This window comes from Pantherophis guttatus, chromosome 5, assembly GCF_059756535.1.
Source record: "Pantherophis guttatus breed Tessera chromosome 5, ASM5975653v1, whole genome shotgun sequence".
NCBI lineage: Eukaryota > Metazoa > Chordata > Lepidosauria > Squamata > Colubridae > Pantherophis > Pantherophis guttatus.
The window spans coordinates 94,236,500-94,363,218 of NC_142067.1; the positions used below are offsets into that span (position 1 = coordinate 94,236,500).

The 126,719-nt window shown below is 38.0% G+C and overlaps 1 protein-coding gene across 9 annotated transcripts; it reads right to left on the bottom strand.

Annotated features, from left to right (window-relative positions):
- Positions 1–11,082: 11,082 nt before the first annotated feature.
- VWA3B (von Willebrand factor A domain containing 3B) lies at positions 11,083–99,640 on the bottom strand. 9 transcript variants are annotated; one of them, XM_087871464.1, is made up of 29 exons: positions 99,520–99,640; positions 90,066–90,139; positions 88,662–88,886; positions 88,347–88,441; positions 83,889–84,139; positions 83,172–83,331; positions 79,896–80,065; positions 78,285–78,397; positions 64,194–64,310; positions 62,277–62,470; positions 60,650–60,804; positions 59,362–59,500; positions 57,525–57,656; positions 55,509–55,607; positions 52,847–53,029; positions 50,436–50,563; positions 44,290–44,462; positions 43,407–43,499; positions 42,675–42,714; positions 42,422–42,578; positions 41,139–41,257; positions 40,411–40,461; positions 35,356–35,575; positions 27,952–28,039; positions 25,103–25,227; positions 21,190–21,327; positions 18,929–19,026; positions 17,190–17,437; positions 11,083–11,462 (listed from the first exon to the last, which is right to left on the bottom strand). In XM_087871464.1, exons 2-29 carry the CDS (start codon positions 90,133–90,135, stop codon positions 11,173–11,175), a joined length of 4,071 nt encoding a protein of 1,356 aa, XP_087727590.1. In that variant the 5' UTR covers positions 90,136–90,139; positions 99,520–99,640; the 3' UTR covers positions 11,083–11,172. The 9 variants fall into 9 exon arrangements, with proteins under 9 accessions (XP_087727590.1, XP_087727587.1, XP_087727589.1 ...); XM_087871461.1 differs by having other exon boundaries at positions 57,525–57,686; XM_087871463.1 differs by having other exon boundaries at positions 62,277–62,473.
- Between the last annotated feature and the right edge of the window lie 27,079 nt (positions 99,641–126,719).

The window sequence follows — 126,719 nt, forward strand, 5'->3', positions numbered from 1 at the left end:
TTTTTTTAGCATTTTTTACTACCGATCAGCTGTGAGACAATCAGCTGTACCTGATTGTCTGTGAGGTTCCTGCTTGTTGCAGGGGCCATTTTGTGTGAACTCCAGCTGCTTTTGCATTGTGTGTGAATCAGTTGTGCAGTCACGCCCACTTGGTCACATGACCACCAAGCCACGCCTGCCCAGTTATATGACCACCAAGCCACGTCCACCCAGTCACATGACCACCAATCCATGCCCACCAGGCCACGCCCACAGAACCGGTAGGGGAAATTTTTAAATTTCACCACTGCACCTTTGGGACAAGTAGGAAAATAGCAATAGCATTTAGACATATATACCGCTTCACAGTGCTTTACAGCCCTCTCTAAGCAGTTTACAGAGTCAGCATATTGCCCCCAACAATCTGGGTCCTTGTTTTACTGACCTCGGAAGGATGGAAATCTGAGCCAGTGAGAATCGAACTGCCGAACTGCTGGCAATTGGCAACACTGCATTCTAACCACTGTGCCACCACAGCTTTCAATAGATATTCTCCAGATTGGGCTGACTGACTATTATAGATTCTGGAATAGGATGCTTTCTTTTATGGAAAATAAAATAGTTTTTTTATATAAAGCCATATAAGGAAAAATGTGCCTTAGAAGAAGGCTGGCTTTCTAGTTCAGATATACACAACAATATGATCCATCACTCTGCCAAAGCCCATCAGTCATACAGTTTTGCTTACAGCTGTAATCCCAAGCATAGGATGGGTGGTAACTGATGGGTAATAGGAATTTGAAACTGTACCCAGTGGTGGGTTCCTGCCAGTTCGGCTGAGCCAGTAGCGGTGACGATATGATGTCACCGAACCGGTTCTCTTGCCACAGGGCTTCAAAGGGCCGCCCTACAGCTCATCAGTGTTAAAAGACAGTGGTGGTAGACCGGTGCCTCCAAAAACAAATGAGTAGACCAATGCCTCCAAAAACAAATGGGTAGACCGGTACAGCTCTGCAAGCAGTTAAAAGCCTGGTAGACCAATACCTCTGCTAAATCCTAAAGAATTGTCACATGACCATCAAGCCACACCCACAAAATAAGCCACGCCCACAAACCAGTAGTAAAAAAATTTAGAACCCACTCCTGACTGTACCTGATTGTAAACTCAATATGAGTCTGGAATGTAAGGCCCCTCCTCAAGAAGCCTTCCCTGGATCCAGCAGAATTAAAGAATTTTTGTCCAGTCTCCAACCTACCCTTTGTGGGAAAGGTTGTAGAGAAAGTGGTGGCACTTCAGCTTCTACGGTCATTGGATGAAACGGATTATCTAAACCCTTTTCAGTCTGGCTTCAGGCCTGGCTACAGCAAGGAAACTGCTTTGGTCATGCTGATGGATGAGATGGGGGCCATTCCTCTATCTTGGTGCTACTTGACCTCTCAGCAGCTTTCGATACCATTGACCATGGTATTCTTCTAGGACGACTAAGGGAGTTGGGAGTGGGAGGCACCATGTTACGGTGGTTCTCCTCCTATCTCTCTGGTCGGTCACAGTCTGTGTTGACAGGAGGACAGAGGTCGACCCCTAGACCCCTCGTTTGCAGGGTGCCTCAGGGCTCGGTCCTCTCTCCCCTCCTATTTAACATCTACATGAAACCGCTGGGTGAGATCATCCGACAATATGGGCTGGGGTATCAGCAATATGCTGATGATACCCAGCTGTATATCTCCACCCTGTGTCAGTTCAGTGAAGCGGTGGATGTGATGTGCCGGTGCCTGGAGGCTGTGACGGTCTGGATGGGAGTCAACAGGCTCAGACTTAACCTAGACAAGACCGAGTGGCTGTGGGTATTGCCTCCTAAAGACTATGTCGACTGTCCATCCTTGGTTCTGGAGGGGAGGGGGAGAAATTGTCCCACTCAGAACGAGCTCGCAATTTGGGTGTCCTCCTAGACTCACACTAAGATTAGAGCAACATCTGGCAGCTGTAGCTAGGGAGACCAAGGTGTTGGTTATTACCTTTAAAGCCCTACATGGCTCAGGGCCAGGCTATCTTCGAGACCGCCTTCTACTGCAGAGCTCCCAGCGACTGGTAAGATCCCACAGAGTTGGTCTCCTCCGGGTCCTGTCAGCTAAACAATGCCGGCTGGCAGGCCCGCAGGGGAGGGCCTTCTCTGTGGCTGCCCCAGCTCTCTGGAACCAGTTACCTCCTGAGATCCGGACTACCCCCACCCTATTGGCCTTCCGGAAAGCGGTGAAGACTTGGCTTTTCCGGCAGGCCTGGGACCGTTGATCTTGCTGTTACAATCTTGCGAGATCCGGGCATGAATGGTGTGCATGGACTTTTAATGTTTTTAAAATGTTTTTATAATGTTTTTTTAAAATTTTCCTATGTTCTTTGTTGTATTATTTTTTGCTGTAAGCCGCCCAGAGTCCCTTGGGGGTTGGGCGGCATAGAAATTTGATAAATTAAATTAAATTAAATTAAATTAAATTAAATTAAATTAAATTAAATTAAATTAAATTAAATTAAATTAAATTAAATTAAATTAAATTAAATTAAATTAAATTAAATTAAATTAAATTAAATTAAATTAAATTAAATTAAATTAAATTAAATTAAATTAAATGTGAAGTAATTGCTTAAAAAGCAAAGTCTGTTTTAGATCAATAGAAATATAGTTTCAAAATCATGGAAAATAGTACTTTTGTTTTGCATTGATCAAGCTAAATTTATATGACCCAGTTCAAAATAGTTTAAGATAAACATGAATCTATCTATCTACTTGTCTATAATCTATCACCCTTTGACAAAAAAAAATAATAAAGAGCCAGTTAGGTGTTGTGATTAAGGCATCAGGTTAAAAACAACAAGATCATATATCTCAATGGGATATAAACGCTTCTTCGATAGATGATCCTTATTCATTATGTGGATATGCTGGAAGGGCAGAGTTTAGGAGTTTCAGATAAAAGATCCATTCTGAATCCAGTTCCATGTGGACCAAGAGATAATCTTGGTCATGATCAAAGCAGATCAAAATCATGATCAGAGTAGCCTCCAGAGTAGTATCCTGGCAGATTTAGTGACGAAGTGTTATATAACACAATAAAGCTCTTAACTTCTGTTACCCTGGTATCGGTTAAGCTACTGCAAAAAGGATGCAATCTCTACTAGGGATAACAGTTGGGGTCTCTTACACATATGTTTTTCCCTATCAGGACCACAGATGCTTAACTATAAGTTCTATCCATTTACCATATAATATTATTCTTTGTTGTTCACTAATAACTGTAACTAGGGATCAGTATATATGCAATGTATAGGATTGTTTTTCCTCCAGTCCAATTTTTTAAAATTACTTCTTCTAAGAAATTGGTTATCAAATAAGAGTTCAGAAATAATAAATTACAATTTGTCATGTAAAAATACCCCATGAAGAACTCTAGGGGATATTTAAAAGGAGCTAATTAGAAGGCTCTTTTCATACTTACTTCTAACCAATTGAAATAACCATAATAATTGCTGGACTCCATCCTTTTGCAAAAGGCAATAGAAAATGGGTGCTTTCCAAATATAACTAATTCCATGATAACAGCTAAAACTATAATATGATTTTGGATGAAAGAGGAAACTAGATGGAATACCACCCACAGATCTTCAACTTTTATGTTCTGTGAAAATAGAAAAGAGGGGGAAAAGAGTTCTTATTCAACTAATGCTTTATTTGGAAAAACAATTGCTCACTGCTTCCCAGGAATCAATCCTGCACAGTACAATACATTGACCTGAATCGTGACTGCAGAAAACATACATTTCTCCTTGCATTTTCCATGTGGGAAAATAACTTTTTAGTCTGAACCTCTTTTGATTAAGATTGTAGCCTTATGCATTCAGTAAGCTTTTCAGAGTAAATATGCACAAGATTGTAATGTAGATGTGGCTGTATATGAATAATTGTATTCACACTTAGAAAGAGTTTGAATTCTTCTCTACATAATTAAGAACCGATTAAGTTAATCCAACATATAGATTTTTAAAATTCTGTCAGGGAACACAATGTACTGGGCAATTTGGTGATGTACCAAATTCACTTCTATTGTAGGTTTGCACTGCCCTCACCTGGTTTCTGATAGCCTGTATCCTTAGAATTATTTTATGATACAATTTCCAAATATTGTGTTTTTTTACTCTCTAATTTCCAGATATTGCTCCAGGTTGCCTATCAAATGAAAGCACATACCAGAAGCTCCTCGAGGTTTTTCTGTTCATCAGTTTTACCAGATGACCTGCTTGTGAACTAAATCCACATCCTTTCTATCGTCTCCAACAAGCCTTTTTAAACTCCTGTGAAGAAAGTAACACTTAACACTTTCATTAATAGATGTAGTATGAGTAAATAAGAGGATTCGGGACACACTTTTAGAGAATTTCTCTAAAATACCAATATGGGTGCTGTTCCAGAGAAAACTGTGTAAATTACTGCTTAGTCTTGATTACATAGAATTACTTTCACTTGTTATCTGGCAATATAGTTAAATTGTGTGGATTCTGCGAACCTTGTCCCATTATAATACTGGATTCTCCAATCAACCCAAAAGAGATTGACTTCAAAACAGCTGGAACCATTACTTCCTCAATGAAGCGTTTACAATGTCTTAAGCCTACCCGATAGCCCCATCTGCTTTGAAGTAGTTGGATCAGAGGTGGGTTTCAGCAGGTTCTAACCAGTTCTGGAGAACCGGTAGCGGAAATTTTGAGTAGTTTAGAGAACCAGTAAATGCCACCTCTGGCTGGCCCCACCCCCATCTATTCTCTGCCTCCCGAGTCCCAGCTGATCGGGAGGAAATGGGGATTTTGCAGTAACCTTCCCCTGCCACGCTCACCAAGCCACACCCACAGAACTGGTAGAAAATTTTTTTGAAACCCACTACTGAGTTGGGTGCCAAATTGGGTTTTAAGTAATCCTCACTCAATCATATGGATTACTGTAACAATTTATTGGCCAGTTGTGGGAAAAGCTTGACTGAGTGATAGTGGAACAATTACAATTGGTCATATTTAAATGAATTGGTTATATTCATTTCAGTTAATAGACAGGCTAAGATTTGACATCAAAAAAATTATGGTTATACCAACAGAGCCCTTGCAGATATATTTCATCCTGGTAATATTTGAACTGGAAGTTTCAGCTTATTTCATAGTGTTCTCTCTACTGTTTATCATTTACAGTACTAGATATCGCTGTGACCTGTTGGGTCATCCTTTGAAAGTCATGCAGTGCAGTCTGATGTGACCAGAATGAATATGAAATTTTAGATTGAGTATTGTTTTTTACCCCAAAGCTGGACGACCAATGATTATCTAAGAAGATTATATATCATAAATAGGAAAATATCTATGCAATTTCTCAATCATCCAGGTCATGGTTGTTTCCAAAGGTACTTTTTTCAAGAGGCAACTGGTGCTTTACAGCACTCTCTAAATGTTTTACAGAGTCAGCATATTGCCCCCAACAATCTGGGTCCTCATTTTACTCACCTCGGAAGAATGGAAGTCTGGGTCAATCTTGAGCCAGTGAGAATCAAACTAAAGAATTGCTGGCAATCGGCAATCAGCAGAATTAGCCTTATTAATACTGCATTCTAACCACCAGAGCACTACAGCTCTAATTGTAGTGGCAAATGTAGTTCAATGGTCAATACTTTACTTACCTAAATAGGTAAACAGAATGACCATAGACAAACAAAACCCTTTTTATGTACAGCATAGTAAAATTCACTTTTGATAAGGGGCAGTTTTAAAATTCTTTAAAAAAACCAGGCTTGTTTTAGAGACTACAATGCCCAGAGTTTTCTTCTTCCTTATCAAAATCAGGCTCCTAGTTTTCTCTTTCATCCCTTGTTCAAGGAAGTATGGAATAAGCAAGTAGCCAACAGTTTTCCACTCCTTGCCTTTTGTCTCTTAGTGTTTAATTTTGCACTCTGCTGGCTACCAATTGGCTTTTGATCAGTTTGCTGAGAGATAGCAATGCAGCTGCCATTAGGAGAAACAACTTGCAGCTCAAGAGTTGTACTTTGTAAACTGATAACCTTTCCAAGAATTAAAATGGAGCTAGGACATGAAATCAGAATGCAAATCTGGCTCTGGCTCATTTAATTAACCCTGACTAGATTGCTTCAGGGTAGGAGTAACAGAGTCTGTAGTATTGCTAAAATATTCCAGATTCCGGTCACCCCATAGGTTTTATGACCATCTAAAGATTTATTATGCCATAAAGGTTTCAAGGTCCACAGTCCATAAATGCATGACACACAGTACATAATCTTCATAGATCAACTTTTAGTACCATGGCTCTTTTAATGCCAACAGATACAGTAAAAAGAGAACTGCTCTGTGCCAGTTTGGTATGGGTAGATATTTGTTACTCTGGCCAGAGAATAAACAATTGAGAATCTGCTGGACTGCATATAGTAAATTGAATTTGATTGGAGCCAAACAGCATTCCTTAGAGTTTCAAGATGCATAATAGAAGTATTACTTATTTAAACCTTACTACATTGCAGGGTTTTTTTAATGGTGAATGTTTTAAAAGTGATAAAAGTCAAAATTTAAATATATAGTGTATCAGGGTTCCCAGACGAAACACAGCAATGCAGAAAATACAGCTCATAGAGCTCGTCCTTTCAGTGCTGGTTTATTACGCGTTATCCCAGGCACACACTGCGATCTCAGAAAGACTCGAAATCAGCGCTACTGCTGGTCGGAGAGGCACATTTAAATAGCCCGCCCCAGCAACGTCATGGATATAGACACGCCCACGCCCCATAACACTGGATCCGGCATCCCACAGGCATCATGGGACCGGCCGCTATCATCTCGCCGCCAGATGCACCCCAGCAGTAAGGAAATACAGAGACACCTATCCCCGGCGTAGCCGCCCGCCCCACCCCGCAGACGACCGCCTAACACCCAGTGCCACCACTACCAGCCCTGTGAACACAGCCCCGCCCCCTCTTCTAAGGTTGCCGTTTTGCCCCGTCGCCCCGTCCTCCGCACCATCTCGCGTCAGCGTTGTCGAGCATACCGTGGGGCTCGACAGGCGGCTCCCCTTTCACCACGGGTTTTCCTGAAACACAGACATAATCAGAGACGTTAGCGACAGGCTGTGGCTTTTGGGGGTATTTTCTATGGAATTGTCTTACTAGGCGTTTCGCGTTCACATTCATGGCGGCTACCCACGACGCTTCCTCACAGGGGTATCCCTTCCATCGGACAAGGTATTTAAGTTTCCCCCTACTCAGTTTGGCATCAAGAATTTCATCGATTTCATAATGCCCCTTCATGACAGGACCAGGACAGTCCGGGATGTCTCGGGTTAGACTAACGGGTTTGAGAAGACTGCTGTGAAACACAGGATGTATTTTCCCTAACAGAGGAGGTAGTTTCAGTGCAACCGTGACAGAATTTATCACCCTTGTTACGGGGAATGGGCCTAGATATTTTGGACCCAGTTTACGACTAGGGACCCGTAATTTGATATATTTGGTGGAGAGGTACACCATGTCTCCCACTCGCAGGGTCTGCAGGGGTAGCCGCTTTTTGTCCGCCTGCCTCTGGTATTCAGCGGCGGCTTTGTCTAAGGCATCCCGGACCTGTGGCCACAACAGTTTAACCTTTTCAGCCCATTCTTGGGGTAGTACCGTGTATCTGACTGTTGTTCTAGTTCTGGTATGGCCATGAAGTCTCTACCCATCACTACTTGAAATGGAGTGAACCCCGTACTGCCATGAACAGTATTATTATATGCAACCTCCGCAAAAGGGAATAAAGAGGACCAATCGTTCTGCTGATACGAAACATAACAGTGGAGATAGCGTTCAACCATGGCGTTCGCGCGTTCGGCTGCCCCATTCGTGCTGGGATGAAAGGCAGAACTGAGCCCTTGGGTTGATCCAATGGCCTGCAGGAAGTTTCGCCAGAACCGGGCAGTGAATTGTACCCCCCTGTCCGAAATTATGTGTTGGGGTACTCCATGTAACCTATATATATGTTGGATGAATAGTTTTGTTAATCAGCGGGCTGAGGGGAGCCTGCCACAGGGAATGAAATGGGCCTGTTTAGAAAACAGGTCTATCACGGTCCATATGACTGTGTTACTGTTGCTTTCTGGGAGGTTGACCACGAAATCCATCACGATCTCCTCCCATGGTTGACTAGGAGTAGCCACTGATTGCAATAGGCCCAGGGGCTTTCTGGTGCGTGGCTTGGTCTTTGCACACAACGAACAGCTCCGCACGTATGTTTCTATGTCGTTTTGCATCTGCGGCCACCAGAATTGTCGCCGGGCTAAATGGAGGGTTTTCAGAAACCCAAAGTGTCCAGCAGATTTGTTATTGTGACTCCGTCGTAACACCGCATTACGAACATCCTTCAGGACATAGTTTATTTCCCTTCCACGCCAGCCCGTCCCTATGTGTAAGCAGCTGCTTGTTCTTTTGCAACCATTCATCATGTTCAAGGCCTTGCCGTAACACCTCCTCCCACGTGGGATTCCCCTCCACCCGCAGGGTGGCATCATCTTTTCCCATGGGCTCCTCAGGTACCATGGCTTGTACAACCTCAACCCGTTTACTATGGAATTGCGGCATTCAGAATAAAGCATCGGCGAGAAAGTTCTTTCCACCTGGTACGTATTTTAGCACAAATTTGAATTGTTGGAAATAGTGGGCCCAATGTACCTGTTTGGGTGATAATCTCCTAGGCGTTTGCAAAGCTATTAGGTTTCGGTGGTCTGTCCAGATCTCGAATGGTACTGATGCCCCCTCCAGTAGGTGGCGCCAGGTAAGGAGTGCCCAGCGGACAGCGAAGGCTTCCTTTTCCCATATAGCCCACCCCCGTTCCGTAGCACTAAACTTTTTCGATGTGTATGCACATGGATGTAACTGGCCTTGTTCATCAGCCTGCAACAATACAGCCCCCACAGCTACGTCACGTGCATCTGCTTGCACCACAAACGGTTTTGATTGATCAGGGTGTTTAAGTACCGAAGCTTCTGCAAAACGTCGTTTCAATGTTTCGAAAGCTCTTTAGCAGTCCTCTGTCCATTCCAGGTGTTGTTTCGGCCTCGGCACGTCAGGTCCTTTGGTTCGCAAAAGGTTAGTCAGGGGTAAGGCAATGTGAGCAAAGGTTGGGATAAACTGGCAGTAGAAATTGGCGAAACCAAGGAAGCTCTGTAGTTGCCGCCTAGTACCCGGAGCTTGCCAGCCAAGGACGGTAGTCACCTTTTTTGGGTCCATCTCCAGACCGTCTTTGGAAATACGATAACCTAGGTATTCTAATTCCGTGCAGTGGAACTCACATTTCGATACCTTGACGTATAGCCGAGCTTTTAACAGACATTTTAGCACCTGGCACACAAGGGTTACGTGTTCTTCCATGGTTCTAGTATACACGAGAATATCGTCCAAGTATACTAATACGTCATGGTACAGATATTCATGGAGGACCTCATTAACTGCATAAAAACCGCAGGCGCACCTTGGAGTCCGAAGGGCATAACACAGAATTGTAACTACCCAGAGGACAGTTGAAAATGGTTTTCCACTCATCACCTTGTTTAACCCGAACCCGATAATATGCTTCCCTTAGGTCCAATTTCGTAAAATATGTGCCCGTGGCTAAGGCAGCTAACAGGTCCTTCATTAAAGGGAGAGGATACAAGGGCTCTACGCTAACTGCATTCAAACCCTGGTAATCCACACACAGACGAAGACCGCCGTCTTTCTTTTCCCGAAAAAGTACGGGGGCGGCCATGTGTGAACGGCTGGGTTGTATAAACCCCCTCGCTAAGTTCTTATCGATGTATTTGCGCAGTTCCTCCACCTCTTTTGGGGCCATCGCGTACATACGTGGTTTTGGTAACTTAACCCCAGGGACTAGCTCAATAGCACAACCCGCACCACCCTGTGTGGTGGTAGGGTATCACACTCTTTTTCATCAAAGATTGTCATCCCATATCAATTAAAAGAAGCACAGACTTAAAAGATGTTAGATAGACTATGTGGTCCATCTCCATTCAGTATTAGGAATCCCACCATCTCTATCAGGTTTCATTATCTAATTACTGCCACCAATAAGATTTTTTCTAAAATTCGATTGGACTCTTATTTTTTCACAACACCAATCCATTCTTCTATGCCCTGCACTTGATAGAGAGCAATACATGACCTTCTATGGAATGTTTTTAGGTATTTGAAGAATTGTGTCATAGTCGCATCCTGGACATTCTCTTGTCCAGGATGAACATATCCAGTTGCTTCCATCTGTCTTTACAGGTAGTCCTTGACTTACAATAGTTCATTTAGTGACTGTTCAAAATTGCAACACCACTGAAAAAAGTAACATGACTTTTTCACATTTACTACCATTGTAGCATCCTGATGGTCATGTGATTAAAATTCAGACACGTGGCAAGTGACTCATATGTATCATAGTTGCAGTGTTCCAGGATCATGTGATCAGCTTTTGTAACCTTCTGACAAGCAAACTCAATGGGGAAGCCAGATTCGCTTAACAATCGCCTTACTAACTTAACAACTAGTGATTCACTTAACAGCTGTGGCAAGGTCATATAATGGGGCAAAACTCACTTAACAAATGTTTCGTGTAGCAGCAGAAATTTTCGGTTCAATTGTGGCCATAAGTCGAGGACTACTTATATAGGACTTACGTTGCTAAGTCCTTGAGCACTTCCATTATCCTCTCTTAGTTGCTGTCTGAACCCTTCTCAAAGTTGTTTGCCAAACTCTCCCATTAACACCTACACCTACACACAAGTCTCCTACATACAGGAGCATAGTAGGAAAAGGCAGAGGGAGGACTTATCACTAAAACATAGTGTGAAATTAGTTGCTAGCAGCTTTGAGTAGGTGTATAGGACAGTCATGACCCTACAATGGTCATCATGACCCTTCAGTCCCACATCAAGCATTGATGCTTTATTCTGTGCCAATATATCAGGCAACTGAATGGCCACGTTTGAAAAGATCTCCTTACAAAGATCTTGTAATGCTATATAATTTTAATATATAAAAAGTTTAATATCAAATTAAATGGTTTATTCAGGATTGATATAGTACAGCTTCAAAAGCGGCAACTAATCCCCTTTCCTCGTTTTCCATTCTGCATGCTGTCTATTTGCAACTGCTGGAATTGTCCTTCCTTTGCGCTATGTGATACTGCTGAAGCCGTCTTGCCAATTCTTCCACCTTCTCAATGCTGGAAAGGGAGGTGTTGCTGCTGCTGCTGCTGCTGCTGCTGCTGCTGCTATAAGTGCTAGGCTGATCAGAGGTGCTCTGATGGTACATAGAAGTATAGTGAGAACTCCAAAGATCCTTGTGTGGCCTATAGTCAGAAGCCCTTGAAGACAGGCAGATCTTATCAGCACTTGAGGAAAAACTGAGTGGGAAGGTTTTACAAGCAGCTGCCGGCACAAAAGAAGAAGATTAAGGGAGAAAGAATTGAGTGAGAATCATGAAAACTGATTTGCTAACTCTAAGCCACAAATAACAGTACACATCATTAGCAATGCACATAACTTTCAATTTACAACTATTTGTACAGTCACCATTCAAAGTTACAACAGCACTGAAAAAACTGGCTTACGACTGTTTTTCATATTTATGAGTATGACCATTGCAGCACCCCCCTGGTCACATGATCAAAATTCAGACGCTTGACAACTCGCATGTATTAGTGATGGTTGCAGCTTCCTGGGGTCATGTGATCACCCTTTGCAACCTTCTGACAAGCAAACTCAATGGAGAAGTCAAATTCACATAACAACCCTGTTACTAACTTAAAAACTGTGATTCACTTAACAACTGTGGCAGGAAAGGTCGTAAAATGGGGCAAAAACTCATTTAACTGTCTTGCTTTGCAAGAGAAATGTTGGGCTCAATTGTGATCGTAAGACGAGGATTACCTGTAATGCAAACTATTCTATAAAGGAGAAAATAAAGGGGGAAAATGAATAAATATGGCTGAAATAAATACAGTTTAATTTACAACGGCAATGAAAAATGTGACTTATTATCATTTTTCACACTTAGACCTTTGTGGCATCACGTGATCAAAATTCAGATTCTTGGCAACTGACTCATATTTATGATGGTTGCAGGGTCCCGGAGTCACCTTTTGTGACCTTCTGACAACTGATGTCAACGGGGAAGCCAGAGACACTTAACAATCATGTTACTAAATGTTACTATCTCACCTAGCAACAGAAATTTTGGGCTCAATCGTGGTTGTAAGTCAAGGTCTAGCTGTATAGAGCTCCTCCATCAGCAATAACTTCCGAAATGGTATAGCAGTAAGCATGTTGTTATGGGTGTTATGAATGCATGGGTGGAACTCTGCTGCCATGTATGGCAATGTGATGGATGGATATAGAAATGTAGAAAAAAGGCTTCATGGTTTTCATTCACTTTTAAGCATTAACCAAAGTGCTTCAACCATGAATGGAAAGCCAAATAGCTCTCAGATGTTAGACTTCTAACTTCCATAGCTAATGGTGAGGAAGACTAAGAAAATTGCTTCCCAACTTCAGGGAGCCATAATTTCCCGATTCTTGAATCAATGGGCATCATTGGTTTTAATAAGATTTTTGTTAATGTATTAAGGTTCAAGGTGCTACTAGTATGAAGATTAGAATACAAGAGAATCTATGACATGATAATCAGAACTTGTAAACTTCTTGGCAATCAACCATTTGTTTTACCGAGCAATTTCATGAAATCTGTTTCTAAATAAATCCATATGTTTGCACTGACTTCTTGGATGAGAAGTCAGAACTGAAGAAGCTTCTTGGATGAGAAGCAAAACGTTTTCAAGGAAAAAAAAAAAGGAAGTCCGGTTGACTTTTGAAAAGCACCTTTGGGACTACCAAAGACAAGATTATCAGGCCTGACTTCAAATGTTCTTAAACGTACTTTTGGAAAGTAACTATCATATCTCTCTTGAGTCTTAATAATAAGATTCACCAATCATGATAAAAGCAATTTGAGATCCTAAACTTATTTTTACAAAATGTACAACTATATAAGAAACATGCCATATAACGGCTGATCCTAACAACAGGCTGAGACAATTGTTTGAATTTCCATAAACTGCTCAGCCCCACTTTATTCACATTAATTAATTAATTAATTAATTCACATTAATTGAGTGTGCTGTATGAACTCGTTCAATATGTAGTGTCTTTGAATTTGACTTAACACAATGCATAAACTCAGTTATTATAATGTATAGTATAAATGTTGGCTTAGTATTACTATTTATCCTACTAATATTTTACAAAAGCCTTACTGAATCTCATAAATCACCCAACCCCACTACAAATAATCATTCAACACACTGAATCACAAACTAGTCGTATTTTAGTCTTCTATGATGAGCAAGTACAATTCACATGGTCAAATTGTAGTCAGTGTGTCATGCAAATTCTCAAAATTGTGGAATGATTGAAATGAGAAAACCGTGATTAAGAATGTTTTATAAACACGTTGTGTTTTATTGTTGTCATGTGTTATGATTCTTACAATATACAATAAAAGACTCAAGAAAACATTGTATCAATAAAGGGAAGTAAAGTTAATGCAACTAAAGACCAAGAAAAATATAGTAATATAATATGAAGTCAACAAGATTATAATTTAGACAAGAGATGGATAGACTCTAGTAAATGTAAGGTGCACACATTCCATCAAGACAGAAAATTTCAATACTAATTCATTCATTTCAGAATTTACTATTTAGAATAGTACTAGTAGAATAGTAATAGAAGATTTACTAACTTCTGCAGTTCTACAAAACATGCAAAACTAAAAATGAATATTTATTATGAGTCAGGTGCTATCATTCTGCAGCATAATAACTCTGAGTAGTTCCTACATTAAACCATACAACTATTAAAAATTACTTGTCTACTTCAAATGGAATACATTGCAAAAGATTGGGTTCATTCTTCATGCAAGACATAAACCATTATCTATGGTTTACGATAATTTGATTTGAACACTGCACTAAAGCTAATGTGGTAAGTGCATTTTGGCTTAGTGTGAAAAGTAAACCCAGACATAATGTGATGACTACAACTTGTTCTAGAAACTTTGATTTTTCTGAGATTATGTACAAACTAAGTCATTTAGTTTGACAAGAAAAGTCGTAAAATGGGGCAAAACTCACTTAACAAATGTCTCGCTTAGCAACAGAAATGTTGGGTTCAATTGTGGTCGTAAGTTGAGGACTACCTGTACTTTGAGATTTCTGAGCCCTCCTATCAGATCAATGATCTCAAGAGTGCTGCTGGCAGGAGCATAAGCCTAACTTTTAGACAGGTTGGGTACCAGGTGATGATATCAACTTAAAGGTCACTCATTTAATTACTGAAGAAAAGCATCAAACTATCATAAATAGACTTTGAGATCATGAGGTGGTCAAGGCAAAGCCAGAATGGCATCAGATCACTGATGGGGCCAGTACTGAAATAAAAGTTTCTCATTTAACAGGGCACAAACCATTGTAACATGGACTGTGAGAAGTATGAATCAAGGAAATCTGAAATTAGTAAAATTGAAATGTGATATATTGCATTCCATGTTTTTTTAAGAATAAGTATTTTAAAAATAAATGTAAAGGCCAATCAGAGTGGGATAATTTTAAAAAATATGATTATTTACTAAACCATTCAAGGGATGTCCATATAAAGGAATGAATGACAATGAGATTTAAAAAGGACATCATTAGATGTGTGTCTGGCTAAAATTAAATGTAGTACAGAATTATCTATATACCACTAAAACTCTTGTTCCTGTAATTTGGGCATAATGTTGCATCCTAGAGCAAAGATTTTTGAACCAAGCTGCCTCAAATGGGCTGACAGAATGTGTCCAAAATCTGGTATCCAGGACTCCCATGGAATTGAAATTCGGCAATTTTACAAAACGTTTGATGACATAAACATTATAATAAAACAATTTATGATGTAATACAAAATGTCATAAAACATTTCCCTATGCTGATGTTTGACTGTGCTGTACATTCAGATACATCTTTGAATGTATTCCAATTTTCCCAGTGAAGGCTGTACAACTGAGGCATTGTGGAATCTGGTAAGGAAATATCTCTGGATGTTAGTATAATATTTATTATATCATTATATTCATTTTATTTATATCCAGAATTTTTGTGCGGTGTTTCTGATATGATTCTGAAAAGTTATTTGGAGTTCAAGGGAGTACACAGCATCTCTCAGCAAGAGATAAGGAATATTTCCAAAACCAGTGGAGGGAAAAAAAATCACAACATTTCAAAGAGGCTTTTTGAACAAGGCATGTGATAAGCAGTGAAACAAGGACGATGGAAGCCTTGCGCACATTATGTGTAAACTGAAGTTAATACAGGTAGTCTTCGACTTATAACAGTTTATTTAGTGACCATTTGAGGTTACAACGCACTGAAAAAAGTTGACTTACGACCATTTTTCACATATATGACCGTTGCAGCATTCCCATGGTCATATGATCAAAATTCAAATGCTTGGCAACTGACTCATATATATGACGGTTGCAGTGTCCCATGGTCATGTGATCACCTTTTCTGACTTTCTGAGAAACAAAGTCAAATGGGAAGCCAGATTCACTTAACAATCATGTTACTAACTTAACAACTGTATGATTCACTTAACAGCCATGGCAAGGAAGGTTGTAAAATGGGGCAAAATTCACTTAACAAATGTCTTGCTTAGCAACAGAAATTTTAGGCTCAATTGAGGTCATAAGTTGAGGACTACCTGCAAGCAAGAACAAGGAAAGTTATTTCAACCAATGGAGGAATATAATAAGAACAGGAAAATGAAAGATATTTTTATAAAGCCTGAGTCAATCACAAATTTGTGCTTAGGATACTAATATTCAAGAATAAGGTTACTATCTGAAACAGGCAAATGAGGTGAAAGAAAAATGGAAATACTATACTGATATTAGGGGCATTCATAGTAAATCAATATTTCATCAAAATAATGATGTACTTGTGTGTGACATGAAAAGGACAGAGCCTGTCACAGTGGAAGCTTTCTCATCCTCTATGGATGCCTATCACTGAAATCTTTTTCAAATAGAATTATAGACTATTAAAAGATTTGTATAATAGGATTAAATTCAAAAATCAATTCCAAGAGAAAGTGAGGTACAATAGACAACAGGTTAGCTATCAATCAGGTAAAGATAATATACCCAAGGGATAATTTAAGAGGCAGTGTGAGAGCAAAGACTGGCAAAGAACATGATATACACCTGTACTGGAAAAGGGGGAGGGGAGTTCAAAAGAATGCTCAAATTAGTGAACCATTGCACTTTCTTCACACAAGCCAAGTTTTCCTAAAATATTACAAAGAAAAAGAGCTGCAGGTAGAGAGAAATGCCAAAGGAACAGTCAATTTAAAGAGAAACACAAGATCAAACAACCAATAAAAAAGAGATAATGGAAAGGAAAAGAGTATATAATAAAATCTATCTTTGCTTCATTGATTCCAACCTGTCCTTGGAGGGTATAAATCATGGCTGAATGTGGAATGTATTAAGGTTAATGTGTGTGGCAGATATCTTTCTGACCAAGGACAGAACCTCTGAATTTACCAAGAGTGCCATGGAACGGAAGAAGAATTAATCAATCAGTTCTGAATCAGATGAAACTGGCTGTTCATGAAGCAGAAAATAACATATTGTGGGCATGTTAATTGAGCAGATGATGGACTAGAACAAATCATTCCGTTTAGTAAAGGTTTAGTGAGGAAGAGAAAAGAAACAGATAATGGCAGATGGAAATGATAAAAGGAATTATTGGAAGGTCTCTGTTGTAAGAAAACAGCCATCTTATCATTGGAACAGTAGTTGAGTTACTTGGGTCTATGGGCATATAGAATGAATACGTATGTATACATATGCATGAAGTAGCATCTGGACAGTCTATCTTTTGGGCTATGTGAGAAGAATCTATAAAATAAATGGCAAAGTTCCAAACATAAATATACTAAGACAAAAAAAAAATCAAGTAGGTAATGGATAAGAAGTCCTAATGGAGCAGTTCCATTTTAGCTACATTTGAACTTATAACCTGCCTTACTATTTTTTTTCCTGTTTACTTTCTGTACCTGTACTTTCTTTTTTGCGACGAAAAGAGGGTGATGAGCTATTTCCTCTTCTTTTACTTCTGGGGCCAAACATCTCATCACAGACAGTCGTGTTCCATTCTTTACAACGCTCCGTTTTGCTGTTAACTCTTCCTCTGTCCTTCTTCTTCGTCTTCTTCTTCCAATCCCCTCCTACAGAAATAGATTTTTTCTGTCTCTCGGCATCTGCGACTATCCTATGGATGTGCTTTGGAACCTTTACATTTGGTCTAGAATTCAAAGAAGGAAATAGAATAAAGGTAGGTATGGTGCAGCTCAAATTTCCGCCAACATTTTATTTATTTTATTTATGGAATGACAAGGAGAGGACAATAGCAGCTGGCAAAATATATTTATACCTGCCTTCTATACCTATTCTATTCATTATTATATCTATACTCCAATACATTACTGATAAGCCCCATCCTACCTACTTTCCTTTTATGGTTAAATATCACATTGCAATTCACATATTAGCTCTTGTATATTCATGACTGAAGAACAATACACTCTGTTCTTCCCCTTCCGCTAACTGCACATCTTCAAGAGGAACATATGTAGCACAGTGGTGGAACTATGGGCTACCCACCTAGTCAGCCAGATCATCTGAATTAAACCTCATGATCAGCAGAGTGACAAATGTCATCATCAGATCATCCTTGCGTACTTCATACAGAAACTAACCTAAGTCTCTGTTGTAACAATGCTCTCATAATTCTCCTTCCTACTATTACATACAATCCTTTTCTAGGTCTCTTTTGTTGTAAGGATAGATGTCTACAGGAGTGGAAGGCAGCATCTGATGTCGTGACATCATGATATAATTTCTGACATTCCTTAGGTGTATCAGAACAACAGGGTTTTCATTGAGACATCACTGCACATGTTTCATGTTTTGGTCATTATGGCTTGCTGCAGATGCTTATGGCAGTTAGCTAAATTTTAGCAAATATATTCTCCTGACCTCACTGCAATTCAGACAATAATGACGGCTCATTTTGATAAAGAACTCTTCCAGGTAATAGCTTTAAAAGGATTCAATTATTAAATAGTACAATTATTTTTCAAATAAATTGGATGCCAGCCATAATACATTAACTAGAGATGCCCTTCTGGGAATATAAGATATTGCTCAATAAAACAGAACTGAAATGGAAAGGTATAGCTTTGATGGTGCAGAGCATTACATTATAGTTCCTGATAGCTCTTGAAAAATAACATAAAGCCCAGTGTCACTACTAGAATTTCTTCCATTTCCCTATAACAAAACTCTGAATTTTAACAGGTCTTGATTACAAAGGCCTCATTCTTGATTGTATTGCTACATTAAAAGTTTAATTTGCATTGCCAAATTTCATAATAATTTATTGTACTGAAGAACAAACTAAGCATGGACACTACTTATGTAGCCCGGAGATTTTATGAGTGGGGAGGGAATTTTTTTTCCCCTATTTCATTTCCAACACCTATCATCCTCAGTTATTTGCAGCAGGCAGATGTTTTTTCTCAGAACCAGTAAGGGTTTACTTTCCAGTGCAAACAATATCCACAAAAGACAGAAGTCATTGGGAATAATGTTTATACTTTCTGAAATGAAGAATCTTCCAGAAACATTGATAGTTACATTAGCAGTTTTAACAGGACCCTGTTTTAACAGATATCTGACGATATGCATTACATGCATTTAATTTATACAATGAAAAGCATTTATTCATGCTCACATGAGGTAATCCATCATCTTGGTCATGTTGATGTAGCAGCAGGAACAAGTGTACCTTCTATGACTAATTTTAATAAGCCCGTTTCGTACACAATGATCCTATAACAAAACATATTTTTTTTAAATTAAACTTTGATTTTTAATATAATGAGTTATGTAAATCATTCAAATTAAAGAAATGTGTTAAACAGCAAGAAAAAGTGGTGAGTTGACTAACTGTAGAGCACAATGTACCGGAGCTCAATTTCTCAGAATATTTTAAAAAGCAAGTATTATTCACTAAAAATAGTTGACTATTCTTCAGTCTTCCACAACAAAGATTGATTACTACAGTAGACATCTTTAAAGTAATGTCAAAAATAAGATTGTTTAAACAAAATATTGAATAATCACTCTATGTTATTAATTATGTATGTTTCTTATGCTAGATACTGATTTTACCCATTTAGGGAACTGAAGTAGAGACAACCATCTTAACTTCATTATTTTAGGGACAAATTGATGTCTAAAGCAAAATACCTCATCATTTTATAATTGCATATTTTTATTGCTAAGATTTTTTTTTCTTTTTACAACCCGGTAATCCCTTAATTTGGGGCAGAGTCAGGGTGACTGAATGGAGCTGAGCATTTACTGGCTGGTTGCCCTTCCTGACACCTACATGGAGTTCAAAGCAAATATCTTTTCTTTGCACCCTAATAGAGAAACATCTGTTGCTGCCTAGGATTGAACTCTTAAACTTCTGAGTGGGAGGTGAGCGCTTTCACCTCTAGGCAACTGCGCCACTTGTTTTATTGCTAAGAAATAAAGGTACTGAAAAGAAGAGGAAAAAAAAAACCAGAATAACAGAGTTGGAAGTGATCTTGGAGGACTTCTAGTCTTAAACATTGTGCATATTGAAAAACTCAGGTTCTTAACACATCATTAAATCTTGTTTATTATTTTTCCATTGCACCAACAAAGAGCTGGTTATAAACAGGGAAAATATATATTTTATATACCGTACATATTTTTTAAAAATCCAGCATTATAAATCTGAGGTACAATTATTTTCATAGATTTAATAGTATCTAATGTTTCTGGGAAAGTGCAGCTAAACAAAAGGCTTTGTTGTATGTAACTTTTGAAAAAAACCATTTAAAAATATGGAAGAACTATATAATTTTTAAAAATATATTTTAAAAGTTTCTTGGTAATCTTTTACTTTATAAAGTTGAACACTATCTAAATTTATTACTTTCTGACCTGAGTATTCTTAGTAACCAGAAATTTTACTTTATAGTAGTTGGTTCAGTTGAGAAGAGACTAATTTACCCAACTTTCTCTTGTTTCAATATTCTTGGAATTAAATACATATCTGTATTAAGTGCCAAGGGTAAATTAAGGCCCCATTTAGCAGATATAAGCACTTTATATAATTTTAGCGTAAGTTGTATTGAATATGTAATTAGAAGTTTTTATTTTCCTCTTTTTCTTGTTTTAATTTTTTAAGTGAAGTATTTGCATTAATACAACCATGAAAAAGAGGAATTCTTCAAAATAATTTTCATGTCTTTTATAAAAGCTTTAGTCGTTGATAATGATATTTTAAAAAATCACTTGGATAAAATAGTAAGTTTTTTCCCCCCTCATCCTCCTTTTCATTATTTTTGGGATATAACTGAATATTACAATAGGATCTACTTTGTCTATCTGATTAATGACTGAAATACTTAATTATCAGGAACAAGTCTTAGGTGAGGAAAAAGCATATTCTTGAAGGAAAGATTCAGAAGACGCCAGGTATCAATAAAATTAGTGCTTGCAGCACTTTCTAGGTAACACATTGCAGGAATTTAAATTAAGAAAAGACAAAAGAAGTTGTATGCTTACCATTTCATCAGTTCCTCAGCTTTGACAACTTTTAAGATATATGGGCTTACAGAATTCCTCAGCCCAGTGGTGGGTTGCTACCGGTTCTACCCGGATCGGCATACTGGTAGCGGCAGCAGCAAGAGGCTCCGCCCACCCTTGCTGGATGCTTCTGTGCAGAAACATTGCGAACATGCACGTGTGAGCACACACGCACGAGCGAACTGGTAGCAATGGGTTTTGCAACCTACTACTGCCTCAGCCAGTATCTTAAACTGCTGAGGTTGAGGTACACTGAGTTAACCAGTCAAAAGATGAGGAAATAATTCCTATCCTGGTATAGAGTGTTGAATTCGTACATTCAGTGCATTGCCATTCCAGTCAGATGTGGGTTGCTCATTGTCTGCTTACCTTTTTATTGTTGTATTTCAAAACTGTGTAGAGTTTATCATCTAAATCAGCTTTATTTGGTATTGCTATGACCACACCAGGGACATAATACTCTTCACCTGACGGCTTCCTTATTCTGGTGAATACATAATCTCCAACCTGTTGAATAATAATAAATATGAGCTGAACACACTTATCTGAAATGTAATTGTTTTAAGGTTTTAATGTATGGATTTGAAGGAAAACAAGAACTGAATAAGTGTATACAAGGATATATACAAATTTTTAGTTAAAAATATTAATCCATACCTGACTCTTCTCTGCAGTTAAATAGCAATAACACTCACTGCTTCACAGTGCTTTACAATCCTCACTAAGTGGGGTCACTTTACAGAGTCAGCATATTGTCCCCAACAATCTGATTCCTCATTTTACCAACCTCAGAAGACTGAGTCAATCTTGAGCCAGTCTCAGAACTGAACTCCTGGCAATGGGCAGAGTTAGCTTGCAATACTGCATTCTAACCACTGTACCACTATGGCTCTTAAATTCTATTCCACCCCCAAAAAACGTAACATAAATGAACCTATGCTTTATCCACTAAAAAGTAAAAATTGATATATAGCCTTTGGTGCAAGCTTCAGTTGCAGCTCCATCTGATTTGTTTAATTACAGTATGTTCTGAACTGACAAGGATCATGTCTCAATAACCTCTTATTTTGTCTACCACAATGTACTTTACAGGATTCTATCTTTGAAGACACAGACCTCAACTAATATAAAATGCTAAAATCCAATCAGCAAATGGCACCTACATCTATTCTCTGTGTTGTACTGAGGTTATCTGCACTGGATGCTAATTCTCTTCCGAACACATATCAAGATCATGATACTCCCTCCCCGGTACCATATATACCATGCCATTAAAGTGGCATCTAGAGCACTTTCTTCAGGTATCCTTGATGGGAAATGCACTGACATAGTTATTATAGGACAAACAGATTCTAGGTTGCAAAAATTTGATGCCACTAAATGGCAGCAAATATGTTTTTTTTCCTGCTCCTCCTAATTGCTGTCTAATGGTAGCGCTAGTTTTTTTTTTTTTTATTATGGTTCTTTCATTACAAAGTTCATTGATTTTGAGGTATATTAAGCATTGTGGAAGTTCAGTCTTGTCAACTATTTTTAACATGCATCTTTACACTTCTGGTGCCTTTTGATGCTGTTCCATATAAATATGTGGGTGTAATGATTTGTGATTTTTACAATTGAGTAGTTTTATGGGTTTTGTAACCTTTCATTTTCATGAGCCACCTAAGATTTTGCATAAAGATGAATGAATGAATGAATGAATGAATGAATGAATACCATCAGAATGTAGAGTTTCCATCTTCATTTATAAAATATGGAAAGTAGAAATAAGCCCAGGTATTTATTAGACTATAACCTCCATTGTAAAAGGATGTTTAGAATTCTGCATGGGACCCAAACTAGTTTCGGTGTTTTTGTTTTTGAAAATCAAGGGTCAATTTACTTTATAAACATACAATGCCAGATGTGGTACATCATGTTTTCTCACAGAACATTGCCCAACTCTGATACTTATCTGAAAATAAAAATGAATGTAATACGGCTCACTTCCAATTTGATACAGTGATCTGCATCTTGCAAAAGCTATGTGTACAAATTGAAAATGAACCACATCAAATCACAGATAAAGACTGTTGATCAACACTAGCCATTTAAAAAAAAATAATCTATTTAAATTTGCATGGAATTGCTGTTCCAGAAAAGCTATTTCCCTTTCAACTTTATAATAATTTTTATCAAACATTTGTGCTTTACAGCAACCCAAACAAAAACTACTCTTAGTTCCAGGGTGAAAATTGCAATGATGTCTATAGCAATTCCTTTTCCAAGATGATCAGCAAGGCAGAGTAGATTTGATCAAGTTGATCAAGACTGCAGAATGTGAGAAAAATAGGATAAATCTCTCTCCCATCGCTCACAGCCCAAATCTTGATCCCTGTCTACTCTAAAGACATTTACTCTTTTCGCATATGACTTATATAGTCATTATGAGTTATTACTGTATGGAATAATTAATGAAAAAATAAGTATTATACCTACATAAAAGATATCCCTTTCACTGAGTAAATTATGGAGAAATATTTCTTTTTAGGAAAGATAGCTGACTTTTCTAGACCTAGAAATAGATTAAAAGAAGGACTAAGGGTGACATGATAGTAGTATTCCAATATTTGAGGGGCTGCCACAAAGAGGGGGTCAAACCAGGGGTGAATTCTAAATTTTTTTACTACCGGTTCTGTGGGCGTGGTTTATTTTGTGGGCGTGGCTTGATGGTCATGTGACAATTCTTTAGGATTTAGCAGAGGTACTGGTCTACCAGGCTTTTAACTGCTTGCAGAGCTGTACCGATCTACCCATTTATTTTTGCAGGCACTGTCTACCCATTTATTTTTGCAGGCATCAGTCTACTCATGTATTTTTGCAGGCACTCGTCTACCCATTTATTTTTGCAGGCACTCGTCTACTCATTTGTTTTTTTTTTAACACAGATCAGCTGTAGGACGGCTCTTTGAAGCCCTGCGGCAAGAGTTTAAACAGGTTTTTTCCCTCTAGCTATCATCTGGGACTCAGGAGGCAGCAATAGATTGGGGGTGGGGCCAAATAAAAGGTAAGAATAACATGGGGGATGGGAGGGTGGGGGGGCAGAATTCTGTGATTCTGTGATCAGTGGTTCAGTGATGTTGTATCGTCACCGCTACCGGCTTGGCGGAACCGGGAGGAACCCACCACTGGGTGAAACTATTTCCCAAAGCACCAGGAAGCAAGACAAGAAATAATGATGAAAACTGATCAAGGAGAGAACCAACCAAGAACTAAGGAAAAATTTCCTAATAGTGAGAACAATAAACCACTGGAACTGCTTGCCTTCAGAAGTTGTGGGTGCTTCATCAAAAAAAAAAAAGAGAGACTGGACAGCCACTTGTCTGGAATGGTATAGGGTTTCCTGCTTGAGCAGGGGTTGGATTAGAAGACCTCCAAGGTCCTTTCCAACTCTGTTATTCTGTTACTCTAGTCCAGGGGTGTCAAATTCATGGCCTGTGGGCCAGATCTGGCCCTCGGGGTGGTTAGATCTGGCCCATGGGGCTGCCCTGGAAACAGCAAAGGACCGGCCCACAGTACCTCTGCCAGCAAAAACAGAGATTGGGAGGGCCGCACATGGCCCTCTCAAGCTCTGTTTTCGGTGGTGACAGTCTCCTACAGCCCTCTGCCAGTGAAAACGGAGCCCAGGCAGGCAGCACATGACACCCCCCTCCCAAGCTCCATTTTTGCTGGCAGAGGGCTGCAGCAGACCGTTGCCACCGAAAACAGAGCTTTGACAAGTGACGTTGAGCTGGCCATGCCCATCCCAGCCACGCCCCCCCATCCCCCCAAGGTCAAACACAACCCTGATGTGGCCCTCAATGAAATTGAGTTTGACACCCTGCTCTAGTCATTTTCACAGGAATGAGGAATTCTCTGGATCAAACTGGACATTTAGCATACAGCTACAGTAAACCAGCTGTTCTGATCTTGCATTCAGAGAGAATTTCCAAACATATTCAAATAAAAAGCATATTGCGTTAAAACAGGGGTCTCCAACCTTGGCAACTTTAAGACTTGTGGACTTCAACTCCCAGAATTCCTCAGCCAGTAAAACCTTTTAAAAGCCTTTAAAAAGCCCCATGCAGCCTAAACCTAAACGTATTTTGAGAAATAGCATGCTACTTACTTGCAATGGTGGCTGAGGAATTCTGGGAGTTGAAGTCCACAAGTCTTAAAGTTGCCAAGGTTGGAGACCCCTGCCTTAAAAAAGCACCATGCAATCCAGACCTAAACTTATCTTGAGAAATAGCATGCTACTTACTTGCAAGGGTGGACAAGGTGTTGCACCGCCAATAAACAAAATGAACTTCAAGGGGACAATCTCAGTCTGCCCATTAACAAAATCAACAAGTGCATAAAATGATGTGATGCTCTTCACCACTGTTCCTGAAACAAAAACATGGTGGAAACACGCATAATTCAAATTACATGCAGAATATTTATTTATTATTTATTATTTATTTATTATTCATATTTCTATGCCACCCACTCTCCAAGGACTCTGGGCGGCTTACACCAAAGGCAGTATACTAAATAGCATATTTTCCCCAACAATCTGGGTCCTCATTTTACCCACCTCGGAAGGATGGAAGGCTGAGTCAACCTTGAGCCGGTGAGATTTGATCCACTGATCTGCTGAACTAGCAGTCAGCTGAAGTAGCTGCAGTACTGCACCCTAACCACTGCGCCACCTCGGCTCATTCAAATGCATTGTCACATTTCATCACCATTCTCTCCATTTAAAAGGAATTTAAGTAACAGAACTGAAAAAGTTCCCACCTGAAGAAAAAGCAAGAAAACTACTGTTTTTGAAGATAATCCCACATTATCAAAAAAAGATAATGTGGGATTAAACAATATGATTTGTAGTTCAGTTGATTCAATGTGATAAATTATTTTTCTGGTCCTACCAGCAATTGGTCTTTGAAGAGTGCTGAGATGAAGATTTTAAGCTGTTTGTTTATTAATCAAATTTAGAAATTGTCCATCTCCCTCACACTCTGGGTTGAGTACAAATAAAAGCCTAAAACATCTGGTATTCCCAGGCAGTCCCCCCATCCAAATACTAACCAACCGTGACCCTGCTTGGCTTCCAAAATCAAATGAGATCAGGGTTTTCAGAATAGCATGATTGTTTAAGGAATTAAGGAGCTGGACTGAGGGAGCAAGTTCTCCCTTCAACCACTTATCTGACAAAACTCAAAAGGGTTGTATGCATGTATCTATATGCATAATTCTCTATGATGGCAAAGAATCTTCTTGTTTGGAGTTGGGTGTTTTTAAATCTATATAAATACATACATTCCCTCATCTGAAATACCCTTGCAACCTCTTTTCATGTTCATGCATAACATGTGATAGATGTTTGGCTGGCCCTTCTTCCAATTTCATATCCACAATTTATCAATGGCAAATAATTGAAAATATACTAATATGTATCACTCAGCCTTTATTACAGCCAACTCCTCCCAAGATTTACTAGAACTATATAAAAACATAGTGCATAAGCTACAACCATTGCTAGTACATGACTGGAACTTCTCAGCTAAGAGGCCCTGTATTGACTCCAAACCATGGTTTGACAAGGATTGTGTAGAAGCCAATAAAGCTCTCACTTTGGCTTATAAGATGTACAAAAGCGAGACTGGCAATGGTAATAAAACAAGTCTTAAACAACTTATGACACTCAAAAAACAACTGATTGATCTTAAGAAGAGACATGACACAAGGTCCTCCTGGGAACAGAAGGCAGCAAAACAAAAGAACTCTCTTCTATTCTGGCATCTAATAGCTAGTCATTCTGACAGAATTCATACCCCATTAGACGTCCATATACCTCCTACAACCTTCATAATAATATACATATTCCCACTCTTTTTCCTGCCATACATCATTTTTTGTTTCTTCAGTTCTGAAAACCACAGCTGGATATTAAGCTTTATTCAATCAAGCAAAAAAGTAAACCACTTGGATAACTTTATAAGGCTTCTAAAAACATAGGAGTATTTATTGAAGAAAGCCAGGAAGCATAACCAACTATTGTAGTTCAAGACTAGCCCTGTGTAAAGATACAATTATCAAACACCCTTCTATTGTCTGACCTGCCACTTGACTACAGGTAGTACTCAATTTACAACCACAATTAAGACTAGAATTTCCACTAATGGAAACTAATCTTTTTTTTTTTTTGCCAAAATTATTAAGCAAATCACTGCAGTTGTTAATGTGATCGTTAAGTGACTTTGCTTGTCGGAAGCCAGCTGGGAAGATCACATATGGCAATCACATGACTCTGGGATGCTATAATAGTTATAAATAAATACATGCTGGTTGCCAAGCACCTGGACTTCGATCACATGATCATGGGGATGCTGCAACAGTTGTAAGTGTTTGTACCAGTTTCACCATAAATCACTTTTTTCCAGTGCCATTGTAACTTTGAAGAATCGCTAAATGAATGATTGAAAACCAAGGACCATCTATATTTGTCTTATTTGAATGGGCTGGCCTGTCTTCCTCTGTCCTTTGTTTTTGAAATGGTTAGATTTGCTTTTTGTCTTTATTACCCACATGAGAACTCTAGCATTGTGGATGTTTTAAAAATAGTTTAGACCGCAAACATATATCAAACACTCAGTTATTCATTAAAGCTGTGAGTCTGAAAAAAGTTGCCTTGGCATTAAAGAACCCACTTATGAAAGGTAACAGAAGTAGTGGCACATTTTGTCACATTTACAGGAAAATTTAGAAAATACAGGCTGCCTTGATACACATCTAAGAAGTGCTGCACTTGTGTCAAATGGGAAGCACATCTTCTGAAATTGTGTTCAAAGCAGGCAAATATATAATCATCCAAGCCTGTTCTTTCAAATCTTTACTGCTGTTAATAATTTTTTTTTGTGTTTAGATCTTAAAGAATTGCAGTAAATTCTGTTATGCGTACCTGGTTTCAGAAGTATTAGTTAGCTGAATGTTGGAACACTTGGTTAAATCATCCCTGTGCTACTAATTGTAATAGAATTTACAGGTGCCTATCAGATTTTGAGACTGAACTTTTTAATTTTTCAAATAAAATTCTACCCCAAATATATTCCTGTAGACAATATTTACCTGGGTAATAAAATCCTGTGCATTCTGATCTTGCAATGACATTTTGGCCTTTGAGATAATCGAATATTTTTGTTTTTGGTTTCTTTGCCTGTAGTTAATAAAAATGACTGTATTATATAGGGAACACCAGATATTTGCTCATTCTAATGTATCATAGCAGAATTAACATAAAACAAAGTACAGATATGCACAACACATTTAAGACTTAAACAGAATAAACTTTACAAAAATGTGGTCCTATATAATAACAATATTTGTAATGAACTGAAATACGGTGACTCAATAGTATAATTGTTATTGATGGTTTTTTGAACAGTACAAATTACAGCAACTGAATTCCAAAGTAATGTCAATTTTTTGAAAAAGAAAACAAAATACAATATAATAGATAAATTAAATTTCTCTACTTTTCTACAGTATCAAAAAATAATAAAATGGGCTTTATAGAAAACGTGTCAATCAAGTTTTGAAAAATAAATTAAACTAAAGCTATAAAGAATCTCTCTGTTTGATCATTGTATCTTCAGCAATATAAAGCCAACTCAAAGGCTGAGAATTTTTGTTCAGCCAAAACTGAATTTGGTTTATGATCATCAGTCCAAAAGAACCTAATCATTTTTTTCATAACATTCCAGGCACAACAATTCCGAAGTTCTTCACAGACTTTGGAATAGACACATAAGAGATTTGCATTTTCAGTTCCTAAAGATGTCAGGTCATAAAGCTGGAAAAGAAACGTCCAATTTTGGCCTCAGATTGTCTTTGCCAACTAGATCATACAATATGATTAACATGACAGAATCATAATATTGGAAGGGGGAGTGGTGGGATTCAGCCAGATCGCACCCCTTTGGGAGAACCGGTTATTAACTTTCTGAGCAGCTTGGCAAACTGATTGTTGGTAGAAATCATTAGGGCAAAGAACTGGTTGTTAAATTACTTGAATCCCACCACTGGGAAGGGGCCATTTAGGCTATCAAGTCTAAAACTTGCTCTAACCAGGAAATTGTGAGTTCTGATTTAGATATGAAAGCCAGTTGGGTGACTTTGGGCCAGTCATCCTCTCTCAGCCCAACCCACTTTACAGGGTTGTTGTTCTGGAGAAAATAGGAAGGCGAAGGAATATTAGGTACTGTATGTTTGTTGTTGTGAGTTACTTATGAAAATAATAAAAGTGGGATTAAAAAATCCTTTTAAAAATTTAGGTAGTATAAAACATGTCTTCTTCCTGAGGTAAACATAAAGTACATGAAAAATTTTGTATGTACTATATAAAATACAAAGTATTTTCTCTCTTTCTGTCTCTGTCTCTCTCTCTCTCCTTCCTGTTTTTGATCCCAAATTTGGCAATTACTGTATGGTTCATTTTCCCCAAATAAACTGATTTTAATTACTCAAATATACCTTTCACTGAATTTCATTCAAAACTGAATTACATGTAGTCATTTTAAGAGCTTTCAAAATCCAGATTTGTAAAGCAATACAAATCTTTCACAATAATCTACTGCTATACTATAATGGTCATAATACAGCCTCACTTAGAGATTTATTTATGCAATTCTTTAATATATTTAATAATCCATATGAATAAAGCAATAAGTAAAGAGTTGGTCACAGAAGGCCATCAATAAAAGGCTTTGATTTCTCTTTGATAGATAATAAAGTTAGGGGTTCTTAAGAAAGTTATTCTGATATAAAAAATATATTTTAATTATTTCACAGAAATTACCTTGGATTTGTTCATATAAATGAGCGATGATTAATGTCTGCTAGTCACATTTTTAAATAATTATTTTTCTGGGGAAGCTTTTTATTTGTTCTTGAAGCAAAAATGAAATTTAGAATGCTGCCTACATTTCTGCCCTTCAGTTCTTAAGGCTTTAAAGATGCAGATTAACAGTTACTAAGGCTGATGTTCTGACTGGGCTGCTAATAAAGGTTGTCTCAGGATAAGTGATTGCTCTGTGTTAATCACATCATGTCTACAGCATATGTTGGCAGGTTTGGGTGGGGGTGGAGAAAAAGAGCCAGAATAAGCCTATGAATTAGGGAAACTGATGAGTTGGTACAAATCAAGGTCAGAGCAAAATTATCATTATCTAATTTATCAATCTGATGTATCTGAAAAAAAGTATAGATCAAATCTTTAAGAAAGTTCGGAGAACAATAACCTTAATGCAGGGGCTCTCAAAAGGCAGATCATGAACCCTTCCAGACTTTGAGGAGGATAATTCAATTTGAGAGGCTTATCCAGGTAAAGCAAGACTGTGAGGACTTTGCTGGTCTCCGAGCTTGGTGGTTTTCTTGCAGATGTTTCATTACTAAACTAGGTAACATCGTCATTGCACTGATGATGCCACCTAGCTTGGTAATGAAATGTCTGCAAGCAAATCGCCAAGCTCAGAGATCACCAAGGACCCCACAATTCAACCCTGAGCTATGAATATTGTCTTTTATTAAAGCTGAACTGCTGCCAGGTCTCATTTCCTTCTGCTTGAACAAGTGTTTGTCCAGGCAGAGCAGAAGGACTATATGGAAGGTTTCCGCCTATGCCTTCTCTGTCTGCTACAATTGTCCTATTTGCACCATCCTGCTTCCAAGAGCCAAGATGCACTTGCTTGCTTTTAGAATTATATTTGCAACCTTTCCTTCCACCAATTATAGATGTAAAGCTAGAAGGACATGCAGGATTGAATTTCTTGGCTATTCATTATAGGAGAGGGGGAGACAGAAGAGTTTATGTTGATTATGCCTGCACACGAGACTCTTAAATAAAACCCAAAGATACGCAAATGCTTGTATCTTATTTTTGGGCTGTTTACGGGTTGATCATTTCTGTACATAGCTATTAACATTGAAATCTTATGTAATCTTTGGAACAGATTATGGTAGATTAACATACGGCTTCCAACTGGAACAGAAAAAGCTAATTGAATAACACCAAAAAATAAAGCCCAAGCAAGTGAAAAGAAAGCTTTTCAGATTTTTTTTTTTTTAAAGATAGAAGAAACACACAATTAGAAATCTCCCAGAAGTCTGGCTTTTTCCCGCTGATAAGCTTCCTACATTATGGTGGCCAAAGACCTTGTTAAAAAGTCTTTATTAGCATTTTAATAACCTTCCTTGTCAATAATTCCCATTTCTCTGACTGAATGTAATCCTTGAAAGGCAAGAGTTTTCATTTATCATCTGTCCATTTCAATTACAGATTACATCAGTCAATCAAAAAAAAAAGCATCCGTTCCTAGCCAAGTAAAAGGTGCCCATTTCCTTGAAATGAATATTTAAAGTAATCTGATAGCTAAATAAAGATATTTCATGTCCCTTGCACCCCAAATGTAATGATTTAGAAAATCAACATATCTCTATTTTATTTGGAAAAACCCAAGAGTACTTCCATTATGCAGATAAAATCAGCAATTTTACCATTTTAACAAAGGTTAAGAATTCAACAAATTTATTCAGTTGTTCATTCATTGACAGGGTTTCTAGGCCTCTCTACTCAGACTATCTCTGAGGGAATTAGTTTCTCAAATTCTTACCTTAGCAGGCACCTTCTGAATAAAAAGCTTGCCCGATACTCAGTGTTTGGATCAGGGGTGGATTCTAAATTTTTTTACTACCGGCTCTGGGGGCGTGGCTTATTTTGTGGGCGTGGCTTGATAGTCATGTGACAATTCTTTAGGACAGTGATGGCTAACCTTTTTGCGGTCGAGTGCCAAAAGCAGGGGGAGCACAGGGGGGTTGTGCATGTGCGTGCCCACACCCATAATTCAATGCTCCCCTCGTGCCCCCCCACGCATGTGCACGCGACCCCCCTGCGCTCCCCCTGCTTTTGGTACGTGACGGCAAAAAGGTTACCGGTGGGCCCGTTAGGCCTGTTTTTCACCCTCCCCAGGCTCAAGAGGCTTTTTTGGCGCCTGGGGAGGGCAAAAATGGCTTCCCCTACCCCCACCCCGGAGGCCGGAAACGGCCCGTTTCCCGACTTCCGGTGGGCCCAGAAGGCCTGAAAATCAGCTGGCTGGCACGCACATGCCTGCTGGAGCTGGGCTAGGGCAACACTTGCATGCCCACAGATATGGCTCCGCGTGCCACCTGTGGCACGCGTGCCATAGGTTCGCCATCACAGCTTTAGGATTTAGCAGAGGTACTGGTCTACCAGGCTTTTAACTGCTTGCAGAGCTGTACAAGTCTACTCATTTGTTTTTGGAGGCACTGGTCTACCCATTTATTTTTGCAGGCACTGGTCTACTCATTTATTTTTGCAGGCACCGGTCTACTCATTTGTTTTCTTTTAACACTGATCAGCTGTAGGGCAACCCTTTGAAGCCCCACGACAAGAATTTAAATAGTTTTTTTCCCTCTAGCCGATCAGCTGGGACTCAGGAGGCAGCAACAGATTAGGTTTAGGATTAGGTTTATTTGGATTTATATACCACCCTTCTCCCGAAGGACTCAGGGCGGTGAACAGTCAAAGATAAAACACATACAATATAAAATTTAAAAACAATTTAAAACATATTAAACAAATTTGGCCCATACTAATTAAAACACCCCTTTTTATAAAAAAAAATTAAAATTAAGCAATTAAAAAGAATTAGGCCAGTCCAATTTATTGGAATAAAAAAGTCTTGAGGGCACAGCGGAAAGTGTGTAAATCCGGGATCCTCCATATCTCATTCCAAAGGGCAGGTGCCCCCACAGAGAAGGCTCTACCCCTGTGGGCCGCCAGTCGACACTGTTTGACTGACGGCACTCTGAGGAGCCCCTCTCTGTGGGAGCATACTGTCCGGTGAGAGGATACCGGTGGCAGAAGGAGGTCTCGTAGGTACCCAGATCCTAAGCCATGGAGCACTCTAAAGGTGGTAACCAATACCTTGAAGCGCACCCGGAAGACCACCGGGAGCCAGTGCAGCTCGCGCAAGAGAGGTGTTACATGGGAATGCTATGTCGCTCCCATAACCACCTGCGCGGCAGCATTCTGGACCAGCTGGAGCCTCTGGGTGCTCCTCAAGGGGAGCCCCATGTAGAGAGCATTACAGTAGTCCAGGCGGGAAGTGACGAGGGCATGAGTGACCATGCATAAGGAGTCCCGATCCAGAAAGGGATGCAACTGGCAAATCAGGCGAACCTGATAGAAAGTCCTCCTGGCCACAGCCGTCAGATGTTCTTCTAAAGACAGCCATGTATCCAGGAGGACACCCAAGTTGCGAACTCTCCGTGGAGGCCAACGACTCGCCCCCAATAGTCAGTGATGGCACCAACTGGCTATATCGGGACGCCGGAAACCACAGCCACTCGGTCTTGGACGGGTTGAGCCTGAGTCTGTTTCTCCCCATCCAGATCCGCACAGCCTCCAGGCACCGGGACATCACTTCAAGGGCATCATTGGGGTGGAGATGTACAGCTGAGTGTCATCAGCGTATTGGTGGTACTTCACCCCAAAACCACGGATGATCTCACCCAGCGGCTTCACATAAATTTTGAACAGAAGGGGCGAGAGTACCCTGCACACAAGGCGCCTTGGGGTCGACCTCTGCCCCCCTGCAAACACAGACTGTGACTGGTCAGAGAGAAAGGAGGAGAACCACCGCAACACAGTGCCTCCCGCAACTCTTCCAACCGGCGCAGCATGATACCATGGTCGATGGTATCAAAAGCCGTTGAGAGGTCTAATAGGACCAGGACAGAGGAACAGCCCCTGTCCCGAGCCCTCCAGAGATCATCAACCAACGCGACCAATGCCGTTTCCGTGCTGTACCCAGGCCTGAAGCCCGATTGGAATGGATCTAGATAAACCATTTCATCCAGGTACTGGGGAAACTGTCGTGCCACCACTCTCTCAACAACCTTCGCCACAAAGCGAAGGTTGGAGACTGGACGATAATTTACTAACACTGCTGGGTCCAGAGAAGGCCTCTTAAGGAGAGGCCTCACCACCGCCTTTTTCAAGGCGGCGGGAAAGTCACCCTCACTCAGTGAAGCATTAATAATCCCCTGGAGCCAGCCTCGTGTAACCTCCCGAGAAGCCAGCACCAACCAGGAGGGACATGGGTCCAATAAACATGTGGCCGCGCTAAGTCTACCCAGAATCCTGTCCACGTCTCCAGGAGTCACAGGGTCAAACTCCTCCCATATAACATTCTCAAGCTCTGCCTCCATCACCCCTCCCTAATCTACCCAGTCAGAGTCCAAGTCTTCCCGAATTTGAGCAATTTTGTCATACAGATACTTCACAGATTGGGGGTGGGGACAAATAAAAGGTAAGAATAATGCAGGGGGGAACAGAACCGGTTTCCTAATACTGTTATAAAGCAGTTTTTGATCATTCCTGGAGAAGCCAATGGCATTCTAAAACAAATGCATTATCTTGATATCTGTTAAGTCACAGCAAGTCATGGAACTGAACTAGATTGGTGGTTCTGGTCAAAGATCTTCATGGAGATTCTGATGGGGAAGTGTACTTTTGTTGGTCCTATAAGATCTTCCAATGGCATTCAACACTTAGCCATCTTGCTTGATGATCCAGAAGAGGGAATTATGGCATGATAATTGCACTCCAACTAGAGTAGGTAATGTTAGTCTATAGTTATGGGGAGCTGGACCCCAAAGTTGTTGTTGCTCCAGTGTGGAGTCCCACAAGCTTTGGAACCCTTGCATATTTTATTTAGCACATATATGGGTTGCCTGAGAGAGATCATCCATTGGTCTGGAGTAAAATGTCATCAGTATCCTGATGATATTTAAGCATACATTGCCAGGATGAATTGGAAACACTGTGGAATACCTGAACCAAGTTGATTTGAGCATAATCAACTCAGATATTATCCTTCCCCTTTCAAATGGATCAAAACAATTTTATTTTGTCAAGGTTTAACACTGAATGTTTTGTGATGTCTAATGTGGACATTTGTGATCACAATTATTATCTGATGCTATTACCCTGTAGTTAACTACCCAACATCTCCAAATTGGTTGAGCTACAGAAACTGTCAATAAAATTAAAACAATCCGTATATTTTTTTAGTGCTTGTTGCATCATTTCAGTACACATACAGTTCAAAAAATAAATCTATTTTGACTCTTCCACACTGCAACATGTTAGAAATATTTGAAAAACTAATGTTCAAAATCACACATTCTACACATTTGGCTACTATTGCAGTGTTTTTCAAACTTGGCAATTTGTAGATGTGTGGACCAATTCCCAGAATTCCAGCCTGGGAATTCTGAGAATTGAAGTCGACACATCTTCAAGCTTCCCAGGTTAAGAAACACTGGTTGCTATTGTAAACTGTTTTTGTCTATGGAGTCTTGTTTCTATTTCTTCATTCTTCTTTCATTTATAGAAGCTGCCTTGGAAATTTCTTCAAAAGACAATTATAAATAATAGCAACTACCAACCTCTTTAGTGGGACAGATGTGGAGTGGGCAAATTCTCTGGGGTTCCTCTTTGGATGCTATTTCAAGATCAGAAGCCTGCTGCAGGTATGTTAATGCTGTTAGAATCTCATCTTCCAACATCAGAAGGTCCTGATTGGCAATAGGCCAATTTGCATTGGCTAAGGCTACGAGTAAAGATTCTTTACAGTCCACATAGGACACTGGCTCAGTCTGTCCAAATCTAGTAACAAAGGTTATGTCTTAACAAAGGTTATACATTATTATTTATATATATTATGCTACTAGCATTCCAAAATCAATTATATATATTAACTGTATCAAGTGTGTTCTTTACTGAGAGGAGAGCATCTGTTGGTTAAAGGATTCCTATTGTTTCCATGCTCACCTTTTCTTGCATTTGCTCCAGATAATTCAGAACATTCTAGGGCTCTCACCATAGCTCCATTGCTATGCTTCCTTTCCAACCCAAAATTGGGAAAAAATCACCATGGCATAAATCATACTACTCCACAAAGTGCTATCAGTATGCATTTGGAATGGGAGCAGAATAACAGAATAACAAGAGTTGGAAGGGACCTTGGAGGTCATCTAGTCCAACCTCCTGCACAGGCAGGAAGCCCTATAGCATTTCAGACAAATGGTTGTCCAAGTCTAAAAACTTCCAGTATTGGAGCAGCCACAACTTCTGGAAGCAAGTTGTTCCACTCCTTAATTGTTCTGTCAGGATTTTTTTCCTTAGTTCTAAGTTGCTTCTCCCCTTGATTCGTTTCCACCCATAGCTTCTTGTTCTACCCTCAGATGCTTTGGAGAATAGGTTGACTCTCTTTTCTTTATGGCAACCCCTTAGATAGGAACATTGCTATCATGTCACTCCTAGTCCTACTTTTCATTAAACTAAACATACACAATTCCAGCAACTGTTCTTTATGTTTTAGCCTCTGGTCCCCTAAACATCTTTGTTGCTCTTCTCTGTACTCTTTCTAATGTCTCAATATCTTTTTTACATCGTGGTGATCAAAACCGGATGCAGTATTCCAAGTATGGTTTTACCAAGGCATTATAGAGTGGCATTAACACTTCACATGATCTTGATTCTAGCATGCTGTTCTGCTGTCCATGTAGCTCTTCCATGTAAGAACAATTGATGATCTTCCCTGACTCAAGTGAGGTCATCAACAATGTAAGAACCTGCACCAACTGCCAAACATCAAATGTGTAGCAGAGTGGTGTTTGTAAGGCCCAATCTCTCCAGCCAAACTTTTTCTTTTTTTATTCTTTTTCCAAGGACTGCTGACCTAGATGACAGCTAACAATTCATCTCTGCTAATGGCTACCTAGATTTGTGCAGTCCTGATGCAGCTACTGCCTAAGTATTTTTGAGGTCAAGTGCATTTCTGTATTTTCTCCAAAACGATTACTGACTTGTTGACCAGTTGACCTATCAACCACCAGGTGACAATGAAAAGTTACAATGTGGGTTCCATCTATTAGTTCTCCAAATTTATGCAGCTGAGTATAGCCAGGAGACAAGTCTTGACAAACTGGAATCTGAGAAATCACTTTAATGATTCTGTTGTTACACTAGATATACAGCTGATCATTCAAAAGAATAGAAATAAAAATGTCAAAGCTGTATCTGCATCAGGTTACATGTATGGTGGACCTGCCCTGAGAAGAAGAATTGATAAGCAGCCACTGAAGACAGAATTCCCTAATGAGTAACAGAAGCATAATAATAATAATAATAATAATAATAATAATAATAATTTTATTTCTATACCGCCCTCCTCCCGAAGGACTCAGGGCGGTGTACAGCCTGTTTAAAAACACAAAGAAAACAACAATATAAAATTTAAAATAATTAAATAAGTGGCTCAGATTTAAAACCCCAATAAATTTAAATATCCCAATTTAAAAACTATTGTGTTGTTAGTCCGGCCTGGCGGAACAACAGGGTCTTCAGTGCGCAGCGAAACGCCCGGAGGTCGGAGATCTTACGAATTTCCGGGGGCAGTTCGTTCCACAGGGCTGGGGCTCCCACAGAGAAGGCCCTCCCCCTGGGCGTCGCCAGTCGACATAACTTGGTTGACGGCACCCTGAGGAGACCCTTAGTTACGTTACGTTAAGAGTTACGTTCTTGGCTACTCAATTTCGGGACTTCACAGCCTCTACTTGTATTAGCCTTTAAAAAGATGGAAAGGGAAATGACTGTGGATACTGAGGTTCTAGTCTTCTCACAGTCAAGAGAAGCCTGCGTAGTAGATGTCAGATTCAGGGACCAACAGAAGAGACAGACCTTCCTGAACAATTTCAGTCAAGCTCATTGTGATGAAGAGAAAACACCACCCTCTTTGTAAGTAAGCTACAGCTCCTGACTTTAAGTGCATGCAGATTCAGGGATAGCAAAGCTAAAGATTGCTCTGTTGAAAGGGAAGGTGTGTGTGTGGGGGGGGTTACATATAAAGGTGGTGTGAGACAGCAAATAGCAAAGAATAAGTTTGCAGAGGAAGCAGCTGTTGGTATTACCCTTCTCAAGGTCAGTATGAACAGACTCCCCCACCATTTAATTTGAGAAATTACTTTTGAGTTCTTGGTTTGGACTGTGACGCTTCAAAGAGTCCAAAGGTCATTAAAAACAATGTGGACATCTGAGGCCCCACTCTGGCCTCACTGTTTACTTCCATTGACATGTATGGGCAGGTCCCCAAGAACTAGGGGCTTGTGGTCATTGTCCCTACATATAAAAAAGGGAGAAGATGATCCTGCTAATTATAAAGTAATCAACCTCCTCAAAGCAATCAGGAAATTCTGTGGAAGACACTTGTCATGGAAATTCCTGGGCTGGCTGAAACAAGAAAACTTAACTGTAGAGGAGCAAGATGGGCTTTAGGGAAGGCTGATCCACCACTGATTAATGCCTACTATTCCATCAACTCATTGAAAAATATTTTTCCTGCAACACAACCTCCCTTTATACAGTATCATTTTCATAGACTTCAAGGCATTATTTGCCATTTATTTGTACCTATTATCTCGTACATGTTTGACAAACTAAATAAATAAATAAATAAAATTATTTGATTCCATATCCTTAGCTAAATTGTGGAAAAACTGGAGGCTACCTTAATTGACTAAAATCTACTTTAAAACATAAGATATTTGAAGAGACCTCACTCAAGAATTAAATAAGAGCTAACCATCCAGGGCCAACTCACTAGTGTCATTAAAACTGAGAAAGACATCAAGCAAGGATGCATACTGGCCATTCTTTTTCAAATTCTATATTAACTCCATGATGGACCATCTCCATAACTCAAACATTCACTCCCCAAACTTTTCTGCATCCTATACCATTCAGCTGATGTAGCAACATTTTCAAGAAAAATCTATTGGCCTTAAAAGAGCATGGAAAACAGAAACACAGTACTGCAAAGACAACCAGGTAGAATTCAATCATTAAAAAAATTAAAATCATGGCATTTAAGGCCCAAGGCCAGTCTTACATCAGAGCTGACTTTATTTTATTTTATTTTATTTATTTATTTGTCAAATACGTATAAGATAACAGGTATAAGTATAAACATGATTATGGATACAGGATAAGGACACGAATAAATGGGGACAGTAAGACAGGGACGGTAGGCACATTTGTGCACTTATGCACGCCCCTTACAGACCTCTTAGGAATGGGGTGAGGTCAACAGCAGACAGTCTAAGGTTAAAGTTATGGGGGTTTGGGGAAATAACCAGAGTCAGGTAGTGCATTCCAGGCATTGACCCCTCTGTTGGTGAAGTCATATTTTCTGCAATCAAGTTTGGAGCGGTTTACCTTAAGTTTGTATCTATTGTGTGCTCGTGTATTATTGCGGTTGAAGCTGAAGTAGTCATTGACAGGTAGAACATTGTAGCAGATAATTTTGTGTACTACGCATAGGTCATATTGAAGGTGGCGTAGTTCTAAGTTGTCTAATCCCAAGATTTCAAGCCTGGTGGCATAAGGTATTCTATTGTGAGCAGAGGAGTGGAGTACGCTTCTCGTGAAATATCTCTGGACTCGCTGAATTGTATTAATGTCCGATATACAGTGCAGATTCCAGGCAGATGAGCTGTATCTGAGAATTGGTCTAGCAAAGATTTTGTATGCCCTAGTTTGCAGTACAATATTACCAGAGAAGAAGCTTTGCAAGATTAGGTTAACAACTCTTAATACCTTTTTGGCAATGTTGTTGCAGTGAGCTCTGGCACTTAGATCATTTGAGATAAGTACTCCAAGGTCCTTGACAGAGTGAGGGTCATCTACAAGGTCATATCCATCCAGCTTGTATTTGATGTTCTGATTTCTTTTGCCAATGTGTAAGATAGAGCATTTGTTGGTTGATATTTGGAGTTGCCAATTGTTTGACCATTTTGACACATAGTCAAGGTCTCTTTGTAGGGTAGCAGCATTGTCGGTGGTGTTGAATTGTGTTGAACTTTGAGATTAAAAAGATCTGAAGGGTACCAAATGCATTTTCCTGCTTTGTCCTACATAGAAATCTGTTGATTCATTGCATTCATTCATACAGAACTACCGCAACTAGAATGATATAAGCAACCAATGAGGTTCCATTTGATCCCATTAGCTTACTGTCATTGGGTAGTTTGTAGTGTGAGCACAGAATGACAAGCTCCTGCTTTTTATTTTATATTATAATTAATCAATGGCACTTAAAGTTAATTTATTAAGTATCTATACAAACCTATTATGTTTTCAAGGCAGGTTGAATGCACTTCTATTGAGATGAGTTAGAAAAAAAGTTTTTTCCCAGTTCAGGAGAAACATCAAGTGATGGTTTCCATGCATGAAAACAACAATAATTCATAAAGTACCAGAGATACAATTTCCATATAATTCTCATCCCCCAATCCAATATGAATGTAGGAAGTGCTGAAGATATTCAAAAGTACTTAATACCTATAGTGTGTTCTAAATAAGGTAACTGTTAGCAACATTCACCCCATTAACACTTTTAGCATATTAACATCTGATAAAGGAAACAGAATGTGGTATCTTACTTCTCTTTTTCCTTCTGTGGTAATGCTTTCCAAACAATTTGATCAAGGCGCCTATAAAGATAAATGAGACAATCTTTCAGAGTGCAACCCACTTGTTCAAAGGCAATGAATAAACTAAAAGAATGAGCTTATAAATTTCAGTATGCATGGAAGTGTGTCCTCTTTGTGCCTGGCAATGGCTTTCCGTTGACTGAGGTCTTCCATCACCCAACTGTTTAACAGGAGCGTCAAGAATTACCTTTCTAACTCTTAGGCCCGTCCTAGACAAATCTACCTCAAGAAAATTCACATTTGATGTGGACTGTAGTCTTCAAAAACTCACAGGAAAATAAAAACATTGGTCTTTCGGAAATCGCAAAACTTTTTTGGTTTTGCTAAACAGCTCACAAAGCTGCCTCTCTCAAAAATATTTTGCTAAAAAAAGAACCCCACTAGATTCATAATAGTACAACAGAGCCACAACAAACATTGATCTGATATCCAAATATCTGTCAGAAATGAAGAAAGTGTATGTAGGTACTTCCTATTTCTAGGTGTGGGAATCGTCTTGATCAATCAATATTTACAAACAACAACCAGCAACCAGTCAAAAGATTCTGGTCAGTGTAGAACAGAACATTAAAATAAACTACTCTTCAATAATAATCATTCACCCATAAAAGCCCATCAATCTTGAGTTCTCATGCTAGAAAAATATCCAGTAGGTTAAATCCTATAATCAGACTTGCCTTTCATACACTTTTATTGCTTCTTGCACCTTCTTTCTGTAGGCATCAAGATCTACTGCTTGAGGATTAAGCAGGGTGACACATTTCTTATCACTGCTCACATGGGCGAAAGGGAATATCTGTAGCATAATACAACAAAACATTTATTATCTAATCTCCCTGCTTTCCCATGTAATCTAACATTTATTAAGACTCTTTTGGATATTACACTCTCCTCTTTAACAAAATTCTTAGTACAATTTAAAATGACATTAAAAGCCTGACAACAGCTAAACGTAATTCATATTAATAACTAATAAAACTGACCAAGCACCGTAAAGGGAAAGACCCATTTTATTTAATTAAAAAAAAAAAAGGCAACACACATTTGCCTGGTATTCATGTAGCAACTAAATGAGCATCAGGTAAGTTGATGTAAGCAGTAGCCTAATTGGAGTAACAATAAAATAGAAATTACTATCTCAAATTACAAAGCAGTTAAAGAACATTGGCAAAAAAAAAAGAATGTAATAGAACTGTTGCAAATCTCATAACAGCATTTACTAGTTTTATTGTTAGCTTAAATTGAGACTGTGTGGTTGCTATTATTGCTATTTAAAGCTCTCAGAGATCATTACACATTTAATGAAGCATTTTCTAGCTAGCTTATTACATGCAAAGGCAGAATGCCATTTGTGGCCACCATTTTTAACATTCAGTGCTGTACACTGCTACCCACATAATGCAGGCACCACCATCTCTCCCTGTTGCATTCTTCTGAAACACAACTTCACCATTTACCTTCTTAATCTGTGGTGGCACAGTGGTTAGAATGCAGTATTGCAGGCTAATTCTGCCGACTGCCAGCAGTTCAATCCTGACTGGCTCAAGGTTGACTTAGCCTTCCATCCTTCTGAGGCTGATAAAATGAGGACCCAGATTGTTGGGGGCAATATGCTGATCTGTAAACCGCTTAGACTTAGAGAGCGCTGTAAAGCACTATGAAGCAGTATATAAGTCTAAGTTCTTTTGCTATTGCTACTCTTGTCAATCAGCCACTATATTACTATCTTCTTCGGAACGGCATACCGTTAATCTGGAGAAACCAAAAAGGTGGTCCCAAGCATAATAACCTCACAACATAGGCAGCATTTATAAAAAATATTCCTAGATTCTCCTAAGTGTGCTACGTTCTGCCACTATTAAAATGAAAGAATAGACAGTGCAGATCTGATTGCAGTCTGTGACTAGAATAATAGAGAATATAATGTTTTAAAAGCAGCAAAAAAAGCACAAAGACTTACATCATCAAATACTTTGGAAACAACATGTTTATCTAAAATTGGAACATAAGTAGTTGTACGAGAAACTGCTGTTGGGGATAAGGCATCCATTATGGTAAGTCTCTTAGCAGCCAAACCGTGAATCTTTAGCCATTGAGCTGAAGGGATATCCAAAGATCTTTTTAAAAGAGAGAATGAAAGACACATCATGACCAACCCAATGGTTTATTCTCAAAAGAAGGAACCTATTCTTTTTTATTGCATATATACTTACTCGTCCTTTATCTTTTGTTCAAGTTTTGGGCTCTTCTGTTCTGTAGGGGAAATTTTAAAAAATGTTTTATAGTGTCAATGTTGTGTACTTGGATGATCAAACATTCGAGTTCAGCAAAATAAAATCTGGGCTAGGAGATTAAATAGAAAAGAATTGAAAGCAAGTTTAATAGGTGAGAAAACTACAGTGTGTGAAAGCTGGACTCCATTTAGGCAGCCACACCAACAATGTTCAGGGGAACAAACTAGGAGAAACCAAGATGCATGGTCAGGTCAAAGGAAGTAAGTCAACTATTGGAGTGTGCAGAGGTATCACACAATAAGACATCAACATTAAAAGAGAACATAGGATTAAAATATGACATTGTCCTGACTTAAAACAGATTCAAATGCAGTATTCATTCTATGGTGCCCTTGGTCAGCCATCTCTCATCTTAAATCTCTCATAGCGATGTTTCCAGGATAAAATGAATGGAAACGAGCATTCTCAGTTCCCAGTGGAAGAAAGATTAGATAAAAATGCAGTCTGTTAAAAAAAATCCATCCAGCAATAAGCACCAAATGCTATTTGTTATCCAGTTAAGTCAGATTATCTCTATGAAGCAAATAGTTGCTCCCAAATCAGGAGAAAATGAGCACAGGAGGGATGCAATATGCACGGAAGGTTAACTGTTAAGCTGCTGATGCAGAATTGATAGATAGATAGGAGAGAAAGCTCACCTGAAAAACTTACCTTTTCTTTCAGCTGAAGCTTTTCCATCTTGACATTTTTCAGGAGGCTTGGCTGTGTAACGTTGAGTTCTAAGCATGCTACTCTTTGTTGGCTCTAAGAAAGACATTAACACATATGCATAAAGAAAGAAAGGAGTGGTCACAATGACCAATAATTAATATTTTTAGGCAAGAATATTTTCCCAGTCACATGTTTTCCTATCACTTATTCTGTACTTTTCAACTATTTTAGCTATTGGTAAATATTAAAATTCAGTAAAGAACCCAGTTAACTGAGAAAATGACTGGGATTGAAATAGCTCTCAGTTCCTCAACAGTTCCTCAATTTGTTCTTTAAATTCCAAGTTAAGAGATAATTCCTCTTCTTTTTTAACCAAGGACAATAGATTTTAAGACACAAGCCCCAAGATGCTTCTAAACAGATGACTCTTATCATTATCTCCCACAGAACACTACAATATGTGACTATTCATTTTTTTTCTTTCTTGAGAGGTTGTAGGAAAAGTTGTGTGCGTGCACAAGAAATGTATAAGGAAACATCAGAAAAAGCCATAGAAAAAATGTTTACAAGTGGGACCCATCTGCAAACACTTTCTCTACGCTCCAAGGTTTATCTACTAGACTTCATACTACAAAGTAAGAAAAAGGTATCTAAAACTACTTGGCCACAAGCTGTAGCTCGGGTATTATTAAATCACTTACACAATGGTCATTTTTCAGATCCTTGATTTGTCTGGTTAATATAGATTGCATGAGTCTGGGAATCGTAAGGACTGTTACAGTGAGCATCAATGTGAAACATGTGATATAGGACAAAATTTATGTTCAAAAATATCTCAAGACGAGACATGTTTTAACTGAGTAATCCCTGTAATTTCCTTTACCTGCATATAAAACTCTCTTCTTTGTGGTTGGACTCTCAGAGAATGCCATACCGGGCTCTGATGAAGCTGATGCAGGTTCTTCAAAGGCAGAATAGGGCCTAGCTCGAGATGAGGGGTTCTGTCCCTCAACTTGTATGGTTACTGGGATTGTAGCAAAAGTCTGCCTGGGTTGTCTGTTTAAGAAACAGACAAGTCACTACCTAGGCCACAGCGCACACATACATATATTTGGGTGAAAGTAGTCTCAGAAAGGTGAACTGCAATCAAACTAATCCACAGATCAAGATTTTGTTGAATACAACATTTCCATCCACCATATTGTTTCTTTCATAGCACAGAATAATGGGGTCACAGTCTCTTCTGCTGCTATTATGTATAAAAAGAATTAGAGTTGGAATAACCCAAAACTCCTCCTGTTGGGACTGTCCGTGCTATTTATTCCCAATAATCCCTTCAATTGCTCTGGAAAGTTCTATGCCTTCTGAAATAAACAGATATAGAAATATTGCTAATATTGATTGCTGGAATTAAGTCTTCTCTGCCTTTAGTACTTCTTACCTGTTGTTCATGTCTCCCTCACCCAGTTTTGTCTGCCTTTTGTCCCATTTGGCCAGTTAACTATTTTGATATTTGCTGATGTTTAATAAATAAGCTTCAACTTATATTTTTGCTAGCTGAACTTATATGTGTGCTCTGATTGGGTTATAGGATTAATGGGGAGTATGCTTGATGTAAATGGAAATCTGGAAATTGCCCAAAGTCATTTTCCAACCAAAGGCTATGGACCATAACTAAACACTGAGCACTGAGATGAGTCTAGTTATTTAAAAATAATTATCCCAATTTAGGCCCTTGGTCAAATATATGGCTGAATCAGCATTTAGAGCCCACAAATTATGGATACTCATTAAAATTTAGAATGTCCTAATTGAAGCACATTTTTTACCTCTTATAAAGCTAGTAACATTTTTTTTTAATTATTACACTGAAACAAGAACATTTCATACAGATGGGAAGGAGTACAACACATGGAACACAAAGATGGAGGCACTGGCTGAAAAGTAGGACCTCTCTGACATTTTAGAGATGCCCTGTCCAGAAAAAGTCTAAACCAGGATAATTTAAGAGGAAAGACGATATACTATTTAAGTTTAAAATAATTCTGAAGTTGAACATGACATATGGTAGATTCAACATTGTACTTCAGGAAAGGAAATCTAAGTTACAATAGATGTGGCACTCTACAAAATGGACAATAATACTTTAACATTTAAAAAAAATATAAAACTTGAATTATCAGGGATTAGACGCTTAGTGGATATTAGAATAATCTGTTTAAAAGATACTAAAGTGAAACAGAATGAACTTTTCTGATGTTATAATCAGCCAATTGTTATTAAGATTGTTATCAGAAAATTGCAAATATATTGTTGATACATTTTGTATGTTGATACATTGTAGATTAATCAGAATTCATGATAAAGTTTCCTTTTAGAATGTTTGGCAATTAGAGGTATATAAGCATGCTTTGAGTGACATAGTTGAAGGCATTTCTCTAAACAAAATAAAAAAAAGAAATGTACTCATACATTATTGTAATGGTAATGAACCAGGGGTGAAATCTAAATTTTTTTGCTACCAGTTCTGTGGGCGTGGCTTAATTAGTGGGCGTGGCTTGGTGGTAAGGTGACTGGGAGGGCGTGGCTTGGTGGTAAGGTGGGTGTGGCCAAGTCAATGTCACTTCTTTGCCCTTTTTTGCCTACAAAACACAACACAACACAACACAACTGGCTCACCCACAATATAAAAGCAGCTGTGCTAGACCCAAAATGGCCCCTGCAACAAGCAGGAACCTCACACAGCCACAAAAAGCCCCCCAAAAAAACAACTTTCACACTTTACACACAGATAACACAACACAACTGGCTCACCCACAATGTAAAAGCAGCTGTGCTAGACCCAAAATGGCCCCCTGCAACAAGCAGGAAACCAACTTTCACACTTTACACACACAAAATTCCACATACAGCTTTGTGAGATTTTGTGTGATTGTGTAGTTAGAGTGAAACACTATAGAAACACACTAAATCTCAGAAAGGTGCACAAATATTATTTTATTTTAATTTATTTTTATTTTTATATAAAAGCAGCTAAATTTAAAACTTCCTAAATTTTAAATGGCTAGGTCTAAAAAAAGAACAACTAAAAAAAAACCCAATTAACTATTTTTTTTAAGCTCCCAAGGGGAAAAAAACTTACCCAATAGAACAGGGGTCTCCAACCTTGGCAACTTTAAGACTTGTAGACTTCAACTCCCAGAATTCCTCAGCCAGCTTTGCTTTGCTGGCTGAGGAATTCTGGGAGTTGAAGTCTACAACTCCCTGCCTGCTTGATTGCAGGCAGGGAGATTCAGTTGCTTGCTGATGCAATGGATTGCAGGGATTACAGCAAGGCGTTGCGACCAGCAGCTAAGGTAAGCAAACTGAGGGGGGGAGGGGAAGGGATTTTTGCTACCGGTAGGCAACTCAGCTGGGATCGTCAGAGCTTGGATCGTCAGAGCCATTTAAATTTTTTTTCTTTTAAATGGCTCTGGCGATCCAAGCTGAGTTGCCTGATTAGCAGGCAACTCAGCTGGGATCGTCAGAGCTGGGATCGTCAGAGCCATTTAAAAGGAAAAAAAGGCTCTGATGATTGCGCGGCTCAGCTGGGCAGGGGGGGCGGGGGCAGGGATTTTTGCTACTGGTTCTCCGAATTGCCTGCCACCATCGCTACCTACTCGCCCGAGCCGGTCCGAACCGGGAGCATTTCACCCCTGTAATGAACATATTAAAGGGATAGAGACGTTAAAGAACTAAAATTCACATAATGGAAAGAAATAGTGAAATCAAAATATCCTAAAAGAAAAATCGAACCTGCATAGGGACTGTTAAAAAAAATAGCTGTAGACAAATAATGTATGTTAGCAAATACTTGCTTACTTGAAACTGAACATGATTATCGTTTGAAAAGAAAAACTGATTTCGGCATGTGAATAATACATGTTCAAGATACCTGCAACACATGTATGTTTAAAAGCCTTGATTAATGTCACCAAGAAAAAGTTAATTTAGCTAATGGAATTTTGGTAAATGTGGAAAAGTAGTAGTAAACTGAAATGCCTAATAAATTATAATGACAGGTATATAATATTCCAAAGAAGCACATACATAACTGAATTGGATGCAGAGTACATAAATTCTTATGTTATGCAGTGTAAATGTGAGATTGTCCTTAAGAATGCACATGATGTAAAGAAAATACAATGAAACTAATTTGCTGAAATTTATGCAACCTAGAACAACCAGAGGAGTAGCAGGATACATGCCTAATATTCCTGAGCACAATAAGGTTGCAGAAAGAAAGAATCAAAGCCCGCTAACCACGATAAGTTGCCTTTTGTTTGGTTACCCAATGATTTCTGCGGAGAAGCACTTTACACAGCTACTTATCTGCATCCAAAAAGTGCAGATAAAACCTGTATGAGTTATAGAAGGGGACAAAGCAAATGTGTCACACCTAAAGATATTTGGATGTAAAGCTTATGCATATAACCCTAAAGGGGGCGGGGAGGAGTAAATTATAAAAGCCAATTAGAAATAATGCTGAGATATCAAAGGCTACAGGATTTTAGCCTTTTAAAACTGGAAAAGTAAATCCAGGCAGTATTACTTATTTTAATGAAGGATAATCCCAGATAAACTACAATATCAGTGGTGGGTTGCCCCCCGTTTGCACCGGTTCTATAGAACCGGTAGTAAAACTGGTGGGAGGCTCCGCCCACCAACCCTGAAGTCATAAGAACGCTTCTGCGCATGCAGAGAAGAGCGCATGCGCAGCCCCGTTGCGAACCAGTAGTAAAGGTAAGTAGAACCCACCCCTGTATAATATCTATATGTAATATCTAGACAGACACACCAACCTGATTTTACCAGTAGCATCTGAGTCCACCCAGTAAGTACACAAGAGAAAACAGCTAAGAATAATATGGCACACTCAGAAGCAGTTACTGAAAATAAGTCAGAAGAATCTGAAATAGTATCGGATTCAGAAGGGCTACTGACAAAGAGTCTGAAACAGACTCAGCATTAAAATGAAGGAGTTCTCACTGATTTAGTAAAGGAATTGAGAGAATGTGTTGCACAGAGAGAGCAAGGAATGTGTCTGATGCCCATGGGGAAAAAATACAGGAACTATCAACAGTTGAATCATTTCTTCCCATAAAAAATGGGAATCTTGCACCAAAATGCACAAAAACATGGATTCTTACAAAACTAAGAAAGGACAAGAGAAACAGACTGGAAGGGGGGAGGGCAGTGCCAAAATCAGCTATGCCACTAATGGAAATGTTTAATGCTGTAGTGCTAGGTTATAGCAAAGGCCTAAATTTATAAATATAGAAAAATTACAGTGAGATTTTTGCATCAGTAGTTAAACTTGCAAGCCTCAGAATTCTATTTAGAGTAATCACATTTATAAAACCGCATGTAGGTATTAATACAGTTATTCTACATGGGTCAACCAAGTTTTGAAGATCTAGGGAAAGAATAACTGGTATGTGAATTGAAAACTCAATATATGGACTAAAGCAGGCAGCCACCAGACTAAATATCCCATGCCTGGACTTTGAACTGAAAAAAGCTGATCCATGTTTATATACAAGAGGTAAAAATAGAAGGTATGTGTGCATTCTCTGTTATGTTGAGAATCCAACTGTATTTGCAGAGGAGGAAAAAGACAGCTTGGAGATAGCAAACAATTTAAATAAAAAAGTGGAAATAAAACATCTTGGAGATATTACCACTCTCTGAAAATTGAAATAAAAAAGATAAACCAGACAAACAATAAAGCAATAAACAATAAATACTAATCCCAAAGAAGTGTCTAGGTCACTGTGAGACCAATGAGTCAAATACATCCGATTGCTTGGTACCTAGACAGAGACACAAACAGTGGTGAAATCCAATTTTTTTTACTTCCGGTTCTGTGGGTGTGGCTTGGTGGGTGTGGTGTGGCTTGGTGGGTATGGCAGAGGAAAGATACTACAATATCTCCATTCCCACCCCACCCTGGTGCCAGCCAGAGGTGGTATTTGCCGGTTCTCCAAACTACTCAAAATTTCCACTACCGATTCCCTGAACTACTCAAAATTTCCACTACCAGTTCTTCAGAACCTGTCAGAACTTGTTGGATTTCACCCCTGGATGCAAACCAAAGCAAGTTACCAAATAATGAGAAGGATAGGACAGCTGTGGGAAAACCACCATACATCACAAGTGTGAGTTGGCTGGGGAATTTAGAGAGTTGAAGCCTACACGTCTTAAAGTTGCCAATTTGGAAAAACACGAGAGCAAAATAAGGGGAAAGCCTAGTTTGCTATCAGAGAAACCGAAAGAACTCCAAGGAGTGAAACTGCCGAGCCAATAGAGGTACATTTACTCTATGTCAGACTGACTTACAATATCAGTAGTCCTTGATTTATGACCACAATAGAGCCCAACATCACTAAGCGAGGCAGTTGTTAAGTGAGTTTTGCCCCATTTTACGACCTTTCTTGCCACAGTTGTTAAGTGAATCACTGCAGTTAAGTTAGTAATATGGTTGTTAAGTGAATCTGGCTTCCCCATTAACTTTGCTTGTCAGAAAGTTGCAAAAGGAGATCACAACCATCATTAATATGAGTCAGTTGCCAAGCTTTTAAATTTTGATCACATGACCATGGGATGCTGCAACGGTCATAAGTGTGAAAAACAGACATAAGTCACTTTCTTCAGTGCCGTTTTAACTTTGGTCACTAAATGAACTGTTGTTAAGTCGAGGACTACCTGTAAGGTTTTCTACCTGTCCTGAGGTTTTCCAGAGGAGTATTATATTTTCTAGTTCATTATCGTTTTGAACACTAAAAGCACTGGCTTTTTCTAGTTGTTTCTTTCTTCTCCCAGAGTGCTTGATTTTATTGACATCAATTTTTTTTTTTTTTTGCTTTACCCTTGTCTGTTCAAAATAGAAACCACTGTGACAAAAATTGTCATGCATATTTTAGTCAAATTAAATCATGAAATAAGAAGCTGAAGAATGAAGAAACGAAGAAAGTCAGAAGAAGCCCATACTTATCGTGAAGGTTTTTTGCTCCATTAAACAAATCCATCAAATCGCTGCCAGTGTAAAAGGATTGTACTGTGTTCAGTTGTTTTTCTCCTCGTTCTATCTCTCTTCTAACCAAATATATATCCTCACACTGCCAAAAAATAAGCCATTTGTTATGATTGTGAGCAAAACAAAGACCACGGAACATCTTTTTTTAAAAATAGCAAATAACTACAAGGCATCATCTATATATGGTACAGCTGTTTTATGTTTTAAGCAGGCTTTGAAGTAATATTTTATTGCTTCCCTTAGTTTTTCTGAGCACTGATTTCCCAAGAAGAATTTTCTATAGTGTTTCTTAAAGTATGGTTCTTAGTCCTTGGGGGGTCTCTCAGGAGTCCACAACATCAAAATTATTTGCCAGATATTGAAGATAGTTGAAAAATTTAAAATAATGTCCCTCTTATTTTTATTTGTTCAAAAATATGGGTTTTTGAATGCAAAATATGTTAGTTAATATCTAGTGGGTTTAATATTCTTCATGATTCAATAAATATTTGATGAATGTATGGATTTTAATTTTTAATGCAGTAAATATTGATAAATATATCCCATAGAAATAAAAGTTCTTTTAGAGTCCTCCATAATTTTTAAAGGTGAAAAAGGATCCTGACAGCAAAAAGCTTAATATTGTTCCTTGGTATGTCTTAGCCTTTTTCCTCTCTTAACTATAAAAATGTAATTCCAACAGAAAATAATTTACATAGCTCAGGGTTAAACTGTGGGCTCCCTCTGAGCTTCGTTGATTTCTTGCAAACATTTCATTACCTCAACAACTAACACCTGAGTAGAGCTGATGATGTTACTTAGTCAGGTAATAAAATGTCTGTAAAAAAACAACCAAATTCCGGGAGCACCAAGAATGTAATATTTTTTAGCCAGAAATTTTTATATTATTTTCACAATAGCCCATGAGTTACCAATTAGTTTTGTAGGCACCATATAGCTCAAAACCATGCAAATGAAAGTCTGGCTTGCTATAATGGATTAGTATCTAAAATAAATAACCATATTTTAATTATCACCATATTACTATCGGTTTCTGTGTGTTAATTAAACAATCCCCTGGCTTTCACCAATCCCCAACACATCAAACTTCAGGGCAAACCAAAAATCTAGTGTAACTTTTTTCCTACTATTTTGCCATGCATAGAGCAGCAATTTCCTCAAGTGCCCCAGAGACTATATTCAGTGGTGAAAATACAATGATTTGAGCCAGAAACTAAAATGGTATCAAAATGAAGATGTACAACTCACTTAAATGTTGCTTTATTGAACTGATCTAGTGTTGAACCAGTTAATAAATCTTGATTCTTAATATTGGTTTGCTGCAATATTTTTGCTTGTTCTTTTTTAAACTATCCAGTAGCCAAAATACTTGCTCTTTTGCTTTTTTCTCTCTCTTCTTTTCTCTTTATACCTACACTTTTCTGTATTTTACTTATAATTTTGAGTGTCTTTTTGTCAGTCCTGGAAGCCATCTTTTACTTTGGATCTTCAGGGCTGCCACATTTAGTGCTGTGGGAAACTGGGAGGGGGGATTGTATGGAGTTGGAGAGTTACCTAGCCATAACAACATTCTTTTCTCTGAGAGTCAAGGACATCCTGCCCTGCACCTGGAGTCGTGTGACTGGGAGGCATCGCCAATTGGGACGGTGCATTGATTGGACCATGTGATGGACATGTGGGTGCTGGGGCAGGGACCTGGACTTTCTTTTGGGTGGGGAAAACCTGGAAGCTTTCAGATTCAGGTTTTCCCAGATGTACCAATATAACATCTCTAATAAAATGGAACTTTGAGGAACTTCTAGCCTCAGAGTCTTCTTTGGTTGGGGATGTTACTTGGAACCCTGACATCTTACTTCTATAGTCTTCAATTGTTTAAGAAATTCATATTAAATTTATATGACATTTATCTTCATTAAAGCTATTATTCCGGTCATCCAACTATGGTGAAGAATAATGGAGTTATAGTTTATAGTAACTCTGAGATACAGCTAAAGTATCTATTATTATTTTTTATGCAATCTCCTGCAGGTTGAGCCCAGCTACTAGTCATTTCAGAACCTATCCATGTAGTTTACTTGGAAAAATTCTGACATTACTTGCCATTTTCTTCTGGGATATTTTCCGATTTCTCAATCTAATCTACAAACCCAATATTCCATAGATATCCTTGAGCACTGAGCGTCCTTGTTGGTTTCTCATCCAGGTACTAAGCAAGTCCAATCCTGCTTCAATTTTTGCATAGTAGGCCCAATTGGGATAGTAGATACATGAAGGCTATCTTGCTCAAAATCAGGTGCCAACTATGATATTACCCTATTATAGTTCAATCCTTTAATTTGGACCTGGACCATTTTTAAAGACTTACCTCAAAAGGTTTGGGGGAATCAGGATCTGTCAGACAAATATGGTAGTAGTGAAATCGTCCACCTGTGCTGCTGGCAAGCTCGTGCAAAAATTGATTGGCTCCAGTATCATCACAGTTAAATGATATAGTGTGAACTGGAATGTTCCGCCAAAGTTTGAGTTCATCTAAAATTCTATTGGGGTGCTGTGCAAAAAGAAAGGAAGGGAAAATGTGTAAATTTAAAGATACCCAAATAGAAAGCTTTTAAATGATCACTTAGCCTTTAACAATAAATCAAGTCATGAAGAAGCCTTTAATCATTATTACCACGGCAATCAATGGCTAGGACTTTCTTAAATCAGAAGCCAAATTCCACCGTGTTGCAGTATTTCCGGACAATAATTTATTGGTTGGCCAGTTTGGTCTAATACAGAGGTGTCAAACTCGGTATTATTGAGGGCCGCATCAGGGATGTGTTTGACCTTGGGGGGCCGGACACACGGCCCTCCTGAGCTCCATTTTCGACTGCCACAGCCTCCTCTAGAAAGCTGCCAGCCGCCACCAGGTTGTAGATCAGCACCCGGGCTGGGCCGAGGCATCACAGGCCAGTCCTTCACTGTTTCTAGGGTGGCCCCGCAGGCTAGATCTAAGCACCCTCTGGGCCTAGATCTGAGTTTGACACCCCTGGTCTAGTGCATAAGGCACCAATCAGAAACTAGGAGACCTGCTAGTCCCACTTTAGGCATGATAGACATCTGGATGACCTTTGGTCATTCTCTCTCACACAGCCTAACCCATTTCATACAGCTGTTGTTGCGGGAAAAATAGGAGGAAGGAATACTACGTGTGTTCTCTGCCTTGAGTTATTTTTACAAATAATAAAGATGGGTTATAAATAAATTAACTGAGGAGCTTCAGATTTACCTGGCTTCACTTGGTCTACATGGTTGCCAAAACTAACCTAAGCACTACAATGTTCACTACGGGCTTTCCTCATCTACTGTTCTTACTTCCTCATCTACTGTTGTTACTTCCTACAAGAACACATTAACCTCTGTCTCCAATTACATTTTGGAGAGAGTTTATGCCCTCTACTACACTCTGAAACATTTCATCCCTATGTCAAAAATAGGAGCTACTTGCATGAAGTGTAGGAAAATACCGGTATTTGCAAACACAGACACTCTCAACCACCATCAAAAAAACCAAAATCAAACTTTAGGTCAACTATTTTTTGCATTTCTGTAACCTTACACATAAAATCCAGGTTTACACTATATCAGATTCTATAATACTACATTTAATACGTTGTTCTTCTATCTCCTGTAGAACCTCTTATTGTCCCCAAAGTAGTCAATATTTTAAGGCATTTTTTAGACAGAGGGTTAAACAATGTCAAATTTTCTTTTTGTTGTTTGCTATTTGCACCTGACCATGGCTAGAAATCTGTTTCCTCTTGATGATTTGGAAAGTACCGTACCTCAGCCTAACAGATTTGGCCACAAAAATCCAGATGACCACTAGATGTCAACAAATAGTTGTCTAAATCTTTGCTGCCATCCAGTGGTTGTCCAGACTTATGAAGCCCACACCTTGTAGCCAAAACTCAGTCCAAAATCTGTTGAGATTCACTTTTCAATAGTAGTTATGCTTAATCTGAAAGCTCTTGACCACAGGTTGTCAGATTTACTGATAAATTTCTTATTTCTATGGAATATTTAATTAAAGAGAAACAAATCAAAAATGTATTTAAAGACTCTCTCCCATCTTGTCCTTCAGTTTTATATCAAAAGAAATCCAATGAGCTGAACCTATGAAGGAGGAGTATAACTTGGAGAGAAGACTAGATTCAAAGATCCACAACTTATTTACTGGCTAAATCTTTTCTAATCTTGATTTACAATAGCATTACTCTGCAAGTTAGTGAGGAAACCCAAACTCCACAGAATAAGCAATACATTTTCCAAAAGTTCAAAGTTCCAACATCCTTGTTCACGTGAAGCTCAGATTCTGTTAGTGTATGTTCTCTTATGCACACCACTGACTGCTAGTGGTATATGCAAAAAAATAACCAACACCATGGCATAGCAACAGGGCATCAAGTTTACCAGATGTTAAAAGAGAAACAACACTAAATGTACAGCTGCCCTTTCTGGTATCACTTCTCTATTCTATGCTTACACTCAACATTTCCATTTTTGCCATCATCGTGTTTTTGTCTTTTATACCCCATTAAAAGCTATAGCTAAACCCTCCTTTCACAGGGTTACACTGACTATTTTTCCACTGGAGCTTTATCCTCCTATAAATATTGCCACTTCTTTTCTGTTCTCAGTCTTTCATATAAAAAGACTCTTATTCAGCTAGCAGCCTCCAAAATTCTTGTTTTCCCCTCCTAAACCTAATCCCACTTTTCCCCTAATCCCATTTTGGAATGCCCTACTTTAGATACAGAAATGCTTCTTTGCCGTCCTCTGTCACCATATCCTCCTCCCAATCTCTCATGTTTCTAATGTGTTGATGGAATAAAGATCAGGAGGAGACACAGGCATGTAGGCCTTCCTTCATCTGTCACCTTGTAGTCAGTTTGACCATCTTTGGTCTACATCAATGTGATGCTTTGTCATCTGGCCAGTGTTACATCATCATATTGTCCTGACATGATTTGCTTCTTCATAGATACCTGATCAGGTCTCCCATCAGTAAGAAGATAAATGGCTTGAGTGTCACGATCAGCAAAGGCAATCTGAAGTGCTTTCAGTATGTTTGTAGTAGTCCCAACCTAGGCAGTCAGTGGAGGAACAGAGAAAAATGAAGATGTTAATGTGGGCAGATTTATGGGATGGGTTATAAAATTTATTTCTCATGTATGCTGGTGAGGCATATTTTAAACACTTTACATGATCTAATTCACATTGTAGATAATATATGTTATATTCTGTATTTAAAATCCCATTATTCCTTTAAACACTGATATGCTCAATAGCTGAAAGTAACAGTTCTGTAATGAAAGACTACAAAAATATATTTCTATAGTTTGCTGAAAGAGAAGAGAACTGTTTAAATGGAAACCAGCTAGCTATTTTGATTAAATGAGGGACTACTGGCACTTTATTATCCTGAAGGTAGCTTCAGAAATGACTTTTGCCAAATAAGATTAACTTATTTATTAGTACTTAAATTTATATGCCACCTATCTCACAATCAAGAGACTCTGAGTGGCTTAATGAGTTTTCTCTCTTCCTTTAGAGCAGTGGTGGAGAATTTGAGGTAAATGTACAGTAGATACTAGGCCTCTCGATCCAATTAATAATTCTTCCCGGGCTATGCCCTTTGTCCTGCTTTAAATTACCAGGCATATCTACACCAGTGAGCATGTCATATGGAGAATTCTGGGAACTGAAGACATACATCTTAAAATTGTTAAGGCTGAGAAACCCTGGTCATTTGCTTCCTGTTGCAAAGAAATGAACATTCCCAATTATTCTCAATATTCCTTCCTGGAGCAGGAATGTCTTTCTGAACCAACCCTTTTGGTCATTAGAAATGTTACTAAGCGGACAAGAGACAGTGAATAGAAAGGAAAGGATTTGTTGCTGTTGTTTTGATTTGCTTTTTGTCTCTCTCTTTCTTTCCCTTCTTTTTTAGAATGGTGGCATGATTATAAGTTAGGTAGAAATAAGAGAATGGGGGAACATTTGTATATACATACCTTTATATAATGAAATAAAAGCAATAATAAAATGGGAAAATAAGAGACTGAATGATGGTATTATTAAGTATGTTTAAATAATATTGTGATTGGCATTGGAATAATATATTGAAACAGAGCAAGAACATACCTTAATATAAACATGTGTATTACTTTTAGAATAATCTTGTATGTTTAAATAATATTGTGATTGGCATTAGTGTGTATTGAAACATTGAATAATGAAATAATGAATGATTGTATCTTAATACAAATAGATGAAAAGAGTGAAATATGGGAGGCAAGCTAAAAATGAACAGGATTTAAAGCACCAAAGTCAAGAAGAGATTTTGGATAGAAATAAAACATCTTTTAATAAAAAATATTAGTATACACATTTTTATATAATAAAATAAAAGCAATAACAAGAGGAAAGTTTAGAAATTGAATGGCGGTATTATTATGTATGTTTAAATAATATGGTGAGTGACATTAGAACAATATATTAAAACATGGAATAATGAAAGACTATAACATAATATACTGTAAATGTGTATTATTATTAGAAATATATAAGCTGCTTGAATGCAACAATTATGATTAATATTACTAGTTTTATCTGTATTAAAATGTATGACACCCAGGGGCCACACTGTTCACACATTGATATGTATATGTAAAATAAAATTTAAAAAGTGAAACAAAAAAAAAAAAGAAATGTTACTATAGAAAAGAAGGTTGAGTTATTTTAAATCAAATCTGTATTCTATTAAGCATGGTTACTACATTAATAGAAATTAACATAATAGAAGTATGTTTATAAAAACACAAATTACCATATTAATAGTAGAGATAATTTAAACTATATTTGTCTACTTGGAAGGATTCCCTTCATATGAAGTTTTACTATAACCCAAATTTATTGACCCAGAGCATGGAAGAAGGGAAAGAGAAGTCCAACAATAGTTTAATTCATTTCCATTTGCTTAAAGTTTTCGCTATAGTTACCTGAAGTTGTTTTATCCAAAGTATAGCATCTTCTATATTTTCTTCATTAACTTCAGCAAGTCTGTCTTTCCAGGCTATTGCTTCAGCATCAAATTTAACAAAGTTAAACCTGGTTTTGTTTTGAAACTGTTCCTGTAAGAAATCATCTGTTGAATGATTTCTCTGAAAGAGAAAAAAGATATTCCCTTTGCCCACCCACCATTTTATTGAGAAGCAGTCAGTTATCGGGATAAATGTTTCATTTGTCTAGCAAATATGTATTAAATATTTTGGAAATTGTAATTCTGCTCTTAAAAATATTGTCTACCTGTAATCTAATTTTCTCTACGAGGTACTCACAAAATGTTTGGGAGCTCAGCATTGCTAGAATTCTCACCCAGCATAGCAAATTTACTTATTTACTTACTTACTTAGCCACCCATCTTGTATCCAAGAATTCTGGGTGGCTTACAACATAAAAACATTGAAAACATTAAAACCATCCATTATAAAAAGTGTCAACATACCAAATGATGATTCCATCACTAGAGAACAATGATATGGGGAATGTCCTAATTTATGGTCCACCATTCCATTTTTTTTTTTTTTTTAATTTGATTTATATGCCGCCCTTCTCTGAAGACTCAGGGCGGCTTACAATGTGCTCAGCAATAGCCTTCATCCTTTTGTATATTTATACAAAGTCAGCTTATTGCCCCCACAAACTGGGTCCTCATTTCACCTACCTTAGAAAGGATGGAAGGCTGAGTCAACCTTGAGCCTTGGCAAGATTCGAACCCTGCAGTAATTGCAGGCAGCTGGTCTTAATAACCAGCTTTCCCATTTGAGAAAATGGACTTAGAAAATCTCTTCCACTTGGAGGAAACTAGTAGAACATTGACGTGGAAGAATAAAGTTCTAGCCCTGTTCTAACAACTCCAGGGAAAATTGGAAAAGATTCCACTCAGAACTAATTCCAGACAGCACATATTCAGTTAAAGAGAACAACAATACAGCTGGTCCTCAACCTATGACCACAATCGAGACAACATTTTTGATGCTGAGTGAGACAGTTGTTAAATGAATTTTATCCCATTTTATGACCTTTCTTGACACAGTGGATGGGTCAGTTAAGTGAATCTGGCTTCCCTATGTATCCCTCGCAAAAGGGATGATCACATGACCCATGGACGCTGCAACTGTCATAAATATGAACCAGTTGTTCAAGCATCCAAATTTTGATCATGTGACCATGGGGGCGCTACTATGGTCGTTTTAAGTGTGAACAATGATCATAAGTCACTTTTTTCAGTGCCGTTGTAACTTTGAATGATCACTAAACGAACTGTTGTAAGTCTAGGACAGGGGTTGGCAACCTTAAACACTGAACAAGCCATTTGGACCCGTTTCCCACAGAAAAGAAAACACCGGGAGCCACAAAACTCTTTTGACATCTAAAATCAAGATAACACTGCATATATCATTTTTTATCTTTATGCTATGTATAAAAAAAATATATTGTGTTGCATTTATGAAATCAATGAACTGCTACAGAGAAAACAATTTTTATTTCTGCATGCAACAAAAACATTTTGAACTCCAAAAAAAAAAAGATGGGCTGAAAAGCTTAATAAATCATGTGCTGGCGCGTGTCGCACATTAGCGGTTGTGACACATATTTTGAGTGACAGGGAGCCGCAGCAGAGGGATGAAAGAGCCACATGAGGCTCCAGAGCTGCGGGTTGCAGATCCCTGATCTAGGACAATCTGTAAAAGGCAACTTCCTAGATCCTTTTCAGAAAAAGCCAGTCATTCCACATTAGGACACTTCTCTTCATCAAAACAGCTGTTCACTCACTCTTATGAGCTGATATATCTTCTCCTTCACCACAGGCAGTTTGTATATCATAGACTGAGACACATCAATGAGAATACAGATGTGGTCTTCTGTGACATCTCCAAAGAGAGCTCGGCTTCCTTTCTTAAGGTCCTGAATTCTATATAAGAATACTTTTTTACATGAAATGAAAGGCACAGCAAGAATGATGTCTGAAATGCTCACTTCCCAGTATCTTAACACTCCTAAATAATTTTATTTTTATTATTAATTTAATATAAAGGACAAAAGAATAAGTCAAGTAAATCACTTTAAGACAAAATAAATATTACTAAGGAAAAGACATTTTAAATTGGAAGATAAACAAAGATTATTGTATAACTTGCAGGAAGGAATATAATTTCAGGGCTATATAGAGTTTATGTGCTAGTAGTGAGTTAAAGCAGCTGTCAATCACTGTATTGGGATTATAATTCCCACTATTCTCAACAAACAAGACCCAAAGCATCAGATGAGAATTAGGAACAATCAGATTGTAGGCTTCATACTACCATGTAGCTGTGCCATCACATTCCCTAAACCTAATTTACTTAATGGAGTTATTGCGAAGGTAAATTTCAATTGGACTTCTCTTTCCATTGGCTTTGAACAAAAGTGGAATATAGACAACATAAATAAATGCAGACTAAAGCTCATGTTGGCAGTTTTAACGAGGCACAATTGAGTGTTTCATTGTTATTAGTGTATTAACATACATCCCATAAATATTGAATAAATCAATATTAAAGAAATAATACTTGCTTTTAGAAGCTCCCTGGTAACTCTGATGAATGGTTTAGTTCAAATTTTATTCAAAATCTCATAGATAAAAAAAATAAAGTAGGACTTGAATAGTCATTATTTCAATTTGATGCAAATGTCTTAAAAGAGATTTATGACTACATTGGGATTAGTACTTCTAGAATCTTGGCCATTATTTTAGTAAAATATATGTAGACTATGGGGCATTACAGAATAAAAGTGATGTTTCTACAGCTGAATCTCATTAATAACAACATATTAGGTTTGAAGGTCATGGAATGTAATTATGCTACTCAAACAAATATTCAGAAATGAATATATACCCACATTTGATATTGCAGTTAGAAACCCTTAGCATTGTCCATGCTCAATTTTTAAACAATCGGAGTACCTAACACTAAATATTAGAGTACTTGGGCATTTCAAAATCTTTTTAATAAGATACATCAGTCCTTTTTTCATCATAAGATCTGTCTTTAGAAAAGATATTATCAGGATGCAAACTAACCTTTCTTCCATCTGATGAAGAGCATTCTTCACTTTATTTTCAAACTCCTTGCATCTTTCTTTATTCAAATGTAAATGAATTATAGACCCATCTTCCAAGACTGTATGTATAAAATTGCTGCAGTATTTGGCATGGATTACCTTTTTATTTGTCTCCTAAAAGTACAAAGATTTCCTCTGTGAGTATGATTTCTTAAGTTTCCCTAAATCTGCTCAAGTTTTAAAATCAGTAGGTCTAAATGGGTGTGAAATGAATTCAGTTAAGTGGTGTGCAACAGGACAAGAGAATCAGAGGCCTCGTAAACTTTTGATCAGTCTTGTCTCAGCCAATGCAAGTTAAATACACTGAAGTACAATCCTCTACAGAGACTGGGATGTTGTGAATTATAATCTAGCATACTGGAGACAAGCCCACATAGATCAACAAGCTTGAAATATAGTTCCCTTCACTGTGCAATGGATGGAAAAAGCAAATTATGTAGGCAATCTCAAATTTCCCTCTTTTCTGCAATTGCATTGCTTTCAATGTGTAGAAGAGCAAACAAACTTACTTACTTGAAATTCATCTCCATTCTCTGGTCAGGTGGAGGGGAAGGTCAGACAAAGGAGAAATTGCCTATAGAAATTGATTAGTTCTTTTAATCCCTTCTCAATAGAGACCCGAGAAATTGAAGAGAAAGGGATTTCAAGAGAGCAAGGTGTTTTGCATAGTGTACCCACAGCTTCCAGCCCCAGGCTGAGATACAATCACACTGCCATGAGTTCAAGATGGTAAGCAGGCACCCAAGCATTCCAAAGGGCGAGGAGTGGTTAGGAGGCAAATAAAAGCCAAAGGTAAGAAACTGAATAGTCTTGTCTCTTTCCAGTCAGAAAGCACAGCAATATGATTTCCCATTTAGTGACCACTTTGCTAGTCCCCATTAGGGTTACTCAGCAAGACTATCTATATGCACAGGCATGCCTCTGCCTACAGGAAGCAAATAAAAATTTTCTCCCAGTACATTTCAATAACATACTGGGGGATTCAAATCAACTGATTAATGTATACAAGCAGTCCTTATTTGATATCCACAATTGGGACTAACAACTTGGGGAAACTGAGTGAAACCATGACATTCTTAATGATCTTACTTCATCTTTCCTTTGCTTTACAGACCTGTAAATGTGAGAATTGGTCACAAAGTTACTTTACATCTCAGCTGTAGACTGAACAGTCGCTAAATGAGGCAGTTGCTATATGAGGGTTATATTTCAATGAAGCATTAAATTTAGCTATTATGGTCCAATGTATTTCTTGAGAACAGTAATACAAAGTCATTCCAGATGTGATGCTTGGGATGCTTTTTCTTTGAAAAATCCAGAATCAGTTTGGCTAAACATGTGAATACTTTCTAGAGGATTAAGAAAATAGCAGCTATACTCCCATTCAGTCACAATTCCTAACCAGTTTTAATAACTTCAAGAAATATTGCTAGGCAAACAGTGGGATGCTGTAAGTGGCCAGAAATGCAAATGAAGGTTTCTACTATACAACTAACAAAATCTGGAAATCTATTTGATCCCCCAACTAACCCCCCCACACACAAAAAAGTAGAAAATTATAGCAACACAATGGGAAGATTTCTTACAGCATTTGTCTGAAGAGATTCATCTTCTGGCTTGGTTTTTATATCTACAACTCCATTTACATGACGGAAAGCACAATCAGAAAAAGCTCTAGGTATGGTCAGATTCTGGGCTTTCAAGCCATTCTTCTGAAGCCACTCTCTGGAATTCACAAAATCTTTTACTTCTGGCTCATATTCTGTTTTATCCATTTCTTCTGCTGATATAAAAATATTAATATAAATAAGCATGTGCCAATATCAGCCTAAAGCTATTATATGACTTAATTTGAAATGGATATATTTGCATACACATACTTATTTATGGTACATGACTAATACATTCTTCTTTCCTTAGAAATATAACTACTTTATAGGTAAGTCTCCTCTGATCTGAGTCAATTCTTGGTCACTCTAGTCTTTTGCAGGTCTATATAATTTTCTTAGGTAACAGCTTGTAATGTTTTGCAACTGCCTTCTCCTGGGATTATGATCCGGGAGCTGGATCCGGCCCACAATGTGCTTAGATCTGGCCCGTGGGGCCACCCTGGAAACAGCAAAGGACCGGGCCACAGTGCCTCTGCCAGTAAAAATGGAGCTCGGGAAGGCCACATGCGGCCCTCCCAAGCTCCATTTTCACTGGCAGAGGTTTGCAGGACGACTTTGCAGCTGAAAACAGAGCTTGGGAGAGCTGATTTTGCTGGCAGAGGGTTACAGGAAGCTGTTGCAGCTGAAAATGGAGCTCAGGAGCCCGTTTTTGCTGGCAGAGTACTTGGACCCCCTGACGTGAGTGATATTGAGCTGGCCACGCCCCCCCAGCCCCTCGAGGTGAAACACAACCCTGGTTCGCCCCTCAACGAAATCGAGTTTGACACCCCTGCTGTAGAAATTTTGTGACTGGACATTGGAAAGAGATAAGAAGAAAAAGCAGCTCACTTTTGAGGGGCAGCTGTGTTGTCATGAGACTGATGAGTTGAGCTGACTGCTACTCAGAGCTGCTGTGGGGAGATTTTGGGTAAGCAGTCCCATTGGTGCAGCAAGGTATATCAGTGTTGGGGTCTCTGGGAGAACACCAATCTCCTCAGTAGCTACAGGACATGGGGAAGGGGAAGGAGAAGAGGGGAGAGGAGACTAAAAGTATGCCACCTGTTGTGAATGGAGAAGCTGGAGAGAAGTTGGAGAGTGAAGTGTGCAGGGCAAGTGTCCTTTGGGGAGAGAAGAATGGTCCAGGGCTTCTCTAGAAGATGGGAAGCAAAGACCCAGAGGGATGAGCTCCACTCAAGATTCTGGAAGGCTGGGAAGAATCCGTGTGGTTGCAGGTGACAGCTTCACCCAGATTTAAAGGGAACAGAGGGAATTGGCTACCATTACAGAAACCTTGGCTTTTGGGGGAAATTTGGCAGAAGACCCTGAGAAAGGTTCTTCCTTCTATATAGAGTGGGTGTTTTGGCTGAGCTGGAGAAAGTCCAATAATACTGGACACAGTCCAGTTCATTCCTTCCTTAACCAACACTAACCTTTAGCAAAGGAAATAAGTCGGCTAAGGTAACTTTTTGTAACAAATTCTTCCCACATAAGAGAGATCTTACATTGAACCCAGATCTACTGAGGCAAGCTGTAGCAAAAGAAGAAATGAAGGTGAAAAAGCATAATTTGAACAAATAAGTAGTTACTGAATCAGTAAATGAATATATATGTATGTATGCCGAGGAACTAATAAGTGGTATCTTCTTAACTTCCCCAGTTTAGCTCTGTTATTTGTTCTCATGTTCAGAAGTAGATTGCAAGTAAAACCAGCAAGTGATAGGGTGTTTTATTCTAGACTGTTTCTACAGATTTACAATTTGTAGATTATCTCTAATGGATGGGCACCTATTGAGAATGCTTTCCATCAAACTGTTCATAAATCAAGTCCTTTTCAATTATGCATTCATAAAATACCTGCCACACTTTTAGACTTCTCAAATTCTATAAGAATTTTCTCTATCTGAGTTAAGATATTCTTGGCTTCCTCTAGTTCCCTCCAAATCAGGTAGACATCTTCTCTGACACCAGTTCCTGCATTTGAGGGAAGGTATAAAAGCACAGAAAAAAGATTAGATAACATCAACAAAAGAGTTTCTCTAGCCTTTCATAATCTTTAAATACTGTTGCATTTGATAAGCCCACGGCAGCTACAACCCCTTTTTAAAGAGCTTATTCATGGCTATGTAATTCTGGGGAGCCAATTCTATGCTGGATTTGTATTTCATGAAAATAAATAAAACCTATTCATTTCAGGATTATCACCCTTTAGCACATTGTGCGAAGACCTAGCTCCCTGGATAAGGCTTTAATGCTTGGAAAGGTGGAAGGAAAGAGAAGAGCAGGAGAACCAGCAACAAGGTGGGTGAACTCATGGAAGTGGAAACGTCTGGAAGGTCTAACATTGGAAGATCTGAAGGTCCTTTTTAGGGACCGATTGTCATGGAGAAAATCCAGGGGCGAAATTCAGCCGGTTCTATCCGGCTCGGGTGAACCGGTAGCGGTAGCTACAGGAGGCTCTGCCCACCCGCACGGACGTCATGACGTCGCTTTTTTGTGATGATTTTAAGCCTCTGCGCCAGGGGTGGGTTACTACCGGTTCACATTGCGCCTGCGCCCCCACATGTGCAGAAGCTTCTGTGCATGCACAGATCACCTATGATGATGTCAGGTCAGTGGGCGGAGCCTCCCGCTGGTTTTACTACCGGTTCTTGTGAACCCATCCGAACTGGGGGCAACCCACCACTGCTCTGAGCATCCATAGGCAGCTTTGCGCATGCACAGATGACGGCGCATGCAAGAGAAGCAAGCAAGCGGCGCACGCACATTTGCAAACCGGTAGGGAAGGCAAGTGAATTTCACCCCTGAGAAAATCTATGTGCTCACTAACAGTTCACACTGATTTAATGTCACATAATCATTAATTTCATTAATTACTTACCTATCTCTGAATTGTAGCCAAAGCCTTTTATTAAAAAAATATCAAACATTATTTTAACATGTATTTAACAAGTCTCAAAGTTGGTGAAACCAGCCAGACATCCAGGTTATTCGAGCACATTCTCTTAAAAGAATGAAACTGGGAATAGAACCAAGTGAGGGAAAAGGAGGGGTATCACTGTTGTGGTTTTTCTTTTCCTATGCAGCCCCATGTAAGCTGAGGAAAGTGGTGTTGATAGGTCATGAAGTTTTTCAAGACAGTATGGAAAGTGACGGTGTGTGCCATGAAGAGAAATAAATAGAAACCGTCCTCTCAAAGATTCTCTCAGCTTCCAACAAAGATGTCCTTTCTATGAAGAAAATGAGTCCCTTTAGATCAATTCTGAAATATCTGGTCTTATCGGGAATTAAGAATTGTCACCCTGTACTTCCACCTCTATGGTGTCTTCCTAGAGACCACTTTTGCTCTCTCTTAAGAGCCTGGTGACGTGGCAGACTAAAGCACTGTTATTAACATCAGCTGCCTGCAATTACTGCAAGTTCAAATCTCACCAGGCTCAAGGTTGACTCAACATTCTATCCTTTCTAAGGTAGGTAAAATGAGGACCCAGATTGTGGGGGCAATAAGCTGACTTTGTATAAAATATACAAAAGTATGAAGGCTATTGCTTAAAGCATTGTAAGCGCCCTGAGTCTCGGGAGAAGGGCGGCATATAAATCAAATTTAAAAAAAAAAAGTATCACGACCATTCATTGCAATGCTTCAAGCCTCAAACTCTCCCAAACACGTGAATATTACTGTAGTGAATGAAAAACTAACTGTCATCAATGTACACAGCAGTGGTGGGTTCAGACCAGTTCACAAGAACTGGTAGTAAAATTGGCAGGAGGCCCCACCCACCACCCCGGATGTCATCATCGGCGATCTCCGCATGTGCAGAAGCAAGGCACGTGCGCGAGCAAAGCAAGCACGCACATGCAATCCCATTGTGAACTGGTAGTAAAGGTAAGTAGAACCCACCCCTGATGCACAGCACAGAAAAATGCCAGACATGCAGGGATCATGAATGCAATATAATTAAGGAATTGATAATTCAATATAATTATGTTTATATAATGCAGATGAATGCTATTCCACAAACACTTGTGCCATAAGTCTGCCAGTCAATATAATGTTGTAAAATTCAGTTTGGTTCTCTCTCTCTCCTTCCCTCTCCCTCTCTACCTTCCACATGAGACCAAGAAGACATGCCCTATGGAAACTGAAACAGACAAGCCTTATCAACAATGGTGAGCATTTTATTGTGAACCTATATGAATTATTTTAAAAATATTGGAAAAGAGTGTTTCACTAATATGAATAGATGAGCTATGAAAAGAACATTGTTTGGAAAGCAGATGCAATGTTCAATTAAATATACCTGAATAATATGCTATTCTATTGGCTTTGTAAACCAATCAGATTAAATATCAGCACCAGCCTTATGTGGTGCAGTAACCATTTTGTTCCCTTCAGTGCCAGAATAATGTCAAGTTTTATGATGCTGCAGTGGCACTGCAGTTGGTGTGAACCACGTCATGAACTGATTTGCTAGCACAGCAGATTTCAGAGAGGGCCATATGTCAGAGATTTGGCAACAATGGGTTCCTGCTGTCATTAATATAACTCAATAGAAATAATGCATGCATAATTTTCATAAACCCCAGAACAATTCTAAGAGAAGTAGTAAGCTATTCTCAGTCTTTCATTTTCACTTTTCATTGTGCATTTTTTTGTGTTATTGTATACTGCCATCTCCTGGGACTTTCCTATATTTCCTTCATTTGAATGAAAAACACTGAAATGAGCATAAACCAATTGTATAATTTTTTAACAAATGGAAGGACTTCATTTCATTTATGATTTTTTATTAGTAACAATAAATGAAATTAAGTACAATGATCATACTATTAATACATTTTTCAATTCTGAATCCCAAAGGATCATTTACAAGTACCAGTTTTTTAAAAAGTCTCATGTTTAAAAGAAAAAGGCAAAGCAATTAGAATCACTTTGCCTGTAGTGTTATATCATCTGACCTAGGATAAAATCCACAGAAATCAACATATGATTCTGAAAAAAAAATAGGGGTGAGATTACACAGTATACAAGAATGCCATTCATATTCCAGAGAAATAAACTGATCCCACTGTATGAATGAGTGTGTGAATCTGTTTGTGTGAGCGTGTTACATGCCTAAGGCTGCCCATCTCAAAACACCGAGTCTGGATGATGTATAAAAATTAAAAATCAAAGAGTTATCAACAGTAATCCATGGCACACAATGCATCTCAACCATAAAACCACATCAACAGCAGAACACACTTAATCTCAAATGCCTGGAGAAACAGACAGGTCTTTAGAGTTTATGAAAGGCTAGCAGGGCCAGAGCCATCCAGCTGTCTGGGGAAGATGCTGCCACTGAGAAGCCCTAACTCCAGAGCCCAACAAGCAGGTATGAAATCCAGCAGGTTCTGACAGGTTCTGGAGAACTGGTAGCGGAAACTTTGAGTTGTTTGGAGAACTGGTAGCGGAAATTTTGAGTAGTTCAGAAAACTGGCAAATACCACCTTTGGCTGGTCCCAGAGTGGGGTGGGAATGGAGATTTTGCAATATCCTTCCCCCTGGAGTTGGGTGGGAATGGAGGTTTTGCAGTATCCTTCCCCTGCCACGTCCACCATGCCATGCCCACCAAGCCACACCCACAGAACTGGTAGTAAAAAAAATTTGAATTTTACCACTGGCAACAAGATAATACTGTTTCATGGTGGGGGGAAGGAGACCCAAAGTGTGTTCTCTTGAGTAGATCTGGTGAGGGGAAAAGAAACATGTGCAGGATACAAACACAGAAAAGACTCTTCCTTAATTACTACCTGTGTTTCAGAGAGTGGGATTTAGAAGGCCCAAGAGAAAGATTTTATTGTTCAGGCAAGTTGAAGTGGTCCTTAATTTGTCTTACAACCATGAAAGAAAGAAAAAAATCACTGCCCACACTTGTTCCTTTATGCAAAGCACTTCTAGAGAAACAAAGCTACCCATGGGAGAATATATAATTATCACAGAAGGCAGAATACCAAGTTTCAAGGAGGATAATTATGCTTAAAGCCAATATTTGAGAGAAATTCTCCTGCCTGGTTTCTTAAGCAATGATTTTTTAAAAAAATAATTGTCTTAACCAAAAAAATACAAATTAGTTTTGGCTGAAAACAAGTAACAATGTTAATACCTATTTTAAAAAAAATTAAATTCTCTTTTGTAGAAGCATTGTCCTTCCCTTTTTGGAGGGGAGGGGGCTGGACTTAATTATCAGGAGCAGAGACAAGGACTGCAATATTGCATACATTGCAAATGTCTACCCAGTTCTGACATAAGGCGGCATGGTTTTCTATTATGAGTAGAAGTTGACACAAGTCCCAGTCTCATGAACTCTGTCTCCTCTTTTCCAATAACAAACGATATAACTTCCACTCCTTGTCAGCTTTGGAAGCCATATTAGGCCGGAAACTTCCATGCTGCCACCTTCTCATGTGTGGGAAAGTAGGAGGGGGGATTTAGTAGAGTGGTTGTCTTTAGACATAATAGCATTCTTCCTGTCGGTCAAGGTCAGGCCGATCCTGCATCTGGAGAAGGAGTGGTCAGAGTGCTGTCTCTAGATGGGACGGATGGTGATTGGAGCATGTGATCGACTGAGGAGTGAGAGGATGGTTTGGGGGGTTTTGATTTACTGAAGAAAAACCCGGACCTCTCAGATTCGGGTTTTCCCAGATGTGCTAGTTCACCTATTCTAATAAATAGAACTTTGAAAAATGCTTGCTTCAGAGTTTTTACTTGGAGTTGGGGGAGGGGGGTTCTGGAATGCTGACACTCCTGTTTTTTTAAGCCAGGATTTTCTGTATTTTTCAGTGTATGAGAAACAAATTAGTCTGTACAAAATATTATAAAGCAACTCCACAAGATATTTAATTTAAATCAGATTTTATGGATTGATAGATTAGTAGATCTAATACCCTAGGTACTGTTTAATATTAAATCCAATTTAAATAGTGTCACTGCCATTGCACTGGGGCAAATCACAAAATACGAATTATGATATCACAGCATGTATACCTCACAATTCACATATCTGCACTTGACATTGGGTTGCAAATAGGACAGCATTTGCATAGTGGTGTCATGGTACGTATCTTATCATCATAGCTTTCTGCCAATGGCTATGATCATTGCATTTGTGGCTCTTAACGCTGTATGATTGTCTGTGATGCATCAATGATTAATGTTTTTATAAATAGTTTTGAGAACTGGATGGGACTGAACAGAATTGCATTTTTCAAGTAAGATAAATTTGATATTGAGCAAGGGTGAAAACAGTAATTAAAAGCTAAATTGCATAGGCTATTATAGCCTAAGTATTTATATACAGCAAATATTACATTCCCAAGACATATATTTCTTTATTAACTGAATGAATTGCACAATAGTTTCCTGTCCAAATTTCCTAATCTTCTGATCATATACTGTATATTTTCCTATTTTAAACTTAAGTTCAAGAATCTTGACATATATATTTTCCTGAAAGAAAAGATTAGAACATGTCAAAATCAATTTCATTTGCATGTCATTTCATTTCTATCATAGAAAACAAATCCTCAAATACCAATATTTACTACCTAAACACATAGGTAATCTCCCAAGAGACTCCTCTCATTAACACTTTCCCAAGTTTTGATCCTCTCTGTAAACTTATCTCAGGAAACCTATACTTCATAATAAGTCATCAAGGGTATGGATTTCATCCAATAAATACCAGTCAACAGCTGCTACAAATGTGGGAAATGAGCACTGCTAGCTGTCTTTATCACCATTACTGCTTACAGCTTAACTCCTTTTGAGATCTACCCAGAATTCTATTGAAGAAAAAGATTTTTTTTATCCCCATCCTAATGACAGAACACAGAATTGTCTCAATGGCAAATATAACAATACAAACTATTTTCTCTCACACTTAATTAATTGCTCTCCAACAATTCAGTAATGGCCAAGAATTAACAATTAGGATAATTTGTATCAATGGCAATAAACTAAGAACCAAATTTTGAAAGAGAAGGGAAAATAAAGGGGATACATTCACTATAAAGGTTGTCTTTGAAACTCTTGGACAGCACAAATCTAAGGATATTGGTGGTGGTTTGGTCTCCGAGCTTGTTGTTCAGTTTCCGAATGTTTCGTCACCAGGCTAGGTAACATCAGCAGTGGAACTTTGGTTGAAGTCTTGTTTCAGTTCTCTTCTGCTTTTGTAGGTCTTATGTGGTCAGTTGGACTGAATGACTATGTAAGACTTATAGACCAGAGGTGGGTTTCAGCAGGTTCTGACCAGTTCTGGAGAACCGGTAGCGGAAATTTTGAGTAGTTCGGAGAACCGGTAGTAAAAATTCTGACTGGCCCTGCCCCCATCTATTCTCTGCCTCCCAAGTCCCAGCTGATCAGGAAGAAATGGGGATTTTGCAGTAACCTTCCCCTGGATTGGGGAGGGAATGGAAATTTTACAGTATTCTTCCCCTGGAGTGGTGTGGGAATGGAGATTTTACAGTATCCTTCCCCTGCCATGCCCACCAAGCCACGCCCACCAAGCCAAGCCATGCCACGCCATGCCCACCAAGCCACACAAAACCGGTAGTAAAAAAATTTGAAACCCACCGCTGCTATAGACCTATAAAAGCAGAAGAGAACTGAAACAAGACATTTCAATCAAAGTTCCACTGATGATGTTACCTAGCCTGGTGATGAAACATTCGGAAACTGAACAATAAGGTTGGAGAACAAACCACCAACATCTACCACCCAAGCACATTTCTAAATCTAAGGATGTGTAAATAATATGCATTAAAAATGAAAGTGGTAATTCCTGAATATTCCAAATGAATAAAATCAGAACCTTTTCAATAGTCATTTTAATTAGTTTCTTTCACTTTAGAAGTTATCTATTCAACATTTAACCTGTATACTGTATATTGTATATCTAAAGTTTCTATGTAGTGGAATGACACCAAATCTCTGGAAATTTTTGTTTGATTCCCATATCTGTCTTGATATAGGAACCAATTCCCATACATTAAATGGATAGCAAAGGCCCTTCACATCATATTGCCACTAGTATGCTCACACCCAATCCTGAAAGCATTTTTCCTTTGAAAACAACTTCTGTGAAATCTGCTTCCTTAGATATTTTGCTTGCTCACTATATAGTCATATGAGCTACAGCAGTCCCTGAATACTGATCCAAACTGTTTCAACTGAGGATTACTAGAATTTAGCAAGCTGTCTTTTCCCTTGCTGCCCATCATGGAATTATGGAAATTTACAAAATTATATCAAGAACACCTGGAAAAGAAAATTACTGAGTCCTTTGAAAATTATAAGTTCAGCAATAAATAAATGAAGCAGCTCAGGGTCACTTCTATGTACAAAACTATGGTGTTTATTTAATAAACTATATTAAATAACATATAATTATTACCCCTCACATCCTGGGCATAAACTGCTTCAACTCCTCCCCTCAGGACACTGCTATAAAACATTGCATGCCAAAACAATTGACACACAGACAATTTTTTCCCTCATGCCATCACTCTGCTAAACACATAATTATCACAGCACTGTTTTATGCCTAAGGATATCTAATCATATAACAGAACTGTATTAATATTATACTTCTCACCTTTCCTATTACCTACTCTCTTATTGGTATCTTATGATTATCACTTTGTTGGTTGTATCTTATGATTTATAATTGTGTCTTATGATTTATGATTTATCACTTTGTTGCTTGTATGTATACTGAGAGCTTTCACCTTGAAGACAAATTCCTTGTATGTTCAATCACACTTGGCCAATAAAGAATATTCTGTTCTATTCTATATTGTCAGATAATTGTGTTGGATGTGTAAGTCAAATTTCTGTGTTAAGATGTTTAAACTGTTCAAAGTCGCATTGAACTACAAGATAGGTGGCGAATAACTTTTAATAATTAATATTTAGTCATCTAAGGTTCTATTAGATGTTTGATTTATACCATCAAAACTTTTTAGAACAACAAACCACAACATTCTATCTTCTATTAGCATCAACACACTAAACTTGATGTGTATTCACTCTTTCAATTTAAATATTTTATACCAACTTTACTTTCTACACTTTAAACAAAGTACTGTATGTTAGAATGCAAATGCTGTTCTTTTTAAGCACACTGGAGGGGGAAAAGTAAAACTAAGACAAAACTGTTGTTCTGATCTCTTTTCTGCTGGTGAAAAGCTCTCACACAGTAATAACTAGGAATTACGTCATAACTACAGCAATAATGCCAGCTAAATGCCCAGGATTATTTGTATTCCCATTTAATGCGCTAATAAGATGCAGCATACTGAGAGTTTCTAGAAGATTATTACACTTTGTGGCTGATTGAAACCATGCCACAATTCACTCATAAAAAGAAAGACACAGGAATAATTTTAAGATTTCTCAGCCCACCTATTGAAATATAAACCGGGTACCTAGAGAGAAGCAGATGGAAAGCTTCCTTCTAACAGCAAAAGTCAGTAGAGAAACATAGTTAGCTGTAGGAAATTATTAAACAGCTGCTGAATCAAAATTAAGGGGAATTAGGAAGATATTTCTATGAAGAGCTTCACAGTCCTGAACGATTTTGAAGAAAAAAAAAATCATATCCTTTCTTCTTATGTCAACTATATGCAATTTTCCTTTGTTTTCACCTTTCCAAGATCTGCAATTTACTTTTGTGATCTGGGGGCTGGAGAAAATCAACCAAGCATACAGAGTTAATTTCTCCCTACCTGTGTGGGAAAGCTTTAATTAGCTTATTTATCGAACGGATTTTGATAAACCTTTGAGCATGAGCTCTCACAAGACAGCTGATAATAAAAGGGAGAACAAAGATGAATGCAAGCAGTCTTGCATTCTTGCATCTGGGGTTAGCAATAAATCAAAAACTATTTGGAGGATTATTTTTTAAAAAAGACAAGATCATTGGGGATCACTTGAAGTCCACATCATCAAAGGGAAACAATGGCACAGGGAAGAGTGTTCATCTACCTCTATCATACTGTAATATATAAAAACAGCTGCTTCAGCTACTCAGATTCAAGCAGGGCAAGCTATATTTTAACAACAAAGACCCATAGAATTTGCTCTTAATTACCCAATTATTTTATTTTATTTATTTTTATTTATTTAGAAAATTTATATTGCCACCTACTTGCACATGGAGATTCAAGGCGACTGACAAGGATATAAAAACAGTGTACAAAAGAAATAATAAGAAAAAAAAAGAAAATAATAACCCCCCAACCCCCACCCAATTTTTCTGGGGAAGGGAGGATTGTTCTGATTTAGCTATATCCTCCGGTTTAAAAAGCTTTCTCCTAAAGAATTGCAATCTTTTTCTTTTTCTTTTTTTTTTATTTATTTACAAAAAAATGCCCCCCAAAAGTTACTGCGTTATGAGAGCCAGTTTGGGGTATTGAATTGACTAAGGCACCAGGTTTGAAACCAGGAGTCTGTGAATTCTAGTTCTACCTTGGACATAAAGCTATCTCACAGCCCTAGGAACCAGGTATTGACAATCTAATTCCAAAATCTTGCTGAGAAAAACTGTAGGGACTGCTCCACGCAGTTGCCAGGAGTCAAGGCTGACTTGGAGGTGCACACACACACAAAGCTGCATATAGTTTGGCCACCCCTGTTACAGAGGTGGGTTTCAGCAGGTTCTGACCAGTTCTGGAGAACCAGTAGCGGAAATTTTGAGTAGTTTGGAGAACCGGTAGTAAAAACTCTGACTGGCCCCACCCCCATCTATTCTCTGCCTCCCGAGTCCCAGCTGATCAGGAGGAAATGGGGATTTTGCAGTAACCTTCCCTTGCCATGCCCACCAAGCCACACCCACCAAGCCACGCCGACAGAACCGGTAGTAAAATTTTTTGAAACCCATCACTGCCGTTAGTCTCTTATTCTCAGTGGTCTCTAATGGCGGATTAGGCAGTATCCCTACCAGAGAAATTCAAGCATTCATACTGTAAGTAATTCTGACATCCTTAACCTACAAAGAAACACCATCTACAGCTTGTCTGTCAGAATCAGACCAAAATTTGAAATGGCCCCCTGAACTTATAAAAAGGCCTTTTGGTTAGAGAGAAGAATATATTTACCCCTTTTCTCTTTAAATGTTTTCTCCTTTCCCCCCCTTTATTTATGCCAACTGCTCAAAGAGGTTTGAGAATTGGGCAGCCTTACAAATCTAATACAGTTAGTCCTCGACTTACAACAATTGAGCCCAAAATTTCTATTGTTAAGCAAGACAATTGTTAAGTGAATTTTGCCCCATTTTATGACCTTGCTTGCCACAGTTGTTAAGTGAATCACTGCAGATGTTAAGTTAGTAACATGGTTGTTAACGGAATCTGGCTTCCCCATTGACTTTGCTTGTCAGAAGGCTGCAAAAGTTGATCACCTGACCCTGGGACACTGCAAACATCATAAATATGAACCAGTTGCCAAGCATCTGAATTTTGAACATGGGGATGCTGCAACAGTCATAAATGTGAAAAACGGTCATAAGTCACCTTTTTAGAGCTGTTGCATCTTTGAATGGTCACTAAATGAACTGTTGTAAATCGAAACCACCTGCAAATCAATCAGGGGAGCACTCATCTTTTCTAGTTTAGGCACTGCCATTGCATGTTCAATTTGTCATATCATCCCACCACCCATCCACTCACCTTTTTAGGGCCTTTGCCCATTGCCACTACCCATCTATCACTATAATGGCATGAAATTTGCTGTCTCCACTGCCAGGTCTTGTCCAGGTTCTATTGCATCTGTTTCAAGCCATTACCAAAAAACTTACAAAGTAAATGTCATGCTTAGAACCATTGACGAGCCAAGAATAAAGCACCATAGTCCCCTGATGTATCTGTAATAAAAAGTCTGGTCCCAACACCCTCCCCAAAATGATATTGTAGGGATGGAAATGTTACAAAAATGGACAAGCAAAATAATTAGCAAATAAAGCAGCTTCTCTTCATATGAGATGATTATAACATCAATGCAGGAGCCTGAAAAAAGATGCTACTCTGTAAGTAGATCCACTGTTAAAGTTAGTAGGATTCTTAAAGCAGCTGTCATTTTTATTCAGGATCCCTTGGACAGCTCAAAAAAAATGACCTGCTGATGAATTTTAGAAAAATATTGTGTTTGCAGAAGTTCCAGATTGCTTCTTCTGAAAAAAAGTTTTAAGAATGTTCAATCTTAATGCGGTTGCCTGAGCTATTGTTAAATAAATGGCATTTGCAAATTATCTATGTGAAATCACAGTGTTCATAACAGGAATTGCTTAGTTCTCTTCACTCCGGATAATTTTTTGTATTAACATACACAATTTGGCAACCAATTCTTTCCCCTTCTGGAAACTTCTCCACATTCACTTAAAACAGACTTAGAGAATATACAAATGATCTCTATTTTGAAACAGGTGATCTTCCCCAATTCACTTTCTCAGAAAAAAATATTAATTTCACTCTTCCCTAAAACACAGGAAATAGGGGGCGTTCTGCTGAAATAACTGAAAATGGTACTGAAATAACATCTTTTTTTCCCCATACAGCAAATTGCTTTGTGGGTTATAAAAACCTTCCTTTACAGTATTATTTAGCATTTTAGCTCTTGTTTATGACACTATCTATATTTTATAAAATGCCCGTCAGAAGCAGCAGGGAGCATAACTTGCTGCAATCTTTTTTTATTATTATTATTTCTTCCTTGAAAAGTATCAATAAGTATGAAAGCAGACATATGATGATGATTAAAAAATATACAGCAGTAGCTCAATCAAGACAGGTTTCTCTACATTTCACAAATTACAACTGTGGCTGGATTAATTTTGGGCTCAATTGTGGTACATTAGTAAGTCACGGATTACCTGTAACTTGTGTGAATTAGTAGGACCTTAAACCATCATATTCCATGTACTGAGTGCATACACATTATAGATACAGACATCTGAATCTGAAAAGTTCCTGCTATTGGATTCATTGAGCAAAGCAGTCCTTAAGGAATATGAAGGCTAATATAGGTAATCCTCAATTTACAACCAGAATGGAGCCCAACATTTCTGTTCTTAAGTAAGACATTTGTTAAGTGAGTTGTGCCCCATTTTATGACCTTTCTTGCCAGTGATTCACTGGAGTTGATAAGTTAGAAACCCGATTGTTAAGTGAATCTGGTTTCCCCATTGACTTTGCTTGTCAGAAGGTCTCAAAGGAGATCACATGACCTTGGGACACTACAATGGTCATGCTGTAAATATGAACCAGTTGCCAAGCATCTAAATTTCGACATGTTTATGGAGATGCTGCAAATTTCGTAACTGTTGAGTGAAAGTTCAACATAAGTCACTTAAATGAACTGTTGTAAGTCAAGGACTACTTGTACCTATCACATGCCCACATGCAAGAACATTGTATCAAGCCATTCAGAGTCTGTCCTGTTGAATAAGGACCAGATTCTTAATTTGCTTCCTTATAATCTCATCTTTATAGCCTTAGAAAAATTCCAAACATTTTGGTATACACTGACATTTGTCTTCAACACTGAGTTAACTGAAAGCCCACACCTGCTCAGTGTTTTCTGCAGTTCTCTTTTTTTGTCTCTTGTGTGGTTTTTCTCAGGGTAGTTTCACAAATAACATTTGCATCACTCCCAGATTAGCTCCATCAGGTCCTGTACCTCATCTACATTAGAAAACTGATGCCAATTCTGGGTTTTTTGATTCTGGTTCAACTGTGGTGCATCAGAACTTGCTTCAACTTTCCACTTGAAATGCTGGAATTCCATAGAGTTTGGAGTGGCCCATTTTCCCATTAACAAGAACACTTCTTCTGGACTTTCCACCCCGGACTTCCAGTTTTTAGCATTTTTTTTCTTAACTGAACAGGGAGCAAGGAGCAATTTGTCAGCTTCCCCCACAACATTTTTTAAAAATAAATGTAACGAAGGAAGGAGGTATTGATCCTCTCCAGTTGGTAAACTGGCACCATTTAAAAGCTTCTCATATTATGAAAAAATATAGGTAAGCTTTAAACTGTTCAAGAGTTTGGTGGGTGAAGACAAGATCATATGGAAGAGATCTCAATCTTCCTGAGGTTATGAGCTGAATTCTACTTACTGTCATAGAAGAACCAGGGGTGGGCTTCAGAAATGTTAGCAAATGTTAGCAATGTCTGCCCGGTTGCTGGGTGGGCGTGGCCACAGCCTCTTGCACCATGGCGTGGGGGGCTGCAGAGGCTTTTCTCGAGCCTCCGGGAGGGCAAAAATGGCCTCCCAAGGCTCCAGAGGCCTTTTATATTATAAAATAATATAGGTTGCAAATGTACATGAGCAAACAGTTGAAGCAAGTCAGTGACCAGTAATTCTAGGTAATTTTAGATGTAAATATAACTGGAGTGTGTGTCAAATCTGGTTTCAGCAGACAAACTGACTTGGACAACCTGCAGCTAGTAGACAGAAGAATATGGCCTTGAAATTTGTTGAGGATCTTTCAATAGCTTTTGATACAATGGCTTTAGCATTAGCTCGAACAAGCTGCAAAACGGACAAATTATGTTTTCATAGCTCCTGGTGATAATTCTAGGAGACTCTTATTTAATATTAAGCCCTGCCTTTTATTTCATATATTTTTCAACGCAGTTTTAAATTACTTTGATCACCTAATGTTTATGGCAGAAGTTGAATTCTACAGATGAGGGACCATCAGCCTGTTTTTTTCATGTTCAAATGTGCAAACACTCTCATATCTAATCTAGCATGATACGCTACTCTTGTTAAGCAACTATGACCCTGGCATTTTCTCTCTGTAGTGGTTTGTTGTGTTATTCTTCTACATTTGATATACAATCTCGGATAAAAATGTGCATTTGAAGATTTTAAGGTCAATTGGTAGCATTGATTTTGTTTACTTTTACCTAAAGGGAGTCTTCCTTTCAGCCTTCTTGAATTCAGGGTAGCTTTCTCATTCTTACTGAGTGAAGGGCCTATCACAAGCACTTCATCTGTCCTCTCAGCAAATGCATGGAACCTGAAGTGTAAACAATATTAATTTGTAATCATAGGATATAAATATACATCTGGAACCACAGTGTAACCTCCTTTAGGAGGAAAAGTGTTAAAAATAAAACAATACTGTACTGTTGCTGCTGTAGTCATTCTAGACGACCTTGGAATTTTCCTTCTTCCACCCTGCCTACCTCACATAGTTTTTATAATTGAAGGGACTGAGAACAATCTATTCCAATTTAAGCTCCTTGAGAAGATAAAAACGTAATTTAAATTTCAAAGCAGCTGGAAAACAGACATGGGCAATATGATATCCTCCTGACTTTATCAGCTAGTTAAAAAAATCTGTTCTGAAACATCATTTAGAAGAAGGTGCCAAAACAACAGCCATTCAAGAAATCAAGTTATATAACAAAATATTTTCTGCAATATTCATTTTTTATCTTGTACACATTAATCAGGGCATTTGTCATGGTATTTAACATAACATTTCTGATTTTTTTTTTAAAGGACCATGACTTGTTCATTGACATAAACTTTCCAACTATAGAACTACACATTCAGTCAGCTGCTACATTTCTCCACTAGACTATAGATTTACAACCAGTATTTTTTTTTTAATTAGCACCAACACTACTGGCCTTCCAGGAATCTTTCAAGAAGTGAGTTTCAAGCCAGGCCTGGGGATCCCTTGAAAACAGGCAACCTGCAAGACGGCTTTATGAGATACGAGTTTTTAAACCCGTATATATGTGTTTATTTTTGATAGTTATTTTAAAATGTGCATTTCTGGTTTTTTTATGCTACACTGCCCAGAGTTACATCCATAAAATGGATAGCTATATACATTTAATAAATAACTTTTTTCCCCAGTACCTCAGTACCTCAATCTCTCTGGCCATCATGCCTTGAAAATCTGGGAAGTGCAGCTCAGCACATGCAAAGGAACTGACTGGAAAAGATATTCTAAGTGTTTTTATCTGGAAAGATGATAGATATGCCTTCAGAACACCAGACTGATATAACCATTTTGATTATTCCAGTATGTTTAGCTATTGCTTCAATAAAAAGCTAAATAAAGGTTCAGCTTTCACCATTGTTGCCTCTTGGAAATGACTACCAAGGCATTCCTTGCCATAATTATTTTTTATCTATGGCTGGTTTCACACATCATGCTAAGCCATCATGAAGTTTATTGGATGTTAGCTTAATGCAGTATGTGGACTTAGTCAATTGCTTGCGATCTGTATTTTCTTCAGTCAGCCAATATGGCTTTTCAACCAACCCTGGCATCAGCTTTGTCACTAAGATAGGAGAAATGACTGCTACTCCAAGGATTTGTATATTCTAGCTTTTTCCACCATGGAGATATGTTTGACTAAAGCTCCCATCATCCCAAAATAACATGAAGAATGTGGTCTAATCTAGCTAGAAAGCACCAGTGTAAGCAACTACAGAGGGACATCTTATAATTGGGATTTATAGAGCTGACAATGTTAAATATCCCATTTACTTCATACCTGCCGGTGGTTAGCTGACTCAGATCCTTTAAGAAAGCAACTGTTTCTTCTTCTCTAGCGTTGAAAGATATGGTATGGATTGGACATAAACTTCTTGAGATCTTCTGTACGAGCAAGTACTTTGCGCATTCTGGTATATCACCCACGACAAAATAGTATACGGCTTCTGTCTGAAGTGCACAAGTCATTCAACAAAAAGAGTTACAGACCTTTAGGTCAAAGACCTGGACAACATGATCAATATGCAAAGCAGAGCTATACCTTTCTATTTTTGACTGACATAATTGCTAAAACGATAGAAATGCCCATAGCATGCAGAATAGTCAGAAAAAGGTAAGATATACAGCAGTCTTCACATTACCAATATGGGCCTTCATGCTCAATTCACATGTGGACTTGTACAGTACACATTTTGAATAGTGTCAAATGTCATCCTTGTGTGTCACCAAGGCCACAATTAAGTTGGGTGCCCTGATAAATTTATCACACTTTTCCTTTAAAAATGAAAAAAGAAAGTGTATAGACTTAAGAAATGGGATTCTGGTGCATCGTTATTTGACTAAAAGAAGCAGAAGTGTGAAAAAATATTTAGTTCTAACTGGATTGTCTTGTGGCAGAACTACTAATTTTATAACCTGTATCCATATACGGTTCTAGAAATACATTTTCTTGAAAGGGTTATTATTGAGAGGGTTGGACATACTACAGCAAACTGCAGGTAAGGGCTCATAGGACTGAATTACTACATGTTAAAACTATGTAATAACAATTTAAAAAATGGGTTCCAGCATTCTAAATTCAGATAACTAGTGAATTGTGTCCCAAAACAATACATTCCTAGGACATCTATTGTCAGGAAGAAATAGGCTTAGGAACAAATTGTTTTTTGATAGCTAAAATCAGTTTTACGAGGACAAAGTTACATGGAACAAAGTTAACATTTTTAATGAAAGGATGAAGAATGACTATTCTATGGCCATGCTCTTATGTGAGCAGTTTGAAGATTTTATCACCTGAAAGAATTAGGATTAATCTAGGATTGGCTAGATTCGGTTGCACAAATTAAGAGCTTCTGATACCTGCATGACATCAATATTACACACAAGGACCTGCACAAACCATTTGAAGAGAAATTTTGCCAAGCAACTGAAAGATTTCCTTTGAAGTCATTGTTTGAAGCCTCAAGGTAGACACTCTGAGGTAGAAGTCCTAGTGAAAGTGTTTATGGGCATCTGTGGACGTCTGCAAAGGAGCTTGAAGTGGTTTTTCTGAGTTTTTGGGGCCTGCATCTATTTCATTGCTCAAGTGGCAACTTCAGAAGGTGACTTTAATCACTTCACAAAGCACCACTACTGATGTTTTATCAATTGTTTTTAATAAAAGTAATAGTTTTTTTTTTTTAAATAGTTATTTCTTACTCCATAAAATGGATTGTCTTTTTATCAATTTCCTCAGTTTGGTGCCCTCCAGAAGAGTTTGGTGACAAATTCCATCACCACAGACAATGCCAGGAATTGTATGCTATGCCTATAAAGTTGCACATTCATAACAACACGTTTTGCAAGTGACTGGGTTCTAAGCTCTAGACACAGTGATAATTTGTCCATGTTCTATCTCAGAAACCATTTTCATTGACTGATGTGGAGCCCACTGCCTATATCAGAAGAGTCATGTCATGTGGCTCTTTTTAAAGTAAGTTTTCCCCCAGATGCCTGTTGTTCTGCGGTTTGTTTGTTTTTAATTGTTTTCATATTGTGTGCCATCAAGGCCACAATGAACTTGGATGACCTGATAAATTTAATAAATAAATAAAGCTTCCATTTTCCAGAAATGGGAACTGTTTAAATTTTTCCCTTATGCTGTGTTATCAGAATGATTTACAATATCTGGACTTGCTGTGTTTATATTTCTGTAACAGAAGTGCAGAAAGCTATTTTCTATTTGAGGTTGGATATAGTCTCCACAAAAACATCTCCCTGTCTGTAATATAGTTTTGTGTGATCCTCAGCTTTAATTTAAGTCCTGACTTTTTTGTATCAGCAATTTATGGCTTACACATCCACGGATGGACAAGGAGGGGTAAATAAGAAAACATGAGTCACAATGCTGTGATGCAAACACCAGCCCTTGCATACTTGTATGCAATGTTATGACTCAAACATGTACTTGCCTCATGACATTACAATGCATCCTTTCTGATTTTGGCTTCATTGGGTTTAGGAATGGATGCCAGTGTTCAATGAATTAAACTTCATTAACGCCACTGGTGCTGAATCTGTAGCCTCCATACTTAACAGGGAAGAGGGCTGCTTTATTTTACTAGGATATACACTATAAACAACGTTCTGTGCGCCTTTGGTATTTAGTCATGCCGGCCACATGACCACGGACACGTCTTCGGACAGCGCTGGCTCTTCGACTATGAAACAGAAATGAGCACTGCCCCCTAGAGTCGGGAACAACTAGCACATATGTGCAAGGGGAACCTTTACCTTTACCTTACAAAAGATTTCTGTCTTAACAAATACAGTTCAGAGATGTCTGCTTCAGATGCACCTGACTACCTTCAAATGACTAAGGCATGATCAGCATTCAATACTTTGAATGGATATACTGTGTGGCATACTCACACTTCTCTGTACATTTGAACAATTAGTCGGGAAATTTCTAATTAATTGTTTCCAAACAAGCCAGTACAGTGTGGCTTTTTTTTGGTGTGTGTGTTAAGGAGACAACTAGGAGACCCTATTGCACTTTCAATATTTCTGCATAAATATGACCTAAAACATGATCTGTTCTTCCCACAATCCCTAAAACAACATAAAGAGAACCCAATTAAATATAGAAAATTTAGGTGCTTTCACCAACTTCTAAGTACCACTCTATATTTAATTAGACTTTCTAATTGATGTTCCTATGAAAGGCTGCATGCACTGGAAAAATGCTCATGTATATTTCCACCTAATATACCAAAAGGGATCATTCCAACTAGGGCTATATATTTCAAAGCTCTTTGGTGTCATGGAAATATTTCTCTGCCCTTGTTCCAAGGGGAATTAGAAAGAAAGCTTCTGCCTTCGGAATAGGACACTGTCATGTACATCTGTTATTGGTAAACTTCAGCCTGCAGAACAACTTGAAAGAAATTCCTTCTAAATAAGCCCCATATTCTTTTATTAGTACTTGGGCCCCTCATAATTCATTCCTGCAGTACTTGCAGTTAAATCTCATTGGGGTATCCTTAGTCCTAACTGAACACTTCTGGAAATAGATTACCGTATGATCAAACAGTGCCTCCAAGATTGCTTCTGTAGATCCAGTGTGACAAACAGCTGGTAGGTATTCCAGTGTCCAGAGCCACTCAGTGGCATCTTCTATAGAGTTCTTGGTAGCAAAAACAGGTTTCTCTTGCCATGGCACAAGATCCTGAGCCACCCTGCAAAGGAAGTAACTAAAATATTTGGAGGAAATGCTACATTATCCTCTTTCAAGGACCAAGAGGAAGCATATATATATATATATATATATACGCTTGGGAAGCCTGGGAATTCCTAAGACCAGAACGCAGAGAGATATTCTCTGATGTCTAGACAGATACATGATCAGGGTGCCAAATGTCCAGGACATATCATAAGCCACTCAGAGTTGCACATTAGTGACAAAATTCTGCTCATTCACATGGTCTGGCACCTGTCTTTGAGAAAGCACTGTACAAATGAAGGAGGCAATAATCTAACTTTTGGGAGCTGACCCCACTCCAGCTTGTTTTCTTGATCACTTTCCCATTACAAGTAAAGCTCACCTCTATTACGTCTAACAGACAAGAAATTCTTCTCGTCTCAGAAATAGTTTAAAAGATATGCAAAAATGTGCAATACTTTCCCTTAGTTATTTATATTTTATATGTCTTTCCAAATAGCTTGTTGCCATTTAAAGAGCAGTGGTAAAAAAAATAGTATATCTCACTAATAAAATATACTGTAGATAACTTACCGGATTAAGTTAAATTTCTCAATTTGGGTGACTTGCTGCTTTAAGACCATAGAAAGTGCTTCTCGACAGAGATTGAACTCACTTAAAGAAGCAGTTCCAAAATCCAGAACAATGGAGATATTCTGTTCCTGTATTACTCCAAAGACCTGTCGACTTTCAGAAGTTAACCAGTCCATTCTTTGTTTGTATAGTTCAATCATTCCAGTTAGACGATTTGCAAAATTAAGAAGAAGACTCTTTTTGGCTGTCAACTGTATTTAAATAAAGAGAGAATACTAAATTTCAAGATAGTGACCAGAAAACCTGAGAAAAATTCTTTCTTTCTTTCTTTCTTTCTTTCTTTCTTTCTTTTTCTTTTCTTTCTTTCTTTTTTTCTTTCCTTCCTTCCTTCCTTCCCCCCATTCTCTCTCCCTTCCTTCCTCCCAACAGATCAACATGGCTTATTATATTCTGTGTTTGCTGAAGACATATTATTTCAAGCACAGTCATCTTTTGAATTTATTTAATTGAAAGAACATTTGATTTAGAAAGGAATACTGGAACAGTATTATCTGCTGAATAATTGTACACAGGATCTAACTAATGCTGGTCAGAATGTTGTCAAAGAGGAATTGGCATCAGTAATTCATATCTCCGAATGCTCTTCAAGGCTCTCCTTGGAGGCTCCAACTGGTCCAGAATGTGGCCGCGCGGGTGATTATGGGCGCACCTCGTTACGCCCATATAACACCTCTCCTGCGCGAGCTGCACTGGCTCCCAGTGGTCTTCCGAGTGCAATTCAAGGTGTTGGTTACACCTTTAAAGCGTTCCATGGCATAGGACCAGGATAGCTACGGGACCGCCTTCTGCCACCAACAGCCTCCCAACAACCAGTTCGCTCCCACAGAGAGGGACTCCTCAGGGTGCCGTCAGCCAAGTTATGCCAGCTGGCGACACTCAGGAGGAGAGCCTTCTCTGTCGGAGCCCCTGCCCTTTGGAATGATTTACCCCCGGATATTCATAACATCTCTGATCTCCGGGTCTTTCGCTGTGGCCTCAAGACCCTACTGTTCCGACAGGCGGGGCTGTCTAATTGAATGATTTTAAATTGGGTTTTAACTTTGGGTTTTAAAATTCGGCCAAAACTATTTAATGATTTTAATTAATTTTAACTATGATATTGTATATTTATGTTTTAATTTTGGCTGTACACCGTCCCGAGTCCTTCGGGAGGAGAGCGGTATATAAATAAAATTATAATTATAATTATAATTATAATTATAATTATTATTATTATTATTATTATTATTATTATTATTATTATTATTATTATTATTATTATTATTATTATTATTATTATTATTATTATTTCCATACCACCACCCATCTAGATTACTGTAATGCATTTGTACATGGGACTGTCAATAAAGGATACACTGTATGGAAAGCACAATTGGTTCAAAATGCAGGAGCCCCCATACTTTTGGGCTCCTAGCACTGGGAACATATAACATTGGTTTTGTGAATCCTGCATTAGCTATGAATTGGTCTCCAGGTCCAATTTAAAATGCTGGTTTTGACTTACAAAGTATTTGACATTCAGATGCTTTCAGGATCACCTTCACTGTCCAGCTCCAGCTCAACCAAATTAGATTTAACAGGAAGAAAATGCTACCAAACCAATCTCTGCTTCAGGAATTTGGGGGCAAGGGGAGGCTAAGGCAAGGATGTGCTGGTCTTAAAGACCAAGCAATTTTGGAGACCTTTCCCCAATTTGATCTGATATAGCCTTATTTTTATTTTCTTTGTATTTCTGAAGCATTTTTATTATTTATTTAGATTTGGTTGGTTGGTTGGTTGGTTGGTTGGTTGGTTGGTTGGTTGGTTGGTTGGTTGGTTGATTATGGCCATCATTTTGATTCCTAGCAATCCTATAGATAGATTTTCTCCATGGTGATCTGTTCCTAATTTGATCTTCCCGGTCTTCTAACAATGTACTCATCACCATTATAACTGAGTCCATCCACATTGCTGCTGGTCAACCTTTTCTTCTCTTTCCTTCTACCATTTCCAGCATTACAGCCTTGTCCAACAGTTAGGTCTTCACCATTCTTCTACTCTGATACTAAACACAGGAGCCCCCCCAGGGTTGTGTGCTAAGCCCCTTCCTTTATTCCTTGTACACACGATTGCACCCCACTGTATAACACCAACACAATTATTAAATTTGTGGATGACACGACAGTGGTAGGGCTCATTAATAAGAACGATGAGTCAGCATATAGAAAGGAAGTACAAGGGCTGACATTGTGGTGTAAAGAAAATAATCTTACACTTAACACCAAAAAAACTAAAGAGCTTATAATTGACTTCAGGAGGAAGAAAGATGTACATTTACCATTGTACATAAATGGTGAGGAGATGGAGAGAGATGGTAGTTTTAAATTTCTGGGCATTTATATCTTGGAGGACCTCTCATAAAATATGAATGCTAACATGCTTGTGAAGAAGGCACAGAAGAGGCTGTACTTCCTGAGAATGCTCAGGAAGATAAATCTATCTCAGCATCTACTTCTGTCCTACTATCGCAGCACCTGACATGTGAGATGTCCTGACATACAGCATTCTTGCATGGTATGGGAGCAGCTCTGCAGCAGACATAAAAGCTCTACAGAGAATTATTAAAACTGCCCAGAATATCATCAGGCTCCAGCTACCAGCCCTGGATGACATCTTCGAATCTCGCTGTTTGAGGAAGTTTGTTTGTTTGTTTGTTTGTTTGTTTAATTAATTCAGCTTATATGCCGCCCTACCTCACAGTGGACTCAGGGCGGCTCACAACAATAAAACAAAAGCCACAATAAAAATAAAGACTAAAATCTAAAAAATTTAAAATTAACCCATTAAAACCCTTAAAACCCCGTCATCAGGCCAGGTCAAGGGATTTGAAAAGCCAAGTTTTTAATTCCCGGCGGAAGGTGCGAAGGTCAGGCGTTAGTCGGAGCTCCAAGGGGAGTTGATTCCAGAGGGTGGGCGCCCCAACCGAGAAGGCTCTACCCCTGGGGGCCACCAGCCGCCACTGTCTAGCCAACGGCACCCTGAGTAGGCCCTCTCTATGGGCGCAAACCGGGCGATGGGATGTTGTTGCTGGCTGTAGGTGGTCCGCCAAATATCCTGGTCCTAAGCCATGTAGGGCTTTATAGGTCAACACCAGCACCTTGAATCTCACCCATCTCATCTCACTCATCTCAAGTTGCATAACATCCTCAGAGACTCTTCCCATCATGCTTTCAATCTTTTTGGACTGTTGCTTTCTGGCAGAAGATACAGAACAATTAAAACTCGGACCACACGTCTTTTGAATAGTTTTTATCCCAGAGCTGTAATTGCACTCAACAATGAACTAAAGGGCCACCATCAGTGAGCTGTTGGACAGCATTACTTGGTCTGTTGTGTGGATGTTTGGGTGGTTTAGGGGTGGGGAATTTTGGTGGGTGGCGGTGGGTCTGGGGAGTGTCATGTGTGTTGGACTTGGTCTCTGGGTGTTATGTGAAATTCGTTGTATGTACTGTGTATATACGTACAATGACAATAAACTTTATAAACTTTATATACATAATATGTCAGATGCAAGATAATTTAAGACTGCTCATGTGTGCTTCAAGGGAGATCTCTGAGTTGATTTGTTCAGTGATCCACTGGTTTGTTTTCTTGGCTATTTATAGTATTCTCAAAATCTTCCACACCAAAGTGTAGAGGTGTCAGTATTCTTCCTAGTCTGCTTCAACAAAGTACAACTTTCAGTTCCATAGAATGTCACAAGAAATACCATGGCTTGCACAAGTCTGATCTTTGTAAGTCATGCCATTTGAATATCTATTCTAAGGCCTTCATGGCTGCTTTGCCAATTGCTAGTCTGTAGTGTATTTCTTGACTGCTTGTTTCTTTGCTACTGATGGTTGATCCTAAAAAGCAGAAGCTATTCATCACTTTGATATCTTAATGCTAAGGCTGGTTGTTCAACCTGTGTCGTTAGTGTCATCTTCCTTATAATTTTAGCTCCATTTTTTTTTCACTTTAGTACTTAACTTTTATTATTAGAGCTTGCAGATCCTTTGCATTTTTGGCTATCAAGATAGTATCATCAACACAGTACAAATAAGATTTATCTGAACTGTGGTAGCATAGAAATATGTTTAATAAATAAACATCTGACATCTCTTATCCAAAAACTGGGCAGCTTTTGGAGGGGACCAAGTCATTTGGGGAGAATTTGGAAAGCTACACCTTGCTCTGATGCCTTAGAATTTACTCCCTACTTTAAAAGATGCTTTTTCCAACTCCATTATTTAAAGATTCCTCAGATGTGTGTAAGCAGCAAACATGCTAGACAAAAGACCATTTTATCTGCTGCACATTCCCCTTCAAAAAAGAAAGAAATGCATTACTTCTAATAAAATATAAATATATCACACTTACATTATAGACCTTGCCATCAGATACAGCCCTGTACTGATGGTACAGACCATCTGCATATCGTGAAGCCACAATTTTTCCCAAGACGGAGACATAGTCTACAATAGAAAGTGTTGTTCATGTATAACTTACATCATGTGCATTCTTTCTTCATCGCAGTCTCTCGCAAGTTCATGAAGTAGTAACTCCTGCTAAGGAAAAGCTACAAACTCATACACATGTTGCCATTTATTAACAAAAGGGACATCTAAACAACAAAAGAAGTAACAGCTTGTAACACAATAGAGATCTCTTTGCACGGTCATATTTTAGGAATACCTTCTTTGTGCTGGAATCCAATTTGGGAAAAAATCTGAGAAAAAGTCATCTTGTTCTTCTTGAGTCCATAAAGTTGAAGCCATTTAGCAGAAGAAATCAGAGTTTGTACATCCAAGTCCCACCGGACATCATTTGTCCTTTCTTTTGCTTCCATTGCATTCTTAAAAGCAACAAGTGATTGAGATGTTTCATGCTCCTTTTTAGTCTTTCCATTAACAGCAACCTCTGTAAAGGGAAATAAACTTATCTATAGCAAACTTATTTAGATGTCCCCTTCCTTCCCTATTATTTTTTATTTTTTAAAAAGCTATCATTGATAAACGAATTACTCACTACTAAAAGTAATAATATCCCTGTAACACACTATAGATCCTAGAACTTCCAACCACTATGATTGCTGCATTTCTCCAGCATAACTTTTTGCAAATTGCTGAAATTTTTACACAATTTTGAACCTGCAATCAACCTACAAAAACTGTGCTAGTCCTCTACTTCAATGGACGGCATCTGTCGGTGCTCCTTTTACTTTTAGACCTTCACAGATAAAAGAGTGAAAATTCCAAGGAAGACTTCTACTGATACCTCTAGGTTCTTTTGAGGGAGGACCTTTCTGGGATACCATGTAGAAAAGTGAACTTGGGAAGCACTACATCGCTTACGTATGGTAAAAAATCCAGATGGAGACTAATTGCCTTGATTAAGAAGGAAGAGGAAAATGTAGTTCTCTTCAGTCTTGTTCCGAGCTCTCAGTCCCTTGCCTTCTCAGATAAACTAAGGAAAATCTCACCAACTTTAGCAAAGCAGCATAGGGAATGTCTGCTATCAACCAACTAACTATCCTCATTGAAGATAGTCCTTTGGGTAAATAGACCTCATGACTGGTTGTTTTGCCTTCTGGTAAAGCCATTTGTTCAAAAAGCCAAGCCTTGAGAACAATGGCCCTAAACAACTAAAAATTATTCCAATATTTACAGGAAGAGCCAAGGACTTCCTGGGTCTTCAGAGGCCAAGGCACTCTACCAGAGAAAGGAAAAGGAAAAGGAAAAGCAAGATCAGCTGAGAGCTCCTGCAAGTGGTCTGCTTACCAGAGCAGGGAGAATGGAACAACTAGTGAGAAGCTTAATCTCAAAGATAATTCTTTGGCCCTCCTGTTGGAGTGAATGGAATGAGTAATTCTGCCAAGGATATACTCCAGCCATAGTAGGAAGAGAAATAGTCCTATTGTACTGTTATGAATTCCACTTGTTATTTACATGGATATCCAAACATGCAGTCCTGAAGAAAAAATTATTTCTTTGCTGCACCATTGCCATAAGATACTAGAATATAATGCTATTTTCTTGTCGAGAGAAACTACCCATGTCTAGTAGAAATTTCAGGAGTAAGCATTTAATAGATACTCACGTTTACTCCAAGCAAGTTGATTACTCATGTTGCCAGTCATTCCAAGGACAGAGTTTGTTTGGGCTTCCATTCCTCTTAAATCAGTAATAAAAACAAATATAAATTATTATATTGGTTGCATTAATTTAAGGCTGTCTCAGCAAACTTAATCTAGGATGGGTATTTATACATTTAATGATTTCTATAACAATAAATTGAAAGATTTTTTCAACAATAAATGGAAAGATTCCCTCAAATCTAACAAATTTATGATGCCATCATCTTTCACAAATTATAAGATGCTTTTGCACAGCATAAAAGCTTATGCTGTAGTGAATTTTTAATAGTCTTTAAAATGCCACAAGATTGTTTAAGTAGAAGGTAAACACTTGAATTATAGCTGTTCTGTGCTAATCACATTGCCTGCCTTTTTGGCCCTATTTTAAGGTGGTAGAATTAGTTTTGGAGGCTCTATTTCTTGTGGAGGCTAAACGATTCTGGCTGCCTAGAAGCACCAATATTAAATTGCTTAAATTTAAAGTCCATAGTTTCCTAAAATAAGGATTATTCTATCATGGGCTCACAATTCTGAAAAGTCCCCCAGTCCGTCAACTTTCATCAATTCCCATAAATCTAATCTAATCTAATAATTTAATTAGTTTAGTTTAGTTTAGTTTAGTTTAGTTTAGTTTAATTTAATTTAATTTATTTTAATTTATTTTAATTTAATTTAATTTTTATTATTTTATTTTAATTAATTAATTAATTAATTACCATCTCTCTTACAACAAACTCTGGGCAGTTCCCAATCAAAAATTAAAATGACAAAAAAAAACCCATATTAAAACTATTAAAAGTCATCGAGTCAAGCTTCCGATGTGTAGTTACTTCATCTTATCCCAGCACTTTAGGAGGGTGAGAGTCAGGTCTTTAGTGTTTTACGGAAGGTTAGGAGGGTAGAGATCTGTAGAAGTTCAAGGAAAATGATTTCTGTAGGGCAGGGACTGCCACAGAAAAGGTACATTTCCTAGTCCCCATCAACTGATAATCTTCAAAGGAAAGGACTAGACGCATGCCCACCCTATCAAATGCAGCAAATGGCTGTCTCCTACAGACAACATAGATACCTTAATCAGTATTTCCTGTTTGAGAATGATAGGAATTGAAATCCATCATATTTGGAAAGCGCTAAGTTAGGAAAGGCTTATCTAGCTTTATATATATGCTTGAAAAGGCATTATCAAATCAATCAGATAGGTAATCTCTTATATAGTTTGTAGATTTGAAAGGTATAAAAAAATAATAAAATCTCATACTACCCACAGAGGCAGTAAATATTTAGAGACACTTTAAAAACACTTAATACATATACAATTAGAGATGCTAGCTCCGATCACTGACCAGGTTAGATCCTGTAGATGGCAGTGATTTTAAGCATCTCAGATGCAAATTTGCATGCAGAAAGTTAGTTGTGTGCCTTTTGCATGCCAAGCATTCTGCCCTAACGAAGTAACGAATAGTTAATATAATATAAGCTAGTACAGGTAGACCACTATTTATGACGACAGTTGCCAAAATTTCTGTTGCTGAGACATTTGTTAAATGAGTTTTGCCCCATTTTATGACCTTTCTTGCCACAGTTGTTAAGTGAATCAATGCACTTGTTAAAATAGTAACATGGTCATTAAATGAATCTGGAATCCTGATTTGACCCAGGGCCACAGCAACCATCATAAATATGAGTCAGTTGCCATGCATCTGGATTTTGATCATGTGACTATGTGGATGCTGTAAAGTGTGAAAAATGGTCAAAAGTCACTTTTTTCAATGATATAACTTCAGTCACTAAATGAACTGTTGTAAGTTGAGGACTACCTGTATTTGCCGCATCATTGTTGGTTACATGGAGGAAGTATTACCTGAAAAGGAATCTGATTGAGATTACATAAAACCCTTATAACAAAACACAAGAAGTTCTTTCCAACATTTTTTAAAACTCTGGGAGAATGAATTGGGATTTGAAATCATAACAATTTTTTTTAAAATTTGATTTATAAACCGCCCTTCTCCGGAGACTCAAGGCGGCTTACAATGTGCTCAGCAATAGCCTTCATCCTTTTGTATATTTTATACAAAGTCAGCTTATTGCCCCCACAACTGGGTCCTCAATTTACCTACCTTAGAAAGGATGGAAGGCTGAGTCAACCTTGAGCCTTGGCGAGATTTGAACCTGCAGTAATTGCAGGCAGCTGGTCTTAATAACCAGTTTAATAACAGGGTGCCTTAGACCACTGTACTACCAAGGCTCTTTCACAGAGAACTGTTCATATTATTACAGATTTCCCTTTAAATCTATTTCATCTAATCATTAAGAATGGATCATGAACATAAAACACAGGTAGCACTATATAGCATTAAAATTACACTATAATCTTATTACTATTTCAAGACTGTGTTGACAGGGTCGGATGTCAATTGATATAGATTGGATGTCTGATGGCAAACACTTTGGGCAATCTCAGTATTGGTTTGGTGCCCAAATTTTTGACTGCAGATAGATTGATATAAGAAATTGAATTCGTCAACTGCCAGGATTGTTTCTACAAAATTTAAAAAAACTAAAATAAATATTTCATTTAATTAGTGACTCTGGAGAAAAAATTAACAGAACAAAAAGTCTGAAAAAGTCTGCAAGGAAGAGCCCCATTGTCAGACCTACCAGTTAGATCAACGCACAAGTCAATTTTACAGAAAGGCTAAAAATACTTTCACTAAGTTTGTTTGTAATAACAAAATCTTGCAAGTTTGATTGTGGGGTATGTCTTTCTCCTTCTTATCCTCATGTGAATTAGGGAGTTGGCCTGAGCCTCTTCTACATATTTTCTGTTGTTGTGAATGTGAGATCTGTTTTTCCTTTGATGTTATTGCTTTGATAACAGAGTTCACATATTTCCGTCAAGGTCATCTGCCTCATTCTTTACACTCATTTATTAGCTGCATGAATATTGTTTTCCTTTAACAGATTATGCCTTTTTTTCCCCTTTTTGTCTGTACTCCCTAATTTTGCTTTTTCCCTGCTTCCCTCACTTTTTTCCATTTTAACCTTTTTTCTCATTCTTTGTATTTTACACTTTTCGGAAATCTAATAAGGTTGTTTAAAAAAAACATTTAGAAAATGATATCAATAAGATGCACTAAACCAATAATTTATATATAGTGGTATATGGTTTAGTGCATGTTGTTGATATCATTTCCTAAAAGTTTTTTACAACCTTATTAGATTTCAAAATGTGTAAAATACAAAGGATATAGATACATACAATACATACATACATACATACATACATACATACATACCACACACACACACAAGGCACCCAGTCCAGACTTCTTTCAGATTCAACTTTCAGACATCTGTATTCAACTAAAATTCTAACCCCTTGTAAATCATTTCCTAATCATTTAATTGTCTTGGTTGACTGAGCCATAGTTTGCTAAATCCAAGGCCCTGAGTTTTCATAACACTAATTAGCAAACCACATTTTAGGATGTATATTTTGAAAATCCAACCACAGGAAATCAGAAGGTAGGTCTGCAGGCAGGGATTAAGGTGCTTTAGTCAAAGAAATGATTACCCTCTACTTGCTCTTTTGTTCTTATCTGCTCTATATCAGAGATGGCACTTCAGCCGTGGATTATGGCTTCACCAGAAACCCAATGCCTACCACAGACAGATATAAAGTAATATTGCTTTTAAAAGGCGGATGGGAAGAAACAGGCTCCGACTCAACTCTTCCAAGACCGAGTGGCTGTGGCTGCCGGCATCCCGATATAGACAGCTGATACCATCGCTGACTATTGGGGGCGAGTCATTGGCCCCCACAGAGAGGGCTCGCAACTTGGGTGTTCTCCTGGATACGCAGCTGTCTTTAGAAGAGCATATGACAGCCGTGGCCAGGGGAGCTTTCTATCAGGTTCGCCTGATTCGCCAGTTGCGACCCTTTCTAGATCGGGATTCCTTACGCACAGTCACTCATGCCCTCATCACTTCCCATCTGGACTACTGTAATGCTCTCTACATGGGGCTCCCCTTGAGGTGCACGCGGAGGCTCCAACTGGTCCAGAATGCAGCTGCACGGGTGATATTGGGAGCGACATGGCGCTCACATGTAACATCTCTCCTACACGAGCTGCACTGGCTCCCAATGGTCTTCCGAGTGCGCTTCAAGGTGTTGGTTCTTACCTTTAAAGTGCTCCATGGCTTATGACCTGGGTACTTACAAGACCACCTTCTGCAACCAATAACCTCCCACCAACCAGCATGCTCCCACAGGGTGGGCCTCCTCAGGGTGCCGTCACTAAAGCAATGTTGACTGGTGGTTCCCAGAGAAAGAGCCTTTTCTGTGGGGGCACCTACCCTTTGGGACAGGTTACCCCCAGGGATACGAATGATCCCAGATCTTCGTACTTTCCGTCATGCACTTAAGACCTTTCTATTTCACCAAGCTGGGCTGGCATAAATCTCTTCTAATTGTTCTAAATCTTTATGCTGAAGATTCTTAACCGATGAACCAAATTGGCTTAATCATCTTATATTCACATTTTATATGTATGTTATTTTAACTGTTCACCGCCCTGAGTCCTTCGGGAGAAGGGTGGTATAAAAATTAAATAAATAAATAAATAAATAAATAAATAAATAAATAAATAAATAAATAAATAAATAAATAAATAAATAAATGTATGTATGTATGTATGTATGTATGTATGTATGTATGTATGTATGTATGTATCCCAGATCATTCCAAACCTAGAAATCTATTTCCAATGCCATATCTAAATTGAGCATTTTAGTAGCCTAAGTGGGAACATTCATTTTGATTGGAATTCAGAAACTCTTGTTGGCTTTCTACTTCCTATTTTTAATCACTCTGCCTGTCAACCTTTTTATTTCGATTATACTTTTTCAATTACATGGCTTCTGTCATAGATCCAAATCACAACAGTGCAATAGTCAACACTAGCACCAACAGTCACCTTGACAACCTTTTAAAATACAGCTGTTGATGGATTGACTAGTTAATAAACAAAAAATCCTCGATATATGTGTACAATAAAGGACATGTGCAAACATTTACCCTTAACACCAAATAATTTGCTTCTGGCAAAATCCCCAGAAAAGTTGTGTTAACAAGCCACTGTCACAATGTGGTGTTGGTTTGCCAGCAGAGAAATGCATACTGCTAACAGAAATGCTAGCCTGCCATGCACTATTCCAAGAATTAATCTCGTATCAGTAGTCAACGCTAGCTAAACTATTGTTGCACATGAACAGACAGAACTAATCATAATTGACTAGGATCATTAAACATGCTGATTCAATGCTGTACAAACAACAATTAGCACAAGTAAATGATCAGTTATAAATCATTTTAGCACCATCATAACTTTGAACAGTCATTAAACAAACGGTCATACATTGAGGAAAACGTGTACTAAGAAACAGATTTAAGCAATGAAATAAAACAGAATTGGCTGTATATCAATAAGGATAACCTTTATTGTCATGCCATGTAAATATTGGGCAGCGCATGACTCTGCAGTGGAAAGCCTCCTTATCCATGGATGACCTCAGTATAGAATACTGATATTATAGGATTCTAAAGAACAGAGTTTTGCATTGCTCTTAAAATAGATTGTATTTAATAATTTTCTGGGAATCTAGCCAATTGTGGTTAATCCATGAATCCTGTCTGGGAAGCTTCCCTCCTAGAAGAATAAAATTTTTTGAGGAATATTAAAAAAGGTAGAATATTATATTTCCCTAAATGAGAAATGGAGAAACATGTTTTTTAGAGACAAAAAGCAACCCCCACCTTCCTTAACAGCCCACAGATGTCAGCATTTAAGCGATAAAGAGCTTATTGAAAGAAGACAAGTATCTAGATACCTCTATTCATAAGCAAATATCCTCACCCAAGAGCCAAAACAGGATGAAAGACATTAAGCCACAATAGGAATTACCCAACACCCTTTCAGAACACAAGCCCCTTCACTGCATCACCCCCAGCAAACTTCAACCAAACCTGAGAGCTCAGACAACCTATAGAGCCAGCTATGACCCCTACATAACCCCTACAACACCCAATAGAATACATGTTCTTGCACAGGAACAGGAAGCTCAAGTGCAAAGCTTAAAAAAGGTATAAAAACCCTTCACTCTCAACTCCATTTTGTCAGCTGCACCAGAACCATGTGCTTGGTGGTTCTGTTCATCATTAAACCCTCTTTCCAATCAGCCTCCATGTTTCCAGTGTCTTTCTCTCAGCTTGGAATTGAACCAGATAAGATATTTTCCCCACACCTGTTAAACAAATCATGGCTTAATGCAATATGTCAAAATCAGTATGCTTAAAACATTGAATTTATGACTACAGGTAGTCCTCAATTTACAATACTTTGTTCAGTGACCGTTCAAAGTTACAATGGCACTGAAAAAAGTGTCTTATGACTGTTTTTCACAATTACAACCATTGCAGCATTCCCTTGGTCACACAATCTAAATTTGGGAACTTGGCAACTGACTCATAGTTATGGCATTGCAGTGTCTCAGGGTCATTGACCTTCTGACAAGCAAAGTCAATGGGGAAGCAAGATTCACTTAACAACTGTGACAAGACAGGTCATGAAATGGGGTAAATTCACTTCACAATTGTCTCACTTGGCAACAGAAATGTTGGCTTCATTTGTGGTCGTAAGTTGAGGACTTACCTGTATATCTTAGGAGAAAGCACAAATCTAAGCATGGAAAATTTAGAGAATCAACAGAAACTAAGATTTCCACACAGAAGTTGTTTAGCATGTCACATTCCCTGATCTTCACACTAAACCAATTTACAAATGGCGGAAAGTGAGAGAAACATTGGAACTTTTTTTTCTTTCTCTCTTGCAAAAAGGTTCTGAATGTATTTGAACAGGAAGTTTGAGCCAGGATCAACCCTTTGTTACGTTAAACAGACTAAAAGCTTCTGCGACTTCAACTCACAGAATTCTGGCAGTTGAAGTCCATAAGTCTTAAAGTTGCCAAGGTTGGAGACCCCTGGACTAAAGTCCTCGATTTTGAACTATAACAAAGAATACAATGTTTGTGTGTACTTCCCTTCATATGTCATTAGCATAGTGGCAGTGTATTCTTTATTATAAAGGACAGTCCTTTGTTTCAGATAGCTGTCCTTTAGATTTATTTTTCAAAAGTTCTCTGTTTGCCTTTATTTTGGTCATTTTAACTTTTAACGATACCACCTAACGCATACTTTCATATTCATGTGAAAAATATGGAAATTCAAATTATCTTTTAAAGTATAGTTTTACGTATTTTAATTGAGTTTAGATACTTTTATTTTTTAAAAAAAGCCTCTGTAAAGTTTTTTCTTAGTTTTGCTCTTAATTTTTCTGTTGTGAAGCAAGGTTATAAACATAAACAATTAAATTTGTTTATCCTTCGGAGCGTCTTTCAGATTTTGCTCCCTTTTCAAGTTTGTCCTTTTATTTTTATTTTTCAAGAAAATATGGTCACTGAAATAATATGGTCCCTAAGCCCTGGTGCTATAACACTGTCTTCTGGAATATCAAATTCTGGCTCAGATGTTAAGATGTCCTGAAGTAGTCCTGGGTGCAAGTCTTGTTCTATCTTCTTCATATGTGATGAATGGTGGCAGTGGAAAAGGGCCACCTACTTTTTACCATGCTGCTGAACTTTGTATTTACATCTGGTTAAGTCTGTGACACTTAAGGCTACATTTGGAGGCTACAGCTGGTGCAGAGTGTGGTGGCACAGGCAGCTTTGGGAGCCTCAAGAATGGCCCCTGTAACACCACTATTGCACACGCTGCTTTGGTTACCCGTCTGCTTCTGGGTGCAATTCAAGGTATTGGTGGTCACCTTTAAAGCCCTTCCTGGCATGGGTTATTTGTGGGACCGTCTCACCCCACTGGGATTGACCCATCCCACTCATGCCAGCAGAGGAGGCATGCTCCCATCAGCCCAATTATTCCGGCTGGTGGGGTCCAGGAGGTGAGCCTTCTCTGCTGTTGCTCCTGCCTTCTGGAACATCTTGCCCCCACTTCCATGTGAGGTTGACCCAGGGGTGAAATCCAGCAGGTTCTAACAGGTTCTGGAGAACCGGTAGCAGAAATTTTGAGCAGTTCAGAGAATCAGCAGATACCACCTCTGGCTGGCCCCAGAGTGGGGTGGGAATGGAGATTTTGCAATATCCTTCCCCCAGGAGTGGGGAGGGAATGGAGATTTTTCAGTATCCTTCCCCTGGAGTGGGATGGGAATGGAGATTTTGCAGTATCCTTCCCCTGCCATGCCCACCAAGCCACGCCCACAGAACCGGTAGGGTTAAAAATTTGGATTTCACCCCTGGGTTGGCCGCAACCCTCCTATCCTTTCATATGGGCCTAAAGACCCCTATGGCAGAACAGCACAATGGAGGTGGTTGAAGAAGTAACAACAGACCCCACCTCCCCGCATTCTGCCCCACCCGCTCCACATGTCCTTAGATTTTAGTCTTTGGTTTTAATTTATTTATGTTTTAATGTAGATATATATTTTAATGACTGTAAGCCACCCAGAGTTACCTTATGGTAAGCTGGGCAGCCAATAAATTTTATAAATAAATGGATAGACAGACAGGATTCTCAGATGTCTGATCCAGCACATTAATGTTATCAGCACATTAAAATCCTGAGAGAACTGCAGTTCTGAAGAAAGCCTATGCAAATTAACGTGAGGATAAAGCCTAGCAAAAGTTTCAAATTTGGATACAAAGACCCAGACCGTTATGAAAAAAAGTTTCCCCTAGAAGCAAAGGTCGGGTAGCTGTAGAATTAGGCTGAGAAAAGATATATTTTGCAGAAATTGTTCAGTTTACCTACAGCCATTTCACAAACCGGACAGGAGGGAAGGTATGCCAGCAAATCATGGTTTGGCAGGCCTGTTCTTTGTGGCATGCTGCATGGATTGGTCAGAAGGCAATGGAGAGCAGGCGGAACTATCCATTTTCTTACCTCCAAAATTCCTTAGCTACATTTCTTGTATTGCCCTAAATTCCAATGCAGAATATTTGCATTTCCCCCCCCCCAACAAATCAAATTTTCTCCCCCACAAATCTAAGGATCATACAATCAAAACATGCGGCCCCTACGAAAACTAATTAAGAAAAGTGGATATTCCAATTAATGTTTACTATCTATATATCAAGATGCTGCTTGACATTCGTACCCCGAAGCTCCTTGGTCATCAAAGGAGGGGAACTCAGTCCCTGAGATGCATTAACTGGAAACGAATGGTGGCATTACCCGGCCAGCCAGGTCTCCAGCTTTCCACCCATTCTGGGAATCCTCCGTGCAAGGTAATAGGGAGGCTACTAGCACCCCTGCGCGGCTCTCCACGGGGGGGAGGCCCGCCTCACCTGGTTCGGGCTATCAGGCCGCTTCTATCCCATTGTGACGAGCAAACGCGGCGAATTCCAGGGCGCTGCAGCGATTCGTCCTGCTTAAAGCAGCCGCCCCGTTTTCGTTGATGCTAGAGACGGCGCGGTTGCTAAGGCAGGGCCAGCTGGCAGAGGCGATCGGAGCCTAGTTCCGAAGGATAAAAGGTGCTGGGATTTAAACGCGTCTCTTGCAGTTTGCCCTTTTTTTTTTTTTTTCGCTGCGGTGCTTAATCCCAGACATCTCACTGCTATTTATATAATGCTTTTCCTTCTAAAGAGGAAACTACGCTCCGACTCCCTGGACTCTGTTTAGATTGTAAAAGAATTGTAAAAAAAAAAAAAAAAAAGCAAACATTTTTGTTTTTCTATATAGTTTAGTCACAGGTCTCTTCTTGTTCACCACCTGCTTTACTTGGGAAAGAGAGTTTGTGGCTCAGAGTGTCAGGATGACAGTGCAAGGACATTGCCTGCAATAATCAGAGGTAATCGCAGGCAGATGGTAGTTTCCCACGCAGGCCTCAGAAGTCCTTGTCCTTGGCTGCAAATGATGGAGATAATTATTTAAAGATGCTCTCGTTATGGGCTGGAATTAAAGAAAATGTTCAACGGGAGTAATGAAGGGCTGCCTTTTTTATAAACAATTTCTGTATAGCATTGCAACTAAGATCAATTAATGACTGTCTGGTTTGCCTAGAGCCTACCTCACCAAGGGATTTTGATCCAGTCCCAATTTCTCAGCCTAATTTATCCTGCAAGCTTGTAATGAAGATTGTGAGGAGATGATCCAAATCATCATCAACAGCAACAAAATAAAAGATAGACAAGGGGAACTAAAATGTTGTCTGGAATACTTCCCCAACATGCTGGAAATGCAAACTCCAAAAAGGAAACTATTACCATATGTGGTGGTCCTGACAGAAAGCAAAACAATATTGGCAAATGATTAGAAAACAAATGGAAGGAATCATACACCAAAAAATAGAAATGAGACCAGAAACCTTTTTATTAGGAATAATTATAGGATAATATGAAAAGGAAATAAAATATTTAATCATCCACATTTTAACAGCAGCACGAATAATCTTTGCCCAAAATTGGAAGAATATTGATATACCAACAGAAGACAGAGTAATCAGTAAAATTATGGAATGTGCAGAAATAGACAAACTTACAAAGAAAATACAAGGAAAAGAGGAAAATGATTATTATTTAGTATGGGAGAAATGGTACATTTGGTTGGAGGATAGAAAAGAAAAAAGATAAGGAAATAAATGAGAAGATATAAATTATAGATATGAACATTAAGTACCAATTTAGGTTAATAGTGAATTAAAAATATTGATTAAGAATATATAGAAATGATGTATTAGGAATATAGATATAAGAGGTTAAAACAAGAAAGAGTAAAGGTATAAACAAGAATATAGATTACCGATGCAACAAGTTTGAAAAGAGAATATATAGCTGATTTTTGTTTACTTGTTTGTATTTGTATGTTTTGTTGTTTGTTTGTACTTTCTAATAAAAAATTTATTAAAAAATAAAAAAAATAAAATGTTGTCTGGAACAGCTCAGTCTTTGGCAGGAAGAATGCCAATCTGATCCCCACAGGTTCTTCTTCAAATAGTATCCCTTGACCTCAAGGACCCTTACTTCACAAAAGTGGGAAGCTATAAGTAGATTTTCCATAGATGGTCTAATAATCAGAGCAATTCTGGTTGAAGTAAGGTGGCAGAGATTTTCTTGCTATTACCAAGAAAAAATTAAACTACCTAGAAATGCTGTTATTAATATTTGTACTATATTTGTGTAAATTAGCTATCCTATCTGCATATTTCATAATTATTTTCCAAGAAGCCTTTTTTCTGTAGGAGCAACTTTATATACTGAGTAAAACTTACTTGCTAAGAAGTTATTCATATTAAACTATGTCGCTGTTCTGCTCCATAAGTAACAACCCTAGAGACAAAAGGGTGACTCTAAATAATTACAGAAACCATGGGAAATTACACAGAAATAGATTAAATCTTGCCAGTTTGGCAGTTAATTATTGTATAGTAGAAATGGCAGTGCAAAATACAGCTTAGTCCCATTAAAAACGCTAGAATCTTCTCACAAGGGGAAAAAAACCCACCAAAATCTGTATTTGAACATGCCAGATTTACAGGAGTGTGCTAGCTTTTGCGTTTCATTAACTTTTCCCCAGCAAGATGGTAAAAGAGATAAGAAAGCTAAGGAAGAAAAATGAAGGCTTACATTTGAACCTTGCCTGTGTTGATCTTAGGGCTTGTCCCCATTATTAGGTAAAAGCTAACTACCTAAACTTTAGCTGGCATAAAATAATGCTGGCATGAAATTTGCTGTCTCTGTTTCAAAACCTGCTTATGTTGCATCTGTTCCAAGTCACTGCAGAATAGCACTGTCCTGATTTCTGAGTGTGCCAACTATTATAAGCAAAGTGTTTTGCTTTCCCCTCTGGCTTTATTGACATTCCCTTTCACCATGTCAACAGCCAGTGAGCAAACACCTGCCGATGGAGCAGGGCAGCACAAATGTGGTAGGTTTGATTCAGGGCTCTAATCTTTCTCTAGATTAGTTTATCTGTCCCTCTTTTTATGTACTAACTAGGCATCCTCCAATTTAAAATCATATTAAAAAAAGAAAGAAAACAACAAGGCAAAAGTTATTCTAGAGAGATGTGAGGCTGAATTTGCCATGGCACTGAATTGTATTCAGTTCTGTGGAGTCTGAAAACTGAAATTACTGTAATTAGCAAACCTTACTTCAGGAAGAGGAAAATGACTGAAACTGACAAATATAAGAAATCTGACAAATAAGTTAGAATAACCAGTTCAAAAACTCTTGTTTTCTGAAAGCTGCCATGATAAAAAAAAAGCGTGATTGCCGCATCGAATGGTAAAAATACATTTTAAAATACTACTAAAAGAAAAAAAATGTTTATATTCTGCCTTTATTACAGAATATTTTTAAAACAGAACACCTCTATTCGATTACTCCTCTTCCCCAAATAATATAGTGGAAACCTGCTGAGCTTTCTTCAGCTTTGTTGAAGGCATGAAGAGATGGCATCAAAAAAAGGAAGTAGAGAAGTTGATTGATGTGGGGGTGGGAAACAGGAAACCAAGCGCTAATGAAGAGACCCTGTACTGGGAAGAAAATACTGCAGTTGAAGCTGGAAAGTGATTAGAGGGGAATTGGCCTCACAATACTCCAGCCCTCTAATCACTGCCACAAGTCATCTAATCTGACCTCAAAGATAATGGGTGACAAAGCACTGCACATTTACACAATTTAAAGCTATAGTAGGATAGTACTAGATGAAGGAGGAAAGTCTTACCTTAAAATAGGTGCACCTAATAATGACTTAATACTCATGGACATGAGATGACAGCAAAAGTGGAAATAAGGCCTTAGATGACAGTAATATGATGAGGTGCAAATTAGATCTTTTCGGATGCAGAGAAAGTACTGCAAAAGTTGTCCAACATAAAACTTTGTTTAACTGAGAGCAAACCTAAGGAAAGAACTGCTACTTTCTCCTGGAATGGAAAACTATTTCTAATTATTCAGGCTGCAGAAGGAAGTTTTCCTCGATGGATAGGAAGGTCTGTAGTGATTCTCAGTCATCCAGGTCATAGTTGTCCCAAAGGTGCTTTTTCAGGAGGCAACTGGACTTTCTTGTTTTTTCCTTTGAAGATGTTTTGCTTTTCATCCAAGAAGCTTCTTCAGCTCTGACAGGATAGTGGGAAATGGAAGGATTTATATTCCTTGCAGACAGTTAGTAATCTGCATCCTTTTAGAGAGTCCTTGAAGCACTTGGAGGTTTATCTGTGTCATCAGGGTCACAAGTGCTTCAAGGACCCTTTAAAACAGCGGTGCCAAACTTGCGGTGTCATAGTGGTGTCATGTGATGTATCAGGACTTTTTCCCCCTTCGCTAAACCGAGTGGGGGCAGGGCCAGCAACCGGCCCGTGGGGTTTAACATCCCTGCTCTAAAAGGATGCAAATTACCAGCTGTCTACAAAGAATATACTGTAAATTCTTCCATTCCCTACTATCCTGTCAGAGCTGAAGAAGCTTCTTGGATGAGAAGCAAAACATCTTCAAAGGAAAAAACAAGAAAGTCCAGTTGCCTCCTGAAAAAGCACTTTTGGCACATCCTGCCAACTACATTCCTACCTTCTAGAAATCCTCTAGAACAATATTTTTAATGGCAACATTAAGTTGTTGGCTGGAAATTTTGGGGATATTATTTCTATTAACATTTATATTATTTCTGTATTATTAACAACAGTAAATAAATTAGAAGCATTGGGGGATTTTTGTTTTGGGCTTCATTTTGTTTTGGTTTCTTTCCTAAATTGCTTAAATACAATGTATTTGTATTCTTTATCACATAATAGAACTTTATAGCAAAATATTGTAACTGAAATAACTACTGTAATATAAAAGTAAATATATTCTGAAAAATGCACGTAACGATTAGTCAAAATAGCATTGTGCTGGAAGTTATCTACACATCTTAGGTTTGAAAAGTTTGAAAAACATTAATCCAGAGAATTTATTTATTGGTAGACAGTTCATTAAAAATGTCAACACAGTGTAAAGCTTCAGTAGGAAAGAAATTGGGGGGAGGAGATTTATTATAAATCTATAATAAGATTTCACTGTCTAATTTTTGATCATCCTGCCTGAAAAAGATTATAAAGATGGAAAAGATGCAAAACTTGATTAGGAAAATAGAGTGTTTCCGTGACAGAATATTGCAACATCTGGAGCAGAGGAGGCATGATTGTGTAACACATAAATAGAAGGCTTTCTCAAAAATATACAATATCTTTGGCCTTACCTAATTGACTAAAGTCATTAATCATGGTTGTCATGCATTAATATATTTTAATGTGCTGATATGTTATTTTCTACTTCATTGTATGCTGCCAGAATCTCACAATTGGGCAGTCTACCAAAGGCATTAATGTCTGTCATTAACAAAGACAGACTTTTTATTGCTTCAACAATACCTGGCTGATGCTATAAATCCTTAGAGTGGAACCATATTAAAAACAACAACTTGTTTTTATATAGTTCAACTGTAGCAGATGCAGTCATTAAGTCTGGTAATGACTGCCAATTTAAACGCTTTAAGGGGAAATGGACAATATCATGGAAGAATCAATGGTTATTAGCCTTTATGGTTGTTTCCTTACCTCAGAATTATAGACAACACAACCACATTGTGAGTTTTAAAAACAATAATAAACTGGATGGGCCATTGGGCAGATCCAGGCTGCCTTTATGTTTTTATAATTTGGGTGATGTGTTGTATAACACAAATGGAAGCCACATGAATGGCTTGAATCCTGATTCACTCCTCTCATCTTAAGTTTTACAAAGTCACATTTCCTTTATTTAATCAGTGTAAAAACTGCAGGTAGACTGGAATCTTGTGTCCAGTTATTTAGTGTAGCAGGATGCTCAGCTGAAAACAATGAAATGGATCCAGACCTATTAATATTTCTGGTAAATATATTGAAATAAATAGGATATATTAGTCCAGTTGATTTTAGTAACTAAATCTGGATTCAATTATTGATCTTGTTTATATCTAATCTTGAACTATAATGTAGTTTGTTATTGTCTGAACACATTTGTTTTGGCTTAGTATGCTATGTGAACTAGACTCCTCTGATTTGTTCACCAAGCCATCGTTTAAATAATCCTGGTTTACTGTTATGCAGGAATGCATCTGTTGACTTTTCAGTAAACATTTACAGTGCAGACTGGCTTTCTGTGCTAATTAAAAAAACACCACTGCTGTAAACTAGACTGGGAAGCTAAGAAGGCAAAAGTAAAACTACTTCCATTTTGTTGCCAAGAAAACAATGTAGATGTTTTCCATGAATCACCAGGAGTAAAGGAGATTTGATAGAAAATTTTCTCAAATCCAGAGAGGAATGTACTGCATATTCTAGCAGTGCAATGCCACAAACCCATTATATTTCTGCCCTATTGTTAATCCATTTCAGAGGAGGGAATCCTATTGTGGGTCTTTAACCCCTGCTAGGATTAGGATTATTTTAGGATTGATATGGCATCAGATGAATTACATCACATTACATTACATCTGCAAACAACCACCATCATTTTTTTTCATAAGGGTAAATCCACTAGCAGGTGGTAAAAATCTCCAGCAGGAGCCCCCCAAAATGGGTTAATAGATAAATATAACAGTAGATTTATTTCAGAGGAAATAATATGATACAGATTGGGATAGGATCTCCAGTTTCTAGGGTGATGAACACATTTGGGCTTTTTACTATTACAAAATGGCCCACTAATCCTTCTCCCTGCCAATCCAGAGATTAGAAAATTATTTCATCTGCCTGCAGTTCATAATGGACACATCTGAAGATCAGCAGTTGTGGGATGGTTTTTCCGAGCATGATATTCATTTAATTATTAAATTGATATGCCACCCATAAGGTGACTCTGGGCAGCTTACCAATCATAAAAAGATAAATAGAAAAGCGGTTTAAATTTTAAAACTATGCAAATATTTTTATTTTATTTTTTAAATGCAATAAACCAGGAACCAAGAGACAAACCATACACGGATAAGGTCTTCTTACCCATCAATCCATCTCCAGGGCCCCAAGCCAATCCCTTCAGGGCCTCAGGTCAATCAGCAAAATCAAATTTTGAGTGGGGCTCGCAGGGCCGGATTTAGATGAAAAGAGGCCCTAGGCTATTCCACTTATGAGGCCCTTTCACCTATAATGAAAGTGTAATTTTAATTTTGCTAACAATTTGAATGTAGGCCCCTCTTGATCTTGAGGCCCCCTCTTGATCTTGAGGCCCTAGGCTGAAGCCTAGTTAGCCTATAGGAAAATCCGGCCCTGGGGGCTCGCAGTTCTCAGCTCTGGTGGTAGAAAGTTCCACAGGGTCAGGATATGTGCAATACGAAGCATATCAAACTAGTTGGGTGCTTTCGAAAGGAAAAAAAAAGGAATATTTTCTGGTATTGTACTAACTCAACAAATAACTGAGGAAACAAATACCCTTGTAGAGTTCAAATGTGTGCAACGTGGTGTTTGTTTCATGCTTAGCAACTATGTTCTCTCTCTTTCCTCATATATTTACAGACTGAAGTATTCAAAGACTAGCCTCAACATGATAAAAGTTTAGATTGATGCATCCCGCACAGAGGAAGGAAAGGTGTATTATACTCAGGCATGAAATATTTACCTAGCGCATCAATTTAAAAGCAAGAACAGAATGTTCTACAACTTGATGATATAAAATTACGCACATCATGGTATACAAAGCAAGGCATTTATTTTGGAGATTCCTCATATTGTATTCTATTGTGTTTATATTAAAGCCTTTATAGAAACATTCAAGACTGTATTTGTAATTGTTATTCCATGTAATAAATGTTGAACATCAAAGGAAACAAAAAAGTTCTGTTGCTTATTTTAATAACCAGACTGTATGGTAGAATTGGCCAACTGGGACTTCCTAACCAGCCGAGGTATAGGAAAACTGCATTGGGGTTCCTGGTCAAAATCCATAATTAATACCTAATAAAATAACACTATGATTAATCAGGATTATCATCCTCAGTGAACTAGCCATTTTCCTCCAGTTTAACCTTCTTCTTGGGACCTCTGTGAAGACCAAAGAAGTATGCCATCCGCTTTTTAAAATTCTTAAATTTCTTGGTTGTGATTGTTTTAATGAAGCTTGGGCCAGACATCCTCAATCAGAATATTTGTGCTTGCGATGCATTAAATAATGTAATGATTGGACTTTTTTCACATTACTTGAGTTAAAGAGAGAACGGATACATTCCCTGTTCCATAGTGTTCAAATAGAATTATTCCTCTCCAATAAAGAAGGTGAATTTCCACTTGAAAGGTAACTTCTGCACCCAGAACATTTAGTGGAACCTTTGTCTGTCATGCAGATTTTAGAGGCAAAAGAACTGTGCCAAGAGAATTGGTAACCTTGCTTTATACACTTTGATCTGTAGCACAAGCTTACACATGCCCAATTAGAAATAAATCTAATTAAATTTAATTAGTTTTAATTATAGGCAAGTGAGTATAGGATTGTAATCTCAAAGTGGTAGTCTTTCATGAAATACTTAAATAGTTTTGATACCTGGGGATTATGGGAGTTTGAATTTCAAGATATATGAAATGCTCTAGTTAGAGAAAGTGCATTGCCTAACAGAAAAAAATTCAATTTCAGCTGTAATAATATTGTTCCCTTAACTATGAACCTTGAAAATAATGACTAAATTGTTTATTTTAATAAGCAAAACAACAGTACATTCAGTGAATCTTCTCTATTTTGCGTAACATCCAGTCTGTGTAGTACTTCTTCAGTGTTTAAGATATTTTTTACTGAAGAAAATATAGGCTTCTCACTCAAAGACCAAGTATATAAAAGAAGAAGCTGTTGTGATCCTTTCTTTAAGACAGTGGTTCTCAACCTTCCTAATGCTGCGACCCTTTAATATAGTTCCTCATGTTGTGGTGACCCCCAACCATAAAATTATTCCTAAAACCATTGAAAATATGTGTTTTCCGATGGTCTTAGGCGACCCCTGTGAAAGGGTCATTCGACCCCCAAAGGGGTCCCGACCCACAGGTTGAGAACCACTGCTTTAAGGCAAGTACAGGCATTGGTAATCAGGGCTGTTATTTCTGATCTGACTTCTGGAATGTCCCAATGATGCTGATTTTCTAGTAGCACACACAACTGTGGTACAACATAGAATGAATCTCAACATTGCATGATCACTAAAAGTCAGTTTCTCAACCTTTTTATCCTGGAAGAACCCTTGAAATAATTTTCATGACTCAGGGAGCCTGCATAAAAGTGATATCTTCAGCTAGCATTGGGTAGCAGACCGACAGCTGACACATGGTTCCAATACTACAAGCAGAGAACCCTTAGTGACTTCTGATGGAGTTGAGAAACGCTGGTCCATGTTATGTTATCCAGTGTGAGTTGTTACTAAAAAAATTACCTTGATAATTTCATCCTGAAAAAGAAGTAAAGTTACATCCTACCATCTTCTTGTTTGCTTACTGTTTTGGAGTACCAGCATTTCATTCCTGTTATGCTACTTTACATATTTAAAAAAAAAATTCAGACCTTTCTGAATTAGTACATTTTTACTTAAAGTTCATTCATTGGATTGAGTGGTAATTGACTTCATCACAACTTTTTCTTTTGGGAGATAACACCACAGTGCCCATTAAAACATCTGGCAAACTAACTTTATGTTGAGAAGTCTGGAAAGATGGTATTCTTCTCTCCCACCCACCCATCCCAAGACTTTCCTTATATAATATTTTTTATATATAACGGCAGAAGTGGGGAAAACTAGTTCATACTTTTGCCATTCTAGCACAGACATTTGCTTTATTCTTCTTTATTGACAAGACCCAACAATAACAGATTTTACTTGACTGGGCAGCACAGTATTAGTCTTGTAAATACTATGGTAGTATTTAAGCAGAAAAGAAGAGCAAGTAGAGTTAAGTAGGAACCTGCATGAAGATCCAAGCTCTTTTCATTTGATTTTTCCTAGAGCTGTCTCAAAACAAGGTCTTTGGTGGGAAGGTTCAGAACTTCCTAATTAGCCAGGCTAGAACTGATTAGTGTTCAGTCTAATCAGTAGAAATTTTCTATTTGGGGGGAGAGGGCTTAAAGTATCTGTTCTCACTCCCCCACAAGTAACTTGTAAGTTACTACATAAAGAAAAAGAAAATGCACTTAGTATGGGCAAGGTTTTGGTGACCAAGGACTGCACATAATATTTTAGTAAGGATGCCATGGTCTGCAAAGTAGATGGGATTGCATGATACCTGCGGGTGATACTCAGTTTGGGAGTACATTTATTTATCCTCTAATTTTCATCTGCTCACCCATCAGGAAGTTGGGTCATTAGTTCTGTGTCATTATGATCAAAGAGGTATCCAAAAAGACAATTCAAGCTTTGGGGCTATAAATTACCCCTCCCTGCACTGTCAAATTCAAACCACAGTGGTGTGGAATCTATAGCAAGGTAAATCAGAGTGTATTCTGTTCTGGTTTTAATGTGCTATGTGAATCCTGCCTTTGAATCATGCTCCCATTAGGCCTAGAGCAAAATGTGTCACAGGGAGAATGCAATTAAAAGCTTTCAACTCACAGAGTGACAAAGCACTGCCACAAATCTATGACATTTTCATATACTAATTGTCCATATTATATTGGGGGGAAGGGTTTTGATCAGAAATAAATGGATCAACTGAGCATTACAGTCAACTAACAATATTATCAGATTCCTAGTGGTTTAACAGGAATGTCCGTTCTTCCTTCTAAACTGGGCTGCTATGTTGCTAGTTTGGTTATCCTGGTTAGGCCCATATATAAGAGACTGTAGGCTTTCTTGTAATAGTAATATTTATTTCTTTTCTTCCTCAGGAACACAATTAGACAGGCACTAATCTGGGAGGAGCAAGAACTTATATACAGAGAAGGCGGGGCTAATGGTAAGTACTAACCAATGGTAAGTGACACAATGACATCACACAATGACATATAAACAAGCACACATATTTACAGATATCAGGTTAGGTATTTTCATCTGTAACAAATCCCCCTCTAAAATACCTAACTAATGGTGGGTTATTAAGATTATATATGCACATCAAGTTTGGAAGTCAAATACATATGTTGTTTGGTTGGCAATGGCTTAGTGAGGATATCAGCAATTTGTTCACTAGTATTGCAATGGATAGCTTTAATAAATCCTATACTTGACAGTTGTCTTACATGTTTATATTTTATATCGATATGTCGAGATCGTTGACCTATTGCTTCGGAAGCTGATATATCAATTGCTGCCTTATTGTCCTCATTGATAATAATTGGATAAACAGGTTCATCCCACACATTGGTTAACAAGTCATCGAACCAAGTTAGATTGTTGACCGCTTTGGATAAACAAACATATTCGGCTTCCGCTGTGGAAGTGGCAATTAAATTCTGTTTGCCTGTGTACCAGTGCACCGCACAGCCATTTATAAGAAAAACATATCCAGAAGTACTTTTTCTGGTTTTTGAATCAGTAGCCCAATCAGCATCAGCGTAGCAGGTCAAAGTTGGTTTTTCAGAAATGAATGGTTCTAAGAATAAGCACATATCAATGCTAGACTTTAGATATTTTAGAATCCTCTTAATTCCTTCCCAGTGGTATGAGTTAGGATTGCTTACATGTCTTGACAACAAATTTACAGCAAGGGTGATATCAGGCCTGGTCCAATTAGATATGTATAATAAGGACCCAATAATTGATCGATATAACGTGTTATCCTTGAATGGTTCGTACTCATTATACACATTCCTATAAAAATCAGTTGACATAGGAGTATCACAAATTTTTGAATTAATTAAATTACATTTTTGTATGAGTTCCATAATCTTGTCTTTCTGAGATAATTTGAACCCCTTATCTGTTTTGTCAATTTGGACTCCTAGATACTTATTTACCTTTCCTAATATTTTTAAGTTGAAATTTTTGCCTAGTTGTTCAGCGAAATTATCACATTTAATTTTGTCGTGTCCAAAATACAATATATCATCAACATAAATCAAAACATATTCAATAGAATCATTATTTTTTTTTGTGAAAAAACAAAAATCAGATGAAGTAGCTACAAAACCCATATTTTTAAGTATCTTTGATAAGCACTCATACCACCGCTTACCGGACTGTTTTAGTCCATAAAGGCTCTTGTTTAATAGCCAAATTTCTCCCTTTTTTGTATCCTTTCCTGGGGGTGCTTTCACATAAATTTCTTTATCTAGATCAGCGTGCAGATAGGCTGTCTGCACGTCAAATTGATATACTTCCAGATTTAAGATAGAAGCTAACACTAGTGCTGTTTTCACGCTTTCTGATCTAACGGTTGGGGAATAAGTGTCTTCATAGTCATCCGGAAATCTTTGGGCAAAGCCTTGAGCCACCAACCTGGCTTTGTATAGGAATTTACCATCCTCTAGCTCCTTGATTTTATAGATCCACCTAGTGCCAATAGGGGATTTCTCAGTGGGCAGGTCTGTTGGTGTATATACATTTAGTTCTCTCAAACTGTCCATCTCTTTTTTCATTGCTTCCTCCCACTTACTTTTTTCTTCTAGGGGTAGCTTAAGTATGTCATCATATGTGTTAGGAGTCAGGTGTTTAGCTTGGATAGACAGTACGTAATCATCTAATCTTTTAGGAATTATGCCCCTATTGGATCTAATGGGCCTATTCTGGGGATGTTCATCGCTATGCATATACTTAGCTTCTTTTTCGGTTAATTGATCTACTTTCAAAGTGGGGTGTCCTTTTTTCCATTCATCATTAACTATTACTGGGCATTTGATTCTGTTAGTAGATGTGGATTTGGGGTTCGTATCTGATGTGTGATGTTTTGCGTGCGTGTGTGTAATATTTTTTGATTCTGGGTAAATTTCATTGAGATGTAATTTTGACCAGTTCATGTGTTCATGAAACACGGCAGATCTGGATACAATGAAGTGATTATTTTTATCAATGAAGCGATATCCCTTGGTTCCTGATTCGTACCCCATAAATATCAGTCTTTTGGATACTTTCTCTCCTTTGCGTCTTAACTGTGAGGGCACATATACATCAGCAGATACACCAAATACGTGTAAATGCCCAATTTTTGGTTTCCTTCCATACATGAGTTCGTATGGGGTCTTATTGATTGTACTGGACCATAAGCGATTTATAGTGTAATTGGAATAATTAAGGGCTTCAGCCCAGAATGACTGGTTTAAACCAGCATCATCTAACACACATTTAACCATGGTTTGTAGCAAACCATTCTTCCTTTCAGAGACTCCATTTTGGAATGGGGAAAATGGACAAGATTTAAAGTGCAATATTCCTTGTGATTTTAGCCAAATTGAAAATTCGTTGGATAGGAATTCCGACCCCCTGTCAGTCATTATTTGTTTGATTTTGGTATTGTATTGTGTTTCTACCATTTTAAAGAACTCCTTAAATTTTTTGAAAACCTCACTTTTGTGGTTAAGGGTGTATACAAAACCAAATCTACTATAGTCATCGACTATGGTCAGGAAGTATCTTTTTTTGTATTTAATTGAAGGTTTTAATGGGCCTACTACATCCATATGAATTAGTTGAAAGGTTGATTGTGTGGTGCGGGTGGCTTTTTTGGGTTTTGGCTTGTTTTTAATTTTGGAAGAATTGCATACAGAGCATTCTAAGTAATTTTTACAGTTCTTTATTTTTAAATCTTCGGAACACTCTAACATTTTTCGTATGACTGGAAAGCTCGCGTGTCCTAGCTTTCTGTGGAGTAAGTGACTACAATTATCGTGAATAGGTTTTCCATTGTTTAAATTTTCAGACATATTAGTATCAGTGTTTGATGCATTCTTATCATTATTTTCATCATGGCTATCTGAATTTGGTTTTTTGTTTCTTAATTGATAGTTTGCATAGACTAGTTCGTTATCTTGTGGCAGTAGGTATGTTAGTCCATCATTTGTAAATAGTTTACCTATGTTTCTGTTGTTCTTAGTCATGAATACCTTTCCACCTCTGAAAGTGGTTTCTATTGCATTGTCTAAGCTTAACTTTAGGGTTGCCAATATGTTATTTGGAATTTCGGGCACAAATAGTACCCCCTCTATTTTTCCTATACCTTTTATATGCGTGTCTCCTATTCCTCTCACTAGGACTCTATTTTGGTTTGCTACTTTAATATAATATTTCTTTTCAGTGAAGTTACTTAATATTTCTCTATTATGAGTTGTATGGCATGTGGCTCCTGAATCTATGAGCCAGGTGTTGAGTGAATCAGATATCAAAGTGTTATTATTTCTTATTCCATATAGTGATCCTTTCTTATTTTCTCTAGGGTTATTTCTGTATGTTTGTCTTTCTCTAGAGTGTGGTGATTCTCTTCTCTTATACCTGTAATCTGGGGAGGTTCTGTCTAAAAAGTGTATTCTTCTATCCTTGTGTTTATATGAGTCACTGTATCCTATATTCTTGGGACAGTCTCTACTCTGATGTCTTTCAGATCCACATGTGAGACATTCATGTGGGTATCTGTCTCTGGCCCTGAAATCAGTCCTTCTTTGATTTCTACCTTCTCTTTGTTGTGTATATCGCTCTCTTCTAAGTCTATCTTCAGTAATAAGCTTATTGGTAAGGTTTTCTAAAGTAATTTGCTCTATACTTAGGTTATCTATTAGTGTAATGTAGTTATCCCAGCTGTGATCTAGTGAGTTAATTATAATGCTTTTCATGGTGTTGTCAGAAATGGTTTCTCCCCTTTGAATAAGGTCTGCTCTTACAGCGTTTAAATTCAAGATATGCTCACTCATGGATGTATCATGTTTTAGTTTGGCAGAATAGAATTCCCTAGAGATTTTTGTGGTAGTGGCTACATTTTTGCTATAGAACAGTCTGAATAATTTTTGATATACTTCAAATACAGTTAAATTATGCTCTATACTGGGGAGTATACTTGGGGAAATAGAAACAATTAACATATAGTATGCTTTGTGGTGGAGGCAGTCTATTTCATAGGTCCAAGGCTTATTTGGTGGGTTATCAATAAAAAATAAAACATTTTCTTTCATATATACAATCTGTAAACACTGATCCCATTCCATTAAGTTGCTTCCATCTAATTTCAATTTTATAAAGTCTGGAGGTATTGTCCCTGAGTGTAGTGAGGTGTTATTCATGTTTAGTAGCTGTCCATGATTTAAGACCTTAGCATACTCACAATAAGGCCTGGGTATGGTAGATGTATGTCTGTATTTACTTATCTCTATGTTGCGCTGACTTGTATTTATGTTTCCTTCTTCTTTCTTTGCAGGCTCGTTCTGGGCATGCTCAGTCCTCATTTTTCTCCAGCAGTCGATGAGGGAGGTTCCTGTGTCTGCAGCTCCTGGGGTGAAGTCCCAGACGGCCTTCTGTTGCTCTGCTTTGTTTCCGGAGGGCCTCTGGTGACTGAAGAATGCCTGGGGTGCTGCTCTGCTCATCGGGGAGTCTTCTCTGAGGTCGTCAGTAAGTGGAGCTTGAGGCGGGCCGCCATTGCCAATGGAGCCGGGTTGTTCAGGGAGCTGCTCTTCAGTAGGTAAGTATGATTGCCAGCTTGTCTTTCTTCGGGTGGCTAGGCCTTTCTTTAGACAGTCTATTTCTTTTTGGCCTTTGGTAGATGGTAGTTTAGAATTTTCTATTTCATTTTCTGGTTGTTTGTTTGGTATTGTTAGTTTAGTCCCGAGTGCTGCAGTTAGCACCTGTATAGCATTGTCTATTTCTACTTCAGTAGGTTGAGCTTTGTTTTGTTTAAATAATTGTTTTTTATTTGTTTTTGGACTCGGGTAATCATCTTCTTGGTAGGTTTTGTTTTTTATTTCGTAGTTTGAGGTTTGGAATTCTTTTAGTAATTGGTCAGGCATTTTAGAGGTATTAGGTGGGTAAGATGGCTGCCATGAAAAAGGCGGGAAGCTGTCGCCATCTTTGGTGTCATTTTTGAAGTCAGGGGTTGAATTTCTTACCTTGCAGTTTTCTTGTTTGTTATTTTCGTTATCTGCTGCTGTTCCGTGGTCGTTTATTATGCTGCGGATTTTCACAAGCAGATTTGATTCAGCTGTAGTTGTTTCTATTAATTCTAGTATTTTTCTTTTTACCTCATCTTCTTTGTTTGGTGTTAGCAGTTCATTTTCTTGTAATTGCGTTTGTTTCTTAATATTTTCAAGTGGTGTATATTTGTCAGGAGTTAGTTGAGCTGCCATTCTTTTCGTTATGTATCTGGTGGCAGGTCTTCTTTTGTCGTTATGTGAGTCTTGCATCTTTATGTTCGGTTGGGCCTACCAAACCATCCTCTTGCTACCAATTTGTTGCTAGTTTGGTTATCCTGGTTAGGCCCATATATAAGAGACTGTAGGCTTTCTTGTAATAGTAATATTTATTTCTTTTCTTCCTCAGGAACACAATTAGACAGGCACTAATCTGGGAGGAGCAAGAACTTATATACAGAGAAGGCGGGGCTAATGGTAAGTACTAACCAATGGTAAGTGACACAATGACATCACACAATGACATATAAACAAGCACACATATTTACAGATATCAGGTTAGGTATTTTCATCTGTAACATGCTAAGATGGAGAAAAGAAATGCAGGTAGATTTTTGTGTGATGGACAAAAATATAGAATACAGAATAATAGAGTTGGCAGAGTCCTTGGAGGTCTTCTAGTCCAACCCCCTGCTCAGTCCCTATACCATTTCAAAGAAATGGCTATCCAGTCTCTTCTTAAAAGCCTTCAGAGATGAATCACCCAAAATTTCTGAAGGCAAGCCATTCTGCTACTCAATTGTTCTGTTAGGAGATTTCTCCTTAATTCCAGGTTGCTTCTCTCCTTGATTAGTTTCCATAGTTTCTTGTCTTGCCTTCAGGTGCTTTGGTAAATAGGTTAATTCCCCCCTTCTTTGTGGGACCCCTCAAATATTGGAACACTGCTATCGTGTCACTCCTAGTCCTTCTTTTCTCCACACTACCCAATTCCTCAAACCGTTCTTCATATGTTTTAGTCTCCAGGCCCTTAATTGTCTTAGTTGCTCTTCTCTGCACTCTTTCCACAGTTTCAACATCTTTTTTATAATGTGATGATCAAAACTGGATGCACTATTCCAGATGTGGTCTTACTAAGGTTTTATATAGCGATACTAACACTTCACATGATCTTGACTCTATCCCTGTGTTTATGTAACCGAGGAGTATACACTGCTGGCTAATATTTAAGTGATTGTCCATTGGGATTCCAAGATCCCTCTCCAGTTACTGCTTTTGAGCCAGGTTTCACCTACATTGTACTTGTACATTTGGTTTTTCCTGCCTAAGTGTAAAACCTTAGTTTTTTCTACATTAAATTTTATTTTGTTGGATAAGGTAAAAGGTAAAGGTTCCCCTCATACATATGTACTAATCGTTCCTGACTCTAGGGAGTGGTGCTCATCTCCGTTTCAAAGCCGAAGAGCCAGCACTGACTGAAGACGTCTCCGTGGCCATGTGCCCGGCATGACTAAACACCAAAGGCGCATGGAACGCTGTTACCTACCCACCAAAGGTGGTCCTTATTTTTCTACTTGCATTTTTTACGTGCTTTCGAACTGCTAGGTTGGCAGTAGCTGGGACAAGTAACGGGAGTTCACCCCATTAAGCGGCACTAGGGATTTGAACCACTGAACTGCCGACCTTTCGATCGATAAGCTCAGCATTTTAGCCACTGAGCCATCACGTCCCAATTTTGTTGGATAGGGCCCAGCAAAACAAAATTCTGGTACTGAAAACTAATGCAAGAGTGAGTATGTTCCATAACATTTAGAGTATGTCTCATTGGTCATTAACCAATTTTTTATCCAGCTGCACTTGGTGAAAACTTGACATAGATCATCATTTCAGCATTGTTTTTCTGAAATTTACATTATTTGGCCATTGCAAAAGTTACTGGGAGAGAATGCTGTTTCATGAATGTAGTACTATCAGCAGAAGTACCATGTTAAGACTGAGGCCTCACCCGAATCTTTTACCAGCCTTAAACTAAAAAAGCATCCCCCCCCTCTTTTAAATTGGAATAACAAATATAAAAGCTTTTCTCATCACCAAGGATATTGTCATTGCAGAGGGCAAAGATCAAACTATCTGAGACATCAAATTATCTCTGCTTCAACCAGGCTCTGAATTCACAAGGCTGGGAATTGCAGGATCTGAGAATCAAAGCTGATGTATATTTTAATTTAGGTATGAAAATAAGAGACTAGAGACCACAATAATAGATTTTTATTAGAAAAAGTAGTTGTTCCTTGCTAGGAATGAACTTAAACTATTCATCTTGTTTGATCAATTCATGGCTATGGGTATTTCCAACTCATCCTTTTCACAATCCATTATTTATTGGCATGTATTCATCGTGTATGAGTCTGTTGCTGTTTAACCACTAAGATATTCTGAATGAGTTATGTAGAATTAAAATGCAAATAGAAAATGGTACAATGCCTACAAACTACACTAAAGCAGTAAGAGAATGATGCAAGAATGTAGACATAATTTATTACATACACATAGAAAAGAATTATATCTTTGAATCACCTGGTGACTTCATGGACATAGAGTATGTCTACAGTCTATAATTTGCTTTATTGCACCATGGAGTAGATTCCTAAAGCCTTCTTCCAGAATTATTTTTTGACTTTCCAGGCTTACCTACAGCCCAGAGGTCTCTATGCTTGTCCTTGCTTAGCTTCTTGATTCAGACACTTCTGTATAAATAATAGGATAGTTGCCTGAAATCAACAACCCTATAATCAAAAGTAGATTAAAATAACCTCCTAGACTAGAGAATGAGTTACCAAGATGGTATACCGTGAAATAATAGCACATTTTTATTTCCAGACATAATCTTTTTGGAGACGAGACTGACCTTAATGCAGGAAGTAAGTTTAAACTGGGAAAAGGGATCCTTTAGAAACCAATCATTTAAATAACATTTAAGCAAGTGCATAGAAATAAGCCATCTGCTCTCTTGTATATTTCTCTTAGTTGAGCATCTGAATGTATAGTAATGCATTTACTTCCCAGGGCATGCGCGCCAGAAACCCGGAAGAGCAACAGGCAAGGCCGCGCATACCAGGTAACATGGCTCTGCATGCCATTTCAGACACACGACACATGCCATAGGTTCACCATCATGGCTATAGGTGATTTTCACAGGCTATTCTATTTTGTATATCTTTGTATAGATTTTAAGCTTCTTGTATTTCATTAACATTTAATCTCCCATAATTTCTCTTTGTGCATGCTTAATGGCAGAATAAATGTGTTAATTCAAAATGGTGCAAAGTCTTTTGTTGCCCTCACTAACCAAGGCAACTTATTTGATTAAATAGTCTGACAACACTCATACTCAGCTGGTACTCACTTGATCAAATTGTAACAATGATAATTTATTCATTTAACTGTAAAGTATTTGTTCTTTGTATATCATTGGGAGTGACTACTATGAGATTACTCTGTATTTGAAAATATACCATCATTTCTCTGGGAAAGCACTACATAAATCTTTCAACACAGTTTCTAGAAACACAGAGAGGTTTCCCAAACACACACACACACACTTTGCTCTCTGAAAGGATAACATGCTGCTTGAACTGTCACGCTGAAGTAAACTGAGAATTTCACTCTAGGAGTAGGAGGCATTATTGACCAGTGCTAAAATTAAAAATGATGTCACCTTCATTATTCCACAGGCAAAGGTAAAGAAGAAACAGATATTGGCATCAGGTGGACCACTGATCTCCAAAAAACTAAGTTCCTAGTTAGATGGAAGACAATTAAAACATCCCAGAGCTATAGGCTAGATTGAAAAATTAAAAAATAAAAACCCAACCTGGAGGGAAGCAATGGCAAACCAGTCCTGTACCGTTACTAAGAAAACAGCATAAATATTCATGTAGTCTGTAAGACTTGATTGAGGCTTAGTGCCTTGTGGAAACTTAAGTATGATTGATGGGTTAGAATAATGTGGGAATCCAGTTGCAAATAGGAACAAGTGTGTTTCTCTCAGTGACACATCCTTTTTGGACACAACTGTCAATTATCTTTATGACAGAAATCATATCTGAACACCTTTTTGGTGATCCATGAGAAGAAACAATGAGGAAACTACCTCAAGCACATGTACAGTTTTGGCATTTCCTATTGAATCACCAGTCACAAAGTGCCTAGGATGAATTTCCAGATTAGTGAATCTGACAATTCCCGATACCTGTTGCTTTTTTATGTGCCTGTATATTGCTACACAGTGTTGTTTCTCTGAAAGTTTTATTATAATTGTCGTTAAACAGTTAAAGGGTTTTCCCCTAATTTTTTAGTTTGCAAGTCTTAAGAGATATTTCACATCTGCTTGTTGCTCCTTTATTTGGAAGAGAGACAAGAAAAGAAAGAGAAGAACAGAAGGGAAAAAAAGATTTTTGAAATTAGAATAGAATAGAATTTTTTATTGGTCAAGTGTGATTGGACACACAAGAAATTTGTCCTGGTGCATATGCTCTCAGTATACATAAAAGAAGAAAGAAGAAAAATAGGAGAAAGGAAGAAACATGTGAATAGAAGAAGTGATAAATTGAGGAGGTAAAAAAGACCTACTATATCTAAAGTTTACTGTGGTTGATGTCCCACTGCCTCCTGCAAAAATCTTCTTCAGAAAGGGAATATTGGACACTTTCAAGAAGTTATTAAAAATGACTTGATCAAAAGCCCAACCCTTTATTCCTTTATTCCTAAATCTCCCATTGACTACATATCTATGTAGCAATAAACTGAATGCATGTTCATGACTGTATTACAAATATGATTACCATTGTCTTCACCTGGAATGTTTTCCCCTTATTCCATTGTAGCTTCAAGTCCACAGATGTTCTGATGGTCTTCTTCCCAATGCTAATTGGATCCAACCCTGTTTTGCATTTTGAACGCAGCTAAGGTTCAAAACCCTGCTCTAAATCTCAATCCGTGAATCCATGTGAAGACATTCCAGACACATACCTCATCTTTGTTGTATGTTGTGAATGAGATAATTGATTTCATTGTCAAACTGCTCAGGAATTGGATTCAGGCAGGATCTACCTTCCTATAACTTCAATTGACTAATGTCTGAAATGATAGTTGTGGCCTTATTTTATGTGACTCCATTTCAGATTCATGAAAAATGCTATCCTACAACCCTTTTAATCATGCCTTGTCAAATTTAAGATGAATTAAACCTAAGGAAGACTATCTTCCTCACTTATATCCCAAATATGATGAAATTTTAAGTCCATTTCTCTATAGTGTTATGTATCATTTAGCATCATTGCTACCCTATGTATTAGCAATAAAGAAGGCTTATAATGGTCTGAATGAAAAAAATCTGCAACATCTCCCCAAAGTTAAATTGTTCATATGGAAAACATGTGCTTTTAAATTTCTTCTTTTGATTTTTCTTTTTTTGAGAAGTTAAGTTGACTGATGTTTAAGGAAATAACTATGAATAGTAGCAGTAATAGGGAAAAAGATTGTTATTTGTGGATAAGGATTTGCAACGGAGTAGAGATTTTGCTAACCTGTACTGGCAAAGTCAGAGCCAGTTTGGTGTATTGGTTAAGGCAGGGGTCCCCAACCTCTGGTCCATGGCCTGATACCGGTCGGTTCAAGCAGCAGGCAAGCACGTAAGTGTGTGAAGCTCCATTGTCTTAAATGGCAGACAAGTATGCAAAACCATCCCCCCTCCCCATCATCATCATCACCATGGAGCTGGAAAGGTTGGGGACTGCTGGGTTAAGGCATCAGGCTAGAAATTGAGTGACCACGAGTCCTACTCCTGTCTTGGCCATGAAGCCAATTGGGCGAACTTAGCAGGTCCCTTTTTCTCAGCTCTAGGAATTAGACAATGGCAAACCACTTTTGTAAAATTGTGCCCCAAAAATTACAGGGACTTGTTCAGGCAGTCTCCAAGAATTGGAGTTACCCCCCAAAAAACTTGGTAAAATAATTCTTGTTATCACCTTATTTACTTTAGAAATGAAGCTAAAACAGCAATTATCTCAGACAAGTCTCTATAAATTTTAATAATTGATAATAGCATCTTCAGCAAATCTGCTTCTAACTTTGAATAATTTATAATAGCATCTTCTAGCATCCCATTTATTCTTTCATTTTTCTGATACAAAGCCAGTTTCTGGGGAAAGCAAATCTTGCTGAATGCTACTTTTTAATTTGTTTGTTTCATGAAAAATTATGTTACTGTGAAGAAATGCTTGTTTTATGTTTTTTAACTTATTCAGAAAATGGGCAAAATGGTTCCTTTAATTCTGAAATTTGTCTTAAATTGTTTCCAGTTGCATCTTTCTCTCTTACATAACTTAGCTTAATATATTTTTTTTCATTAATGTCTTTATTTGACTTTGAACATTTCATAGCAGCTAATGAGGGAGCAAGTACTTTAATACACACACAGGCAAGATTTTTGTAGAGAGCAATCACACAGCACAAAGCAGCAGCAGAAGCAGCAGCTGTGTAAGAAACACAGTATTATGTGAAGGAATGCCACAGAATAAGCAAAAGAACGTGGAGCTGCCACCCAGAGATTCCATATATGAAAGCATTATAATTCACTGAATGTGAGTAACTCCCCATGTACAGATCAGCATAAGCATCAACTGGCTGAAGGTTGTATTCATGTGAATAATAGTCAAAACTATCCTTCTGTCCTAACAACTTCCAAGTGCAGCCTTTAATGCTGGAAAAGCAGTAGCATGTTAATTTTAAAAAAAGAAACCAGTACCCTTTCACACTCTCAGAGGGGTCATATAACAGAGCTATGGATTTGCCAAGTAATTTCACTGTGGAAGCAGAAACATTCACTGTAATTTTCCAGGGATTTCTGTTCAGCTGGGTGCCAGAGTTTACCCTTTAGATGTGAATAGAAAACAATGTTCAAAAGAAGTAAGCTATGCACACAGCACTGTCCCTACTTCTGTTCAACATTGTTTTCTATTCACATCCAAAGGATAAACTCTTTGAAGGAATGGATCCATCACAAACTTACTTATTGTGCAAATTATGTTGGTGCTCTATACAAGTTCAGTTAAGATAAATGAAATACTAATCTATTTATTGGGATTACTATCATTAGGTATGAATATAGAGGAAATAGTATTGAAGTCTGCAATGCAAAGAAAATAGTGTTGAAATTGTAACTAGTTTATTCAACAAGTTACAACAAATCATTATCGCTGTAGTGTGTAAACTCAGCTAATTCTGATGCCCAAATGCCTGAACATTAAAAGTTGCATGCTGTAATTGTTTTTGTATTTCCTCTCCTCCATAATTGCCTTTTTACAAAAAAAAAATGATGCATATTTTACAGCTGAAAGCAGGACTTGATCTTATGATATTATCCACAAATATTATGCCTCAGGTAGGAAAAGCATATCTGTAATAATTATCATTACATCAAATTTGTCTAATTACCTTAGGAATGGTTAGCGTTTTTTCAGGGCCCTCATGCCATCAAGGACAATCTGTTGTGGTTATTCACGATGACTGAGCTTCTATAATCATGGAAAATTATATGATGTTATAGTTGACAGTTCAGGGGATCAGACTCAACAAACTATGTAATAATTTCACCAAAGAATGGCTGTATAGTGATGGTTTTCAACTTGAAAATTGGAATATCGTGTTGAAGAAGGAAGATCATAAGCATTATCTAAGTCATTTGTAAAAAAAAATTTCCATCGTATATCCTTTCTTTGCTTGTCCCAATAAGATGATATCATACAGATTATGTTATGTGTAACTGTATGCTTATGCATTACATAATTACTTCTGGAACTAAAGAAGCATTTGCCCAAACATGTGCTCAGGCTAATGTCTCAGAGTCAGAAGTTGCAACTCCGGTTCTATAGCACCTTCCTGCATGAGTGGTAAATGAATCACTTTTGCAATAAACGATGACATTGGAAATGGGCCTCATACCGTAGCTAATAGATAAGTACCATTGGAAGACTACATGGGAATTACAGAAGAGTTACTAGAAAACTCAAAAAAGATTTTGTTTTTTAATAACATTTACAAGATATTCTTTCTGATCTTTTACCATCGTAGTCTAATACGATTATCCTCCTACGGTAGATAAAAAGAGACATGTATCTAGCGGGAGAGAGGAGAACAGAAATGAGAATTAAGGTTCAAATGCTTATTTTTATCATTTTGTATACCAAGATATATTCAAATTAAGTGATGAAGTATTTTATAATCACCATTCTTACCATAGTAGTTCTTGCAATGGTAGTTCCTACTTGTACAATACCAATGGTCTTTAAAGAAGATTCTCTTTCTCAAGCTTAGGCTTGGTTTAGCAGGAATGCTAGTAACAAATGAGAGTTTACATTTTGTTTATTGAGTATAATCACAATGTCAAAAATATTTTCTGATCTTTTTACTGAGATTTTGAACTTATTGAGTATTTTGAATCCCAAATGGCCATCATCTTGGACATTTCTAATCCAGAAGTTCTGTTTTAATATAAGTGGTATCCTATAGCTTCTAGAAAGGACGTGGTGGCTCAGTGGCTAAGACGTTGAGCTTGTCAATCAAAAGGTCAGCAGTTCAGCGATTCGAATCCCTAGTGCCGCATAAGAGGGTGAGCTCCTGTTACTTGTCCCAGCTTCTGCCAACCTAGCAGTTCGAAAGCAAGTAAAAAATGCAAGTAGAAAAATAGGGACCACCTTTGGTGGGTAGGTAACAGCATTCCGTGTGCCTTTGGCATTTAGTCATGCCGGCCACATGACCACGGACAGCGCTGGCTCTTTGGCTTTGAAACAGAGATGAGCACTGCCCCCTAGAGTCATGAATAACAAGCACATATGTGTGAGGGGAACCTTTACCTTTACCTATAGCTTCTATTTAAAATGGGGTTTCTTAAATTTTTTGCCATCCAACCCACCTTTAATATAATCTTAATGTACATGCTTCCCTAAAAATCCAAACACCAAAATAAACATAAATGGATAACTACATTCATTCAATCTTTATTACGGTCACAGACCAGAACAAAAAATTAAACATTAAAAGTAAAGTAAAACTGAATAGAACCAAACAGAACAAAGCATAGTAACATGTTACAATTGAGAATGAAATGATCAGTGGGTGCCTAATTTTACAGACAGTGTAACAAAACCTAGCTACATTCAAAGAAACTGAATCATACTGATCTGACAATAGTTGTTGTACATAAAACAACTATTTGTTTCCAGAATATTTAATCAAGGAAGGTGTTAAACGAGTCCAAGATTATGACCAATTCAGATGCAAATGACACAGTAAATCTGAAATCTTCATTTAAAAACTCACCCATGGTTAACAGGTAAAAATCCTAAAGGAGAGTTCTTGCTGTATGAATATAGCAGCAAGGAGTAAAAGAGGCAAATGAAAAGATAGCTAGGAATAAATGTAGTTATAACATGTATTTAGATTTTGGGTTTTAAAGGATTAACACTGCAATGCCATGTACTGTACATCTATTTTATTTCATATTGTAGATGGACAATAGGATAATCTATGGTACCTAAGGAAGTTTTTTTAAAATATTTCAGTTGCCATCCTGTTTCCACTTCATATTCTGTCTCCTTTCCTCTGTTCTTTTTACTTAGTACATTGCCTAGAACAAATCATTCTTGACTAAAGTGTGAATTTGTCACTTGCAGAAATGAAGGAATGACAATAATGATAATGATGATGATGGTCATCACCATCATCCTGACAATCATCATGTCATTTTTCTCCCCAGATTGTCCACTCTTGCCTTAGAGGCTTGATGTACAATCAAAACCTGAGAGTGAATTCTGAAGAGTCTATATTCTCTGATGAGAGCATTCTAAAGATAGAAAAATTAGAATATAACATCCTTCAGAATGTGGAAGATCTTTGGATGAGTAAACATTAATCACAAATCATTTGAACTTCACTCCTGACTTCAGCACACATAAAATCACAATGATGTTGCAATTGTTATTTATTTCAAAGTGTCATTGTATGTCATACAGCAGTCTGTAAAATATGCCAAAGAAACTACATTCTCTAACTAATGGGGCTAAATGAATAAAATAATTTTATCTATAGATTAAAGTTGCCACATTCTTCCTCCTTTTAAAAGGTGGCCTGCGTTCCCAAATACTACAGATATACATGTGCCCATAATACACTAAACTAAAATGTGGTGTTTGTTCAGGTTGGGTCAGCATAAGATGTAAATTTTGTCATTGTAGTTTGAAAATCATAGTTTGGTTTCTCATCCTGTGTAAACAGCCTTCTATGACATATTCAACAAACCATACCTAAGTGAATAGCTTAATAGTTTGGCACAATGTGTGAAATCTTTTTCTGGGTGAGTGCTATTGTTCATTGAGCTACTTAGAAAAAAAAACATTATACCCTCTATCTTAGTTGTTTTGACAAGCTTAATGTGTTAATATGGTCATCATATTATGATATATGCTGGTCAGAGTCACTTGTTGAGATGGGTGGCTGTGGAAATCAAATAAACAAACAAATAAAATTATATCTCCTGTTGAATAAAATACCTTACTAGTGGCAGAATAACTGTTTAATGTGCATAAAGTATAGGACAGCTCTCCTCCGTAAACTATTTTGAGCCCTTGAAGGAAAGGTGATATACTAATGTAAAGATGACGATGATGGTGATGGGGAAGGGGAGGAGGAGGAGGAGGAGGAAGAGGAGGAGCAGGAGGTCAGTCAGGAGGTCAGTCAGTCTTTGGCATCTCCAAAGCTACCTGAAGCTATGGAGATTCCAGATGCAGAGTACTCACCTATATGTGTCAAACAAGACAATCTGCAGCAAAATTCTGTTCTAACACAAATATGCATATAAAAGATTTAATGGATCAGTGCTTGACCTCAAAGCAGATTGAGTTCATAGTAATTTTATTTGAATGCATTGTAGTTGAATAGGGCTGGGCTGAGCATGAGCTAAAATTCAGAACCCTCCATCCTGGTGGTCTTTAGCAATAGTATCACATGGGTGTGGGTTTATAGCATAGTCCAGTAGATGGAAATGTTTTTAAAACGAAATAGTTCGTCGATTTCATTTGTTGGCTCTAATGTAACAGAAATGTAGAAACCAGTTACTGAAAGCATGAGATATGGAGGTAGTAGATGAGGAAAATATTATTTCTGTGTTTTCTAATGGAATTAATACCAATAAAGGAGAATATTTGTAGTTCAGGGTTGAAATGAGGGGTCCTTGGTGCTCTCCGAGCTTGGTTGTTTTCATGCAGGCATTTCATTACCCAAACTAAGTAACATCCTTAATGCTAGATGATGTTACCTAATTTTGGTAATGAAATGTCTGCAAGAAAACAACCAAGCCCAGAGAGCACCAAGTAATGGAAACCTAAAGGGGAGGGGAGCATAAGATAATTAACTTTGGAGGAAGTAAAACCATTATTAAGTTACAATCATTTTATCTACAGGAA

What these genes read in the sequence shown, in the direction of transcription:
- VWA3B (XM_034431354.3), bottom strand. An exon ending in AGATATATCAGCTCATAAGA is followed by an intron (nt 57,687 to 59,361) that starts GTGAGTGAACAG and finishes TTTCTCTTTCAG; the next exon opens with AGAAATCATTCAACAGATGA. An exon ending in AAGATGATGGATTACCTCAT is followed by an intron (nt 17,438 to 18,928) that starts GTGAGCATGAAT and finishes TTTGAATTCTAG; the next exon opens with ACCAAATGTAAAGGTTCCAA.